The following is a 144179-nucleotide window of genomic DNA, read 5'->3' as shown; positions in this document are numbered from 1 at the left end:
TTAACCCAGATCATGGGAACGTGATGGACCTCGGCCCCAATGCTGCAAACATTTATGCACGTGTGTGAGTTTAAACATGGAAGTAGCTCCACTGAAGTCAACGGGACAGCCAGTGTGCATGAAGTTGTGTGTGCGCCCAGGAATTTGAAGGATTTGGGCATGAGCGCTTTCTGCACCAGTTTTCTCATCTCTTTTTCAAATACACCAAGTTTAAGCAAAGACACTCTGCGAATACTCCTGGAACTCCGTTGTTCGTCTGTAGCCAAAGTCCCTTTTCAAGCGCTCCTGTGTACAGGAGGGACCGTGGCAATTAGTTGGTTAAGCAGATTTTTTCACCCGATTCATTTTCTTTCAGCTTGAACCACAATATTTAACTAAATTAGAAGTGCCAGGTCCGTGCCCCACACAGAAGCTTTCTATCCAAGCCAGTCTCCCTGGAAGAGAGCATGGCTTGGAAAGTGAAAAGGCAGCCAGGTTATTACCCGGCTCGAAGCAGCTGTGAGCAATGTGCAGTAAATTTGGGGTGCACTGAGGCTGAAGGTAATTGATATGTTCAAGTGGTGCTGGGTGCCAAGGAGAGGACACGGTGGATTAAATCGTCTTTGTCTTTATGGTAACTGACTTGTTTTCATAATTTCTCCTCCTGTTAAGGTGCTTGGCCTCTAACGAAAGGGACAATGTCAAGGCTGGTAGGCTCAGAAATTGGCTGACCTTTTTAACCTTTGCATGGACCTTTGTCCATGTTTCTTCCCACTCTGAGACCTCTGTGAAACCTTTTAAAGGAGAATTATTTAAGGTGGAGAGACTCTATGTTAAATACCTGACTCTGTTAGTTACCTTAAAAAAAAAATGAATAAAGACACATCTGAATGTTCTTCACATTCTGAGGAACACTTCATGTCTCCCTACCTGCGACTGGTTCTGGTTTCACTCTCCGGGAGGGCTGTCACTTGACTGTGTCTGAGTCTACCGGCACAGTGCTTGTTCCTACCATGAGGAATCCTGCTCGTGTCACAGTCCCAAATCTTCAATAATATCTAGGTGCCTAACTCCTATTGGTTTCAATAGGAGTTAGGCACCTAAATACCCTTGAGAAGCTGGGCCACAGTGCTTACAATCAGGAGCAGACCCTCTGAGAATTGTGATTACTATGGCAAGTGGTTCAGGGCCATGCCTACCACAGCACATAGTCCCACTGGACACAATGTTTACCACTACAAACAGTCCCAGTTTGGCCTAGTGGATAGAGCACTGGCTGGAATTTGGATTACCAAGGTTCTGTTCTCCGCTCTGCACCTGGCCTGCAGGATGACCTTGAAAAAGTCATGTCATCATATTGTGCCTCAGTTTCACCATCTGTAAAATGGGGACGCTACTAAGCTCCTTTGTAAAGTGCTTTGAGATCTATTGATGAAAAGCTCTAGATAGAAGCTAGGTAGTCTTATCATTTGCTGTAAGCCCCACAACTGGTAACATTTGCAGGGTCAGCCCTATACTAGCAGGTTAGACTTTCTGCTGGAAAGTCCTAATCAGCAAAGAAATGCAGTAGAGAGGCTTTTGCTCTTTTTAGGATCAGTTCTGGTACAAAAACATTTTAGTGCAAAGCTTTTAAGGAGTAGTTTTGGTAAAATTAAAATGCTGACAGATGGCAGACTTATGCCCATTTAGACCTAAATAAAGGCTTCATTAATTAAAATAAAAGTGCCCATCACATCAATATTCTGCTGCTGGATATCTTTGTCCTGGGATTGGATTTTTCATCATGGAATCATGAAGGGAACTCTGGGTTTTTGTGTTCTATGAGTCTTGGCTCTGGGTTTTAGGCTTGTAAGGTGAATCAGATGAGCCTTATTGTTTAATATGAAAAAGCTGTAGCTTGGAGGCACCCTAGCGCGAGAGGATGGACTTCTCCAGCTCCTTAAAGCGGAAAAAGTAAAATCTCCTTGAAGAGCAGAATCTGGAATAAAGGGATCAGATCAGTCAGTTTAACGGGTATCACATGGATGAGGTCGATTTGTGTAATCACTCTAAGGCTAATCACTTGATTTGTGTAATCACTCTAGTCTACACTGCAACGCTAAAGGGCTGCCGCAGCGCTTTAACATGCCTTGTGTGGTCGTGGTGCTCTAAAAAAAACACCTCAATGAGGGGCGTAGCTTCCAACGTTGGTGCACTGTTTATACTGGACCTTTACAGTGCTGCAGCTTGCTGCGCTCAGGGGGGAGTTTTTTCACACCCCTGAGGGAGAAAGTTGCAGAACTGTTAATTGCCAGTGTAGACAAGCCCTGGTGACTCTTTGACTGGCTTGGGTGGGGGAATGTGTCCTTGATGGGCCTAGTGCAATATAGTTAGTGAGGGGAGGAGCAGAATTTTTCGCATGGACATGAAATAAAATGAATCCTAGAAATGCAGGGCTGCAAGGGACCTTGAGAGGTCATCAAGTCCAGCCCCCTGCGCTGAGGCAGGACCAAGTAAACCTAGATCATCCCTGACAGGTGTTTGTCCAACCTGTTCTTAAAATCTTCCAGTAGGGGGATTCCACAACCTCCCTTGGAAGTCTATTTGAATGCTTAACTATTCTTACAGTTTGATAGATATTCCTAATATCTAACCCTAATTCCCCTTGCTGTAGCTTTAGCCCATTATTTCTTGTTTTACCTTCATGGACATGGAGAACAATTGAGGTTTGTTTTGTTTTTGTAACCTTTTCTCATAGGTCAGGTTTTCTAAACCATTTGTCATTTTTGTTGCTCTCCTCTGGACTCCAGTTTATCCACATCTATCCTAAAGTGTGGCACTCAGAATTGGACACAGTGCTCCAGCTGAGGCCTCACCAGTGCGAAGCAGAGTGTGACATTTACCTTCTGTGCCTCACATACAACACTCCATCTCCAGAATATTTGCCTATTTTGCAACTGCATCAAATTTTTGACTCATTCAAAATATGATCCACTCTATAACCCCAGATCCTTTTCAGCAGTACTACCACCTCACCATTTTGTAGCCATGCATTTGTTTTTTCCTTCCCAAATGTCATACTTTGCATGTGTCTTTATTGAATTGCATTAATCAAAACACATGCAAAGTACCCCAGAGAAAGATATTGACAAAGAGTTGTACGCTGACCTACTCTGAAGCTGCTTTACAGGAGTGACAATACAGAGTGCTGTGCAATGTAAATCTGAGCAAAAAGCTGGCTTTATGGAGCTCCCAAATCTCAGAGTGACCTCAAGCACCATTTAAAATTACTTTAAACATTGCCACAACTGCAACAGTGACCACATTAAGTAGCTCAATTAGCCTTCTATTTCTATTCATGGAAGGCTCTGCTCTTAAATCTGATCTGGTCCCAACACAGTCATTTCCAGCAGCCGTAGCTCAGACTGCAGCACTTAACACCCTATTAAACTGCACACACCTGCCGTCTTGCTTCCCTCTCGCCACTGCTGCCACTCAGGGCTCTGGTGAGCTGATCTTTGCTGTCATGCTCCAGGATGCGGCTAATACTCTCGGTGGAATTATATGCCCTCTCAGTCACACATAAAATGTCACACGGAGAGGATACATGGCCTTCTAGTCTAAAAAAACAGATGGACAGGCAATATAAAAACCAAACAACTCACGGCTCTGATGTCAGTAACTGCTTGGTGTGTGCCTGGCCATGATGTTCCAGGGTGAATTATAAAGCTACTCTGTGCTTGAAGGAGAAGAGAAGCCATTTAATTGGTGCCGTTATTGGTTATATTATAATCCCAGCTGAGAGTAGGGATCAGTTACGTGGTACGCTATACAGACACATAAAAGACCATCCCAGCCCCAAATAATTTACAAGATGGACTTAGGGTATGAAGTAAGAACTTATTATTGTTAGCGGGTAAACTGAGACCCAGAGAGATTAAGTGATTTGCCCAAGGTCACACAAGGAGGTTGTAGCAGAGGGGAGAATTGAACCCAGATCCCCTAACAGCTGGTGCTGTAATGTCTCAGTGGAACAGCCTTAGAGCTTTCCAATGGCATCCATCTTGCTTCACACACTGTCATTTTGAAAGTGTAAATCAGAAATGTTCTGCACCTCCCAGTATATGGCATCGAGCCATTTCCCGTGCTGAGTGGCAAGCTGGTCACTGTAAGAAGAGAAAGGGCATTTACTCACTGTCCTGTTTATCTGGTACAGTGACTGCTTGTCAGAATCATGCCTATGTTCTTCCTTCCCACCCACATAGAGTCCTTGAGGATTAGGGGTAGACTTTTGAAAAGTAACTAGTGAGCTAGGGTGCTTCAAATTTGGGGGGTCTCAGTTTGTGCACCTTCAAGGGGCCTGATTTTCAGCAAGTGGTGGGCATCCAACCAAAAATGGATGTACCCCAAATCACTGACCACTTTTGAAAATCTTGGGCAAGCTACCTGTGTGCAAAATATAAACATCCAGTATACACAGTCTGGGTCTCGTGTATTTGTATAGCCTGCAGGCTTAATAAGTAAATAACTGGACTCCAAATGCCGTACAAATTCAGATCTTTTTAATTTGAAGTTTTTATCTGTGACTCAAAGCCTGTAACTGAGTTAAAATGTAGATTTCTAGCCAGTAGGATGTGGATGCTTTAATGGAAGTGTGGATGGGACGGTGACAGAGAGAGAAGTAACTCAGAGAAATAAAATATAAAGTCCATTAATGGTTTTACCCATGGGATGAATATATTTTCCCTTAGTTCTTTCAATGAGATCCTGTTTATCTTGATTGCCTGGTGCAGATATCTTACCAGGTTGGCTGCATCACTGGAGTGCATCGCTGTCATGGTAATGAAGTGAAAGTAACAAGCCCAGGGGAAGCCAAGCAACTCAAGCAGCCTTGTTCAATGTGATCCAAGATCGCTTTTGTGCTCATTGATAGCCTTAGATGGTGGCTGGAGTAGAGACTGGGAAGAGATTTAAAATAAAGACAAGTTGTGGCATGATTTGCTGTGTCATGTTCTGGAGTGCAGGAGGAATAATAATTGAGTTGTGGTCCTTTAAAATTCTTTCTGCCTTGCAGGGTGAGTTCCTGTAAAGGAAAGACCATCCCTACCTGCAGGACAGGAGGAGTTTTAATGTGTCATGATTCTACTTATCATGACAGAGTGCAGAGGGATCGGATCCCAAAATAGGACAAAATTCTCCACTTCAATCCCTGAAGTGCCTCTCTATCGCACATGTCACAACTGTCCTACACAGAGAACTTCTGCTACTATAAGGGAGAATGGTGTCTGAGAAATGGCCCTCAAAGAATCATCAGAGATCTGCAGTGAACAGTCCCACCTTGTGGCAGATGGAGTTTTAGGGCAGGTCTACATTTGAAATGCTACATCGGCATAGCTGCACAGATGCAGTGGTGTTGCTGTAGCTCTTGAATGAAGACGCTCTATGCTGATGGGAGAGAGCTCTCTCAGTGGCCTAAAGAAAAGGAGTACTTGTGGCACCTTAGAGACTAACAAATTTATTAGAGCATAAGCTTTCGTGAGCTACAGCTCACTTCATCGGATGTAGCTCACGAAAGCTTATGCTCAAATAAATTTGTTAGTCTCTAAGGTGCCACAAGTACTCCTTTTTTTTTTGCGAATACAGACTAACACGGCTGCTACTCTGAAACCTGTCTCAGTGGCCTAGTTAATCCACCTCCCTGAGAGGCAGTAGCTCTGTCAACGGGGGAAGCTCTCCCACCAGAATAGCACTATGTACACCAGGGATAAGGTCGGTATAACTACATCGCTCAGGGATGTGGATTTTTCATACCCTTGAGCAACGTACTTATCCCAATGTAAGTCAGCAGTGTAAACCAGGCTGTAGGGACACCTGGAGCATGGGGGTTTCATTCCTGACTATCAGCCATTGATGGATCTATTATCCATGGACTTATCTAATTCATTTTTGATCGCAATTATACTTTTGGCATCCACAACATCCCCTGGCACTAAGTTCCATGGGTTGACTGTGTGTCATGTGAAGAGTGTAGCTTCTCTTTAAATGTTTAGCCGGTCTTTATTTAACAGCAATAAGGTTGGCAAAATTATGTCAAGTCCTTAGAAGTTTGTACACTCACATAGTCTGATACCTCCAACCCTACTGTAGTTACTAATGAATGACTTAGGAAAGACAAAGGAGAAATGACTGTAAAAATTGGAAAATAGGGCAAACCGCTGGATTTTACAATATTACTTTCACGCCAGGCATCTAAACACGACAACACTCAAACTGGCTTTTAATTGCATAAATGCCTGCCCTCCTCTATGCCTAAACCATGCATAATATGGAGCTCTGATCCTTTTGATGAGCACTGTTATTGTGCTATTACTGTATCATTTCTCTTGTATAGATAGTACCTTATATGAAATGTTCCTGTAAAGCGTAATCAGATTTCAGCAACCCTTCTGTTTTGTTATTTTAGTGAATAATTTAAATGGTCTCTCTTCTAAGTTGACTGCAGTCAGTCACTTTGGTTTATGGACTCCTCAAGCATCTGAATAGAGATTTCCTATCTAGTCTGATTTTCAATCTCCGCTCTAATGGTGCTTTCAACAACACTCCTACCACGGCCCGATTGCAATTGCTGTTGAGAAAATTTTTGTTCCTTCTGGCCATTTGCCTAAACTGTTCCTTTAAAATAGTCTAAACTAGTCTTGGCCACCCTCCCAGAAGCCAGCAAGAAAAAAAGTGATGTATCGTTTAAGATTATTTAAAGGTCGCAGTAAAAATAAACTAACAGAAGCTTTTCCTCAGCCCCTTCCGTTCTCCTGCATCATGACTAAGCCAGTGGTCCCAGATAACATGTTTTGTCTTTCAAATTCTCCGTTGGAAACAATACTGAACACCGCCTCCTCTGAGGGGTTACTGATTCTGTAGGCAGGCAACATGGGTGGTCTTTTCTACCTTTAAAGTCACCGGCAACAGCTTCTGTGATGCTCTTCTCTTGATTCAAATATCAGAGTGAAACAGATGCATGCAACGTGGCCAAGCTTGAAACTGCTTTCATATATTCTGAAGTATCTATCCTATTAGAAAGCTTAAAAGTCATTTATCCTGAGGTCTATCTTTGGGGCAGGAGGTATGATAATGTGATGAATTTCAAGTCAGACCTCCCCAAGGCTCTATTATTTTCCAAACTGATTTTCATTTGAAGAAGGACAGTGGAGAAAAAAGTATAGAGTTTATCTAGAAGATCTGACAGCAACACGTACTCCAACTTCCAATGGTTACTATCTGCAGAGCAGAGCCCAGGGGCAATGTGGCTAAATATCCAGAGGAGACAGGTTTAGCTCACTTAGAATTGCAGCTTTCCTGCAATACATAGGTGGTTTGATATTTCAAGGTGTGTATTTAAGGATCAGTGGAATAACATATGGCCTAGTGCATCCTCACAGCCTGATTTTATTTCTTTTCATGCAAGGTTAAACAGAGCAGCCCATACATTTTTAACTAGTCATGGGAAACCCTGCAGAAGCATCCAAAGGTTCAAAAGCTTCCAAATCTCTTGGGTCTGGAAATCTCATGAGAACAGGCTCTCTCCTGAGATTTCCATCAATCTCTCATGAGATTTCAACGGGAACGGCAGAAAAGTGTCTCTCGGTATTTCAGTATTTTCTCCATGAAACACCAAGATACGGTCATGGGATTGGTGGGAGATAACCAGAAAAGAAAGAGTTCATGAAATGCTCTTGATCCTCAGGGAAAGTTTGGTTTGGTCTGGGATGAAAGTTTGAGGGTTTCTCGTTTTATCTGGGCAGATGCAGCCATCCCTTTTATTAATCATCTTCCCCCCAAATATGGACTAGACTTGAATGATGGATACTGCTGGAGCTTTCTGACCCAGCCTGGCAAACACTCGCCACAGCCAGGGTTTTTGCACCTCCCCTCTCCCAAAATTTGGTTGTGAGTCACATGTAACGCCCCCATTGCTGTCACTCTGCTGCTGGTCAGCCACCAGCACAGTGCGCGTTGCAGAAGTTGCTCTCAGTGAGGAGTGGGGTGTGTGCCAGGGACCATATCTTCCCATGTGCAGTGACAAAATTCTGCTGTTCAGAGCTTAGGGTGACCAGATAGCAAGTGTGGAAAATCAGGATGGAGGTGGGGTGTAATAAGTGCCTAAATAAGAAAAAGCCCTGAATATCGGGACTGTCCCTATAAAATCAGGACATCTGGTCACCCTATCTGAGCCCCATCTTCCCACGCCTGATTGGCGCTTTGAGGATTCCCTTGTTATAAATGTGATACAGCACCAGTCACAGACACCTGCCCCATCCAGCCCTATACCCTTTATTACTGGGTGTATTCAGCGCCCCATTGACCGAGGTGCTGTACAAACCCAGAGTCAGAGAAAGCCTCTGCCATGAAGAGCTTACAGGCCAACTAGATACAAAAGAAAGGCCTAGAGAGGGAAATGACTTGCACAAGGTGACTCAACAGGCCAGTGGCACAGCTGGGAATAGAAACCAGGTGTCCTGGGCCAATGCCCCAGCCAGTGGATTGTGGTCCTGGGAAAGGAATGTGGCAAAAGCCCCTGCTAGAAGGGTGGGCGCGAGAGGGGCTGAGTGCAGAGCAGGACCAGTGATAAATCCCCTCTCTCCCACATTGTGTTCTAAGGCTATTAGCCATGTTTGTACCACCCAGGTCTGTTCTTCTCATTTGGATTTATAAATTCTGCTTCCTAATAGCACAGAGATGCTCTCCAGGCAGAGCACTTCAAGGTGATTATTGCTTGGCACTCAGGCAGCTACAATCACTTGGTGTTTGATCTCTCTTCTTACCTGAGGCATGCTATAATCTCCTGAATCATGCCTGCTGCGACTGATTGCTTCGGCACCTCCGATGTGACTGGACAGAGCCCTCGTCAAATTCTGCTGCTCCCTTCAGCTGTATTTTGCTCCTTGCTCCCTCTGCTGCCTTTGGCAATGTGTTCCCTAATTGCAGCCACCCTTTATGCAAAGTACATGGGGCAAGAGGGCGATTTGCTCTGTACATTTCTTTTAAAGCTCAGCCTTTCCTCTGCGTGGGGTGAGCTAAGGAAACGTTTGTGTGGGGTGAATAAACCAATACACTCTACATCCCAGTTAAACCACCTTCCCAGGCCGGCTCCTGGCAGCGCGTCGCGTTGATTAGAGCCGTATGGCCCCCATTGTTTGAGAAGTTCTAAACAGCCACTAGTTGAAGGAGCAGAAGCCAACATTCTCACACATTAAATTTACCAGTAAGAATAAGCTTCACTGCACCAGACAGCTTATCGCTTTCCTACCTGGAGCCAACCAAATCACGATGGGCCAGGAGGATGGAGAGCAATGCAAATTCCCCTCTGATTGGGGTGCAAGGTTTCAGAACCGCAGCAGCCTGTCATCCGAGGGAGTTCCACAGGCTGGCGTGCTCACTAAGCGTGTAGCTCTGAGTAAGGGCTTGGGAGTGCTTGTTACTGCTGCCTCTGATCTGTCCATACACGGAAATGAGACCCCGGTGTAAGGACAAGAGTGTGGTTTATTGTCCTCCCCTGCCCGGAGAAGGTAGGGAGCATAAGGCACTCCCTAGTGTGTGTTACCTGCATTGCAGATGGGCAGGAGAGAGGGGTGAGTGGAGCGTCGACCCCACCTCACCCGGACACATTGGCCAGGGCAGCTGAGCTAACAGTAATCTGCCACTGGTATAGACCAAAAGTAGATTACTGCTCCCCTGGCGTAAGTGAGCAGCCGAGAGGGAGCTGGGACTTGGAGGGTCTCAGGTCTATCTATCTAAGATACTTCTATGGCCTCCATCACTGTAGTATTTGAGTGACTCACAATCCTTAATGTATTTATCCTCATCCAGACCTCTAAGGCAGGGAAGTGCTATTGTCCCGTCTTTACAGATGGGGAATGGAGGCACAGAGAGAGTGAGTGATTTGCCCAAAGACACACAGGAGTGGCAGAGCAGGGAGTTGAACCCAGGTCTCCAGTTAGTCCCTTGACCACTTGACCATCCTTCCTTTCCGGCTTGCTCCTCAGGCAGCACAGCTATGGCTCTGTAAGGTGCCAAGCCAGCCATTAACGATTAGAGATGGGGCAACCCAGGAGCCTCCTCTCCAACATCACCTGTCCCCTGGATTTTGTTAGATTGGATGAGACAGATTCCCGATCTAAAATGCTATTGGTTTAGATTTTATAAACCCCAAATCCAATTGCCTGAGGTTTGGCAGAAGCCAGGACCAGAGCCCTAGTTCAGGCTCCCATATCAAGTGGAATTAGTGGCAGAAAGTTGGAAGTTTAAAACAATGTTCCTCAAGTAAAGCTAACTATAAAAAAGTGTTCAGTGTACTCTGATTATACACAGAGAGGTGTTCTATCTAAAACATCCCTTTGGACATCTTTCTGTTGTAATCCCCAAAACAAAAGATTGGTTTATGTAACAGACTGGACACAAATTAAAAAAATACGAATAGATTTTATTTCTGTAGCATGGCAACAGATCTGGGCCATCCCATGATTGCCATAGAGTGTGATAGGCTGTCACTCCGAAGACACATGAGTAAACAGAGATCTTTTTCCATTAAACAAGGATAGTTTACAATCGCTCTCTTAATGGAGCAATGTTATTTTGCTGTATATACCTGGGCATCATTACAAACAGCAAGATTTACTAGTGGCTGAAAGCCAGGAGGTTCATGGGCAATTTGTTTCCATAGTGCTATTGCATATGTGTGTTCTTGGAAAATGAAAATCATGCAGGATGCTTTTTTGCATTCTGGCCTGATATCATTATGTCTCTCTTGCTGCTCCTGCTTCTAACACAATCCTGCTGGTTAGCATCAAAGGAGATGGGAAGTACCATTAAAACTGAATCCCAAGAAGTAATTAAGTATCCATAGTTGCACCACAAATTACGCCACCATTTATTTTGGGTACATCTGATGTGCAATGGCATTGTCCTTTGAACTTCTATATGTTTTTGGTTTCCCCTTTTAGTGAATCAAGGTAAATATGGACTAAGAGAAAAATTCTACTAACAGGACTATACCCTGGCTATTTTCAGCACCAATATCTTTGTTTTCCAACAGAAGCAAGAGCTGCTTGACTTCAATGGGAGTTCTGAGTATGTAGGGGAGAGCAATTCACACCCTCAAAATCTGTGTCAATCTGAGAAAGGAATTTTGCCCTTCAACAATAGATTTCATGGTAAATACTTGCATTATTAAATACCACTCTCTCTCACCACAGGTATCAAGTAGAAAAAATTGATCGAGTGGCTTGAACATACCTTGTTTTGTTAAGAATGTACAGAGAAGGATACAAAGAAGGAGACACTGGTAAATACAGGTTGCCTGTTTCTGACACAGTGATGTTGCTTTTCTAGCGATAACTCTGGTTCTAATGACAGGTTTCAGAGTAGCAGCCGTGTTAGTCTGTATTCACAAAAAGAAAAGGAGTACTTGTGGCACCTTAGAGACTAACAAATTTATTTGAGCATAAGCTTTTGTGAGCTACAGCTCACTTCATCGGATGCATGATGGTGAAGTGAGCTGTAGCTCACGAAAGCTTATGCTCAAATAAATTTGTTAGTCTCTAAGGTGCCACAAGTACTCCTTTTCTTTCTGGTTCTAATGTTAACGGACTAAAAGGAGGAAACTGACAATCTCAACAAGCTGTCCTCACTTAGAGATTCACCCATCACTGTTCCATTGAGACATGTAATATTATTGTGGCATTGTGTGTTACATACTGCCAAGCCATGGCTTCTCATAACACAGTGGATCTAAAATAGGCCAGGGATGGACTGTTCATTTATAATTTAGACAGTGAGTGACCTTTTGGCAAATCAGAAAGGGAAATGCTTTGGACAAGAAAGCAAAGACTTGAAATCTGAAGAATCCTTCCACTGTACTTCGTTGAACTGAAGGATCACCCACTGGACCCACTCTTTGAATTGTGGTTGTGACTGCTGCAGTAGTACATCAGGGTGAGGTCTGTTTGTTAGTCATCCTTGATGAATGTGATGCCTTTCATCATGATGAGTTTTACTGACCTCACAAAGTAGAATGCCAGAAGTGTTTGAGCCCTGTCTTTGGAGAAATTGCCAGTCAAGATGACATATGTTGAAAGAAAGAACTGATCCCTAATTTTTCTGGCAGATTGTGCTAAGATACCATCAGCAAAGGAATAGGGAGCCTTTCACTTTGGAGTCATCAGTTTGAATCCAGACAAGTCCACAGTGAGTGGTCTCCTGTGTGGAATGTGGTGGAACGTCTCAGTTCAGTTCCCACATCACTGGTGTCCTCACCACAGACACCACCCATTTCTATTTTTTTAATGTCTTTTTTCTTTTTCCTTGACCCTGGTCATCAGTCTCTGCAGCGACCTAGAGTTGGCTGGGCAAGGGGAATGAATGGTCCTCTTACCCAGTGGTGTTCCTCTCGACCATGGATGAAGCCTACAATGTCACTTACTTCTTCTGCAAAGAAGTCTTAAGTCTTCAAGGCTTTCAATTCAATATCTTTCACGAAGAGAACAAAGAGTGAGGTGGAGGCCAGGTGACCAGCTTGCCTGGGAGTGAGACAAAGGATGGAGGAAGGGCAACTGGGCATGCCTGAGGGTGGGCTGCTGGAAGCTGGTCACTCTCCTGGTCTGGGACTCCAGGGGAGAGCTCTGGGCTCTGGGTCTCCCCAAGATGGAGTTTTCTATAACTTCCTACTTCCATGCTAACAAGAACTATTCTATGCTGTGTCCCAGATGATGCTGACTGGGAGTCACTGCTGAGTGAGGAAACTGGGGGTGCATGGCCCCTTTGGGATGTGTGTATGAGGCTTCTCTAGGTGTCCCATCCAGGTGGACTCACGGTGGGGAGCTCACAGTGCGAACGGGTGTTGAACACTCCAAGATCAGACTCGGGAGGTGCTGAAGCCAAGGAGGGTTGTCCCCGTGAGAATGTGCCCTGAGGGGTGTCACACTACCAGAGGATCCTGTCTGAACTTCATTCAGAGCAGTTCCAGAGCCTCAAGCCTGTTCTGTGACATGGGGGACATTACATAGGTAATGTCATCAAACCATGCTCTTCAGTTCATTAGTGGGCCGTAGTCTGCTGGTGGACACACATTACTAAAATGATTGTCAGCATCACAATGTAGCACAGCATAGTGCCAACAGTTACTTTGGCTGCTGTCTTTCTAGGCATGGCACACCATAAGAACAGCCATACTGGGTCAGACCAAAGGTCCATCTAGCCCAGTATTCTGTCTTCCAACGGTGGCCAATGCCAGGTGCCCCAGAGGGACAGTGACCAATGCCAGGTGCCCACAGAACAGGTAATCATCTAGCGATCCATCCTCTTGCCCATTCCCAGCTTCTGACAAACAGAGGTTAGGGATACAATCCCTGTCCATCCTGGCTAATAGCCATTGATGGACTTATCCTCCATTAACTTATCTAGTTCTTTTTTTAACACTGTTATAGTCTTGGCCTTCACAACATCATCTGGCAAGGAGTTCCACAGGTTGACTGTGCATTGTGTGAAAAAATACTTCCTTTTGTTTTTTTTAAATCTGCTGTCTATTAATTTCATTTGGTGACCCCTAGTTCTTGTGTTATGAGAAGGAGTAAATAACACTTCCTTATTTACTTTCTCCACACCAGTCATGATTTTATAAACCTCTATCATACCCCCGTTAGTCGTCTCTTTTCCAAGTTGAAAAGTCCCAGTCTTATTAAACAATCCTCATTTGTTGTCCTCTTGACTGCCAGAAAAACAAACACTTATTAAAGTACTCTAATAGCAGGTCTAAAGTTATGTGATATCCCCAAGCTAAGGAAGACCAAATTATACATAAATGGTTTTCAAATTAATTTCTTCTGCTCAGAAGAATCCACCAAATGTTAGAGGGTTATTTTTTTTTAAGTAAATGAGAATGTTCTACCTCTGGTTAATTAACCTCTGGGCTCCTTTTTGTTGCTTAAACAAGGTAGGCTTGCAGCTGGCACATGAATTGATGTTGATGCTGTATAAAGCAAAGGGATTGAGAAGGGACAATCGTGGTGGAGAAGAGATGATTGTGCTGTGGAAATATTTACTTTAATATGTCATTATGGTCAGTTCTCCTGCCCAGCTGCTGATTGTGAGATGCTGATTGAGATATATGTGGTGTGCATGCAGCAGAGATAATCTTGAAAAAACACACCTCTTCTCTTCTGCTTTTCCTTGCCATCCTTTATATCTTGAGTCCTGTTTTAGAAGCAGTGAATGATGTAGCAAGCAGGCAGAGATCTTTATTGAGCATGTGCAGAGGCCAGTGTTACATCCTGAGAGGGCTGGGTGTATATGGCAGCAGCTTCCCTAGCCTGCACTCCTAAGTCCCTGGTGTCATAGCAGACTAGATCTCTTCTCGCTCCCAAGCCTCTTTTTCCAGCCTGACCTACCCTCTAGCTAGTTGGTTTTATTTTACTTGCTCTGTTGTTTCCTTGTCTATTAGCTGGTGGGGGCAATTAAAGAGGAGTAAGGGCAGAACATTGGGGTTTGCAACAAACTGCGCATCTTTTAATGATGCTCTTTATTAGTCACTCTATAGCAGGAAATTGGAATTGCAGTTCGACTGTGGACTGTATAGCAAGGTTCATTCTTTCTGTTTGTTCATCTCTGTTAATTCAATCCAGTGGAGCTTTTGGGGCATCCTTGAAGCTGAATGAAAAGACTGAGCAAATTCAAAATTCAAAATTCACAGGCATCACAATTTCTATGTTCCTGAGTGAGAAGGTAGAAAATGGATATTTCTTGACCTGCCAGCATGCCAGAATCCTCGGGGATGTAACAAGGCAGATGAAGTCGTAGAGCATCTACTGGCAAGAAATACTCTATTTTTAAAGCAAAGAGTATTTTCCATATAGCAGAGTAATTGTGAAATTAAATTGTCTGAATGTTGTTGTACATGCTAAATATGCTGAATACATTGAGAGGAAAATCTGCATATGGTATATATAGTTGGAAGATAAGTAGAACATTTAAAATTTATATTCAGAAACTTGAGAGCACAAAGATGCAAATATTTTAGGTATGTGTTTTTTGAATTTGAATGCACATATAAAGAAAACAAATATGTTGCCAGTTTCCAATTGCTTACAGTGCCAGCCAGTTCAGGCATGTGCTAACTTGTAAGTCAGTTTTACTAGTGCTTGTTGCTTTGCATACAAGTTTTGTACTAAATGAGATTCTGTTTCACTGGCACCATAATGAGGAGCTATTTGCTGTACCTGTCATATCCCCTATTTCATACTTACAGTTGATTGTGGTTATCTTTATTTTTTTGTTGTTGTGAAAAGCAAATGTTTCAGATAAATGTCTGAAAATCCTGTTTTAATTGAGCCATTCATTTGCAACAAATGAAGAATAAAGAATACAAATTGCAAAATACACTTAAAAAGCTGACATCTGTCTGTCTGCATGGAATTGTATAAAAAAGAAAAGGTATGAATGGCAGGAAAATCATTCCTAGCAGTGAACTGCTCAGATGAGAAGAATATGAAGCCTAGATATTTTGTTTACTGAAAAGTAAATGTAGGAAGAAAATCCACAATTTTGCTTGTTCTAACTGTGATCTTCATGTTTTTCAACACTACTTATTGCTGTTCTCTGAAAGTGACAGATCCATGGAATCTGCTTGTCCCATTGTGCATAGCTTCCAAACACCTCTGGAATTGAGCAAGACCTCCATAACTTATCACTGATGTCGGTGGGGCTGCTCATGTGTTGAGCTGCTTGAATCACTGATTTTTTAGATTGGGAGCAATCCAAAAAAAATCTGTTTTTTTTTTTCCAAAGCTAAGCTGACTTTTTCCCCATTTTTTTTCTCCCAAGACAAAACAAAACAAAACAAAATAATTTTGGATAAAAAAACAACTGAAATTAAATGAAAAAAACAAACCAAAATAATTTTTCCATGGATTTCATTGTGGTGTAGGTTTTGATCCCAAATGATTGATGAGGTATTTATTTATTTATTGGTTTTAATCTTTCAGGGGTTTCCCCTTTTAAAAAATAAAAATAAATGAGACATCATTTTAAAACAAAAAGATTCCTTTCAAAATGGTTGAAATGCTCTCTTAACTTTTTTTTGAGAGAAAAATCCTTTTTTTTTTTTTTTGGCTGAAACTATTTGGCAGATTTGATCTGAATTTGCAAACAGTTTTCATGCCCCCCAAAATGCAAATCTACTATTTGCCATGAAAATTGTGTGCAGCTCTATGTATATGCTCAAAGTTAAGCATGTGCTTTGTAAGTGTTCGCAGAATTGGGGATAGTTAGTTTCCCTCACAGTGGTTTCTGCCTTGCTGATCAAAGAGCATTGTACTCAGACTATGTCCAATATCACACTAAAATTAACTGGTTCAGAAAATCCCTCCAAGCTTTTTGTCCATGCTGGTATCAGTCTTTTGATTAATTATGCATAAAAAATCTGCCACCCATTGGTGAATGTTCTTCTTTTCGCTAAATGTGTTGACAACTTAGTTGGGATTTATTCTGAGCTGCTGAAGGGAGTGTACTATGTATTTACTTGTACAATGTAACAAATTACTTAGATTGTAAATTCTTAATGTCCAAAGCCATCTTTGTGTTTTGTGTTTGTACAGCGCCTAGCACAATGAGATCCTGGTCCAAGACTGGGGCTCCTACATGTTGTTATCGCAAAGCAAATAATAAATTATTATTATTATTAATAATAATAATAATTAATAATATCTGGGGTAATGGCGAAGTGGAACAATCATCCAAGAATGCAAAAGTTAAAGGTTGGGATTTTCAGTGATGTTTGGCCACCTCACTCCCTTAGGAATTCCCAGGCAGAGCTCTTATGATGATTGTGAATGGATTTGGCTTCGCTTCAACTCCCTTCTCAATCGAGCATGCAGATCCTGATACAGGGCTTGATCCTGAAACAATGACGTTCGGAGGATTTCAGTGGCACTGCACATGTGTTTGAAGTGCAGCAGGTGTTTAAGTGCTTCACTGAATCAGATCCTAGTTTACAAACTCAACCCCCAGTCCTGGGGTTTGGCTTTGCTGGTGACTCAAAAATAGAGCTGGTCAAAAACGGGGTGGAAATTTTTGCAAAAAAATTGTTCCCTTTTTTTTGTCTCTCCTCAAGCAACTTCACTCAAAGCCAACCTCGGCCTGAGCTTCTTCCCAAGCATGGTGGTTCATAGGATTTCCCCCAGGACTTCAAATGTCCAAATTCTCTCTCAACCCACCTGCCAATTTGCCTCAGCTGTAATCACCCTGAAAAATGGATATACGATTTTAGCACCTGAAGCGAGAGTGCTGCAGCAGATGAATCCAATAGCGTTCTTAGCATCTGAATACCTGTGACAATGAGGTTTAAAGAGAAAAATACTCTTCAGAAGCAGACAGTCTGTTATTACTACTAATAAAAGACCAACAATTTCAGGTGAAGAAGGTGCAGTGTGTAGATGCTTATCCCCCCATGCAGGGCAGGGAGCAGATTATGACTCTAGGGGTATGGAAAGTAAAATTTTCAGCTGTTAGACAAACTCGCGCTAGCTCTGATCAACTAGCATGTGGCGCAAGTACATCTTCTCGGGCTGGAATTTACACCTTCTTCCAGCTCTAGTAAAGACCTACCCTTAAAATCACAGCCTGGTTCGTGCTTCCCATTCTGTGCCGGCTTTGTCTGCCAAGGCCTCCACCTACTTTCAATTCCAGCCTGCCAAGTCCTAGCCCAGAGGCGGAGTAGAAGCCCAGTATCAGCTGCCCCCTTCTATGCAGACTCCAGCACTGCAGGTTGTCTAGTACTGGGGCATAAGGGATGTACTGCCCTGTACACATGCAACCCACACACCTCCTTGGGTGTGGTGTTCTGTTCCATCTAGTGGCACCAAGACCATCTTAAAGAGAGAGAGTTAAATGAGTCTGTTCTACAACCTTAGCTAAGAGCCCGTTACAGAGCGTGAAGATGAGTTTGGAGAATCATTTGAAATCTGCAAGGTCATTTATCAGCCTTTTTCTGCCTCCTATCCTGTTCATTAACTATGCCCACCCAGAAACCACTGGCTTGTATGCTCTCAGATGTCAAGGGCGCCCCTCAGCATGGAGTGTGGATGAAACCAAACTCCAGTGTTGTCTTTTAAGGGACAGATTGGGGGACATTTGCTCATGGTGTTGAGCAAGCACTTGCCCAGCTGACTTCAGTGGGCCTACTCAATAACTCCCTATCTGAGGAACTCCCCATCTGAGAGAGTAAGGGCTTCACATTCTGTCTCTGTTTAAACAAACTCATTTGAAATGAGTCTTGTCTAGTCCAAGCCTCTTGTCCCCAGCTGTGATCAATAACTGATGCTTCAGAAGAAGAAGGGACAGGAGATTCCTCTGTGAAGGTAATCAGCTTGGGCCTGGAATCGTGAGGTCTGAGTCTCCTTATAACACTGCATCAAAAATCATCCCTGGAGTAACTCTCTTGACTTCAGGGGTGTTATCACATGAAAGAAACTTGGACCATTATAGCTTCTGAGGGCCATCAAATGAGTCATTCCTTTTTAAAAATCATCCATTCTATGGGCCAAATGAATCTCTCTGGTGCAGCCTACTGCAGCCGCATAAGCAATGTAAAGAAAGAGGTGTTTAGAAGTCGTTGGCTTAGAATCCAGCAGCCAGCATCCACTTGAAAGGAGGCTGGCTGCTTTTACTGATATACAGCTGTGATTTCATCTTTGCTGTACTGAAACTTTCCATATAAATATGAAATATGTGATTACAGTATTTGCATAACACAAGCACACAAAAAATGGCCGTGGGGATAGTATTGTAATGCCATAGTCAAGTTTAATATATTTTAGATTTGTTACAAATTGGTACGTTACTTATAATATCAGAAGGAAGAGCCTAAGGCAATTAGAATACATCTGAGGCAGGGACCCCTCTGCCAATCCATTTAAAGCACCACCAGCACTGACAGAAGTTATAAAGGTTTAATCCCTGAGGGTGCTGCTGGGAGGGCTAGTGGAGGAGGACATGCTTGCAGTTAAAGCACAGAGCTAGGAGATGGGAGAAACCCCGGCCCCATTGAAGTCCATTCCAAAACTCCCATAGTCTTCAGTGGAGCCACTATTTCCCTCCTTGGGAAAAATAGTGCATTCTGTGCTGTTGGACCCATCACTTCCCCTTACCCTTTGTGCCTCAGTTTCCTCAGGGATAAAATGAGGGAAACAACACCTATCCCATTAATGTTCATGAGTTCCTCACATGGGGGAAAGTGTTGTAGAAATGCAGCGTATCTAACTGCTCAATTGCACAGAGGAAGTGCTTATACTGCCCCCATCACCACAGGGATGTATTATTACCCCCACTTTACAGGGAAAACTGAGATACAGAGAGTCCTCAGGTCTGTTTTTTCAGGGTGGGTGCTGAGCACCTGCAGCTCCCTTGGACTTCACCTGGAGCTCTGGGTACTCAGCACCTCTGAAAATCAGGCCTTTCAGGTATGTCCACACTGTGATAAAAGAAAAGCATATCCGTTCACTGAGACTTGAGCTGTAGAGCTATAAAAATGCAGTGCAGAGCTCAGGGTCAGGTTGGTGCCCGGGCTCTGAGACCCCCACAAAGCGGGAGGGTCCCTGAGCCCAAATGTCTGCACTTCAGTGTTACAGCCTGAGCCGAGTCAGCTGACGTGGGTCAGCCACAGGTATGTTATTGCGGTGCAGACATTCCCTGCATGACTTGTCCAAGGTTACACAGGAAACCTGGGGCAGAGCCCAGGACCATCCTCCTCCTACAGCATCCAGACGCTACAGGCTGGATTTTGCAAGCCTGATGTATGTTAGCGAGCACTTATGCTACGAGTAGGCTTCCTGATGTCTATGGGACTGCTCATATCCCCAAGGTAAGGGGGACAGGATCTGATAGTGTATTACCATCGCTGGAAGCGCTAGCGCTGTGCGTCATTACTGTACACTGCTCCAGTGTTGTCTTTTTGCATTGACTTTGTGTCCCTTCAAAGGATCATTTGGATCTGCCCAGAGTTATGTCAACTGCCAAGTGAAGTGACTCCTAATAAGATGAGATTCTGAAGCTACTTATCAGGAAATTACTGTACATGAGGTTGCTAAGCAATGTCAGTGTCAGTGAACACCCGAGATAATGCTTCTGCAATTTGAAAACAGGGGAGGGGCTGGAAGGGGGTTCTTTGGTGGCTTTTAAATTTTGCATGGAGTTGTGACTTCTGGATCCAAACAAACAATATGCTTTCTATAATCATGTCTAATGCAACAATTATTGGCTTTGAGAAGCATAGCTATACCCAGAGATCAGCAGAAAGGAAGACCTGAGACAGGAGAAGGGCAGCAGGAGGCAAGAAGGAAGGAAAGGATATGGAGAAAAAGGGAGGAGGAGGAAATAATGATTCAAAGAGAATAACATAAGGAAGAAAGGTTTCAGAGTAGCAGCCGTGTTAGTCTGTATTCGCAAAAAGAAAAGGAGTACTTATGGCACCTTAGAGACTAACAAATTTATTAGAGCATAAGCTTTCATGAGCTACAGCTCACTTCATCGGATGCATTTGTTAGTCTCTAAGGTGCCACAAGTACTCCTTTTCTATAAGGAAGAAAGATATGGTACCAGATAAAAATGAAAAGGCGCCGAAAGAGAGACAGTGGGGAAAGGAGAACCACAACGTAGTAAAAAACATTTAGGCAAGTTTCCAAAATAATAATTAGAGGAATGTGAAATGGAGACATTAGAATACAGAACAGGCTAGAACCTAATGCACCATAGATTTGTCTTTATTTAGAAATCTATTGAAGCTAATGGCATTTTTGCCATTAGCTTTGAAGACTGACGGTTGGGACTTTGTTTTAGCAAGAAAAGCCCTTGAAACTCCTAGACTCCTGGCCTGAATCCTAACATGGTCAACTGAGCCCTGCACCGTTCTGAGGTAGATATAGTGGGCTAGATCCTCAGCTGGTGTAAATCAGCATAGCTCCATTGACTTCACTGAGCAGGCCCAGTGAGTTCGGTGTAGTTCATTAGTGGGGAGAGATCCTAGCACTCCAGAGATTCAGTATATTGACATGGAAATTAAATATCCCATGGCATTTTTTTTTACCCTCTTGATCAAGATTCCCTCTCTCTCCATTTCCATAGCACTGCGCTGGTCCCGGCTGCTAGCTGCTGCTCTTCTCCCCCAGAAGTGGCTGCGTTTCAGTGATCCCTCTATGCATCAAAGGTATCATATTGATGTACACCATTGTTTTGTCCCCGCAGCATTCCATCCTGAACCGGCAGAATCTGGAGATCTCAGGGTGAACAGTACCATCTATCCCTCTAAGAGTAGGCAGGCTCCCAGGGAAAATGCATTGCAGAAGCTGTAAAATCCTGCCACTGTTTCCTGGGGCAATCCATTTGTCACAATGAAACCAAAGCCAATCTGAGATGGACTTCACACACAGACTCTGCTATTCTCTGGGGGTGATGCAGAGTTTAGAGGTTGGACCGAGGTGCGGTGCATGTTGAAACAACAGCAAAGTGCAGCGCTCCCGTTCAGACCTAGTAAATTGTAGACTCTCTTTGTTTGGACCTAGTAACTTGTCTCTGGGTCAGAAATTAAAAACTGACTTCATTGGTTTAGAGGCTTTGAAAGACTGGGAGCTTTGCTAGCATGATCCAGTCGGTGTATGGGATAAAGCATCTTTCATGGTATTTGATTATTATTATTATTATTATTATTTTATTATTGATGTAGTCTAAATATTCCCATGGGAATCTGCTTTCTGCTAAGTTAGAGAGCTGGAGTTTGTGGGCCTGACGCTGAACCTATTAACGTCCATGGAAAAGCTTCCAGTGACTTCAATGGGAAGAGGAGTAGACACTTCGTTGGCCTATTACTTACTGCCCTTTTTTGTCATGTCAGGTGAAATTTCACCCCCCGGGGCAGAGAGTCTGCCCAACGCTTATGCAGACTTTAAGTAGGAGAGCAGGGGTATAGGCCTTGGCCCACAGTTGGCTTGAACAAAATGCAGTAGAGAGAACCAAATGGGCCTAGGACGTAGAGAATATGGGGGCTGTGACACCCGCAAGCTCATCCACTAACCAAGAACTGAAATTTTACCCAGTGTCCCTCTTAGCCAGAAATGGGGCCTGCAGCCCTGTAGAAACAGGGAGAGGAACCAAAGCGTAAGGAGATGCTACCTACTTAACAGTGCTTGGGCCATGGCCCTGGTGGTGCCTCCACGGTCTATGTCCTTGGATGAGAAATGAAAATGGATGGAGAAGTACAGGTAGACCGCTCCAGCGAACAGGAAACTTTCCATTTACATCGGTGGGCTTTGGCTCAGGCTGTATATTTTGGATGCCTGATGGTTTTGTAACTCTTCCTCTCGCTAAAGAAGGGAAGACCTGAACAGGGAGGGATGTGTGCAGGCGTTTGCAGCACTGCAGCAGTTCAGAACATTGTCTGTGGGTTGTCAGCGCTCAGGGCCCTGATACTGAAGAGTGGAAAAGAAAGCAGATCCTAGGCAGAGAGTGATGCTGAAAAGACTCTTTAAGAGTTTAGCCTGGAGCGAGTATCTCCTGCCCTGCAAGAATTTAAATTATTAAAATTAATTTGTACGTGTGCATCAGAAACATGGATGGTTTGTTTTGTCTAGAGAGAGAAAACAGAAGCTGTTACATCTAAGTGAGAGGCCACCCCATGTTCTGATTTAAGTTACTCTCCCTCTGGGAGAGTCAAATCCTGTTTCTTCTTTCCTCACCTCTGCACCCCACACAGGCATACCCACTGTAAACAGCTGGCTTTGGAAATGAACCACTAGGATGTTTGAAAGGTACTGCACGGATCTTCCTTTTCTAGCAGGCTCTTTCCTTTATATATTAATCTTTTCAGCTGTAGATCCCAAAAGAAGGTCAGCACCATTCTCCTTCTTTTTACAGATGGGAAACTGAGGCACAGCAGGGAAGTGACTTGCCCAAGGTCAGCCACCAGGCCAGTAGCAGAGCCAGGGCTGGAATGCGGGTGACCTGACTGCCAGTGTGATACCCTCACTGCTGGACTATACCATCTCCCAAGAAATTATATGATTGCTTTTAATAACAAGGCAACTCATTATTTACAAATAAGTACAGACTTCATGAAGACCTTGCATATCCAGCATTGAACATTTTCCTGTCTTGGTCTCTCACTGTCTCTCTCTGGGCAGATATAGGGATAAATACAGGTTTTATATGGTGCTTTTCTAATCCACCCCCTTTCTTCCATGGAATCTTTACTCTGCACAATACCCAGTGGGACAAATGCCCCAAACAAATGTAATAATTTTATTAAGATGATGTTGAAGTAAAAAGAAAACGGTACAGAGTTTAAGCATAGAAGTTTCTCGTTATCAGGAAATAAGGTACAGATTATCAAGGGGTGCAAAATTTGGTTTAGGTATGGGTGGCGTAAGGAATACATAATCTGCAATCTCCCTGACTGGGGGTAAAAGTTTAACAGGTCAAAGTACACACATTGAGATATGGGGGTATGTTGTCCATATAATGGCTATGTTCAGGTGTGGAGTATAATGAGTGGGTACGATAATGAGGATGGATTTACCCTCATTTGGTGGGATTTAATGTTCAGTGAGTTTGTTTCGAGTTCATATGGCCCAATGGAAAAAGTCTCTCAGTCCCTTTCCCATAGTTGATGCACGATGTCGTACCAGCTCACATCTCCTGGTACTGTCGGTGGCCGGTGATGTGTTCGATGTAGATGTCCCTGGACCATCGGATGGTGTCCGAGACCATGAGGCGCCGCATGAGCCATGCGTAGCAACGACTGATCCCACAGGACCACAGCACACTCTCGTTGCAGGGGTCCCAAGCGCCCAGGGCTCCGACGATCAGGGCATCCATCTGCACCTCATAGCCCTTCGCTCTCAGGTGTCGGCCAGGGGGGTGTATTTTTCCAGCTTACGAGCTCGGGCTTCGCGGAAGGCCGGGGTCCTGTTCTCGAAGGAGACCGTGATGTCGACGAGGATGATCTTTTTCTGGGCCTCGTCGGTGACTACCATGTCAGGTCGCAACTGACTGTCAGTACCGGGGATGGCACAGTTCACGGTGACCTCCCCCAGGCGTGATGTGATGGCTTTCACCAGGTGGTTCTGGATGGCATTGTGGCGCAGCCGCCAGGCTCTGGAGTGGGGCTTGCAGCTGCACAGGACGTGGGGCAGGATCTCGGAGTAGCTGCACTTCCTGCAACGCTTGTCTCGGTTCCCGTGGCGGACGGCTCCGTTGAGCGGGACGCAGTTGAGCTGGGCGCGGTGGATGAACCGCCAGTCGGCGAAATGGGTGAAGCCGCCCCCAGCGAGGAAGTGATTGCTGGCGTCCCACTTGCTGGTCAGTTTGAAGGCTTTACCCTGGTCCAGTTTATGCTTCAGGGTTTCCATGTACAGCGAGTGGATGGCTGCCTTCAGGGTCCTTTCCAGCATGCCCCTGGCACTCGGGGTGACAATGGTGTTGTCATCGGACCTGATCTGCGGCACCAGGACTCCCAGCTCCTGGCGCTCCTCGCAGCACTCCCAGTGGCAGCCGATGCACTTCCCCAGGCTTATCATTATTACTAATGTAAACAGTCAGAATGAGCTCTACCCTGACATCTAGTGGTCAGCTGTGGAAAAGGACTTCAGGGGCTGATCTCGTTTACATGGGCACACCCACCCTGCCTAGCATGATGGACTGCTTGCCCAATTGGTCACTTTGGCTGCTGTGGGATCTCCAGTCTCTTTGTTATTGGGGCAAGAGTAATAAAGGGTTGTTATCCTTGTTATGTGAATCAAGGACAGTAGAACTGTACTTGGCATTTTATGATGGAGGGACTCACCCTCAACTAAGTAGCATTCGCTAGGCAAGGGACATGGGTTCCAAAACTGAGAGAGGGTAAGAAGGGTTATGTGTATCTGGTGGTGTTGGGCTCTTCTGAGGGCCTGAAATATAATCTTGATTTCTTCACTGTGTAATAAAAGAGCTAATTTTGGTTCTATTAGGAGTCTTGTTACATGCTGCCGAGCTGAAATCACTAATGCCTAGGTTTAAGCAGTAGATCAACTTTGGGCTAGTGGTGCACCAGCATAGAGGCTCCCCTACTATCAGCTTGAAATCACTGAGAGCTGTGTTAAGTTGTGGGGGGGGTTTGAAGACAAGTTGGTGAGTGGACAGCAGGCTGGCTAGCACAGACAGTGACTCAGAGTGGATAGGCAGGTGGCTGGTGGAGGGGACAGCTGGCCAGCTAGTGGGGCGGATAGTGGAGAGGCACAGCTGGTGGTGAAGACTGCAGCAGAAGCCTGTGGAGAGCTGTGGCACTCAGCCGTCGACCCAAGCAGCAGAACATGTAAGATGCCCCCCATACCTCCCTCCACTTCCACCCAGGCTGGGAGGTAAACTCTGCCAATGAACTTCTGAACTCTGGGGGGCTGCACTGACCAAGGATAGAAACTGGGGGAGGGGGAAGGGGAGAGGGAGGGAGAGGGTGATTATTCGGTTGCTGAACTTAAGACCCTGAGGGGAAAAGGACACTGCCAAACTTACTTGGGGGTGGGTCTTTTGCTCATGGTTGGTGTTATGAATCCTGTTTGTGGTGTTTCCCCAACATAATGGTGCATTGTTTCCCTCCTTTATTAAAAGGCTTTTGCTACACTCAGGCTCTGTGCTTGGGAGAGGGGAAGCATTGCCTCTTAGAGGCGCCGGGGGGGTGGCGGTGGTATGTAATTCTCACTGGGTGGGGGCTTGAGCCGGTTTTGCATGGCGTTATTGAAACGAACCCCTAGATACTGAACCCGGCCCTTGTTGCTGCCAACTCTGACGGGCAGAAGGGTTACACTGCGACAGAACATATTGGGGCCCCACTGTGCTAGGTGCCGCACAAACCCCCAGGAAGACACAGCTCCTGCCCCAAAGATCTCTCCGTCTGCAGAGACAAGAGAGACCAAGGAAGTGTTGTTAGTCTGGGTTCACAAATGGGGCGTGGAGGCGCGCAGAGATGAAAAGCCTGGGCCCGACTCCCCTGAAGCCAAGGGCAAGACAATTGCAGTGGGCCCTGGATCCCATGACTTGCCCAAGGTCAGCCAGGAAGCTGGTGGGCACCAGGCCCTGAGCTCAGATCTCCTCAGCCCCTTAACCCCCAGCCACGTGCAGCTTGATCCCACCCCACCGGAGTGCAGGGAAGTTGCTGGGGGAGCCGGGGGGGGGGGGTTTCTCTTCCGAGCCCGGATGCGGGCTCAAGGGCCGGCCGGGGAGCCGCCCGCGGGCAGTGTCTGTTCAGAGCGGCCGTCCCATTTAGCGGCCGGCAGCAGCTTCCGCCCTGCAAACGCCGCCTTCTGGGTACTCAGCAGAGCTTGCAGCCAGCCGGCCCCGGGTGGCGCGGCCGGAGGGAGCTGCTTTGCCTTGGTAGCCGGCGGAATCTGCTGCCTCCTTGCTACTTTGCCCTTGAGTTACGGGCTGAGTGCAGCGGGTGCGAGCAGCTGTAAAGGGAGGCGAGACTTGGGGGTACGGAGGACAGACGTGACCCCGCCAAGGGGCTGCCCCCCTGTCAGACTGTGCTCCCCATGCACCCTGTCCCCGGGCCGGCGTTGCCTTCCGCGGTTTGTGGCCCGGCTCGGGGGCTCTCCCGCGCCGCTGCCGGCCTGTCCCGCGTGCTCCGGAGCCCCGCCCCTTCCCCGGGAGCGGCCCCGCCCCCGCTCCCTGCGAGGCGGCCGGGCTGGGGCTGCGGCCAGAGGCGGCCGGGCTGCGGAGCGGGCGGGGGCGGCGGGCGTGTGGCCGCGGCGCTGCCCCGGGGAGGGAGGCGCCGAGCCGGCATTGAAGCGCGGGGGGAAGCGCCCGCGCCCGGGCTGGAGGGCGGCGGCGGGAGCCCGGGAAGTTGGAGCCCGGCGAGGCGGCGGCGCGCGCGGATGGTGCCGATCGCCGGAGCCCGGCGTCGCCTCCTGCCCGGGGAGCGGCGGGACGCGGCGGGATGCGGCTGTGGCCCGTGAGCGCCAGGCAGCGCGCGGCTCCCCGGGAAATGTTCCTGACCATCGCCGTCTGCCTGGCTTGGCAGGAAGCCTCCGCGGCGCCCACCCCGGCGGCCGAGGACCTGCACCTGGGCGTTGTAAGTCGCGTCCACACGGGGTCCCCTTCCTGTTACCCGCGTCGCGCAGCCCGCCCTCCCCCCCCAAAGCCCGGCTGCTTGTGGAAGGGGAAAGAGGAGGGACGGTCTGGCCTGGGGGCCGGGCCGGGCCAGTGGGGGTTAAAAAGCCTCTTGTGGGGAACAGGCTGCTCGTGTCTTGGGGCAACCCGTGGAGCGGAGACTCGCTTCTGTTTCCCGGGAGGAAGGAGCCTGGTGCTGGGGAGGGACCCTGCTTAGCTTGGGGGGCTGGAGGAGCAGCATTTCTTTGCCCCCCCCCCCGAAGGGCTCACCACGGAGGTTGGGGATCACGGTGCAGCTTGCCAAACGAGCTCCTTTGTTGCCTCTCCCCTCAGAAGCTGCAAAGGAAGCTGGATTCCTTCCCCCCCCCTCCCCCCCGCTTTAAGTCTGGAAGCTGAAATCAATCACTTGTTTCCAGTCTCTGCGCCCCACCGATATATTGGTCCATTAATATTAGTGGCCTGCATGGAATTTTGAAAGCAAGGTGCGACTAAGATTGACATTGGACTCTCCGGCTCTGTAAGGAGAGGCTGTTCTCTCTTGGGATTAAAATATGTAAATAAACTCTAGCCACCAAATAATAATCCTGAAAATATGTATTCCCGGTAGGAAACTCCCCGAGTAGGCTGAATCTCTGTAGAGACTGGTTATGCTTCTCAGTGGGTCCTACTACACGTCAGATCCAAACAGTTGAAATGAGATATCAAAATACATGCTGGTTTTTCCAGCCATGCTTCCTGCGCTATGATCTATCGCAGGGACTTGCTCTGTTTCAGAGGTAAAGCTATGAACCGAAAGCTCTTTCGTGGCAGGCTGGGAACTGCCCCTGCTAGATCACTGTGCTGGCACTTCTGTGGCAACTTAACATGGTACCCTCTAAGAGAGAGCGAGACTTTTCTCTTGCAGACATAAAAGTTTATTGTGCAAGATGCTAGCCTTGGCTCTGTAAAAGAAGGCACATCTCAAAGAACGAAAAAAAGCCACGTGGCTGGATTTGTTCCAGGTTGGTGTTAGCAAAGTTAGGACTTAGGTCAGGATTCAGTGATAGATCCTGGAATTGGATCGTACACTCTAGATTTAGGAAATTCAGTGACTGTCTTGTCGAGATGCTGCCTCACCGTTGTGGCCAGGAGGGGGCCAGGGGAACCTTTCAGCAAAACATTATTTCACAAGGGTGGTTTAAACAAAACCGTATACCAGGAACTTCATGATCATTGTGGTTTGCTGTAAAGCCAGGTGTTGTGATGGAATCACAATCCAGGCATTATTGGTGGCTACTTCTGAGCACCTGAGCTCGGACAAGAGCCACCCAGAAAGCATGTGTGAATGCAAATCATTGTGCATTAACTGTCACCTCTACCCAAGTGCTAAAGCTGAACTGAATATTTCATGTAAATGGCAGATGGGTGGGTGCACTGCGTCCAAAGAGATCATGCCATGTTCTGTAGACTAGTCAACCTGATTCTCCCCCCCCCCCCGACCGTATGTGCCACATGGAGCTCTTATGAGTTAAATATTGTGAGGAAGAGCTGCTACGCTTAACATGGCTTAATACTTATTATGGTTGCGTTTAAACCTCTGAGATGTTCTTGTTTGCAGCTGATCTTGGATTGAAAGCCAGCTACAAAGTGCGTTGTGTGTAACTAGAAATTCACTCTGCTTGAATCAGAGCATCTCTGACCCATTAGGATTCATGTAGTGATGCTGCAGTCCAGTGCCTGTGACATTCAGACTGCTTCGTGGCAGTGAATTGTGGGATCCCCACAGAGATAGGGTGTGTAGATGTGATGGATGACAGTCCCCTCATAGGGGGCAAATTATTGGGGAAAAACAATCCTCAGTTAAGCATGGGAACATCCACTAGATGATCTAAAATGGGTCTCTTTTTGACTTCTCCCCTCCAATGTGTGTGCAGCTCCCATGGCCAGTTGTGCATGTGTGGCGGATCAGTCTCCTTGGTTTTGCATCACTGGTGGAATTAAGCACAAGTCTGAGTATAAAGACTGCTTTTGTTTATTCCCAGTAATCAGCAGCAAGGAGAAGGCAGTTCTGCAGGGGGTTGTCAGGAAAATCCCCCTGTTTGAAGTGGACACTTTAAGAAGATTTATTTGACATCTACTCTATGCTGCAAATTAAGGGTCTGTGAGGCATTTCGACCAAATATTTGAAAATGAGGAAGCATGAAACAATGGCAGTAGAAAGCACCATTAACCTTTGACAAATCCTATCCCCCCAGCAACTCTCTGCAGTAAATACAGCACTGTGTCAACAGAGGTGTTCCCTTTGAACTGATTTTTCCCTCCTCTGCAAATTGTAGCTAAAAAGGCTTTTCCAGGCAGACAAAGACACGGAGCCAAATTGTAAAGCTGAGTGGGATGCTCCGATCTAGCGCTGCTATACAAAACAGGGGCCAGATTAAACTTCGGCAAAACCAGAGAGGGCTATAATTCAAAGGCAGAGCTTGCTGGAGTACTCCCCACAGCAGTATGATATCGAATGATGTTTACCACTGGAATATCCTGCCCTATGCATGAATCTAGCTTGGTTGCTACGTATTTTTATTACTATTATTCTCTGTTAGCTAACCTCCCAAAGAGAGGGAGGAATGAATGAGGAATTGAAATTGTCCTTCAATATGAAGAGATTGTTTCTGAAGTTTGACACTGATCATTTTGACCTCCCACACCTTTTTAAATATACAAAAAAGAAGACCATATCTGATGCAGTGTCTAAAGCACGGTTTATATATATATATTTTACTCACAGCTCTGTGGTCATTTGACTTGAGATCCTCTGGCATCACACATGCAAAAACATTACAATGTCAGATGTAAAGCAGGGTATCAAGATTTTCTTTTACTTCAGGAGGCTTTGAATCAGGCACTAAGAGAGAGATGTCTGCAGACCTTGATTCCCATGAAGGCCAGCTTGGTAAACCTGTATGCTAAGGGGGTTGACCTGGAGACATATTGGAGATCCTGCTGTTTTAACAATTCGGCACTTGCTGTTAAAAGCCAGCTCCTGGCAGCTGGGCCGTGTTATCGTGTGCTGTGGATGCTGGAAAGTCATCACAGAAGCTGTCTGCTGGGACAATCTGTGTATCAAGTTAGGGCAAAAGATGAGTGCCTTTGAACTGGATTGATGTCCAAACAGAGCACGGTTTTCCATATCCAAACTGGCAGTAGGGGCTGCTGCAGCAACCGTGATGTCCCTAGGGCGTGTATCAGGGACCTGCTACAGGGCGACACATTAAATGGGAGATCCGGCAATGCTGTTAAGTTTGCAGATGCTCCCTTCTCCCAAAATCTACAGTCGTGCCCCAAGGGGGCCATCTGTTATGTCGGATGCTCCGCTTTGCAGCTGTCTCATGTGCTGGCTGCTCTACCTTGACTATGGAAAGAGTTTTCTCTCTTTGCTGTACATTCAGTGTCATCCTCTGTTGTTCCCAGGGGAAATGTAGGCATTTGCATTCATTAACTGAGGCCATAGACTAACAGTCCTCCTCCTCCTCTCCTCTCCCCACCCCAAGTGTTCCTTTGTTCCCATGGAGGCAGGACTCCTGTTGCCTTTGTTCCTGCTTTCCAGCTGAATGACACTTATGGGCACAGAGCTCTTCCAGCCAGCAGGGCTCTAATGGACACACAGGTTTCTCTGTGGAGGAGCTGAAGAATGGGTAGGGGGAAGGAGAGGGAGTTCCTATGGGGACGAGATGAACTAGCATTCGGTGCAGTGCATTCCTCCAGCACTGCTTTCAAAGCAAAATCTGCATCAGAGTGCATGGGAAGAAAGGGGCTAGCTCTTTGTCTCAGAAAGGACCCGTCTGACTTCAGAGCTGCTCAGGCAGATCTCACAGCAGCAGCAATTCTGTGGCTGTCGCCGTCAGACATCAGTCCTTCCCATCTTTCGCCAAGCATCTTTCTCCCTGCTGCCTCCCACGGTAGATACAGGCTTTGCCATGCTACTGCATTTAAGCGCAGGTTAGAGGTGGCAGTGTCTCCATGGCACATTTATTTTATGGCTCAAATCGCGAGGTGGTTAGTCATTAACCAAAAAATAAAACCCACCCCTTAGTACCAAAATAGGCTATAGTTCATATTCGAAGAAATCAACATCCTCCTGATCTGCTGACGCTGCTCATGGGAAAGTACATGCCAGTTAGGGCTCCATTCTGAACTGGCAAATCTTCCAGGACAAAACCTCCGGGAGAGCCAAAACAATAATGCGATCAGTCTAACAGCATATTGGGAAAGAGCTTTGCTTGGCCTCCCCTACCATTGTAATTCCTGCTTCTCTTTGACAAGTCTTCAAGTGAGACTCTGACAGTTTGACTAGCTGTGATGATTTAGTATAATAGAAGAGGAATTTCTGAGATCAGGATAAACCATACAGCGAATCATTCTTTTGGGAAATCTGGAGACGATCTGCTGATCAGAACAAGACCTGTCCAAATAACATGATTGAGGGGGTGGCAGTATATTTATTTATTTTATATTATAATTATTTTGAGAGACAGTGTTCCTGCTTGTTGACTGCCAGTGACAGGGTTGTGTTCTTCATATCAGCTGCCATGTTATTTCATTCCAGGTTCCAAGTATTTCTTCCAAGAATGTTATGTTTCCATGTAAGAATACAGACACTGGCTACATTTTAAGGTTCCTCTTGAAGCCAAGGTACAATGCAGAGTACATTAGCTTGACATAGGGTTGGCTGGGAGCTTTCCAGCAGGCCGGCTCCTGTGAAAGCATTTAATCTGGTATTAACACTCTGGCTGGTTATAACGGCTACTTCCTTTTTAAATTTGAGACCATCCAGCCTCAGATTCTGTAATGCAATTTAGCCTGTGCTCCGTCGCTATTGTGGGCCCGGCAGTTTGAATTACTGGAGGTAGTTAAGCTAAATTACTCAATATAATTAGATTCTGCTTTTAGTGATGGTTCCAAGCCAGTGCGTGGAGCCTTGACGATGGCAGCTTTCCAGCAGCTCTGGTGAAGGGATCTTGATGGGTATTAATTAGACTCATCCCCCCGCCTGCCCCGGCTGTGTCTGTCTCTCCTTTATTTTTGGTCTCGAGCATTGAATGTAAAATACCAAGGGTCAAATCTGGAGGCTGTGTGTGAAGTGGTGTAAGTGCTGCCTGGGCCAGCCGCACCTAAGGGAGTCTGGTTAGTGTAACTGACACATGGAAGGGTCCAGACAGTTTTTCCCCAGTGGAGATAAATGGAATTGCATTCTGGGGGGTGTGTGGGTGCGCAGAAGACTTTTGGATAAGCCCTCACCAGCCAATGTCCTGCTTGCGTTATGTGGTGTGGATAATCCCCCGTCCCTTTTTATAAGAGGTGGGCTTTGCACTGGCTTCCCTGGCTAACACTTCCTTTTCTTTCACTGCCCTGCATTACTTGGTGGCTGCATGTTGGCAGGGTTGTCCATACAGGTGTGTTCACTTTTCCTAACGTGCTTTGGGAAACGGCTGTATTCATGTCAGATGTTGTTTTAATTAGAAAGCTCTCTGACTCCTACAGCTCTTTGTCATTCTCCCTCATTAAATTGTAATTTAATGTGGAAAGTGAGTGTGTAAAATACAGCACCTTCTGACTCAACAGATCTCCATCCCCTATAGTCAGAGGCAGAGCCAATGCAGCTCATAGAGAATCCTATAACACCTTGCACATCATCTACGGTACTGATAACTCAGCTCCAGCTAATTACACCTCTGCCAGCTCATTAAAGGGTATGAATTTGACACAAGTGTGACTCAGGATGAAACTGTAAAAATGGGATTGCATGGCTGTAACTGAAGTCCTGGTTTGGCCTGCAGGTGTGTTACTACATCAACAAGATGCCTTCTTTATTTCCAGCCTCTTATACATTTACAGCAGGGCCTGGGGTTGTACAGCTTTCGTGGAAAGCATAATTTGGCCTGCAAAGCCTTTATTTCTGGTGATGCTGCAGGAAATGAAAAGTACCCAGATTGACTCTCAGATTCCTGATTGACTTCACAGGGCTGGCATTAGGGTAAAAAAAAAAAAAACCTTGTAAAGTAAGCACATCTGGTGCTCGAATCACTGAGAGATGGGAAACATGGGGCACGACACTGCCCTCTGGTTTAAAAAGTCACCTTTTAGAGTAGAGCTGCACTTAAAAGTGAAGGATTTGGAAGATCAGAAAACAACCCAAGGTCTGGCAGTAACAGTTTTCCTGCAAATGCTTTCTTTAATCAAAATTACTTTAAATGGGTAGATTTGGGAGTTTCAGAAGCTCTTCCTGTTCATCTGTGTGTGTGTTGTTTGTCCCAGTTTTTCATAAGGATTGTCTCTGATTTCTGGGTCAGAGAATTAAGAGATTTGATGTTTATATATTTATATATATAAAGAAAAACACACAAAGTTAACCCTAGTGAGAAACAAATGATTTAGCACAGAAGTGTTGCGGGTCAGGAAAAGAAACCACTGAAAACAAGCATGATTGGAGAGTTTTAAATGAATGTAGTGTGAAATTGAATTTGATGACATTTCTGTTCAGGAAAGAGACCTGGGACGGAAAATAGGGAGTAAATACTGAAGTTCACCAAGGAACGCAGTCTTCGGGTGAGACTCTGACAGTTTGACTAGCTGTGATGATTTAGTATAATAGAAGAGGAATTTCTGAGACCAGGATAAACACTGTATGCGGGGAATCGTTCTTTGGGGAAATCTGGACATGATCTACTGATCAGGACAAGACCCGTTCAAATAACGTGATTGAGGGGTGGCAGTATATTTATTTATTTATTTTATATTTTGAGAGTGTTCCTGCTTGTTGACTGCCAGTGACAGGGTTGAGTTCTTCGTATCAGCTGACATGTTATTTCATCCTGACAATATTGATCTTTTGGGTACATGAAAGCAATCTTGTCAATGTCATGAGCCTTTGCTTGAAGGAGATGGACATGTCTGAGTTGTATCAGCTTGTCATGTAACGAGCCCAGAATGACATCTCCTTTCTGTGTCACTCACAGCTATTGAAGAACATCTGACAACCCAGGCTTTCCATGATGCCACATGCTCACTTTATTCTGCGCTCAGGCGTGTTTTACAAGACCATCTACAGCTGGGACCTAAACAGAGCGGTTGCCACAGGAGATGAATTGTTAGTTTGATTAAATATGGCTGGCTGGCGCTAGCAGATTTCCCCACATGATGCAATTCTGCAGCTTCTGTTGAAGAAGCAAAGGGGTAGCTGCAGGAGCTTGGGCGTTATAGTCAGCAAATGCCACTTGTATCAAAAGTCACTGGTGCATAGGGCCCAATGCAGATCATTCTAACTTCTCTAACATGGAAGCATGAAAGGCTGTTTGGTGCAGAAAATGATTTGGCCTGCTTGCGTGGGGTTTAAACACCCTTTCTTGGTCTTTATTGTAAAACAGAAAGGTAAATGTTCCGCTTCTTCAAGACCCAAATACCAAGGGCTTCCCTCAGCCAAAGTGCAATGCAAAGACAGGAGGCCTGGCTTGCTTCAGCTGAAGGCGTGAGAAAGCACTTGAACTCCACCTGGAGTTTGGGGAGCTGCAGGTCCTTAGCCCCTCTCAGGATTTTCCCTCTTGTGTGTTGGAGGGAGGATTTAATTTCCCTACGGCTGTCAAAGACAGCCCTACATGCAGATCAGATCAGACAACTGTGGCTTACTCTCTAGACAGGAAGAGGGGTATCAAGGTTCCTTCCCCACTCTGAACTCTAGGGTACAGATGTGGGGACCTGTATGAAAGACACCCTAAGCTTATTCTTAGCAGCTTAGGTTAAAAACTTCCCCAAGGTACAAACTTTGCCTTGTCCTTGAACCCTATGCTGCCACCACCAAGCGTGTTAAACAAAGAACGGAAAGAGCCCACTTGGAGACCTCTTCCCCCCCAAATATCTCCCCAAGCCATACACCCCCTTTCCTAGGGAAGGCTTGATAAAAATCCTCACCAATTTGCACAGGTGAACACAGACCCAAACCCTTGGATCTTAAGAACAATGAAAAAACAATCAGGTTCTTAAAAGAAGAATTTTAATTAAAGAAAAGGTAAAAGAATCACTTCTGTAAAATCAGGATGGTAAATACCTTACAGGGTAATCAGATTCAAAACATAGAGAATCCCTCTAGGCAAAACCTTAAGTTACAAAAAGACACAAAAACAGGAATCTACATTCCATTCAGCACAGCTTATTTTACCAGCCATGAAATAAAAGGAAATCTAATGCATTTCTAGCTAGCTTACTAACTAACAGAAGTTCTGAGACTGCATTCTTGATCTGTTCCTGGCAAAAGCATCACCCAGACAGACAGACCCTTTGTTCTCTTCCCCCCCCTCCAGCTTTGAAAGTATCTTGTCTCTTCATTCGTCATTTTGGGTCAGGTACCAGCGAGGTTATCTTAGCTTCTTAACTCTTTACAGGTGAAAGGGTTCTTCCTCTGGCCAGGAGGGATTTTATAGCACTGTATACAGAAAGGTGGTTACCCTTCCCTTTATTTTTATGACAAGGTGTTAACCCCCTTGTGTGGCCAGTTGCTTTCAGGGGTCTGTATAGCCCCTCATTGGGGGATTCATTGTTTCTTACAAGGGATACTTCACCCCGCAGCCCCAGAGATGGCAGGTTGGCAGTAGATCAGAAATGAAGTTCAGAGGGTACTGCACATCTGGTTTGCTTAATGCACTATGTTTCCCAGAGATTCCCAATGGAGAGCTGAGATAACACTTGGCCCAGAGCGATCAAGAGAACTCACTACTTGCAATGCACTAGGCTGGGGTCTGAATGGGGTAAAGGAATGGTGGAATAAGATGGGGAGGGGAGAGGAGAGACGCATGTAAATCTCTTTGAAAGGAAGGTGCTGGGCACCCTGGTCTAAAAAGTTATGCTCCTTAACAGGCAGCTCTAACTCGCTCCAAAATACATGCACTATAATGAATCTAGCTCTCCAGCTTTCATTGTGTAGCTGCCAGTGGATCCCTCTGAAACGTCTCGCTCTCAGTCAGCTGCAGTGATTCAAGTGAGATGTAAAATGGAGGGCCTAACTACATACATTTAGGAGTTCAGACCCTACCATGGCAGCTGTTGAACAGCGCCCATCGGGACCACACAACCATGTAGGACAAGAACAGCATAGCTACCTCGGACTGGAGGGGGAATGCAGAATGGAATTTCCCCAGTTGTCGTTTAGCCAAGACACTGACGCTAATATTTCCACTCATGCATTAAAGTGACATGATCGGTGAAGAGTGTCGTGGCAGGTACTAGATTCCTGAATGCATATGGTTACTAAAGTGCTTTGGGATCTCTCAGGGTGAATGTTGCTATAGAAGTGTATGTTCTGATCAGTATTATGGATCCCAGTCAAGCCCCCAGACCAAATTCCTTTGAAACATGGGGGTTTGGGAGTGGGATTTGGAGTCTAACTTCCTGGCTTGGTTCCTTCTCTTGGCTATTTCTGAACATGAGTAAAACAAACTGTATCCCTGCCTGCGTAATACAATCAGGCTAGCCTCCTTCCTACCAAATCTTCTGTGTGGACCAAATCAGCTCCTCTTGTTGAACGTTTTCCAGAGCTCACGGCAGCTGAATACATTCTGCTCTTTAGCCCATGAGTGGCTCGGAACTGGCCATTGTTATTCCTGAAGATAACTATGATATGCTCTCCAAAAGTTGTGCATTTTGCAGCGAGGCTGGGACAGGGAATGGCTAACCCCTGCTGTAGAGCGCTAGAATGGTTACCACATTGTTGTTTGCTTTGGGGGGGTGGGGGTCGGGATTTTGGTTTCCCTTCAGCGCGTTTGGTTACAGAATGACAGTGGGTGAGGCAACTCAAGAAGCGTGTTTGCTTCTTTGATAAATTCTCTGCCTTAAATTGGCTTTTATTTTTTGTTTGTTTGTTGTGTTTTGCTGCTTATTTGTGAATTCCCCACACCATACGGTCTGTACCATTCCACCCTTCATGTCACTGATGGACTTTTTGTTCAAAAGCCAAACAAAGTAAATTGGGTTTGCATCTGGGAGTCGACAGCATATTTTGTGTAAAAACACAGCTAGAGAGGCTGGTGGGGTTTGTATTTTAGACAGCGTTTTATTAACACTGCAGCAATTTACACTTCAGACTTCCCCCAGGAGATTTCTGAGATAGACAACAGCCTGGTATTGCCATAATCAGCAATGAAATGCAAACCATTCTACTTCTTCCCCTTGGTGTGGATACATGTCACACTTCAAACGAAAACTGATTAATGTGGCTGGTAATTACTCTATTTAGACATTTCTGGTGCACCCATCACTATAGTATCAAGGATCCATCAGTGTCCTGCATAGTCTAGATAATTGAAAAGGAGGGGAAAATGCTCTACCCGTTGAGAGTCCCACACAACATCCAAGAGGGACGGGCTCTTGCATTAAAGGCTTCCAAACTTTAGGGGTAGCCGTGTTAGTCTGTATCTACAAAAAGAGCCGTGTTAGTCTTTAAGATGCCACCGGACTCCTCGTTGTTTTGGTGCAGGAAGTTTCATGTTGGCCGGGGTAGGAACCTTTACACCTCTACCCACCCATAGTCTCTTCACCCCTGTGCCCAGGCCTCTGGAGTCAAAGGTTGATGGATCCATGTAGCAGCAGATCTGCTGTTCCTACTCTGCCCCAAACCCAGGTATATACATAGGGATCCCTGATACAACAGAGCTGGGCTTCCTGGTACACGGGTGATATGGGCTCCCTGCCCCCCCACCGCTTGTGTAGTAGGGGCAGAGATGTGGGGGGGAGGGGAATAGTCTTACAGTAAGTTTACAGACATATTTGTTTAACTGTGTGGTAAAGTGATGTCCTTATTGGAGCACCATTGTGGGAACCTATGTGCTGATGTCTGGTTTGCATTAAGTATATAGCAAGATTAAACCAGCTGCGTTTACCTTTTGCACACATACGGGTCAGTGGATTAAACACACACAAGTCTTGTGTAAATCTATGCCAACCACTGCCGTCCACATGCTGTGTAAACTCCATCTATTATGCTGAGCTGTCCCTTTTACTCTGCACTCCTCTGGTTGTCTGTGTGGGTGTTGTCTGATCAGGCCCAAAGCTCTTCCCAGTTTACATGTCTCATGAGTCAATGTTACGTTAGTCCTCTCTCTCTGTGCTCTCTGTGGCTGAGGATGCAGTAAATAAGCAAAGATTGCAGGACCGCTTGACTTCCACAGCTCCGTTTGTCTGCCTCATCATAATTCTCTGCCAGGGGGCACAGGGATTCTCCCTGGGGCCATCAATCCCCATGTCCGCAGATAAGCGGCTCCCTCTGCCTCTTTTTACCTCACACTGATGCTTTCAAATGACAGCCTCAAGAACCTGAACAAGTTTGTGTTTCGTAGCTTGACCATGTGCCGGAACAGGCTGTATCTTGGTGGCAGCTGTTTGAACAGGCAATCCCGCTGTAGACTTCTGCCTCTAATGCAGTAGCACCCAGAGACCCAATAAAGCATTGGGGCTCCATTGTGCTAGGCACTCTAAAAACAGATCACAAAATGACTGTTCCTTCCCGAAGAGCTTACACCCTTTAGGCCTTGTCTACACAGTTGACTAGCATAACTGTTCTGTTATAATTTAGCTATTCTGGAATAGTGTCCACACAGGGAGCTATTCTGGAATAGCTATGTCAGTCAGTTTCCCTGTGTAGACTGGGCCTTAAGTTTAGGTCCCTCTCCTAACCATTCTTCTGTGGCCACCTCTCCAACATATTTACCTTCTAATGTGACTGTTGTACTCCTGTACTCCGTTCCCTTCACCCACAGGAGGACCCACCATGCCAGAGTAACTCTGCTCCCTGACCATGCTGTGGTCTGTGTTTTACTTTCATATTCATGTTGTCTCAGTGCAGCTGTGGATGTCAGAATTCTCTTGGGAAATGTAATTTTGTCAAATAAGCAAAGGGTCCCTTTACCAGAGGATCAGCTGAAACACTCGGGGGCATTTTTACTTCTGTGTTTAGTGCACCTTTAAATTCCTGTGCACTCTCCTGGCATGAAAAGTCTAGTGGTGGGAGATCAGTTCAATTCCTTGATCTGCCACAGACTTCCTGTGTGACCTTAGTCAAGTCACACGTCCTCTCTGTGCCTCAGTTCCCCACCTGTATAATGGGGATAATAGCACTGCCTACGTCACAGAGGTGTAGAGAGAATAACTACATTTAAAAGATTGTGAGGTGATCAGATTTAATGGTCATGGGGCCATTATCTAGGGTAGGTAGAGTTCAGCAGTCCTGTTGTTCTGAGAGCTCAGTGCCAGGAGACTTATTCTGTGCTTTCTCCTGGAGATTTAGTTCTTGTTTTGTTCCTCCGTGAATGTAAGTCAGACTGGGAGGTATCTCTTTGTGTCTGATGAAACTTAACACAATGTACATTTTAGTGGGAGATAATCACATTGCAATGCAATGATTTGTTTTAAAAATAAGCAATGCACTAACCCTTGAAATAGAAATATACATTTGAATATCGAGGTAACTTTGACTCATTTAGCAGCCAGTGTGGAGCAGAGAAGTGCAAAATGTACAACAGGCTGCAGAGCAGGACACCTTAAATTAACATGGCAACACGTGTGCCCTTGCTAACAGCTGCAAATAGGATCACAGGCTGGTAGAGACCTGCCAACTGAACTGGACTTGCTGTGCCATTTGTCCAGGCTTTACTGCCAATTAAGTCCATTGCCCTGGCTCTGTTTTGTGACATTCATCCCAGCTGTGCAGCCATAATGTGCAACAGGGGGTCGAACATGTGGATTGGACTGGGTTGCCCTGGAAATGCAACGCTGTCAGTAGCGCTCAGACAGTTATTTCTATTGTAGGCTCTTTATTCAGAATGAATGAAGGTGTGAATTGAAGATTCCCCCAGTAGGTAGGGCTTGGCAGAGGGAGAGAACAGCTACTACTGCAATGAAGGGTCTTCAAACCAATGCCCGATTGATCTTTATCTCTTGCAACTTTTCTCCTTGCAAAATATAGTGCAACTCCTGTGCCATTCCCCCTCTGTATACCATATAGAGGCAGCTTGGTTATTTTCAATGGGCTGTGGCTCATCACCTTTGTCTCCCCAACTGGTTAACTATAGACTAAACATTTTCAGGATATAATCTGCTTTTTTCACACCTGTACTTGAATCCACATAGGTAAACCCCTGGTTTGCTCGCTGCCCTGTCCCAGCCATATTCTGAATTAGCCCTTTGGGGTTCTGCCAGGCCAAAGGACTTTGGATCCATCTCAAGGAGATCTTTGCTGGCTTTGCATCTGTGTCAAAGGGGACAAAGCGACTTTCTCCACATCCTTCAAGTGACCTGTGGAACGAATCTTTATTGGGGTTGTGACAGGTTTCAGAGTAGCAGCCGTGTTAATCTGTATCCACAAAAAGAAAAGGAGTACTTTGTGGCACCTTAGAGACAAACAAATTTATTTGAGCAGAAGCTTTCGTGAGCTACAGCTCACTTCATCGGAACAGATCCGATGAAGTGGGCTGTAGCTATGAAAGCTTATGCTCAAATAAATGTGTTCGTCTGTTGGTGTTATGTTGGTGCCCTCTTGTGGAAAGTACAAGGACGTCAGGCTAATTCCTCTTGAGCAGCTTCATTCATGGTCTAAAATCACTGCCTCCCTGCCAGGAAGTTTGGGATTGTGATGCATAAAAGAACCTGTCACTCAAACTCAGATTGGTAAGTGAGATCTGCTCTTGGTGGAATGAAAATGCAGTCTTTGTTTATCGGGTCTCAAACCGTTTCCCCCTCCTGTTGTTGTGCAGCCGTGTGAGCCGGGGAAAGTGCATCCCTTCCACCCCATCCTGGTATGAATCCAGATCACCTATCACGCAACGGATCCAAACCTAGCAGCACAATGTGGGACAGGCCTTTGGGAAGAACTGTCGGCGATGGTAATGAGGCCTCCAATGAGTACAGGAATGTTGAACTGTCTCTGTCAAGGATAATTTTATCTTCTGCCTTGGAGATTTTTTTGCCTCATTTGGTTTATGCAGGGTGAGAGAAATGGTCTGAGTGCAGATCTGCAGCCAGGGATCTCTGGGTTCAGATCCCATCTCTGACATAGGCTCCCTCTGTGATCCCGGACTAGTCGCTAAATCTCTCTTAAGTTGGGGTAGTAATACTTGCCTCCTGGGGTAGTTAGGATTAATCAGTTCATGTTTGTAAAGTGCTGTATAAGAGCTCAGTATTGTTGTTTATCCTGAAGTAATCCCAGAGCCAGCCAAACTCCCTCACTCTACTCCTTAGCAAATTGCTTCAGTAGCAGGGCAGCCCCTTTGAATCTCCTCCGTAGAGGTGTGTGCTGGTGCTAGAGGCACACAGGTGTTTTCCCACTGCTATTACTACACTCAGGGCTATCTTTTGCACACATACCCACCCAGCCTTCTCTCCTCTGCAGTAAGGAATCTCTCTGCCTGACACAGTGTGAAGTGTCAAGCCAACCATCTGGCCTGCTCTTGAAAATGCCAATTAATTCAACGCACCCCCCTCAGAGACACTGAGTTGGAGCCTACGGTAATGGGGCTCGAGTTCACTCATTCCTGCATCCTCGGACCATAATAAATAGCATGGGCTTCTGTCCTTCCAGTTAGCCAGCAGCTGGCCTTTTTGTCACGCTCTGTGCAAGCTGCCAGGGGAGTATTTCAAGTGTAAAGAACTATAATTAATAGCTGGCACAGTAATAAGCCTTCTGGTGACTGGATATCTTCTGACCCTGCAAACCAACTGGCTTTCAGCCTCAGTCATGTCTGGCTGGCAGACAAAGCTCTCTAACTCAGGGGAAGTGATTCCCTAATTGCCAACTGCCATCACGAACCTCCTCTGTCAACCTCCTTATTCCTGTTTTCGTGGTCTCGGATGTCTGGGAGAAACTTTGTGTAGACCTCACCTTTTATCTGATTGCTTGTCTCCTGCCTCTCCCTCAGTAACAGCATGCTCTCGGTTCCAGAAGTGTGTCTAGCTTTGCTCTCTGCATCAACTCTTGTCCCCACAACGCTCCAGAATTAAAGGGCTGATGTTTTCTTTCTGGTTTTCCCTTCACAGCTCCCATTTAATGCGTTAATCTCCTCTTCCTGGGGGAGAAGGGGCGGGAGCTACATCTTTTGGGTTATAACAGAGCTTTAGTTTCTGACTGGGCCCCCAGCTCTTCCTACATAGCATACGGGTTCTCCAGGTTGTCTTCATTCTGTTTGGTCTCTTCTGGAGAGATGGGTTCTCAAACCAATGTAAATAGAGGGCAGAGGATACTGTACCACTGGTGCCAACCCAGGGCGCAGCAAGCACTGCCATCTCCCAGAAAGCAGAAGGGTAATTCACTGGGACTCAGGAGATCTGGTGTCAAATCCTGGCTCTGTGTGATGTTTGCTGAGACACTTAATCTCTCTGTGCCTCTGTAAAATTAGGGCTAATACTACAGTATTTCCTTTGTCCATTTAGACAGCAAGCTCTTCAGGGCAGGGATTGCCTCTTATGGGTTTGTGCAGTGCCTAGTCTGTTGGTTATATGGCCCTTGCTATAGTACTTGAGCACCTCATGGGAGATAGGGCAGTTCACAGATAGGAAACTGAAGCACAGAAATATTAAGTGCTTGCCCAAAGTCACTCAAGAAGCCTATGCCAGAGTAGAGAACTGAACCCTATTTTCTTCAGTCCTACACTATTTCCCTAATCACTGGGCCACCCATCCTCATGTGCAAAGGGGTCCTGACTTGGGCTGGGACCTGCCACAATGAAAATAACTTGTCTGTGACAGAGTGCAGGGAGTTACCAGGTGAACATGCACTCTGATCACCCTGACACCTGTTTATTCTCTCAGACAACACCCATTCGTTCCCCCAGAGAAAGCTAATTGGAGTAATTAAAGGTAATTAGCTAATCAGGCCAGTGGGCTGATGAGCCAGTTAGCCCATCAGGGCAAGAGTGATAGAGGCACAGGAAGGAAGTACTGGGAAGAGGAGAAGAGAGAGCAAAAGCTAGCAAGCAAATAGGAAGTATTAGCTGAGGCGGTCTCACAGAGGCCTCGGAGAAGGAAAACCTCTGCTCCTCAGGTCCCGAAGAGAGGGCCAAAAGCCCAGGGGCTATTGTAAATAGTACTGAGGCATGGGACTCTGAAGGTATTGGTGGAGGGAACTCAAATAAATGGCCCAGTGGATACACAGCCAGTGGAGTTTAAGCTGGTTTCTGTGGGGCTAGAAGGCAGGAGTAGACTGTGCCCTGCTACACTGTAATAAGACCTTGTACGAGGATTTGTGGTGAAATTGCTCTTTTAGCAGGGAGTAGGTCTGGGTGCATGGCACTCCGCTGGGGGAGTGACAGGAAACTGCTCTCTACCCAGCCTGCTGCTAGGACGGAAGAAGGAAAGATACACAGTACTCATTCCACCTCCAGTGGTAAACTTAAAACCTAATAGGAAGCTAATTTGCAGCCAACTCCCAGCAAATTACCTGGGGAAGTTACAAGGCACTCAAAGCTGTTCAGGCGGCAACTGGGGGAAGGAATCCTATACTGTGGCCTGCTGCAAGTGCAAAGCATAACCTCCAGGCCAGGGGAAAGAAGCCCTTCATCATCTGTGAGTGACAGAGCAGTCCCTGGGGAGGTACCTGAGCCAAAGCGCAGGGAGAGAGCAGCGCAGAGGGGATCTGCTACATTTGAAAAAATCGGACAGCAGCCATTTATTATAAAGGAGAGTGACTATCCGCCGGAGTGACCGAAAGACTGAAATCATCATCATAATTCAGAAACAGAAAGGAAGGGGGAGAAAAATAGTCTAGCAGCAGCATCTGGTCCTCCGCATGGCAGACAGGTGAAATGAAAGTGGGAGGATGGTAGCCTTTTATTGGGTGAATGTCACAGTTACAGTACCTGAGCATTTCAGGTGCCTGCAGGTTACCTCCCTGTGTCATCATGAAGTAGGGACCCAGGTCTCTGTAGGGCAAATGTGCTTCAAAAGCAAAATTGCTTTCTCCATGATGTGCTGGAAAGACGTGCTCAAGCCATCCAGGGATGATGATTAAAAAATGACCCCTTTTCTGGAGTAGAGCAAAACCGAGATCTGAGGTTTATTGCATGCTGCCATCAATAAAATGCCTCCTTAATTTCCTTTGGACCAAAATATTAGTGCAGAAATTTCCATCTCACTATTGGCCCCATATTTCACTAGCTGTTTTCCAATGTATATTTCTTAACAGGACTGCCATGGGGCTGCCTCCTGCTCCTTGGCTTCGGGGGTTGTTTCGCTTTTAAACTGCATTCAGAGGAGGGATGTGGGGAACCACATTCCAATCTCAGCTTCCTGAAGTGTTGGCCAGAGGAAAACTATAACAATCGCCAGGGAGATTCTTTCAGCCTCCTCCAAATGGGGCCTCAACAAGACAGTTCTTATTATAGTTCTGGGGCCTGATTCTGTGCTGCATCTCTCAGCTGCAAGGCATTTGCTGTAAAGGTGGCTGCTATTTGTATCATAGGAACTACTAGAGCTCCCAGTGAGATGTCTCCCATGCTAGGTGCTGTACAAACACATCATGAAAAACAGCCCCAGAGAGCTAACACTTCAAACAAACAAGGCAAGGAGAGGATAAAAGGAGAAACAGGGACAGGAGACCTTTCAGCCTCATGGATTCTGCCCGGTGTGGAGGTGAAGAGCAGCCCAGGTACCACTCTTCAGGCAACCTCTGCACTGCAGCCCCCTGCTCCGAAGAGTCAAGGCAGCTCAAAGAAAGTGAGCTGGATTCTGTGCAATATTGGGCATCATCAACAGGACTGTGTACTCAATTGCAACAAGATCCACCTCGGCTAGCCCACTGGAGGAATGGATTTCATTGTAAGACAAAAGGGGTTGCAGAAGTCTAATTCAGTGAGGGCTTAACTTGGCCTGCAGAACCTTTACTAATGTTGCCTGAGCTGCGGATACATGATGCAGGAGATGTAGTGCGTCATCCACAGGTTTGTTCATTCTGTTCCTCCTGTGCAGGATTGTTCCACTTGTGCAGAGCTATTAAAATTGGACAGGCATAGCCGAGAGCAGAATCTGACCTGCAGAATCTTCATTTCAGGGGATAATGATGCACGAGAAGGAGAGAACCCAACTTGATTCTCAGAGGCCAGGACAAGTGTGCCCAGCTAACAGTCAGGAAAAAAAATACACAGTTTTGCTTGTAAACTGAGCACCATCAATTCAGAATCTCCCGGAGAGACAATAAATGTGGGATGCTAACAAGCGATGTCCAAGTTGGCCTGAATGATGGGCTTGCTCCAAAGCCCACTGGAATCAATAGGAAGAGTCTTGTTGATTTCAGTGGGCTTAGGTAGAAGTGTACTCATCATTCCTCAACCAAAGCTGCAGTAGAATTGCAGGCTAGATGCATCTTTGCTGAGCTCTGAGGTGCAAGAATAAGGGAGAATAAGAATATCCTCAACGAGGATAGGGGAATTTCTACTCTCAGTGAGTCCACAATGTCCAAAAGGCAAAACCAAGCACCATCCGCTTGAATCTTCTTGGGCCTGAGAACTGCTAGAGTGACATGGGGGGACATGGCAGGAGCAAGAACTAATCTTTGAAAGAACGGAGACTGAAACAGCTGCAGTCCAAAGCTTTAAGAGCGCTCCTGACATAAATAAATACAGCAACTAAATGACATGCCAGGTACTCTGCCCTCGTCTGATGGGACACTAGATGCACTAACATAATAGTTTAATACTCTGAAAGAGCTTCAAAGCCCCATAAAGCTAATGCATGCAGGGGGGAGAGGAAGCAGTTGGCTGTTACGCTACAAAACAAGATTATAGAATACTTACAGGGCAGTAAACAATGGAGTGGGAAAGTGCTCGAGAATCGAATTACAGTTCATAATATTTTCAATCTGGAAGCACCAGAGGGAAAGGGAGGTCATTCTCTATTGTACAATGGAGGTTGGATGTACAGGAAGGCAGTGTTGTTGAGTGGTTACAGCAGGGGACTTGGAAACATGACCCGAGGCTCTGTTCCTGGCTCTGCCACTCACTCAATCTGTGACCTTGGGCAAGTCACTTAACCTCTCTGTTAGTCAGTTTACTCATACACTAGTAGTACAGATACTTATCTCCACTAGGGTTCTTTGAGGGCTAGGATTAGGACAGGCAAAGTACTAAATGTCACATTTCACACTCCCAACAATTCCAGGTGCAAAAGCAAGAGGACAGTGGGGGCGGGGGGGGGAGTTATTTTCTTGTCTGTATTGTACTCAAGTTCTCCAGTAAGCCCTAGTGCCTGCTGGATGCAGGTGGATGAAATGAAAATAAGATTTCATGATAACCTGGTTACTTGTTCTAGGAAAATGGGTGAGAAATGAGTGTGGATGTGGCAGAACTCTGTCCGAATGTATATCTTAGGAAGAAGCTCTGTTTGTACCAAAGAACTCTTTCCCCACACAAGAAAGATAAATCAAGGCCAAATTATATTATCGGCTTGTGTTTTACCTGCACCCGTCATGTTCTCAGCCACACGTGTGAAATTATCTTCACTCGTGTACAAATGCTGTGGCCTTTGCTGTGTTCGTGAAATTAGAAAGCTTTTATTTTTGAAAGCCAGATTTTTTTTTTTTGGTCAAATCTTAGCAGCTAATTCATAAGCGCATGGAGCTTGTGTATATTTTAGAAACTTCCTTGAGAGGCTGTAGGTTATGCCTCCCATCCATCCTCCTCTAGAGCCATTACAGCCCAGAAACCACTTTTCATGCTGGCAGAAATGGAATCTGGCATTTGCTGAGACGAAACAGCATTTCTGCCTGAAAAAAAGAAAGGGGGGGGGTTAAAAATCCCAATAGCTCACTGTGCTGGAGAGTACAAAGGGGAAAAGCTTCAGGTTAACATGCTGCATTCTCCACTTTCAGTGGGGCTCAGTGAATCCCGGCAGCCAGGAGACTTCCCTTCTGTGGTTGGTTCTGTCACTGACAGTCTGCGTGACCTTTGGCAAATCAGTCAGTGTCACTGCCTCCATTTTCCCATCTGTAAAATGAGATAACATTACTTCCTTTCTGCTGTAAAGTCCTCGGAGATGTACTGACATGTTGTTGTTGTTTATATTACAAGCTTCTAAAAAGCCCCAGTCAGGATTGGGTGTTCATTATGCTAGCTGCTGTCTGGAACATGGGGAGACATGGTCCTTGCCCAGCAGCCAGGTCAGCAGACATGTCAATCTGTCTTTCTGACTGGTGCCCGCTGAGAAGTCTTTTCGCATCTCACACTCTACAGAAGCCTCTGTCATGGATCTCCTGATCTCCTTGCGTATTAAAGGTATTCTTGGGTAGTTTGTTCATGCCTCCTATGGAATCCTCTGGCTGCCGTTAAGGTGGTTGGTTTGTTCTCCTCCCTCAATCCCTCATTGCAGACACACACTCAGCCTTCTGGCTGAGGAGGTCTGGAGGGGGGCTTATTTTGGAGGCATAGCTTCCACAGTTGGAGAGAGAACTGGTTGGGTGACTCCCTTCTGCAGCAATCCCTGCCAGGGGCTTGGAGCTGGGCCCAGCAATCAGAATCAGCTCTGGCATGTAGTAGCAGAGAGTGCCGTGTCTTGCCACCAGCCCAGCCCACTCTTTGGCTATGTCTGTGCTACAGACTTCTGCTGTCATAGCTATGTTGGCTCGGGGAGAGGGAGATGGAGTGATGCCTGATCAACATAGGTGTGTCGGCAGAAGCCCTTAGTGTAGACTGCAAAACTGCACTTTTACCAGCATCGCTTGTTTTGCCCATGGAGGGTGGTTTTACTCATAGACTTTAAGGTCAGAAGGGACTATCATGATCCTTTAGTCTGACCTCTGGCAAATTTCAGGCCACAGAACCTCACCCACACACTCCTGTATTAGCAAAAAGAAAAGGAATACTTGTGGCACCTTAGAGACTAACAAATTTAATAACAATATTTAATAAATTTGTTAGTCTCTAAGGTGCCACAAGTACTCCTTTTCTTTTTGCGAATACAGACTAACACGGCTGCTGCTCTGACTCCTGTATTAGACCACTAATTTCAGTGGCTGAGTCACTGAAGTCTTTAAATTGTGATTTGAGGACATCAAGTTACAGAGAATCCATCATTTACTTTCGTTTAAACCTTCAAGTGACTTGTGACCCGTGCTGCATCAGGACAAAGCGCAATTTAGCCATTATAGCTGCGTCCAGACTCGAAACGCTTTGCTGATGATGTATTGGTATTCCTAGAGTGCAGTGGCTCTCAAACTTTTGTACTGGTGACCCCTTTCACATAGGAAGCCTCTGAGTGCGACTCCCCCTTATAAATTAAAAACACTTTTTATATATTTAACACCATTATAAATGCTGGAGGCAAAGCAGGATTTGGGGTGGAAGTTGACAGATTGCGACTCCCCATGTAATAACCTTGCGACTCCCTGAGGGGTCCTGACCCACAGTTTGAGAACCCCTCCTATAGTGGTACTGCACCCCTAATGCAGACATAGCAGTAATCTTTCCTCCTCTCCCCCCACCCCTGCCCACCAGCGCAACCTGCCTATCACCTCCTCCCTGAATAGCTAGAACGGTGTGTTACCTCTGGTATTCCATGCTCCACACAGGATTGTCTGTAACCAAAACTTCTCAGTGGACTGGTGGGATTGGCAGCTTCCCCAGAGTTTTCCCCTTCACTCGCCCCGCTTCTCTAGAACTTGTCTGTTGCTGGCCCAGACAGCTGCCTTTATCCAGGCTTTAGAAGCTGTCTGCTGAATTTCTCTGGTGAATTGGCAGCTATAGGGCCCAGACTGGCCAGCTAGGGTGGGAGGAAAAGAAAAGAGGGGGAATCACAATGGCTGCAGGAGCAGGTGGGGGAAGTGAAATAGTTTAAAGGCTCTCTGAAGCGTTATCAGGGCTTTCTCAACAATCTTGCTTCAGCCACTGGCTGTCCCTTCTCAGACACCTTTCATGGTGCTGCTATCTCGACTCTGGGCTAAATGCCCTGTATAAACAGAAGAACAGACAAGGATAAAGCTCTGGGAGGTATGGAGCAGGGTTTGTCAACTTATTGGCGCTGAATATTGATTATCCATATAGCTCCTATGTTTCTTATGATTAAGGTTACGTTTTAGTCATGGGTATTTTTGGTAAAAGTCATGGCCAGTAAACAAAAATTCACAGCCCGTGACCTGTCCATGACTTTTACTATATACCCCTAACTAAAACTTGGGCCGGGGAGCTGCAGGTGCTCTGGGGAGGTGGTCTGGGGGCACCGTGGGTGCTGGGGAGTGGTGGGCTGGGACCCCCTCTGGTGCTGGGGATGGGGTGGGGGTTCGAGGGGTTGGCAGGCTCCCTACCTGGCTCCCCCCAGCATGTCCCTGAAGCTTTTGGGGGGAGGGGCAGCCAGGGTGGCTCCGCACGCTGCTCCCGCCACAAGTGCTGGCTCCGCAGATCCCATTGACCAGGAACCGTAGCCAGTGGGAGCTGTGGGGGCAGTACGCAGAGCCTCCTGGTCCCTCTGCTTAGGAGCTCCAGGGACACACCAGTGGGAGCCAGGGAGCTCCCCCGCCAAAGGAAAGTGCCACCTTGCATCCCAACCCCCTGCCCCAGCCCTGAGCCCCCTCCCACCCACCCAAATTGCTGCTGGCCAAGGGGCTGCCTGGCTCAGGCTGCAGAAGTCATGGAGGTCACGGAATCCGTGACAGACGCGCAGCCTTATTTATGATATACGTAACCCCTTTGAAGATAGTTCTCCTGAAATACCACAGTGAGCATGTATGGGATTTACACAACACTACAGCGGCAATGGTGGCAAAAATTCATGTCTCCGTTTCCCAGATTACCTGGGTCCTGGGTGAAGAGAGACCCGGCTAACGACACTACTAGCAACAACCATCCATAAGCCAGAGCTCAGAAAGAAAGGGTATAATAATATAAAAGCCCAAGTTCCCGTTGTACTACTCTGGGAATTGTGATAGATATTTTATTTTTGTGTGCTGTGACTGAGATTTGTCTGGATGTAAAATATTTTCCCAAGGGACAAGCCCTCTGTGTTCTGTGCACTATGAGGGGTTTCCTTGGGTGGAGACACCAGGCGCCCTTATAGGTGAACCCAGGACCCATAACCCTGAGGAGAAAAGGGAGAAGGCTGCAGCCGCGTCTCATAGCTGGGATTACGTATTTTTTAAATTCCAGCTTCTGAGTCCTTCCTGTTCATTAGGTAACTGTATAAATACCCCCAGAGTCTGAGTGTATTGACCCAGGGTACTTTTTTTTATTGCATCAGCATTATACTGAAAAGTTGTGTTCATCCTGTGAGCACTGCCTCCTAGGTCCCCGTTTGACTAATAACTATTCCATGGTCCTTGTCTGGATGCTTAACACAAAGATGGTAATCTTGGATTCTAAGCCACTCTGTCCTTGATTGCAGTAGTAGACAATTCTTTACATAGGGTCTCTTTCCACCTCCTCTTTGCTTCTTGAGGGCAGCAGTATGGTCCAGTGAATAGGTGATGAGAGTGGAAGTCAGGAGACCTGACTTCTACTCCTGGCTCTGCGGTGAGACCTTAGGCTAGTTCCTTCATCTCTGTGCCTTAGTTCCTCCATTTCAAAGTTGAGTATGAACATTTTTCCTTTCCCAGCCTGCTCCTTTTCCCTTAGGCCTTCTTCCATCCCCTTTCTCCCTCCTCCAAGGAACCCATGTTCAGTGCAGGGTTTGGAAGCTGTGCAGTAATTGGGGCATTTTGTAACATCTGATAAGACCTATATTTAACAGCCTACAATATACTTCATTTAGTTACATTGTACGTTCCCCATCTTATTATGACAATGGGGCCCTGATCCTTGCAATCAGAATGATAAATAGCAACAATGGGTGCCACAGCTTTGAATTCCTTCATTTTCACGCATGTAAATTCTCCACCTAAACAGGTTGTTGGTATTCCCTCATATATAAGCTTTGTAACACACACACACACACTCAGTATGCATCACTGTACCAATTCAATGTATCCTCTATTCCCTGCCACAAATGGAACAAAGCCGAAGTCAGTGATAAGACGATGTTTCCAGGTCTCTGCAAGTACATTGCTTTTAACGTACAGAAATAGCTGTGTTCGAAGAATTGAAGGCACAGAAAGAACTGATGAGATGAAGGGTTGGGAAGTACACGAAACATTTGTCCTTAATTAAGTTATATTGAGTCTGTTCTATAAAATAACTAAAAATACCCCTTCCCCACCGTGCTGTCTGTCCTCTGTATGGTGTGACCTGCTGCAGAGTATCTGAGGAGGGGATGTCCCCACCAGCATATCTCCCCATTTATTATGGTATGGTACCACTGTTTTCCTTGTACTTTCAACTTGGAGCTTATGTATCTAAACTTTCATATCGGAGAGATGCAGGGAAATTGCTATATGCTCATCATCCTAATGGCCTGTGTTTTGTAGCAGCTACTATCCCAAAGGAGCCCAGTGCAATTTACAAGCATTAAGGAACCATTTTCACCCACCACTGAAATGCAACTCCCTCTAGGGTGGAGTTTGGCAGCTGTTCTACAGTACACAGTAGGCGTTTAAGACAGGGAGTGAACAAATGCTGGAGGAGTTTAAGGTGGACAGGTGGAATAGCATTTCCCACATGGGAATTTGGCTAGGAAAGCAGGGCTATTACCCACCCTCTTGCCAGGAGTGCCATGGGGCCTTTATAAATGAAGAATTAAGGACTCAGCTCTTGGACTTGTCTGACAAACAGCCGCACCAATAGCGCAGTGACCCCTGGCACCAGGCTGAGATGATGATTTAACACTGCCTTAGAAGCAAGAGTGTCACTTCTGAGTTTCCAGCATCGCTACCAGAAATAGCTTCATGATAAATCAAGCTAACTGTTGTTAAATAGCAACTTTTAACTTTCAGCTGCATTTGATGGAGAAAATGGCTTTGCTCTTTGGAAGAAGAGCTTTCCATTAAATTAACTCAATCAAGCTAGATGATGGAACTCATTGTTTCAAGGGTTGCAGTGGCCTTTGCTCAATTATGCATCCCAATGGCCCTTTTCGTCTCTCCACCGAAGCTCCTCTTGCAGGAGATTCACGTGCAGAGGCAAAGATGCAGATGCTTCTACAGCGCCTCCATTGATCTGTACCTAGTTTCGATGTCTTGACTGGAGGAGGAGGCTCAAAATAGACCAAAAGAAATCTCATGTGAATCATAGAACTAGAAGGGACCTCGAGAGGTTATCTAGTCCAGTCCCCTGTACTCAACGCAGGACTAAGTATTACTTAGACCATCCCTGACAGGTGTCATCATGTAATGTAACATCCCTGACAGGAGTTAATGTAAGTGCACTTCTCTACTCTTCTGCTGCGGGTAACATTATGAAAGGAGAAGAGGCCTCTTTAATGAGGAGGCAGGTGTGTGTCTGTGCCATCAAAGATCTGCTCACCTTTCCTTACTGGAGGAAAGTGGTGCCATTGACAGAGTAGGGACTGTGGGGTTGTCTCCCAGTTCTTTGTGCTGTTGACGTGGATTCTGAACAGGGAGATGCTCAGTGTTTGTTTTTAGGAGGTCTGTTCCTGACTCTCGGGAGCAAGGCACCCATGAGCCTATGTATGACAGCTCTGTGTCACCTGGACCCCTCCAGAGGATAGGTGGGCCAGTTGTTGAAGGGTCGGGGGGGATGGTGCCTGGAATGGGTGAAGAATTCATGAGCTCCCCACCAACCATGTGTCCCTCTGCGGGTCCTTGAACCTTTCCCCACTGAGCAGCCCTGGGGGTTCTGAGGAGGAGCACCTGAGTGGGAGGCACTGGGATACTACAGCGATAAGGAGCCATTTAGGAGTCTGGCTCTAGGACCAGGATGGGTGTATGGCTCAAGCCCAGCTCCAGCAGGAGACTGCTCTGACAGTTATTTATTTCAGTTTGAAGAGCAGAATGGTATCTTCCTTCTCCTGTTGGAGCATCTGGTTCCTCTGAGCTGCTACCTTTCCCTCCCACAATGCTTCGGGTCCCTTCTGGGGAGCTGCGGGTGAAATCACATTTTACTGCTGGATTATGGGTGTGCTTAATTTTAATTCCTTGCCCCTGCTGTTCTGAGCCTGCTGCAGGGCAAATGTGTCTCTCTCGTTATGGCTCTGGGCCACAGTGCGGCTTAGACTCTGGCATGCAGCTGTGCTGCTCTCCCTGCAGATCTGACTGCTTTTTCAGGAACCTGCCAGAGCTCTGGGGACTGCCTCCCCATGGCAGTTCTCAGAAATAATTGTCAGGCTATTTACTGCTGACCTACTAATGATCTGTCCGTCCTAATGCAAGCGTATTCAGTCAGTGCTCTGTAATCTGCACTGGTTGCCTGTGGGCCCCGGGGGAACTTTTAGGTATTGTTTCTGACTTATAAAGCCCTAAATGGCTCCAACCCATCTACCTGAGAGACCAACACTCTCCTCAGGCTGTATGACAGCAGCTGAAATCATCAGAGACGCTTGAGCTGGAGTCCCAGTGGTATAAATGAAAAGGGTACTGCTGGTAGGGCCTTTTCTACGTGGGATTTGGAATTCATTCCCCATCTTGGTCTGAAGCAGCCTGAATCTGATGTCCCCCAGGGAATGTTGCAAAGCTAATTTGAAAAAAGCAGGAGAGGGGGAACTGATATTTATGGGGAGATTTGGATTTTTAAATTGCCTGGCTCACTGCGGGTGGGTTATATTGCATTGTCATTCTGGCCTTGAGCTGTGCTGTTTGCGATATAGTCTGTGTTGAGAGCGCCTAGAATGCATGGCTGGATGCCCTTTTTGAAATGTTTGTATACATCTGTACTAGCACCTGAGCTGTCGTCTCTTAAGGATCTGTCATGCTGCTCCATTCCCATGAGCACACTTCCTGCGTTTCCAACTTAACTTCTGGTTTTGGTGCATCACGCCAAAGGCAGCCCACAGATCAAACCAACACTGGGATAAACTGGCCTGTACGTGTCTGAGATGTGAGGCAGCAAGGTCTGGTTTCCAGAGCGGGAGATTTTTCTGCTGTGGGATTAAAAAAAACGAATGACAATTTACCAGCCCACATACAAAATCTGTTTGTCGTCCCTTCGCTGTGATGGTTGTTAATTGAGATTTTACTCACCCAGCACAAAATATGACTTATTATGGGTAGGAGAGCTGAGGAGAATTCTCACAAGGCCATTTACATTCCATTCCTGACTTAGCCACTGACTCACTGCTGATCTAATGCTCCTTGAAATCATGTGGAGTGGTTCCTTGTGTGGCCTTCAGGACGGTCTCTCCTTCTTGTTCTGCTTTTGTTTCGCCGCCATTACAGTGGGGATAAGATGCTCCCAAAAGTGTATTGAAGCACTTTCAGCTCCTCAGATGAAAGAGTCCACGTAAGAGGGAAGAATTCCTGTTTTTCCAGTGCCTTCAACTGGATGCTGGGTCTGTCAGTGTGCAGTGATCTAGCACTTCAGCAAATGTGGGAGTAAATAGGATGTCAGAGCTGCTAACTCTGTGCAACACCTAACGAAGCATTCTTCTTTGGCGGAAGCAGTAGCAGTCTGTGTTTTTGGAGCTGACGTCTGTGACTTCCCCTCCCCGTGTGGTTAGCTGGTGGCGGTGGTGGCTGACTTTGCGTTGTTTTGCACTGCATGAGAGCTTCCCCAGCAAAAAGCGATTTCTCCTTTGCTAACACATAACCTTGGCACTGACATATTATGGAGATGGGCATCCTAGATGTATTTAAGATAGGGTCAGATTCGCTGTAGATGTAAATTGGGGGAAACTCAGTTGAGTGCCACCAGCAAAGAGCATGGCTGTTAATTTTAGTCAGTCTTGCTTGCTCTGAGTCTCCAGTGCTGTGCATTAGCATTTCTAGGTAGTATTTCATTCTTAAGGCACAACGATTGGCTTGTGAGCTGAGACGGCGAACAATGATCTGTGGCTTTGATGTGGAAAACTAGAGAGCATTCAAAATAGCGCAGGGAATGAACTGCAAGATGGGAGGACAATTGGAAAGGGGAAGCCAGAGCATTTCGTAGGTGTTCACATTTTTTGTTTTGTTCAAGCAGCTCTTTAAGTCATGACAGGGGATAAAGCAGCGGCTACTGAGATTCCTCTTAGCTCCTTGGTGCTGGCAGGAATGGCGCTTCCCTGGCCTGGCAATCTGGCATGTGCTGAGAAAAATCCAACTGCTGCCATCAAAGGTTCAAGGAGTGCTGCTATGAATAGGTATTTTCAAGGCTCCGTGACTTATCGGCAGCGCCTTCTAGTCAGGCAATAGATGATTCTTTTTGAGCTGTGGATTCCTAGAGGGAAGCCTAGGCAGAGAGAGAAAAGCGAATTGATGTGAATCGTGTGGCTTGGGCAAAGCCCTAGGGAAGTGAGCACTGTCCAAGAGATGCACAGAAGGTATTCTCTCACTGGCACGCTATTCATTCCTCCTAAAGTACAGTCTGGAATTCCTCTTTTTCTGTCTTCTCCTTTCTGTGCCTGGTTTGTGCCTCGTATGGGGTACGTCTACATGAAAGCTGAAAGCTCCGCTTAACCTAGTGCACAAAAATAGCAGCACAGATGGTGTCACCTGAGTGTGAACCGGGGAATGGAAGGGCTTGTATTCAGGCAGCTAGCTCATGCTGGCCCCGTACTGCAAAGTCCATGCTGCCGTTTGTAGGGCCCTAGCTCAAGCAGAGCTAACAACGTCTGTCTGCCCAGGCTGGGAGGTATGCTCCCAGCTGCAGTTGTTTGCATGCTCTTGCAAACTACTTGCACTGCAGGGAACTCTCTCCTGGCACTTTACGTACCCAGTTGAATTTCAGCTCTGTAATGACAGGAGTCTCAGCAGTGACGTATTGTTCCTTTCAAGCTTCAAGACCTGATTTCATCCACAGACACCTTGCCCACATCAGCAACGGCAGGATCAGATATAGGTTACATCGGCATCACTTAGAATGGTATGTTCTTGATCAGGAGTTTTGCAGCTCACCTTTAATTATTGCCATTTATTGCGGCTTGATGCATAAAGCTGCCTCAGGGTCATTTTATTTCTCTGTCTCGCGCTCACACACACACCGCACAAGTTTTTATCTTGCTTTTTGTGTTTACATTCAAAATACAATGTCTTGGCCGCTCTGGGTTTTGCTGGAAGACGTGAAAGATGGTGGGATCATGACATTGCAGTAGACTGAAGCTTTAGCTGCAACGCACTTCTCCCAGATTCCAGCTGTAAAGGGAATATTGAGTCAGACTCTCTGAAAGCTCTCGCTTCCTCTTGTTTAAAAACTTGTTTTAACTCTGCCAAGCAGTTCATAGATTAAAAGACCAAAAGGGGCTGCTGTGATCAGCTAGTCTGACCTCCTGTATAACACAGCCCATAGAACTTTCCTGAATCAATTTCTCTCTGAAGTACAGTAGATCTTTCAGAAAGACATCCAATCTTGATTTATAAATTGCTCCAATACTTAATTACCCTCACTGCTAAAAATGTGCACGTTATTTCCAGTCTGAATTTGTCTAGCTTCAATTTCCATTGGATCATGTTAAACCTTTCTCTGCTAGTTTGAAGAGCCCATGATCAAATATTTGTTCCCCATGTAGGTATTTATAAACTGTGATCAAGTCACCGCTTAATCTGCTCTTTATTAAACTATACAGATTGAGCTCCTTGAGCCTGTCACTATAAGGTATATAGAGAAGGCACTACATGTAAACACTGGGAATTATTCCACAATCCACACCTCTACAGCTGATGACTGGGAAAATACAACTCAAGTTTCAGCCTGTTGTGGGTCTTTACCCCCTCTAGTCCTTGGGGGCCCTCAAAAAACAAACACGCACACACAGGGGCCTGAGATTCCTGTTATCTGTAGGATACAAAAACAGGCAAGGGAGGGAAAAAAAACTTATGGAAATATCCTTGAGATTATCATCATAAAGGAGTAAATCTTTTCCCCCTTTGAAATTTACATTGATACGGGGCCACCAGAATAGCACTAAACCGACTGTGGGCTCTTACCAACAGGCCAGTCCTGATTCACTCTTTTCTCAGTGCATAGTTCATACCCACCCAGTCTGCCCTCTGCAAGCACGCCTCACTTCTGCTTAGACCTTTAGTGGCTTTGCACCAGCCGCAGAAAATGTTTTGTGCCAGCAAACGCGACATTTTCAGTTCTGTGGCTCAAACAGACTTCAGCTGTCAACTAGCACCTTCCCCAGGCATTTGCATGATTATTGTTTAAACTCCTTGCTCTGCCTTGTTGTAATTTGTGTGTTCCGATTGCCACCTTTGCTTTCCTTGCTTGCATCAATCATTGTGGGACTGAATAATCTACAGAATAGCCACCTGTCTTCTTGTAGTTCCTGACACACACAGAGCTGTGCGTACATGCTGGGACAGGAAGGAGGGTGCATGGGCTCAGACTAATTTACATGCTGGACCTACAGGAAATTGAACAGCCAGAAAGATTGGTTACAGCACCCCATTGCACAGAGATGGCAAGTTATTTGGCTCCTCCTGCTGCCTAGGGCAGGAGATATGTGGAGGATGGGGCTGGAAGGACAGAATGGCAGAAATCACTCTTAACGTGAAAGAAAGAGGAGATCCAGAATCTGCCGTGGAGCTGAATCGCAGCCTGTACCTCGGGGTCTGATGTCATATTGCTGGTGTTAGAGACAAGGGGCCAGATCTTTAGCTGGTTTAAGTTGGTGCTGCGCCATTAAAGTCTATGTTCATTTACGCCAGCCGAGGATCAGGTCCGAGATCAGTACCTGTTGTGTCCATCCTTGATAGGGTAGCGAAACGTCAGTAATAACATCTGTGCTATCCTTGGTATTTCGGGAGTTGTTCAATGGCGTAGCCCACCCCACAGCGCTCACCTCCACCCACTTTAGTACAGCGGCCATCCAAAGGACTGGCCAAGATCAATTCCCCAAACATAGCTTGAACTGAAGGTGAAACAAAATTGATCTGGGTACGATCGCTGCAGGTGGGTGGGAGGAGGTGTGGTTCTCTGTACAGGTTTCGGTGCATTTCTTCATTTGTTTGATTCTTCCTTCCGGGTGTCCATTTGACTGACTCTTTTCCTGGACTGTGTTTGTTTGAGCTCCTGCTATAATTCTGCTGCATGTGCCAAGATGTTTCATGCTGTTCTCTCTCACCTGCATTGTGTGTTTCTGTCCCAGACTGATGTGGAATGAAGTACATTCCTGTGACTTGATTAAAGCAGCTTGCCCTATTGCATGCTGACATTTAAACAGAAAATTAGCTTTCCAAGCACTCCTGTTGAGAATAAATAGTCTGTCACGACGTACTTGCTGATAGCTTGAACATGATTGACTGTGACAGAGGAGCAATCTGCATAAACTGTAAATCCAGATCCAAAGAACATCCTTTTCCAAAGGCAACACAACCGAATTTTGTTTACACGGCTGATTGCTCCCTCCCCAAGATGGTGTTGCCACCAGAGCCAGCGTTGGTGGAAGAGCACGACATACAACAAACTCCCTGGAAAAGGCATTTGCTCTGCAGGTGTGTGTGTGTGTAGCTCTCAGGAAATAGCACTGCATTTAATATTGGAACGACATTTGGCAATAGATCGAAACCACTGCAAACTCCAGCCAGGTTTTCTGAGATTCAGGTTTGACACAATATAAACTTTAAATAAAGCTAAATCTTCACCATTAAAAAAACAACTAAAATGAAATAGCCCAGCATTTTAATGCAGAATGAAACACTTCAACCTTCTCTGACCTTATCCCTGAGCACCTCTTTCTCAACTTGGTTTCCCAGTAGGGAAGATCAACTATTTCCAGTGTCTGCTTGACTCGTTGGGCAAATGCTGATGTTTTTCATCTCAGGGAGGGTGTCCGGTTTTCATTTGGGAAGTTAGTGGGGAGGGAGGGAAGGGAGCCAACTGGAGGGACTCGAAGAAACAGAGGAGGAATTCTGGAAGGCATGTGAGATGTTGGGGGAAGGTATCAGGGAAACAGCAAAGGGAAGTCGCTAGGGAAGGTAGGAAGTAGCTGCAGGGTCTGGGATGGAGTCGGGGAAATGTCAAAGGGGAGTTGGGATGGCATTTGGAAATGTAGTAGGAGGCCACAGTAGCAGTTGGAAGGGCCTGGGAAACAGCAGAGGGGTGTCTAACATAGTAGTAATTTAAATCTAATGTTACTGCACTTAGCACAAGAGACAGCACTGATTGTAAGCCGTGGTGTTGACCTCCAGGGATTTGTTTAATGTTCAGTGTGTAGATTCCTAAATATCTCAGAATTATTTTTCTGGGCTGCACTGCCTAGAGAACAGCGAGTGATGATGCCAGAAGCCCTAAGGGAAAGGGAGGGTGAAAAATTGGGTTTGTAAACATCCAGCCAAGCCAATGTTCAGGAGACAGCACAAGACTTTCAGAAAGCTGGCTTAGGTTTGGAAACTCTTGTTCTTTTCCTGTGTTGTCCAGTTCTCTTCCAGACAGCTCCCAGTGGTGCTGGCAGTCTGCATTACACATTTTGTAAACTGCATTACGGATGGATCCACAATGCCCTTGATAATTCAGCTGAATTTTATAACCTCATGAAACTGGCCAATCAACCTGTTGTTTAAAGTTCATTGTAGCTGGCTCCTACCATGGATTTTGAAAATATCCACTTGGCATCTTCTTTAAATGTTAAAGATCGGGAATACTGTATAGTGCCAAAAAGAAGGCGCACACAAGAGATGATTTGTCCTGTGTATGAACTCAAATGCAGAAATAAGTGGTGTGGAGGGACAGGGACAAGAATGGTGAAACAAGCATATTTCTTTTTCATTCATGTGTGTGGTGAGAAGAGAGTTCAATTTTTTTCTCTTGCAAGTTTTCATGATGGAAGATCATAAGTGTTGATTAATTGCTGTAGAAGATACACGGGTCACAGTTTAAATCTGAACAGTGAGCATCTTTCATACAAAGGGAAGCTTAAATATCTTGGCTTTGACACCTCGGCAACCTCTCATTGGGATGATTAGAAACGTAGAGATTGGCGCACTGAGAAGCTGGCATTAAGGAAGCCTGGAACAGCTCTTTATTCATCTTTGTAAAGGCTTGTCTGGGCACCCAAGTGTCTCATTCGTCCATTCTCCTTTTGTTCGGGTGCAACTGATAATTGGCTTTTCCACATCAGAGTGGGGAGCGCTTTAGAACCAGATTTCTTTCTTTTGATTAATTTTGAATTGTTTTATGGGTTTTAAGACAAGGCCCGGCAGAGAACAAGCTGAGCATAAGCGGGAGAGGGAGCGCAGAAGAAAGGAACCGGGAGAGAGGATGGTCCTGTAGCGATAGAGACATGTCGATAATACCGTCTCTGTGTAATATGCTGTATCTTTGTCACGGACCTGCAATAGAGTACAATTGGCAGCTGTTGCTACATGGATATGCACAGGCTGGGATGTGGTGAAGGTATAGGGAACGGGGACAGCTGTCACGGGCAGATAGAGTTGCAGGCAGCATACCTTGTTCCCTTTCAAATGGCAGCAGAGCCCCTCTTCAGCACACACAGCCCCAGTGGCATTCCCATTCGTCTCCCATGGCCACCTGGCCCTGCCTCATCCTCCCACACAGTAGGCCCTGTCTTAAAGCCATAATGTGGCCCTTAATTGCGAGCAGCCACCTGCTTGTAAAAAGTAACCTCTGTATCTATTCTCCTGAGCGATGCTCTTCCTAGAGTTCTCGCTTCACTGGTCTAATGGAGAACAGGGGGGAAATTCCTACTCAATTACAGCTGCTTTGATTTCACCAGCCTGCCTTTCCCTTGTTGCTCTCTGATCTTTTAAATTCCTGCAGCCAAAGAGAAGTTCCCTCCTATCACTGCTGTTCATCCCAAGAGAACAAAACCACTCCCACTCCTCCCAGCCAAGGGTCTCCTCATTCATCCTGCAGGAGAGGAAGGCAGTCAAGGGAAGGCATCACTTCAATAATACCTTTCACCTGAAGGTCACAAAGGGCTTTGCAATTAATTTAGCCTGCCAACACCACTGAGAATAGTAATAATATTACTTCTTAATGCTGGGTAAACTGCGTCACCAAACTTGAGTGACTGCCAAAGTCCCCACAGCAAGACTTTCTCAGAGCCTAGAATATGCAGACTCTCTGATACCATGGTGTGGGCATGGTATAAAAACCTAGATGCATAGGCACCAGGAGTCTTGGCTTCCTGTCCAGCCACTAGGCAATGCTTCCCCAAACTGCCCTTGATGCCTCTCAGAAAAACATACTCCAAACATAATCCTTGCTGTTACTTCTCGATTCTATCCTTTTGGGGCTGCTCTTACCTGTAGGCTCCCATGTCACTCACGTATCTTATACTTACTTTCCAAAGAGAATGTGCCTTCTCTCCAAGACAACACGTGTAAGACAATGACTGCACCCATGCATTATTGGCCACTTGTTTAAGAAACTACTTTGTGCCAATTTTTTTTTATATCTATGTCCAAGCGCTTTTAAAAATTCAAGCCCAACCAGAGCCTTTGGTTCAGACGGCACGGCTTTGTAAATCTCTCCGAGCAGTGCCGCCTCAGTCATTCCTCACATCATCGCAGCTTTGCCACAGCCGGTCTGCTTTGCCTTTGTTTTCTGACCTCCTCTTTCCCCACGGTTAGATACAGGGCTGCTGTCATGAAGGAAAAACACTTTTGTCCTTAAATCTTTTATAGAGTCGAGGTTTATAAAAAAAAAAAAATGGAACATAAGCCTTTAGGGAGCAATCAGTCTGCAAACTGTTCAGAAAACCAGAAGCTTGGGCGCATTTGGTTCAGGCAGAGACAGATGTCGTTAGAAGGATGGCTTTGGCTTTTTCAGCCTGTCTCCTTCCGCCACTTGGACAGCTTTGCACCTGTCTGGTTCTAGAGAGACGGGGCTCCTTGCAGCTCACTTTTGGCTGGTGTTCATCCTGGAGTAGCCTCTGACAGGTGATCTGCAGGCCTAATTGTCCCTAGCAGATTTTTAATTCATTTCAGAGCCATTTTTTAAGAGTAAAGATTTTATTTTACAGAGTCTGTAAGTTGGGGTCTTGAAGTCAGTGGGAGCTGAGGGTTCTCAATACCCTGCAGGATCGAAAACTGGTACCCTCTGTCTTTAAAAACTAAACAAAACAAAAAACCACAACCCTCTGCTCTGTGTTCAGCCCCCATGGGCCGACAGTGGATTTACATTCAGATCCAGGGAATCATAGTTCATGCTCGCTGCACTGCTGGACTCAATTCTTTATTTAGGAAATCTCATAACCCTGAAGATGGAAGCCCTCTATTTAAGATGTACGTCAGCAGCACAAGCTTTCTCATGCTGCCTCGTTCGCACCTATCCTTCTTTCACTGGAAAAGGACAGAGGCCCAGTCCTGCAACAGCTCCATGTGTGTAGATCTCTGTGCCCAGACAGAGCTTCACTAATATCCAGGACTCCTTGTAGGCACATCTGGGGGAGTGCGGCCCAAGAGGTTCTGTCTCTATGCTTCTGTACGGAAGCTGCCAACCAAGATGAAAGCTGTCCTGGGGATTTCTGGGTCCCTGTATCCGTCTCCAGGACCTTGCTCTACACTGGAATGTGCCTCTCCATACTCTTAAACCCATGGTTCTGTGACTATCCTTTGGCTTGGGAAGGAGAAGTTGTTTTTTAAGACATGAGAAGTCAAACTGATGAGCCAGAAGACGTGCTAACCACCCCCTCTGTGTCTAGCTGAGCCGTCAGAACAAGAGGCTTATTTCAGCGTGTAGGGAAAGCTGGCTGTTGCTGAGGTGCTGTAAGCTTGTCTTGCTTATTGCTTTGGCACTTCTGTTAGCAGAGAGCAGGGACTCTGTTTAGAGAAGATTTCCTTCCCCCTGTTGGAAATGTCATTTTGATGTGGTAGAAAAAAGGTCCCTTGAAGGGGAAACAGAGATTGGTATGGACATTTCTTCTTCCCAGAGCACCAACCTATTAGAAATATAAACTGCTTGGAAAAAAAAATAATTGGGATGACACACTGGATTTTAATTTATCACTGAGTAAGCCACCTCAGGCAGAGCTAGGCAATCCAGGGTCTGCTGTATTTGCAGCCAGCAAGCAAAATGCACTCATTTTGGGAGATAGCTCGTCATTCGGCTGATTATATAAATTACTTGACCAGTATTAAGTCCCACCTGAACTTGGTCTTGAAGCGGTCTTGATGCAAATAGATGTTAGCCAGTGTGTCATTGATTACCATCAGCACTTGAAACTATTGCATGTTTAATGCCAGCCATGGATTTTAATACATCTGTGTAACAGTTTTGCTGCTTACAAAAACAGAATTTGCCTCAGTGCATGTCATTATTTCAGACCCTACACTAGGCACAATACAGATTGTACAGGAATTGCCATGGCCTGCAATACAGTATTATCTGTTACACAGACGATGGGGATTGACACTGCTGTGACGCTGGCGGACCAGGTCATGTCAGTGTGTATTCAGGTCAATTCACTTGTGTATTAGTATAGATCAAAGTGATTAGTGTTTCCGTGTTTAAACTTCATAAAACTAATGGGATGTTGCATGCATTGTTTTCACTTCTCTTTTTCTGTTGTAATATAATAGCAAATATTTACATTGTGTGTACCCCTGTAATGAAATAACTCTCCAGACATCAAAGAAGTTTTGGGGAATGCTAATGAAGGACTTTGGAATTTATGTAGCATCTTTTCTGATAAAGTAAATGGCTGTTGTATCATATTGCTGGTGTTAGAGACAAGGGGCCAGATCTTTAGCTGGTTTAAGTTGGTGCTGCGCCATTAAAGTCTATGTTCATTTACGCCAGCCGAGGATCAGGTCCGAGATCAGTACCTGTTATGTCCATCCTTGATAGGGTAGCGAAATGTCAGTAATAACATCCGAAATACCAAGGATAGCACAGGAATTGTTCAATGGCGTAGCCCACCCCACGGCGCTCACCTCCACCCTTGGAGTCCCTTGGAATCACTCTTTGGATTCTAACAAGGCAGAATAACTGAACGAGAAGACAGAGATCCCCAGAGTTACTTTGGGTAGCCCTGAGGGTCTTTTGTGAAACAGATTACTACATCTCTGCTACCATTTGGAATTACAGACTGACTCGCCTGTACATATTATTTTACTTGCTTTATCCTCTCAGGTTTCAGAGTAGCAGCCGTGTTAGTCTGTATTCGCAAAAAGAAAAGGAGTACTTGTGGCACTTTAGAAAGTAACAAATGTATTTGAGCATAAGCTTTCGTGAGCTACAGCTCACTTCACTGTATTTTCCATTGAATGCATCTGATGAAGTGAGCTGTAGCTCACGAAAGCTTATGCTCAAATAGATTTGTTAGTCTCTAAGGTGCCACTATTACTCCTTTTCTTTTATCCTCTCAGTAACTTTCATTCTTTTTTTCTTGGCTGCTAGCATTGTCTTTGGCATAAGATCTGGAGTGCCAATTGATCTGGGGTAAATGACCGGTCTCTTGGGACTGAGGGAAACCTGATGTGGTGTGATTTTTGGTTTTAATAACCTCTTATCACAAAGTTCAGTTTTTCTGGATAGTCAGATAGAGTCAGGAGAGGCTAAAGGGACTGTCTGTGACTCTATGGTAAGACTGGTATAGTGATCCAGTAATTCACATTTGTTACTGACTTGGTGAAATCTAATTATAGACCACATCACCAGTTTGGGGGGTGTCTGCCCTCATTTTCTGACAGTCTGTCCTGAGATAGGCACTCACAGTTATGAGCCACTCGAGACAGTATGACAGCTGCTAAAGCGTTGTTTCATAGAGTGAGGATGCTGTTTCCAACTCTGGATTATTGAATGTATCCCTTACCCTAAGCCCCCTCTTCTCCATATGTATTTGTACATTTTGCATGTACATTCTCTTGACCTTCCAAAGGTTTCAATAACAGCCAGTGTCCTGTGGAGAAGCATACTGGTAACTGCATGTTGCTCTGCCTTCAGGGACCCTCGTGCACTGGACTAAATTTGTATATAATAAAAAGTCTTCTAAGTTGGGATTTGTGTGTGTTCTGCTCTTGAATTGCCCGTGTCTTGCTGCTCTCAAGACCCAATGCAAGATTCATTTGTTTAAGCAGGGCTTTCGTGAATAATTCAGAAGCACAAGGGTGAGGATCCAAAGATATTTTTCTTAGAAGATAGCCACCATGTTTGATCTCACTCGACAGCTCGCCTTAGAGACCCCAATTCAGCAAATCACTGAAGTGTGTGCTTAACTTTAAGCCTGCAAACGGAGCCTTCCCTGTTCAGCAAGCACCTGTTCACAAGTTCACTTTCCATTGACCTCAATGGGTATGTCTATGATGCAAAAAACAAACAAACCATGGCACCAAGTCTCAGAGTCCAGGTAAATTGAGTCAAGCTTACAGGGCTAAAAATTGCAGTATAGCTGTTCAAGCTCGTGCTGGAGGCTGGGCTCTGAGGCCCAAACCCTTCCTGGGATTTCAGAGCCCAGGCTCCAGCCTGAATATCTACATTTCATTTTTTAGCCCCACAGCATGAATCCAGCGAGCCTGAGTCAGCTGAGCCAGGCCAGCCACAGTGCTGCCCTGAATCTTTTATTGCAGTGGGTCTTAAACACACATTTAAATGCTTTGCTGTATCAGGAACAAAATGAGATCTCTTCCACCACTGGGCATATATCATTCTGGTCTATAATTTTGTTAATATGGCCCCTAAATGCTATGGGAATAGAAGCAATAGAAAAACATATAGAGTAGACTCCTAGCTGCATTGAAATCAGTGGCAGAACTCCCATTAACTTCATTAGAGCCAGGATTTCACTCACAGGTTTGTGTTTAAACTCTTACAATCAATACCATTTTCTTCGAGAGAAGAGATGTGCAGACGCAATGCTGCATGCATTCAGTGTAATTAGAAAGGCTGACAAATGTCGTTACAAACACTGCTAATTAATTAAGCCTAAACTGCTCACAGACTCAGAGAACTAACAAAATCCACTTCTCATATGGGAGTAATGGGGACCTCACTTCAGAACATTTCGCAATGGGTTCGTCTACCTGCAGTGGGCGGTCGTGCTCAGCAGATGGTGTCGGCAGTCAAGGCCTTCCCTAAATGCTTCTTTTCTCCTGCTTGATCCAGATTGACACACTGAAATGACTGGGGCGGGGGGGAGGCTTTGGGGACTGAATTTAATGTCCCAAGTGGCAAGAGAAGTTGATCTGGGATGGTTCTTGGTCAGACCAAATCTGTGTATGTGGCACAGAAATCCAGGTGGTAGAAGGGAACTATAATGCTGAATGTACATTTCCTCTCTCACTTCCACCCTTCTTGCACTGGCCAGACGATAGCCTTATTAAACAACCAGAAAGTACAGCAGTCTTCTGCAACAATGGTCTGAAATACGACACCCTACTAGGGTACCCCTGCAGTGTTTGGGGCTGTTTCTGGGGAGCGCTGTAATTCTTTTTAAAATAAGGGTAGAATGCTTATTCTGTCAGCCGCAAGTGGAGTGATAATGGCTGATGGATGTAGAAGGAGCAGGCAAGAGGGGGTGACTAAGGGCTAGTCTACTCTACGAATGCTTTGCTGGTAGAGTCCCTTAGTGCAAGTGCAGCATATGCTGGCAGAAAATCCTTCCATTAGCATAATAATACACCTCCCCAAAGAACATTAGCTACACCAACAGAAGCACTCTTCTAGTGGCCTAGCTTTATCTACACTGGGAGGGGGGTTTGCCGACATCGGCTAGAGGATGTGGTTTTTCACATCTCTGACAGACAGCATTTTTTAGTGTAAACCTAGCCTCAGTTGGTCAGCTGGTGCTCTTCCAGAGAAGTTGATCATCTGATGCTGTCCCCACTGAGAGCCAACTGGCCATGTTAACTACTGCTGCCCATGTCATTGTTAATTAACAAGGAAAAAGCTGGAACTCTCATGCAAGCAAGCTTTTTTGGCCGTCTCCTGGACACTCCAGGACAGAAGATCCCAGCTTGGCTAATGCGATTCTTATTCCTAACTTAATTATTGACTGCCCAGAAGTGTTTCCCCTTTCCGCATCTGGTCCCAGCTGGAATCCAGAAGCGCAGAGGTGAGTGGAGAAAATGAAAAGAAGTTTAATGTGCAAACTTTTGTTTTTCCTTTAATCCGAGAGCCCCTAGTGAAGCTGTAGCTTGCAAAAAGAGCCTCCGGCTTCATCTTCCATCACCTCTCAGGACTGGGAGAATAAATTAAGCTTCTTTAACCTTTTCTCCAAAGGACCAGTAACGAGGAATCTTGCTGGAAAGTCCATTTATCACATAACTTTAAAATATGCCTGTGCACGCAGTGCTCTAGGTGGTTGCTAATCAGAAGCCTCCAGGGACCCTTGCATCAGATTCCTTCTGCTGCTGCCCCGCTGCCTCCCTAGCCATCCATCCATCACTTTTGATTATCCCATTGTGTAGCTCCCTCCTTTTGCTCTTCCATGCAGTGCTCCATAGGTGACCTTGGGTCATTAGAGTAGGATGTGACCAATCACACAGCAGCTCGGGGAACAGTGGAAACAACACGATAGAGTTTTTTCTGCTGTCCAACTCAAGTGGGTCTCATCTCTAGCACATTGAAAAGGCATCGCACACTCTATTTGCCTGCAGCTCCCCGCCCCAAGTGTCCCTTTTATTTTTATTTTTCCTTACAAGAAGGGTGACCGGGTTTTGCAAGTGGGATACAGGGTTCAGTGGAAGAAGTCAGATTGTTGGAAGCACTTCGGTGTCAAATTGATCCAGGTGACAAAAACGTTTCATCTACTCTATTGGCTGCATCCAGGGAGAGCATGCCTGTTCCAAGGCATGTTTGGGGTCAGGATGGAGCCATTGAGGGTGAGACACTCCAGAGCCAGATTAGATGTTACTCTAAGCTTTTTACTGTCCAAGAAACAGTAGGTTTATTTTCTTGGGTTACATCAGTATCTTCCCATACGTCATGTTCCACAGCTGCTCAATTCTCATTCCCATCAGCAATGTAACCATCACAACTGTCCCCCCACCCCCCGTTTTGGGTGCCTACCTCATTTTCCAGTCCATGTGAGCGCAGGAAGTGGCCTTGAGAGGGAGCTTAGAACTTGTTCATCTAAAGCTTTCTGAGCAAGCCAGGGGCAAGGACTTGAGTGATCCTCCTACTTTCCCACAAGATCTGGTGGAGGCATTTGTCATTCTTCGGCCGAAGCTGCATCCAACTCTGCGCTTCTGTCTTTGCTTCTCCTTCAGCCGTAGTAATAATACTTGGCATTTGCATAGTGTTCTTCATCCAAAGCTTACAGAAGGTGATGAGGCTGGATTCACCAGGGTCTTGCATCTTGTGTCGTCAGCTGCCCTGGGACAAAGTGCTTGGGAAATGTTAACATTCTAATTTGTTACAGGTAACATGTGGTGCAAAGTAATGGAATATCTGGCCTATAGTGTCTGTGCTGCATCCAAGGGCCTACTGTCCCACATGCGGCCAAACTCTCAGCTGGTGTAATTCCTTTGGCGTCAATGGAGCTTTGTCAACATTGAATTTGGTCTCGTGTGGGTCAACAGATTCTTTCTTTCTTGGAGGGCTAGCTTAGTCCAGTTTTAGGCCGATTCTCTCGGAATATAGGGCAGGTTCTGAAAAATTCAGCACTCACAATCGGCAATAGCCTTTCCAAAGAGCTCAGAACTCAACGTACCAAGCCATTTTGAGTACAGAGCCAGAGAGGTCACAGGGGGAGCTGCTGGGCACTGAATTCTTCTGAAAAAATGGCCCTTACCTTCTTTCCTTGAAGGTCAGTTCACTCATGGTTTCCCTTTTAACTTGCACTTGCTTTAGAGATCCCTGTAACACATCTCTCCATTTTCAATTTCCTGTTTACCTTTATCTTCCTTAGTCTCTCTCTCTCCCACCTCCTGCTTCTGTTCTCCTAACACTTGGCCTTTCTTATCAAGCTGCCTGTGATATTCCTTTTCAGTGTATGTGATGCTTTCTTTCCCCGCTCACTCTTTCTGTTAATCATCTTTCTGGTATGCAACTTCTTGGCAGAAATTGTCTCTTTAAAAGGTTACCTTATGGAGCCTGCCCTCAGGAGAACACCCAGTTGGACCAGTCCTGGGGGGAGCTTCACTGTCACTCCAAACTGTTTCAGAGTAGCAGCCGTGTTAGTCTGTATTCGCAAAAAGAAAAGGAGTACTTGTGGCACCTTAGAGACTAACAAATTTATTAGAGCATAAGCTTTCGTGAGCTACAGCTCACTTCATCGGATGCATTTGGTGGAAAAAACAGAGGAAAGATTTATATACACACACACAGAGAACATGAAACAATGGGTTTATCATACACACTGTGAGGAGAGTGATCACTTAAGATAAGCCATCACCAGCAGCAGGGGGGGGAAAGGAGGAAAACCTTTCATGGTGACAAGCAAGGTAGGCTAATTCCAGCAGTTAACAAGAATATCAGAGGAACAGTGGGGGGTGGGGTGGGAGGGAGAAATACCATGGGGAAATAGTTTTACTTTGTGTAATGACTCATCCATTCCCAGTCTCTATTCAAGCCTAAGTTAATTGTATCCAGTTTGCAAATTAATTCCAATTCAGCAGTCTCTCGTTGGAGTCTGTTTTTGAAGCTTTTTTGTTGAAGGATAGCCACTCTTAGGTCTGTGATCGAGTGACCAGAGAGATTGAAGTGTTCTCCAACTGGTTTTTGAATGTTATAATTCTTGACGTCTGATTTGTGTCCATTCATTCTTTTACGTAGAGACTGTCCAGTTTGGCCAATGTACATGGCAGAGGGGCATTGCTGGCACATGATGGCATATATCACATTGGTAGATGCGCAGGTGAACGAGCCTCTGATAGTGTGGCTGATGTGATTAGGCCCTATGATGGTATCCCCTGAATAGATATGTGGACAGAGTTGGCAACGGGCTTTGTTGCAAGGATAGGTTCCTGGGTTAGTGGTTCTGTTGTGTGGTGTGTGGTTGCTGGTGAGTATTTGCTTCAGATTGGGGGGCTGTCTGTAAGCAAGGACTGGTCTGTCTCCCAAGATCTGAGAGAGCGATGGCTCGTCCTTCAGGATAGGTTGTAGATCCTTGATGATGCGTTGGAGAGGTTTTAGTTGGGGGCTGAAGGTGATGGCTAGTGGCGTTCTGTTGTTTTCTTTGTTGGGCCTGTCCTGTAGTAGGTGACTTCTGGGTACTCTTCTGGCTCTATCAATCTGTTTCTTCACTTCAGCAGGTGGGTATTGTAGTTGTAGGAATGCATGATAGAGATCTTGTAGGTGTTTGTCTCTGTCTGAGGGGTTGGAGCAAATGCGGTTATATCGTAGCGCTTGGCTGTAGACAATGGATCGAGTGGTATGATCTGGATGAAAGCTAGAGGCATGTAGGTAGGAATAGCGGTCAGTAGGTTTCTGATATAGGGTGGTGTTTATGTGACCATCGCTTATTAGCACCGTAGTGTCCAGGAAGTGGATCTCTTGTGTGGACTGGTCCAGGCTGAGGTTGATGGTGGGATGGAAATTGTTGAAATCATGGTGGAATTCCTCAAGAGCTTCTTTTCCATGGGTCCAGATGATGAAGATGTCATCAATGTAGCGCAAGTAGAGTAGGGGCATTAGGGGACGAGAGCTGAGGCAGCGTTGTTCTAAGTCAGCCATAAAAATGTTGGCATACTGTGGGGCCATGCGGGTACCCATCGCAGTGCCGCTGATTTGAAGGTATACATTGTCACCAAATGTGAAATAGTTATGGGTGAGGACAAAGTCACAAAGTTCAGCCACCAGGTTAGCCGTGACAGTATCGGGGATACTGTTCCTGCTGGTGATGGCTTATCTTAAGTGATCACTCTCCTTACAGTGTGTATGATAAACCCATTGTTTCATGTTCTCTGTGTTTGTGTATATAAATCTCTCCTCTGTTTTTTCCACCAAATGCATCCGATGAAGTGAGCTGTAGCTCATGAAAGCTTATGCTCTAATAAATTTGTTAGTCTCTAAGGTGCCACAAGTACTCCTTTTCTTACTCCAAACTGTCAAATCCTCAAAACAACTTAAACACTTCTCTATACTCAACTGCAACTGCCTGCAATAAAGTAATTTATGACATGAAGTGCACAAAAGTCCATTAAAATAAACCCTGCTGAGCTAGGTGGACTGGTGTTACAGTGTGCTTCCAGCTGGTGTCTCTTTGTAGTCATTGCTTTTAGTCAGATTGTTCCGGTGCAGTTTAATCTGAATAAATTTTGTTCTGTTCCTCCCACTACGCCCATCCATCAGGAAAGGATGAGCTGTTAAGTGGCGTGCTCATGCTCCTGGCGAGTGCACGAGGTGGCTGTGATTCACTCTTGGCTTTGCTGTGGGTGCTGATGTGGAATTGTAGAAACTGCTCACCAGCAAAAGCAAACACATGCCTCCTTGGTCCCCTTTCAGTGGGTGCAAGTCCCCAACTGGAAATAGTAGTCCTGAACATTCAGTTTTGGGGGGAGATCCTGGCCCCACTGAGGTCCATGGGATGTTTGCTGTGACTTCAGTGGGAACTTCACTCCTGGGATCTGTTTTGCATGCAGCTATTTTCACTCCCATTTCCCATGGATTCCGAAATACTAAACCCCTTCTTAGGGCAGAAAGGCCCAGATTGCAATTTGAGGTGGCTTTCAAAAGAAAGCCTAGCTGTCCCCTGTGGTGACCAGTGGATCCTGTGACGTCTTATTTACAGAATACCTGGGGTTTTTCCAAATTTCTATTTAATAGTATTTTAAAATTAATCAAACCATGCGCCCATTCCAGGACAAAATTCTTCAGAGCCTCACCCACACCCTTCTGTGGTGACAGTTTATTTAGGTGTTGCGCACAAGTGTGTGCATTTTGCATACTAATCCAAGAAACTAAATTGGAGAAGAAATTGAAGCGTAAATGAGCTAATGAAGGGGCATTAAGAAATAAGAGGCTGGCACTCTCTCTGTCCTGGCCTCAATCCTGATGAGCACCATTTGTGACACCTCCTTTATGACCTTGTGCAGAAGAAGCTGTGCTGAGCCAGTATCCAAGAAGAAATGCCCTTTCCCTAAATGCTTTATTCTGCATCTAGTGGAGGGAAATGTTGCGGTGTTACTGTTTGTTCAGAAAGCCTTCAAAGACCCAGGGACAAATCTCTCATTTTCGACAGTGTTGCAAGGTTTGGGAAGAACAAAACTTGAAAGGATTTTGACATTGAATATGGTCCAGATCCTGCTCTCAGTTACCCTATTATAAATCCAGTGTAACTCCATTTACACCTGTGTAACTGAGAGTAAAATAAAGTCTTTTAACTTTTGCCTTTCTAACGGCTATTAGAATGTCTCTTTTATCACCGATGTCTGTAATACTAAATACAATCGTGCTTCTTTTTCAAGGTCCTTACATGCAGCCTCCTCATATTCTGGTCTGCTCTTTCATTATATAACAGGACTTCTGCTGTACTCATCTGGAAGTCATTTGGGATGCTCTAAGGACGGGGAACTTATTTCAGCCTTTTCAGGGAACTCAGTTAATCTAATATATTGCCTCTGGTTTGATTCTTCAGCCTCTCCACTCTATTACTTAACAATTTATTTTCTTTCTGTGGTGGCTGAACAGAAACTGTTCACTTGCACATTTTTTGAACGGACGGTTCCCCTCCCTTCAGCTCCCTCTATTTGAGTCTTCAGAGAAAGCAAGGATTCTCGGACGAGGATGCCCCATGCCCATCACATGTGCTCAGATACCCAAGGAGGGGTGTGCTAAAGAAACCTAGGTAGAAGTCTGACACCAAAATATGATGATGATATTTTGAAGAGGGAAATTATAGCTAAAAAAAAACCTAACAATATCGATCCCAAGAGAGAATGTGTCATGGTGGTGTATGTGGTCCCTAACTTTGCCCCTGAAAAGCCACATGTATCTGTGAGAACTCGCCATGGTTCAACTGGGGGTCAGCCCCAAATAAGAATAGGCATGGTGATTATTATGACCTCCTTATGTTCCTGAAATGTCCCACCTTGTTCATACAGCTTCAGGGAGAGAACCTTTTCGGGCCATCTTCCTTTTTTACATTTGGAAATTACAACTCTTTGTTTGTTACTCCATAAACTCCCTCCATTTTAGTGAGTTAAATAACTCCTAAGGATGATTTCAGGAAAAGAAGGCCAGTACAGATGCTTAAAAAATACTTCCTCCTGACACTCAAGTTTATGAATTTCTTGGGAGCCCATTATTATTTGCAATGTTGTTGTAGCTGTGTTGGTCCCAGGGTATAAGAGAGACAAGGTGAGTGAGGTAAAAAATTTTATTGGACCAAGTTCTGAGGGTGGAAAGGGATAAGCTTTTGAGCTTCACAGAGCTCTGTGATGTTGTATGATTAAAGATGACCATTTATATCATTGATATTATCACTGTTATACAATTGCAATACATCTTGCATGTATCATGTAAATTGTCTGTGGAAAAGTTACCAAATATCGAGTATGATTATCCTGAATAAATCTATATATCATCTTTGTATCTAAAGTTATGAACATTGACTATATATTTATCTCTCCACCATGTGTTTTGTTCCTGGGTGACACCCTCCAGATAGATTTACGTCAGGGCTAGATAACTGTGTTTTGATAGTTCATTAAGGACACTCCACTCTCACCATGGGTCATTGAAAAAACTCATGTCGCCCCATAGGCCTTTCCTGTCTCAGACAGCAAGTAGCCAATGGCCACCCCCTGTGATTCAGCAAAACGTGTAAGGACATGGATAAGCACATGTGACCCTGGACTCCACCTTGGGCCAGTAATTTTCCATGTACCTGGGCTGTGGACTTTGTTTGGGACAGTAAATTTCCAGGCATATAGCAAGAGATATAAAAAGACACCTGAGACGCCTCCATTTTGCCTCCTTCCCGCTGTAATTCTCTAGATTGTGGATTTACAGCTAAAAGGAGCATCTTGAACTATGGAATGAGGACCTCCAATCGCCTGTAAATTACCAAGAGACTTTTGCAAGCCAGCAAGTTATTCCATCACTGCTACAAACCTGATATAAGGCCTTTGCAATCATTTGTATGTATATGATCTATTAACCATCTATAATGCTCTTCTTTTATTAATAAATCTTTAGTTACTAAGGATTGGCTGACAGTATGATATTTGGGTAAGATCAGAGATATATATGGACCTGAGGATAAGTGTCTGATCCTTTGGGATTAGTAAGAACCTCACATATGGTGAAATAGGTTGTCATAAATATAAAGGGAAGGGTAACAACCTTCCTGTATATAGTACTATAAAATCCCTCCTGGCCAGAGGCACAAAATCCTTTTACCTGTAAAGAGTTAAGAAGCTCAGGTAACCTGGCTGGCACCTGACCAAAAGAACCAATAAGGGGACAAGATACTTTCAAATCTGGGGGGAAAGGTTCTGGTCTGTCTGTGTGCTTGTCAGATCAAGGAAGCAAGCAATCCAACTCCATTATAATTAGTAAGTACTAGCAAGGGAATGCATTAGCTTATTTTTGTTTTGACTTGTGATGCTCTCTGTACTGAGAGGAAGGTGTACTCCTGGTTTTATTTTTATAACTTTAAAGTTTGGCCCAGAGGGAAATCCTCTGTGTTTTTGAATCCGATTGCCCTGTAAGGTTATCTTCCATTCTAATTTTACAGAGGTGCTTCTTTAACCTTTATTCTTTTACTTTTAGAATCTGATTTTTTTTTTCAGTGTCCTAAAAAAACCCAAAGATTGGTCTGTGCTCATCTTGTTTATTCTCAAGCCTCCCCAGGAAAGGTGGTGTGGGGGCTTGGAGGGATATTAGGGGGAAGTAGGAATTCCAAGTGGTCCTTTCCCTGAGTTTGTCTAAAGCACTTGTTGGCAGCAGCATTATCTAATCCACAAAGAAGAATTTGTGCCTTGGGGAGTTTTTAAGCTAAGCTGGTAGAAATAAGCTTAGGGAGGTCTCTCATGTGGATCCCCACATCTGTTCCCTAGAGTTCAGAGTGGGGAGGGAACCATAATATAGGTTTTCAGTAATCTTTCACTATATTAGACTTCATCATCTGCATGGGTGCCAAGGGCTGGAATGCCTAAAAGGGATGGTATTTGACTCCTGGTTAACCAGTGTGTTACTGCAGAAGCTCTTTTGTTACTGGCTTGGCGAATCTAATGCTAGAATAAACCACCAGCTTTGGGGATTGTCGTCTCTATTTCTTGCAGTCTCCCCGAGTGTGGCCTTCTCAGTATAGTCTGTCCCAGGCACTCGGTCAGATTTGGCGTAGTCGGCAGGATCCGCATGATCACAGGTCAGTTGGATTTTGGATCAGAACGCCCACACTAGTCAAATTGGAAATTTGATATTGAGAATTTTGGGGGTTAAAGAATACTAACAATGGGTGAAACATGATCATGAGTGGATTGTGACTTGAAGCTTAAACAATTATGTAAAGAAAGAAAAATAACCCTTAAAGGGGATAGTTCAGATCAGAAAATAAGAGATTTGCTTGTAGACGGTGTCCAGAAAGCAGGGTTTCTGCCTTCACCTGCCCCAGATACAGCTACAGCAAAAGTGATCAGAATGCAAGTGGTGAAAGACAAACAGCATCTTGAGCATGGAGAAAAACTGGCAGAACTTCAAATGAAGGCCGAAAAGGAGGCTGAGCAGGCAGAGGAGAGAGCAAAAAAGAAATTGCAAATAGAAAATGACAACTGGCTACCCCTTGAATAAAGCACATGCCCGCTGTTATCACATACATTGGTGCATAATTCTGCATCAGTAAAGTAAGTAGGTGTCTTAGCATTGATTTCAATGGGCACTGGATCAAATTAAAAACCCAAGAGAGCAGCATGCACCCCGATACTTCATCCTCTCACATGAGTGATCAGTAGCTATCAAGGTACATAGAGCCGCACCAAGGCACTGCAGCCAATAAGAACAGCATATATAGGATTTTCCTTACCAGATCAGACCATTGATTCACTGAGTCTGGTATCTTATTTCTGACAGCAGTCACTGTCTGATGCCTAAAGGTCAAATGTGCTTTCCTCTCCCCACCAATAATGAACCTAACCAATTAGGAAATACTGTTTATGGAAGAAAAATTCCTTCCTGGCCCATATCAGTAATTAAGCCCCGAGGCAAGACAGTTTGTTCAATTTCTTTTTTCCCCCATTCCATTATGTCTGTATGTTTTTAAAAATATTCTTGATGGTCATAAAATTATCCAGTCCTTTTTTAAAAGTAAATATTTGCTACTTGGTGGAACCATGAGCCCACATACAGGCTGGAAAAGATTCAAACCTTCACTAGTTGAGCTGAAATGCATTCGTCCACAGAGTACTTACGTAATGTTACTGTCCTAGCTTGCAATGAGTCCTGTCTGCAAAGTCTCTCCTCTCCTCTACAAGAGTGAATCTGGATTTAAAAAAACATGATTTGATACATTTTCTTTTATTGCTTCGTAAGTCTTGGGACTTATGGATTGTCCAATGCAAATCAAGGTTTCTGACTTAAAGCGAAAAAAAAAATTGAATGTCTGGATTGCTAAAAGGATTGGTAATAGAGATATTGAATCTATCTCCTCTAGGTTGTCTATTCAAATCTAGCCCATCTTTGTAGTACAGAACCCAATTGTCTGATAGCTGTTTGGCCAGTGTGAAATGGTTTTGGTCTCATTCCGATTCCCACCTCTTTATAAACCCTGCCTACATCTGGCACTGATTGGCAGTCTCAGAGTGGCCAAGGGCTGCATGTGCCACAAAGTTTGAACTCACTGTCTAGCAGAGTCCCTCCAGCTCAAAGTTGTGTGGGAAACTTGCACTGTTGCCACCATGGGTGCCTGTTCTGTAGATAAATTGGAGGATTTAATTCGCCAGGGCGGTCCAGCTGGCTCCATTCATGAGCATTCAGTCCACACGTACGCTGTATTTAGGAGAGAGCTGAAACAAAGATGAGCACACGTATTGGCATGCTGTCATGGCAGCAGTGAAACAAGCTACCTGCATTCAGGAGCAAAAGCTGCTGATCTGAACTAGAGCTTTTGGTATCCTCCTATGTCCTGGGCTTGTGCTGTTCAGCAGCAGGGGCCTCCTGAAGCATCCAAAAACAGGGAAGGGTCTGTTGTCCCATTTCCAAGTTGCCAGAAAGCTGCTTAGGGATCTTCAACCATTCCCAGACCAATCCTGACTGCCCAGTTTCATTCTGTGGAATCTGCTGAGGTGCTTTGACTTTTTCCAGCCTGTGTGCCTTCAGCCCACTGCATTAATGTGTACGAGGAAAAGAGAAGCTGTTGATAATTAAGGCTGCAATTTAGTCACTGAGGTCATGGAAGTCACGGATTCCATGACCACCAGAGACCTCTTTGACTTCGGCCAGCGCCAGCTGGGAGCTCCAAGGTGGGATGCCCCCTGCAGCTTGCAACCACTGCAGGTGGCAGGCAGACCCCGCCGCAGCTCCCTGCTGCCATGGGCGGCAGGTGGGATCCCTGCTGCTCCCGAAGGCAGGGTGGACACCCCACAGCTCGGAGCCACCAGCAGAGGGGGGCCCCTGGAGCTCCCAGCCCACAGCTGCCCAGGCTCTTCATTTTGTCATGGGTATTCTTAGTAAAAGTCAGGGACAGGTCATGGGTTTCCATGGATTTTTCATGATTGTCTGTGACCTGTCCATGACAAAATCTTAGCCTTATTGATAAACAAAAATGCATCTGTCTTGTATTAAGAGCAAAGGAGGGGAGCCACAAACCACCTAGAGTTCATCATGACAGCATATAATTCCTATGTTGCCTAGCGCCTATCAATTGAATTACCCTGCTACCATCAGTTCACTCAGTATCAATTGCTGCATGGCTGATCCCAGTACATTCATTTCCTATTCATGCCACTGGCACATGTACTTCCTTCATGTTCCATTAGTGTAGCAGTAGCTAATGGACTCAGTGATACCTGTAAAATCACAAAAGTCCCTGAGAGTTCATAGTTCCATCTCAAAGCTTACCATCTGCTTGTTAACCTTGAGACAAGAATGCCAGCCTTTCAGACATCAGTCACGTGTTTCCAGCAAAGCAGTTTGGCTTCCCCCCACCTCGCTGGTCAATAAAAAGCATGAAGTAGTAAGGAAAAAGCCTCCACAGCAAAGATAAAAGCTTTGAGTAGGTCCACAGCCTTGCCTCAGGCTGCGACCATGTGCCACATCTCAGAAGACTGGCACGGGAGAGCCAAGATAGATCCAGGTGTATAGAAAGTGGTTTTGGTACTTCACTAGTTGGCACTCTTCCCTTAAGGTCTGTACCAAGTCAATGCCCTGCCTGTCACTGTGTTGCTTGGGGATGCTATCTTTCAACAGAGAGCAAACCCTTTTACTGTCATTAAAACTCCCATGGCATATTGTGCAAGTGTTTGGGTGCTAAGTTTGATGCTCTAGCTAAATTTTACTTTAGGTAATTACCCGGGCTTGTTAGAAAATGGGAGAAGAAGGAGCTGATGGGAGGGGAATTATTGGGGGGAAAAATATCATTTCTGGTTTTTACAGCCAGTTAGGCTTTGTCAATATTTTCTGACCAGTTCTAGTAATTACATTCCAAAACTCCCTTCTGGTTTCAACTGGATGATTCATTCCCTTTCCAGTCCTGTCCTAGACTGTTTGTAAGCATTGTTGTGTGCCATTGAATGGATGTCATGTGCCATTCATTAGTTCTCCCTAAAAACTGCTATCATGATTATGAATGAGAGGCAATGGAAGGGAGTACGCAAATAAGAACTTGCTTTAGAATGCCTCATTGGAAGGGTCAGTATAGTGAGAAGATAAAGAAATAACAGGGATTCTAACAAGGGGCTATGGGGGATCTGGGTGTAAACTGGATCCCACTACACAATAGGAAAAAAAAGATCCTTGGTTTGTAATTCTGGCTATACTGCTTCTTTAACACCACGTTACAAGCCTCATTACATCAGTTTGGGCAGAGTGGGATTATTATCTAGCATGAGTGGAATGTGATTGTCATGGAGAATTGCCCTGCATTACTTAAAGCACCCCAGTGAAGTGGAAACTAGCAAGTTAAGAGTCTGGTGTAACTTGGTCTGTGCAAAGGTGAAGTGGGAAACGGAAAGATGGAGAACTGGGAGGAATCTAAGCAACGGTGGCCAGGATCTTGTAGTCTGGAAGAAGAGACCTTGGCTCCCCCACCATACACAGATTTGTCTATTGCAGAGTCCTCTGGTCCTTTTCAGAGGAGTAGGGCAGTAGAAAATTGCTGCTCACTCTCTCCTGCAAGATTGGAACTTTCCATTCCTTATCAGTTTGGTAAATCGGCTGTAGAGTTAAGAGGTTTATATGTGAAATTGTCATGTATCCAGAAAGCAGCCAAGCTGCTGACTCAGTGAATGACTTCACCAGAGCTCACAGCTTACCCTCCAGCTACGCTCTCTGACTGTGTTATTGTTGGGAAAGACTTATTGACAATCCCTTTATCTCAACACACTCAATGTAGGCAAACAGGAGACCGTGTGAAGCTGGCCTCCATTCAACTCCATCACTTCCCATTTACCTAAGATTGATTATCTGGAGCTGAATTTGTGAACTCTCCTTATTCAGCATCCCATTCATCAGAGCTGGCAGGGAGGCCTTGCTTCAGGTGCAGATTTCACTTGGCTCCAGCTATACCAATTCCCTACAAGGTATTCAGACCCAGAAGGGCTTCACTATGCCACTTGGTTATCTTGGGTAGAGGGTGGGGAAAATCCTGGTTCCATTGACTTAAATAAAGGCAGGAGTTTACCCCTGGAGTTTCATTTTAACAGAAGAATGAACCATTTACCAGAAGCTCCTGATTTGCTCTTCCCTACCCAGTGTTGTAAAATAGAGCAACACCATGAGATTGTCTAGTAACAGGAAATATTTTATTGTCTATCTCTCAGAGCCATGGTAAGCAAGTGTCATTATCCCCATTCTACAGATGGGAAAACAGAATCATGGAGATGTCAGTTGACTTCCCCAGCATCACACAGCGGGCCAATGAAAAGCGGGTCTCTTACTCGCCAATCTGGTGTACTCCCCAGTACTTCAGAGGCAAAGGCACCACCGAGGGGATACACCATAGAAATAAAATAATCTGGGTGTCTGAGCAAGAGCTGGGGAGAGACTCTAAAACTGTTTCACAGAAGAGTCTGAATTTGGAAAGCTGGGTTGGTTCTCATTTGGAATGAAAACAGACCACTTCAAAATTTTCTGCAAAACAAAAATAATTTAAAAAGTGGTTTCGGAAATGGTTTGACCTTTTGGAAACATTTCCGAAATTCCCCGTGCTGCCTGGAGCCCTGCCTGGTGGGGAAACCCAGGTGCGAGGCAGCTCTGGGAGATCAGTATAAGAGTTTATACTGTCCCCTAGGCAGCTGCCTGTCAAATAGGCTGGATGGCAGGGGGTAAAGATCGGGGGGGCTGTCAAACATCCCTTTGTTCAGAGTCAGCTTTTTCCTGTGTATCACTCTCAGCTCCCCACTGGTGCTGTACCAAACGCTGCTCTTTCAGATAGAAGCAGGGCTGCCAGCTTGCAGAGAAGTGGTGTGTAGATAGGTGGTTCTCCTGGGCCTATTTGCTTCTTCCTTCCTATCACTAATCTCTTTTCAGACTCCCCCTGTTTGCTTGGCATTTTTTCCATGCCCTTTCCCCACAACTCTGCCTATGGACCAGAACCTTGGTGCTGAATTATCTAAAACCCTTAAGCCCCTTTCAGGTGCACTGATGTTATTTTCCCTCGCTTTCCTAAGGCATGGCTGTCCTGAGTCTGACAGTGGGAGTTGTTTTGAGGGGACAAACCATGAAGGGTTATTCTTCAGTTTAGCTCCTAATTCCTAATTAGTAGGGAAAAGTTGGTTTAGACCAAATATTTTAAACATTTTGTTTTGAAAATGTCAAAAAGAAACGTTTTGATTTTTTTAGAATTGGTTGGTTGGTTTGTTTTTTGGATGAAACTGATACAAATTTGCAAAATGTTTCATTGTTACCAAATCTGCATTTTTGGCTGAAAAGAAAATTTTCATCTGAAAACTTTCTCCCAGCTCTAATTACGAGTCTTGGATGAGGTGGAGTCAGGGTTAGTCCTTCCCAGTAACAATCTCAGTTATAATCTCACCTAATAAAACTGCCCATTCATATTCCTGGAGTATCAGGGTTTTTCTGAGTCAGCAGGAAGTATCCTGAAGTGAGAAACTCTGGTTTCAAGAGCATTGGAAGTAGATTTGATGGTAAATCATTTGTTATTCCAGTCCAACTGACAGTGCCTTTAGTTGTCGTTTTAGAGTAACTCTGAATCCAATTCTCCAAATGATTCTCTTGGTATTTAGAGCAAGAGACAGCAAGATTGGACAGTTGGCTTCTGGATTGTTAACAAATGGAACACGATAGAGAGAGCCAAAGAGGACAGCAACCCATTCAGGTTGTTTTGGTGCATGTCTGATCCTGATAAAGATTCTTCAAAGAAAGTGACAATGCATCTTGATGCAACACAGATAGTTACTTTAACATTTGCAATCAAGTCTGTTGAATAGAGCCTGTGTCATGAAGCTGGAGGAGTAAAAATACATGGACATTTCTTTCAAAAAACAAACAAACAAACAAACATGGTATGAATTAAATGTATTCAATTTACCGGATGGATTTGCTGCTTCTTAGTGCTTTTCCATGCATTCCTCTGTATTTCAAATTCTTTTTATGTAGGAATGCAAAGTGCTTCTCTGTTTACTGAGTTTGATTTGTATCATCTGATCAAAAGTTAGCCTGCATCTTTGCTGAGCATAGAGAACAGCAGGCAAGGGATTGCGGGGTAAATTCCTGTATACTCCTGAAACAGCAAAACAGCCTTCTTCAGTGGGCACACAGCACCAGCTATCAGGAATGGGAGTCATTGGTCTTATTCTCCCACTGCCACTAAAATCCTTAATTCTGGTGGAAAGGAAGGATATGGTTTTAGCAGACCATCAGCGCAAATGAAGATGTGCCTAGCTTTTATGCTTGCACTGTAAGGGTTGCAGTTATAAAAAACCAGTGTGAAAGGAATTGAGACTGAGGATTAAAGGAATGTTTGCTAGCTCAAAAGTGTAGATTAGTTCTTTTGCAGTACACTGTACTTGTCTGGGAAACTGAAACCCCTTAATCCCGGTATCTGCCAGTCTCTAGATATATATGTACATGTAATAGGTATAATAAAGTCTGTGTGAAAAGGTGAGGGATGTCCCTAGCTGTGTCTGACTGAGTCAGCACCATCTAGATATCATGGAGGATTCAGGGCTCTTTTCTTCAGCAGAGCATTTCAAATATGTAGGTTTCGTAATCTCTTTGTCATCATTTGGTATCCACTGGGAGAGTGGTGATTGTTTTGCATGGCTGCTCCTCTTCTCAGTCATACATGTATAGAAACAGGAGGTGGATGGGGGAGTGGGGGAATGTGCTCATTTCTTCACCAGTGTTAGCTGGAGTGTCCTTCGCTGTGTAAAATTACACTCAAAGGACCTAAATCCAAGGGCATTTAACATCAGTGACAATCTGGATTGCCTGGTGTAAAGAAGATCAGAATTGGGTCCATGAGCTTCTATGTACCCTGCAACTATATGGATTGCAGGCCCGTTGGGGCAGAGCCTTTCTTTCTGTTATAAATGTGTGCTGTGCCTAGCGTAATAGGAGCCCGATTTCTGATTGGGGCATCCAGGTGCCACAGGAATACACATAACAATGAAGATTTAGGTGTCTTCTAAGCATGAGGATTCCTATAGATGTGGAATTTGATGCCTGTTTCTATACAGCCACTGAGGGCATAGAGGGGAGAGGAGGCCCCTTAAAGAACTCTTGACCCAAGAAGTGTGAATCTGATCCATGCCGTTCATGGCTTGTGAAAGAGGGTCATGGACAGCTGGTGTTGCTTCTATCCAAAATAGCCAACGCTTCATTCCGAGACGGAATCTTCCCTTCCTCCTCCAAACACGCAGTTGTCGGGCCAATACTGAAGAAACGGATACTTCAGTCCTGGCCAATTGTTGCCAAGTGTCAAACCTCCCATTCCTGAGCAAGCTCAGAGAAAAGTAGCAAAAGGCCACCTGCAAGCTCAGGTAACTCAAGCTCATGTTCTAGTACAATCTGGATTTAGGGCAGGGCACTGAAGCTGCTTTAGTGGCACAGATGGATGATCTCCTCCGGTCAATGGATAGAGGACAGACAACCATACTCATCCTGCTGGACTCTCGGCAGCATTTGATGCTGTTGGCCATGAGATACTGCTGTCTCACCTGAGAGAAACAGCAGGAGTCCCGGGTAATGGGCTAAAATGGGTTGAGTCCCATCATCACTATCCTTCTGGGAAGGAAACTGCAACTCCACTACTAGACCCCTCACTTCTGCTCCTTTTTAACATTGACTAGATGAACTGGTCAGCATGGACTCAGGTGCCAGCAATATACAAATGACACACAGTTCTACCTATCCTTCACCACACGCGACCACACCACTATCACCCAGATGGCCAGTACTTGGATGAGAGCAGCTCATGGATAAAAAAACAACTGGCTGAAGCTGAAGCCAAGCAAAACAGAGGATGCTGATGAGCAGAGGAAAGTATTTTGAGATGTTTGCAGACAAGGTGCAGCCTCCTTTGGCGGGAGGCTCACATCCACAGTTAGTCAATTCAGTCTGTAGTCGAGGAGTACTTTTGGATTCCTCGCTGATGTTGAGCTCTCACATAACAGCCGCAAATCATGTTTTCTCTCATCTAGGAGACTCCATCCCATCCCAGCAGTCTGCAGATGAAGACCTGGACTCAGTTATTCATGGCTTCATTACCTCTCTGCTGGATTACAGCCATGTGAAACATCTGGAACGAAACCTTCCACAATTGGGAAACTCCAGTTAGTACAAAACACTGCAGCACATCTCATCAGGAACACAGGCTACTGCGAGCACATCACATCTGGTCTCTACACTGGCTTCCCAAATGATTTTGAATCAAGTCCAAAGTCTCAGTCCATATCTTCAAAGCACTCCATGGCCTGCGCTCAAGATATCTAAAAGATCATCTAAAGCTCTGGGACGAAGGCCATGGTTGACAACTTCCCTCCTCTGGTACAGTGGAACTCTCAACTATACGAGTAAAGCTTGTCTGTGCAAGACAAAACTTTCTCCAGAGGTTGTCTGAGACTGTGGAATGAACTCCCCTGCAAATTAAGGAACCATCGCAAACCTCACCACTTTCTGCTCCAAGTGCAAGGTATATTTCTTTGACCTTGCCTTTTCTAATATAAACATATAGCAACAAAACCCTACTCCCACTGCACACTCATCTCCCTCTGGAGAGAGGATGAGAAAACAAATCATGTGTGATAGATGTATAGTCACAGAGCTTAATGCACCACAAGACGGCGCTCAGATACTGCAGGATGAGTGCTGCATAAAAACCGACATAAGAATAGAATAGGTTTCAGAGTAGCAGCCATGTTAATCTGTATTTCCAGAAAGAAAAGGAGTACGTTCTCTATGTATATAAATCTCCCCACTGTATTTTCCACTGAATGCATCTGATGAAGTGAGCTATAGCTCACGAAAGCTTATGCTCAAATAAATTTGTTAGTCTCTAGGTGCCAAAGGTACTCCTTTTCTTTTTAAGAATAGAATAGAGGCTCAGCAGGTTTGACACCACTATTTGCAGATGTGCATGATGCTGGATGATAGGATACCTGGAAAGTATGTTATGGCACTGGTCACAATAACCAGTAATGGATTTTTAGTCATGAGCATGTGGATCAGTTGATCCATCCCTCACTAGGCGCCAAATGTGCCTTCCCTTTCCTTTGAAGGGACCCCAAAAACTCAACACTGTGTGTGGGGCAATACAGAAAGGAAAGGGAATCCCACCAGGAAATACACATACTACCTCAGCTATGGGAATGCTGAACCAAATCCCACTCACCCCCCACCAGACTCCCTGGAAAACCACAACCTTGCTTTTACAGTCCAATCCAGCCCTGTTTAGCCTGATCCTGGCCTTAACTGTAACTTCCTTGGTGCTCTAAAATCTACCACTTTCTGAGACAAAAGAAGTCCAGAGGTGTCTGGCAATACTGTTTGTGAGTATGTAAGGCTGGCTAGCACTTGGCTGGAGACTGATTTTGTTTTTTACCATGAAAGTTTAGCTTCTGGAGAATAAGGCACCACAAGAGGTGCTGGCATGTCATACTAGCGCATACCTGAATCTAATCCCTGAATGTGGGTAGCTTTAGAACTGAAATGGGAAAAGGCCCTTGAAATGAGGGTCAGTTCAGAAGAGTTGTGGTATTGGGGACTAAGCCTTTAAGGGTTGAGCTTCCCAGACAGAGTCTGGGCAGGGTGCTGGGAAGCAGCATCTTAAGCACTGAGTGATCACTGACCACCACAGGTAGGTTGTTTTGTTTTTTGTTTAAACTGTCTTCAGGCAGTCTAGGGGATTAGGAGACTGATTTTCCTCTTGCTTACCTGGTGTAAATCAGGAGTAACTCTGAAGTCAATGGGATCACATTAGTGAAGTCTGGGGTAAGGTGTGGAGAAGGGAGGGGAACGAGTAGTGGGGAGTAAAATGGGAAGGGGCAATAGGCTCTTTGGGACAGGGACCATCTTTTTGTTGTGTGTTTGTACAGCACCTAGCACTGTGGGGCTCTGGACCCATGACTGCGGCTGCTAGCCACTACCACAGCACAAATCATAATAATGAATAACAAATTGGGGGGGGAGAGTGGGAAATCTGGGACAAGGGAGGAGTTGAAAGTGTTAATAAAAAAAAAAACAGTTTCCCCTCCAACTGTTTATCAGCCCGTCTTGTCTCTCTCTCTCCCCACCTGCATTTTAAATGTGAATATTTAATTTAGAACACCAGGGTAACAACACTACTGCATTGTGGGTGCGCTTTGTTAACTGGGTAAGGAACACATCCCGGGCTGAATAAACTGAGGTCAACGGTGGCAGTGCCTACAGGAAATGAAGGCTTCCTGGACTGGTGTTAAAGGAAACTAAGGCGTATCTCTTTCAAACATGAGTTATTCCCCTGCTGCGTCCCACTAACTGAAGCTGTCTGTGGCTAGAGAACGAGGGGCAGGTCGGCCTTTGGGAGCTGACTGACAGCTTATTAAATTGATACTGAGTGTTTCCCTGTTGGAGATGCACGTTTAGCAAAGAGGGAAATAAAGGTTATTCTCGCTTCTAGGAAAGAGAGAAGAAAGGGCTGAGTTACATGCAGCAGCCTGTTTCCCACTGATAGCAGGGGAAAAAAAAGTCCTTCCAATATCCTTTCAGCTGCTTGGTGGCAGGCAAGGAGCGTGTTAATTGAACTGTACAGGGACTAATAAATAATGGCCGAAAGAGGGAGGCATCCCTTTGTTCAGCAGTGCAATAAAGTCAGACCTGCCTCTGTGAGCACTTGGGATTCCTTTCTAGTTACACAAATAGAGCTGACTGGGCAGGAGTGAAATACCCACAAGCCTTGCCTCCAGTTGGGGTGGAGGTGACACCCACTGGTGCCCAGCCTAGCACCATTACCAACCCCTAGGGTAGACAGACAAAGCCGCTAAAAGCCAGGGTTTGCACTGGAGCAGCTTACCCCTACTTGAAACCAAGTAAGTCGTACCGGTGCAAATCATAGCTGATAGACCCTGTTTGCACTGGCAGTACTGGTGGATGCAATTGTGACAAACCCCTCTAGCAGACAAGGCCCTATGCATTCCAAATCCACAACTTTGAATCCTAATTCAGGGACCTTTCATTCCTCTGAGGCTGAGATACACGTGGGTTGTTTGAATGAGACGTTAAAAGACTGCGCATCAGTAAAGTTTCATGGATGTGTCTGATAAACGGAAAGGGTTTGTCCCAGTGTCCTTGGCTAATACACTCTTCTCCTCCCCTTCTCCTCCCCCCCTCCCCCCACCGCTGCCTTTGCCCTTGTACTGTTGCTTTGTGCCAGCTGGGTGCTGCTCTGCACTGTACCACAGTGAACTTGTACATATTTCAGTGATGTTGTGTAATTTTATCTAGTTTGTAGAGCCCTTCGGGGTGACAGTGTCTATAACAATGTACATTTATTATTATTTAAATTTGCAATTGGGGAAAAAACAAATGAAGTGCTGGTAAAAGCAAATTTTGCATTGTATTGTTCTGATGGTTTGCAGAAATCAGGTACTGTGTAATTTTAAAAAAGAAAAGGAGTACTTGTGGCACCTTAGAGACTAACAAATTTATTTGAGCATAAGCTTTCGTGAGCTACAGCTCACTTCATCGGATGCATTTGCATGAAGTGAGCTGTAGCTCACGAAAGCTTATGCTCAAATAAATTTGTTAGTCTCTAAGGTGCCACAAGTACTCCTTTTCTTTTTGCGAATACAGACTAACACGGCTGCTACTCTGAAACCTGTGTAATTTTAATCAATCTAGATTTTTTTTTTCTGGGTTCTGGCTGCTTTCTAAAACATTGTTTTGGGCCACAGGTTACTCTCAGTACCTGATCTCATCTAGTGGAGTCTTCCTTAAAACATCAGAGAGATGTCATAGTATTAGGTGCTGATTAGTCATTGCAAATAATTTATTTGACTAATATCTCCTCCCTTTTGTCTCCTGTTGGCAAATTATCCACCAACAGGTCATGATTCAAATGAATGTATTTGCAGTTGTTCTATGGATAGTTTGTGTGAACTAACATTAGCCTATGGATTATTCACAAAGTGATTTAAAAAGTGCTTGTTGCTCATTACTTGCACTGTGGGATTGCTCAGCTGAGTCATATGGTGGTGGTGTTTCCCAGTTGAATGACTTAAGACTTACAAACAGAATTCTCCCTTTCCCTTCACCAGTTACCCACAGCATCAATAATCATTCCAAACTCCTGTGCCAAATATAGACAGAGCTTTTACAAAGCACCACACGAGTCCCATGTCCAGGGTGTGTGTTTCTTTGCCCTAACATTTGTGATGCTGTGGCTTTCAGCAGATGGTCTTGTGAACAAAAACTCACTCGTTGTGATGTTTGCTGTTAAAAGAGGTTGTGAATGCCAGTGAGGCCAATGAGCGGGGTTTTATTCACAGAATTGTTTGCAAATGTTTTTGCTATAGTCATGTGGGTCTGGGGCGAACAAACTGGGCCTGATCCTTCACCTAAGGGTCTGATCCTTCATTTCAGGCCCAGGAAAACTTCTGGTTTATTTACTTGTTTTTTGGATCCTCAGGGTTACCACTTCAATACTTAAAACTAAATGGGATGGTGCAGCTCAGAAGCACTATGGCCTGATCGAAAAGCTGTTTAAGTTAATGGGAAGACTCCCATTGCCTTTGATGGGCTTTGGATCAGGTCCTAGTAGAGAACACAATAGTAAGAGCTTTGAATTCATGGGTTGTACAGGATTGCCGTGTTCTGTTGTAGGCATAAAGGGACTCCTGAAAGAGAAACTCTGAGCCATCTGTGCCATATCATGCATATGCTTAAATAGCTAGGCCACATACGGGATCATCATCAAAGCCTCTTCTGCTTAGCTAGAATGCTACTGAGTGGGGAGGCTGCTGGCATGAGGAGAAGGAAAGAACACTGGTTTAGTTGCTGAATAGGGTAGGAGAGTGGTTCTCAGCCTTTCTGAGCAATTGTACCAACCTACCACAGTGGCACTGTGAATGGGAGGACAGTGAACTCAGTGCCAGAGGTAAAAACGTAAGCCGCATGGACCAGGGGTTGAGAACCACTGACAAAGGATACTGAGGGGCCTGAGAGCTTTCCCAGCCCAGATTCTGCATCAGAGGCACCTGATATAAAAGCCTGACTCCCTCCTGGAGGAAGAGACGTCGACCCAGTAAAAGTTCAAGTAAATAAAGTTAATGAGTGATTTGCTGTGATGCATCATAGACAGTTCAGCTAATTCCTAAAACTGGTTTAGTAATTAGAGCTGATGGACCTGGAACTCGTCTCAGTGAGGGTGGGATGGAATAAAGATAAATATGTTTGTTCTCCTTTTGCATCTCCTTCCTTCCCCATTTATTGCAGACAAATCAGCTTTTCAGGTCCAAATTATGGATGGGCAAACTTGTTCAGAGAAAACAAACCCCCCAAACCTCACCCAAAACATGAACTGTTGTTTATTCCCAACTTGGTAAGGGCTAATTAGCACTTATTTATTTTAAGATATTGATCATCTGCATGCACTGGAACTGTTCTTGTTCTCCCGCCCAATTTTGAATACTTCAGAGGTTTGTATATTTCAGTTTGGCATCTAAACCTATGTTTGCCTAGACAAACCATGCCTCGGCAGAGTCACTCCTGTTGGGCATTGCTGGGTAGTCCAGTACTTGAATTCTTGAACTCTCCACATCTGGGGTCACGAGCTCTGCCTTGCTGGGCTCCTGGCTGCAATAAAGGCCTGGAAAGCATCTGTAATTCCCCAGCCAGAGATTTTCCTGATGGGGGAAATCCTCTGTGGGGGTAGAGTTAATATAACTGGCTTCTCTTTCTCTCTCAAACACTTCCCTCCCCATCCATCCATAGTGGAGATGGGCAGGCAAGGGGTATGGCTGGAGTATGCTGTGTTCCCGCTATGCTTATCTGGGAAAGGTTTCTTGGAGAGCTGTTTCCTTCTGGCACAGTTTACAGCAGCCCCTGGGCTGCTTTAAACTACACCAGGGCTGGTACCAAATTGGCCAGAGGATCAGGAAGCCACAACCAGTCCCTCCCCCACCTCCTCTGGGCCGTGCCAGCAGAACTTGGGCAGAGCAGTGACCCTTGGCCTTGGTTTCCAATATGGCCAATGGAAAGTGGTGTTTGAAAACCTAGCCAGCACTCCTATGTGGATTCAGTGGGCAAAGCCCTGCCACCGCTTACAGGCACACAGCTCCTGTTGGCATAGCTGAATTCAATGGGTGCATGGCTCCTCTTCTGAAGCATCTAGTTCTGGCCACTGTCAACAACAGCATAGTGGCCTAGATGGACCGTGGGTCTGATTCTATGTTCTTACATGTAGTTGTTACAGGCGAGGGAGCTCTTGGTGCACCAGACAAGGGGTGCAGGGGACAAGTCCTCTCCTTTTAACAGAGGCTCTTTCTCCGTTCTCCTTGAATGTAAACCTTATACACACAGATCTAGAATTTACTGGTGAGTTCAGGGCCTGGCTCAATAAATCTACCATTGTGCTCGAGGGTGTGTGTGTGTGTGGGGAAGAAGGTTAAACTACAAGGTAAGTACAAACTTGTTGACTGTCTTTCAAAATGGCAGATAGTACAGGGCTGGCCCCACATCCCCCCCTATCCTCAGGAAAGGGGCCCAAGCAGCAGAGGGAGAAATAGGGAGAAGGCCTGTGAGCCAAGGACATATCAGCAGTTCTGAGGTCTCCTGAAAAAGAGACCAAGTGTTGAAGATGTCTTGTCATTTTCAGTCTTTTTATGGATAGGAGAGGAGTCGCTCTTTCCCTCTCTTTCATTGCTGCTGCTGGAGTACCCCCCTGTTCCTGACTGCCCTAGGCGTCTCCTTCCACATGGAGTACATGGAAAGAGATTGCGCACTGGCTTGTTGATATAAATGAGGTTTGAACGAGCCAGTCAATTAACCTGAAAATTACAACATTCAGTTACACTCTAGCCTGGCTCAGCCCTGGTGCCAGGTACAGGTGCTGAGAGGTATTCCTGAGCTGGGATCCAAACTCTTCTGCCAGCAGTTACGTACCATATGTTGCTATAGTAATTGCTTATTTTTTTTATTGAATGTAACAATAAAGTGTTGTCTAAACCCCAGCCAATGGCATGAGTGCAAGCTGGGCTGCCAGAAGGCTACACTGATGTACGTGCAGCTTCATTCTTGATGAGAGCATTAAACCCTCTATTTCCTAACAAACAGCTTTGCATGCATGAACCGGGAAAGACAAAACTCGCTCTGTGTTTTTCACAGCGATGACTTCCAGGATATACACGGTGACCTTTTAAAGTCATGGGCCCAGATTCTCTGTAGCATCCAGGGCAACTGTCAGGGAGCAGATCGCAACTCCCAAATTCCACCTTGGAACCTAGAGCAGTCCCCAGGCTGCTGTAACTTACAGCAGTTGTCAGTGGTCCCCAAGAGACTGTTCACCATCCAGGGGACAGCTGGAGCACAAATTGCCATGGCCACTTCTCCTTCCCATCCCTGACATTGCCCCTTCCCTGAAGGCTGCAGGAAAGGTGGCATAGGAGCTGGCTCTGTGTCTGCTTGGGGCTCTCCCACGCAGGGAACGGGTATCTCCAACTGGAGAATTATGAGCAGTGTCTATTCCCTTTCCACAGACAAAGCTAGAGAAGTTGGCCCATAGAGCCTTTCACCCAGACAAGCCTGCTAGTGAGCAAGGCTGCTGGATGAATTGTTGCAAACACGGCTTCAGGTAAGTGCAGTGCAATGGGAACAGGGTTTTCTAAAACAGCTCTGTATTATTGCATGGTTTTATACACTTGTGATGCAAGTTCAAGCATGTTTATCTGACTGTTTACATAACATCCCATGACCATTTCATTAGAATGTGTTCTGGGACTTCCTTTTTATTTATATATATTTTTTTAAATAAACTAAAATGCTGGCCTAAGAAATTACTACTATGACAGCCAACATTAGGCGTACGGAGGGCTGGTCAGTCATTATCCATTGAAACTGCTTTTTGATGGGAAATTGAGTTTTTAACTCTTTCATCAAAAGTGTCTGCTTTCTGTGGAAAATTTACTTTTCGGGAGGGGAGGGGGTCAAAATACCCAATGGCCTGAAAATCAAAATACTTAGGTTTTTGGCTGAAATTTTTCAGTATTTTGAATTTCTGCCAAAATTTAGACATTTTCTGGCTTTTGCCAAAATTTTCCACAGGGAGGAAAGAAACATTCAGTCAGTTCTAGGTAATCCCCTTCCCCCCTCTAAGTAGTCCCCCCCCCGTAATAATAATGCCACCACCCTGAGCTAGCCCTGCTTATCAGTAGATCTCAAAGTGCTTTACAAAGGAGGTCAGCATCATTATCTCCACTTTACAGATGGGGAAAGTAAGGCTCAGAGAAGCCCAGGGTCAGTAACTCAGTAGCAGAGCCGGGAATGGAAACCAGGTCTTCCCAGTCCAGTGCACTGTCCCCTAGACCACACTGCCTGCCCTTTTTATGGCTGGACATTGCCTATACTTTTTAGTTCAAGGGCACTAAAACTCTTCCTTTCTTTGACTCATTCAGAGAGAAAACTTCCTTCCCCCTTGTAGACCAATCCTCAGCTGACTGGGTGTGTTATGCAGGGTTTTCACCATCTGCCTAAGCATCAGGGACTGATTCTCTGTTCCCTGCCCCTTGTGTAATCATTGACTGCAGTGCAAAGTGGATATAGAATGTTCCTAATTCGCAACAATCCTGCTTTGTGCCCATTTTGCACTGCTGTAAATCCCTCTTCCAGGTGCAGGGCAACGTAGAGTCAGGCCGCAGGTATTGGTCCTGCCCTCAGCAGGATGCAAGAGCTGATGGATGCAGCCCAATCTGATCCTGTATGGCAAACGTTTGTTCCAGTCCCGGCTGCCCACAGCTGCCAGCTAAGAAATGAGCAATGCTTCCGTCACTGTATTCTCCCTGTCAGTTCTTCACTGATGGGGATGTACCATGTGCAACAGCATCAAAGGATGCTATGTTATGCCACAAATGCTGGCACAGGAGCTGCTGTCTCTCAGAATTGTAGGTTGTGCCCTTCTGCATCACCGCTGTTGTTAACCTAATTGAATGTTTAAAAGGGAAAAAAGAAATCATTAGCAGTTGCATTAATGTCTACACAGAATTCTGTGTGCTGTATTAGCTTGGATTAAACGGCTGTTTGGATTCAAGTGAACTCCTCCAGCATGAACTAATGGAATTGCTCCTTCAGTTCAGCAGCAGACGCAACCAAATTCCTGGTCCTAATTCAAGCTACAGTTTCTCCTCCTAATGAATTAATAAACTGATTATGTGCATATTATATCACATTAGAGAGGTGTGTATCAACCTTTGGATGAAAATTATTGGTGCTTGTGTGGCCTGAAAAAACATTACCTCGGGAGAACATGTCCCTTGGAGAAACAGCATCATACCCATTGCTGTAATTAATCAGCATTGTTCCTAGGGTCATTTGGTCTCACAAAAATCATTGCAAAAACTTAAGAAAAATCCAAATAACTGAAAGCAATTTCCCTATAATTAAGGGCTTGAGGTTTGTTTGGTTTTTAGCTTCCACTCTATTTAGCTGTAGCGTTGGAGATAAAGTAAATCCTGATTTGGGCATTTGTACTGGACGTTTAGGTTGTTGTAGGGTTTTTTGGTTTTTTTTTATCCTTTTGGCCATTAATCTTTTGAAAGCAAGTATCTGCATTTTCTTCTTCTGTGTTTGAAATGATAAGGCACTGGAAGCTTTCAGTGCCTTTTAAGGCATTTATTTTTCATTGTCTTGTTTGCAAGCAGTACCTTACTGAAATGTTGCTTGGGGAGAGAGAGAGCTGTATGAATAAATTATTTTTTAGTTCTCTGGCTGTTCTGAAAAGTAAAAATGTATATATATTCATTTCAGCTCATCCCGAAACAGATTTTTTTTTCAAAATTTTCAGTGAACCAAAAAGTGAAAATAGAATTAATTTAGGCTTGTTTTCTTTTCGAACTGTTATATTTTTTTTAAGTAAAATTGAAGTAAAATTTGAAACAAAACGTCTTTTTGGATCAATAAATCAAAGCATTTGGTTTTGGAAATGTTGAAATGAAACTTCCATTTTTTCAGATTTTTTTTTCTAAGTTTTTTCCAGCTGGGACAATTTGATGAATTTGACACAAATCATTGTTTTGGCTGACTTGAATCTGCATTTTTGTCTGAAAAATTTCATCCAGCTCTAGAATGAGGGAGCAGAGTTAAGCAGATTGGAGAGTCCTAAAGTGCTACCTGTTGTTTTGTTTCTTTTCCTATTGCCCTCCCCATCTGGAATCATTTGGAGGAAGGCAGAAAGGGAAGGTTATGTTTCAAAACTTTGTTGAATGACACATGTACACATACGAATAGCATCATAACTGCAGTGCATCAAAGGAGAGCTTTATTAACTGCTTAACTGTTGCAGAGAAGAGCAAATACATAAGCAGACACAAACTGTTGTGCTGCCAGATGTTCTTCACATCCTGATGTTCTTTTGATTTTAGTAGCATCCATTTAATGCTTTGGTGTTTACAGATGCTCAAATAAGCTACCTGTTCAAGGTATCAGCACTGGCAGGTTTTAAGAAGCTTTGGATATCTGGCTTTCGGAAGCATTGTCAAGGCAAATAAATAAATAACTCTGCAAGTCAGGACTGAGTCTTATTTGTGTTGCACTGGGGCAGGCTGCTGGGTTATACTTTAAGGATGCTGGTGTGGATTGTATGATTGGTTTCTGTTTTGAAAGTGAATTCTGTTTCTCATTCTATCCCAGTAAGCACAAATTTCTTATATATAAGATGGAGGTATGGGAGCACCTGGGTGTTCCAGTCACAAAGTTATTTTTAACAAGTCCTGTATTCCTTGGTGACCTTACAAAAGCAAGGCCTCTCTGATCACATGCATGTGGTATGAGTGAAAGGCAGTGGAATACTTATATATTTCATGTTCCTTCCTACATACGCACATAAGGAACTGAGTCAGCACGCCCAGCAGCAGTTTGTACACACCAGTGAGCCAAAGCTCAATTTGGGGGTTTGTTCTAACAGCCTTGATGGTATCCCTTTTAAATGAATCAAAACAACAGGTAGCTTGGTTAATGTTTCAGTGATTCATGCAATAATTTATTAGAGGTGCTATTTGGTAGAGCTTTTCATAAAATACTAACAAAATGAAGCATTGAGCCGTAAAACGTGTCTCATCTCAAAGCAGGATGAGTGAAAATGTCCGTATGTTTCCCCAAAGAGTAATTTATCACACAAGATTGTAAAGGTAAGTATAAATACAGAAAAAAGAAAAGGAGTACTTGTGGCACCTTAGAGACTAACAAATTTATTTGAGCATAAGCTTTCGTGAGCTACAGCTCACTTCATCGGATGCATTTGGTGGATTTTCCACCAAATGCATCCGATGAAGTGAGCTGTAGCTCACGAAAGCTTATGCTCAAATAAATTTGTTAGTCTCTAAGGTGCCACAAGTCCTCCTTTTCTTTTTGCGAATACAGACTAACACGGCTGCTACTCTGAAACCTATAAATACAGAGGCATATTATCTATGGGTACCTCTACAGACACTGCATGCCCAGCTAGCCTGGGTATAAATAGCAGTGTAGACATGGCTTAGGTGAATAGAGTGTCCAACAAGCCTGAACCCCCAGGGATTAATCCGACCCAGCTTTCTAGCTGCCCAAGAATGGGCCTGCAAGGCTAGAACCTGGGATCATGGGCTGCTGGTGCTTCCACATCACCACTGGAAGACTCTGTAAAGTTAGGTTCAGCAGGAAGTAGCGCCCGCCAGGGCCTGAGTGGTGGCTCTCACAGCCCACTGATTGGCTGATACTAGTATTTGAACTGGGAGCCAGCATGGGGTGGTGTCTGAGCAGCGCCATGGACTGCCTGCCCGCTCCTGCTCCAGACCCTGCTTGCTGTAGACCTTCGACGCTGGCTTCCGCCCCTGGTTTGTCTTTGACTTTGCTATTCAATTGCTGTCTATCACCTGGTGCCCGTCCCTGGCTTCCTGGCACTCTGACCTTTGACACCCCCACCTCTGCTTGGCTGTTTCTAGCAGGGTAGAGTCCTGCCGCTTCCCCGCTGCAGTGAAAGGCTGGCTGTTTCAGAGCCTTTCTCCACTGCCTCCCCACCTGCCTGAGCTTTTCACTGCAGCGTGTAGCCACAGGGGTAGTGCCTGTACTCTGTGCTGCCGCAAGTGCAGACACAGCGGGTGTGTAATGCATATTGTTCAGAGGGTTTCCCCAAGTGCTTTGCAGGCAGCATATGTACAAGCATCGTTTCACACGCGCCTTCATCTTGAAAAGATCCCACGTCTGGGGTGGAAGTCGGCAACTGTTTAGCAGCTGCGCCGTAGTTGCATGTGAAAGTTTAGGACAGGAAGTAAAAAAATAATCCTGTGTCCAACTCAAGCTGCAGACAATCTCGGCCGAGAGTTTTTAATCACAATGTGACAAGGGATAGGAGCATTATTTGGCCCTTAATGTGCAAGGGCTTAAATTCAAAGGAGTGTTCTCTTCCTCCCTTTCCACCCTCGAGCTGTGCTCAGGGGAAGAACTATACATGGTAGAAGGCAAGGGTCTTGTGCTTAAGATACTGGAGTAGTACTCAGGCAATCTGGATTCAGTCCTTTTTTCTGTTGCAAATCTCCTGCCTGATGTCAGCTAATTTCTTAACTTACTTACTCCCTGATTTAATTCCATACCTATGAAATGAGGATAATAATACTTGTCAGTTTACATGAACTGTAAGCTCTTCAGGTCAGAGGTTGGATTTTACTGTGTGTTTCTAGAGCACCAAGCACAATGGGACCCTGACTTTGGTCGAGTCCTCTTGGTTATTGCAATCATAATACTACAAGAGGCTGCTTACAGGCAGAATAGAGAGAAGATCAGATTCATGATGCAGAGGAACCTTGGGGTGAGGGAAGGAGATTTTTCTGTTTACTTTTCTGGTTACACTGGATTGGTTTATTCTCATGTAATTGCCACCCTCTGACCCTCAAGGATCAATCACAAAACTGAGCAAAACTTTTTTGGGGGCTATCGGATGATCCCACCAGAAAACCACAGCATTGAGAAATCATCCATAAAACAATAATAATCATTACATCTGTTTTAAAATGAACCATCTAATTGTGCTGCAGAGCAAAAGAGCGTAGGTAAAAATAAAACTAAAGTATATAAGAAGTGGAAGTGCAGTTCTAATCTGAAAATTGACTCTACCAAGGGCATTGTGAAGTTTCATCTTTATTGGGATTGTCTTTTTTGTTCTCTGGTTGCACATGCCCTGGCACAATGGGGTCCTGCTCCATGACTGGGGCTCCTATGCAATACATGAAATAATATTGTCTGTCACTATCTTCCGGATCAAATCAGTTTACAATTAAAGGATCTGAGAGTCAAGCAGGGTCTTTTCCTGACTTTAAATTGAAGAAAAAAAAAATCGTGCAATTGGAGCTTTGTTGATAAGCATAAACCAGGCTCTGCTCCATCTGACTCTCCCATGTCTGTGCTAACAGAAATAAAAAGTAATGAAAGCTTATTTTTAGTTAGTAAAATGAGCGGTTCAGACCCTGGGAGCATCCTGGATGCACCCAGCGACCTGTGGAGTAACCAGATGCCATAGTCACATCGTTAGTATAGTCAGTCACCTTTCAAAAAGAAACTGCATTTTAAACTGCGGTTGCTTTAAAACATCTTTCGGTAACGTATTGGTCCCCAACCACAGCAGGGTATGTAGGGGAAGAATATATTAAATCAAGTCACTTAAAAATTATAGCATTTTCCTCCACGCTCCCACTGTCAAAAAACATACAGAATCTATTGCCGTAGAAGTGCTTTATTAAACTGTATCCCAGCAGGAACTGGTATAAAAGATGACGCTTCTAAACCAAAAACGAAATCCTGATTCTAATGAAGTTCTGTGCTCTGTGGAGGATGGGAAAACGTTCACCTATAAATAAGCGAAGGCTGAAAAACACGGAGGAGGAATTAAAATAAGGGTTCTGCCTTAATCCCATCTTAACTAAAGGTCTGCTGTCAAATAAATTTTTAAATATAACGTAGCCTCTCTCACCCCTGCTCCTCATTGTTTATAATGCACCCTTTCAGCTCTTTCCCAGTTCATTCCGGATTACCCAATTTAACGTAAGCATATTTTGTCCTTGCTCCCGGAGACAGTAATAACCGAGCAGAGGGAGGGTGATGGCATTGTGGCAGTGATAGCTGCCTGGGGAGCTAGGATCAATCACAAACCAGATTGGGATTGTTTAGATTGCTGCTTTTAAGATTTTGCAACTCTCTCTCTCTCTCTCTGTATGTACATCACCTTGTACAACAGGCCTTCAGTCTCAGGGTATGCCTATGCTGCGATGATTGCAGCTCAGGGAGGCATCCCTGTGCTAGCTTTAATGAGTGAGCTTGGGTACGAGCAGTAGTGAAGGTGTGGTGGTAGCACTGCCTTCAGCACAGACTGCAGCAAGGCCACCTAGAGCAGTGGGTGATCACTCAAGCAGCTAGCCAGGGCTGAAAGCTAGCTTGATGATGTCTGTACTAGCTGCAAACACACACTCCTCCGAACACACAAGGCAGTACAGACATACCCTCAGTCGGGGGCCCTGAGATCTACTCTAAAAAAACAAATAATTCCCATTGATCTCCACCATTTCTTTTTCTACTGGTTAATATAAGACCCTTCCTCTCTCCTGCCAGGAATCTTAATCCCCTGTCTCAAGGACTTTAAATGTATCCTGCCTCCCTACCTTAGACCCAGCCTTGCTCCAGCAGTTCCCCTGCTGGTTGGAATGTGATTCCCGGCTCCCTGGGGATGGCTAGGGAGCCAGTACAATATTTCATCAATAAACATAATGCCTCCATTTTGTCTCCATGCCAGTCATCTGCTCAGCGCTGAACAGCCAGGAGGATCCTGCCCACAGCTGTGTTTATCAACCACAATAGAAGGCAGGGTTCGGCTGAATGAAAATATCTTTAGACGTTACACAGTACCACGCAGGCTCTTTTTACTTTTCTTTTCTTTCTTTTCCAAGCATGAAAACAATGGCAGAGTCTTTTAAATCTTTTATCAGCAATGAAGCTGGATCATCTGGATTCTTCTCCATTTGTTCCCCCACATGTCTTTTTATCTGTCTTTTTAAACTCTTGGAACCAGGGGAAGAGATTCTCCCTGGGTAGTGTCAGCTTTGAAATTAATGGTGTGCACTGTTAATTATTGGCATTGTAGTTCCTGGGGCTCTTACACTAGGTTCTGTACTGACACACAGTAAGAGACCGTCTCTGCTCAGTAGAGTTTAGAGTCTAACTAGACAGGACAGACAAAAGGCAGAAGAAAAGGAATTGCTATTATGCCCTTTTTTAGAGATAAGGAAATGAGACAGATGGACAGACAGCATAAATGATTTGCTCACACTCGCCCAGAAAAGTTTTGCTAGAGCTTGGAACTGAACCCAAATCTGAGTCTAGTCCAAGATCTTTATATAACAAAGCAACCCTCCTTTCTGAGCAGCTGAAGTGTTAGCTATGCTCTTCCCTGGTCATCTTGGAGCAGATGGTGGGGTCAGTTGCAGAGCTGGTTGGGAATTTTTCAAGAAAATATTTTTTCATCAAAAAATGTCAATTAGTTGAAACTGAAACTTTTAATGGGGAAGAGTTGGTTTCAGTGAAGTTCTCAACTTGAAAATGTTTTTGAACAAAAACTTCGGGTTTTCAGAACATGCTGTTTTGGCATTTTCAACATGAAAAATTCCAATTTTCCACTTTGAGACAACTTTTTGTTTTGAAATTAAAGCTAAAGAAATTAAAATAAAACATTGCAAAAATATTGAAATGAAATGTTTTGACCCAAACTTATTTTTTGGGGATTTTGTTTTCTTTTTTGGTAGAAAACATTTTTGAGCTTTTGAATTTTTGTCCCAATTCAGGACAAATTTCAAGACATTTTTCAGGAGGGGAAAAAAGTTTCCAATCCACTACTATTCAGTTGTCATTTTCCCAATTCCAGTTTCTCTTCCTGTAATGTAGACAAATTAAGAACAGCGAGGGAGGGAGACGTTACATCTTCTGTTTGACACTGAAGAGATGGTTTCAGAGTAACAGCTGTGTTAGTCTGTATTCGCAAAAAGAAAAGGAGTACTTGTGGCACCTTAGAAGCCTATGCTCAAATAAATTTGTTAGTCTCTAAGGTGCCACAAGTATTCCTTTTCTTTTTTGGAAGAGATGGTGGCATCCAGTGCCCCTGGCAAGGGCATCTCAAGCATGAATCACTGTAGGATGCTACATGCCATACTTGGTATAGAGCAGCTGGGGCCAGGAAAACTAGTAGCATGGATTGTCCTTAGATCTAGAATGAAATAATCTAGATTGAGCCTTGTGAGTGCATCCGATGAAGTGAGCTGTAGCTCACGAAAGCTTATGCTCTAATAAATTTGTTAGTCTCTAAGGTGCCACAAGTACTCCTTTTCTTTTTGCGAATACAGACTAACACGGCTGCTACTCTGAAACCCTGAGACAGTCATTGGTGGGTCTGTCACTCTTTAGGCAAAGCAGCAATAGGGTTTTTTTTAGCTGCAGGGAGCTCCCACCATTGTCCTAAATGTTTTGAAGCGCAAGATGATGATCTCTCTTTTTTTAAAAATGAATAAAGTACGGTTATTGCTATAGCTAAATCACTGAAGGCTTCTGCTGGACTGATCCCCTTCTCCAGCTCTTTCACCCACAATCTACAAAGTTGTGTGCCCTTTGCTTTGCCTCGTCTTCCAGTGCATTCTCCAGGAGGGCTACGGGGAAGCTGAATGAGTTAGGCCTGCAGTGTACGAAAGATTCTGCTACAACTAGAGGATAAATAACACTGTCTCCATGGCTGTGGAGGAAACCAAATTGAACCCCACGGTCCCTGGCAGTCGATGGGCTCACGTAGGGCTCCATGTCACGGGCGATTTCTCAGGAGCAATTTTTGTAGCTAATTGCTGTCACCAATATTTTTCCTATGCAAAGGGACAAATAAAGCAGCAGGAGCAAACACTGATGACAACATTCAGCCTGGCTTTCAGACCACGCTTACCAGCAAATGGGATAGGAGTTAAAAGTCTGTCTCACTGTGGTCTTTGGTAGCTAATATGTTCCTAGCAGTTAGGTTACTGAATCTTGGAGCTGCATTTAAACAATGTGCAAAAGCAGCATAAGCGCACTTAACCCAGTGCATCAACAGGGGCTTGAGAACTCTCTGTCCTTGAAGGTTGTTGGGAAACTGGGCAGTCAAGCATCAGTGGTAAGCAGATATTGACTCACAGCATTACACTTACCAAAATAAGCTAATGGTGTATTGACCAAGGAAAAGCCTAAATCAATATCAGTCCTTAGTGGCTTGGTAGATCAATATGTCTTTTGATACTGATAAAGAACACAGGAGTCATGTATTTGCAGTAATATAAAGTTTTTCTCTGCTGCTCCTTCTGCATTGACCAGAGACAAGAATAGGAGTAAATGGAAGGCCTCCTTGGAGATGATCAGGCACAGGGCAGAGAGGTGGTGGTTAGATTTGTTATGGGCCATACTGCTCTAGATTATAAAAAATATATGTGCTTGACTCTAAATATACACACTGAGGTCACTGGCAGACAGATGGCTAAACATGGGTGGTGGGAAGTGGGCATAAACCCTTCCTCTTAAATAAATAAAAATCAGGACAAATGAAAATCATGGGCAACTCTGAATGGTTTCGTTCTCCTCCACTGAACAAAGATTGACTTTTTCTTGTTCAGCAAGAGCCAGCATAGCTGCCACTCATTTATACAATGCTCAGTCTGTGCCCCATTATTACCAGCCATTTTCATAGCAAGAATGCAGCACAGCTTAGAGAATCGAGTTTTTACGTGCAAGCTTGGGGTAGAGGGATCATTCATTGCTTCTTGGTGTGTGGCACTAAACGGGTGGCTCTTGGTTTGGTTTTAGTTATTTCTTGGCAATGAGATGGAAGATATTTGGGGTTTTTTTAAAGCATTTAGGAACAGTACATGCAGCCACCCTGCCAATGGGCTTTAACCCTGCGCTAAAGGTAGTGGCTGAGAAGGGACAGGCAATTTTCATGGACTATTCAGTTCTTGGTCTCTCTACTGATCTTGCCAATAATGGGAATTATAACTGTAATGGAAAGTTCTTCATTAAGAGTCTGATGCAAAGCCCATTGGAGTCAATGCGGGACTTTCCATTGACTTTGGCTCAGGCTCTCGGGATGTACGAAGACTCCCAAATTCATTTTGCATAGGTGACCAAAGAACCAACCACTTCTGATCAGGGGAAGAGTTGAACAAGTAGCCTAGACTTGAAAGGCTTCCTGTGCCATTATCAATGGGGTATTATATTTTTTAAAAAAATTTTTTTTTAGGTTCAAATGTGTGTGTGTGTGTGTATACACACACACACACACACACACACACGCAGAAAGTCCATTAATCTCCTGGAAATGGCCATTTTTATGTCAAATTATTTTTGGCCTAAATCTGTTGAGCAGTTTCCCATTCTGTGGCTCTTGATGCCTCAGAAGAAAACTAAACCCCCCTTTCTGTTTATAAACCATGCTGCTCATATCTCACTTTGGGGGCATTCTTGTTCATGTTGCCTGTCAGCTGATTAGGAGAGTTGAAGAGAAGTTCTTTCAGTGTGTATGACAGGATGGTTTCCCTGGAAGCTCGTTGTAATTTCGTATCTCCCTGAGTTTCCCCTATTTAAATTTAGGGCTCATCTGCTGGGGGTCTGGGGTGATTGCAGCTATTCTGAGAGCTGCCTGGAAATTTAGCTAATTTCATAAATTGCCGCCTGGTTCCTATTAAGGAACTTGATCCAACTCCTACTGAAGCCACCGGAAAGAGTCCTATTGACTTTAATGAGAGTTGGGTTGGGCCCTAACTCAGATGATGAGATATAAAACCACGTGAGCCTCTAATCTCCTCTTTTCAGTGGAACCCACCAGCTTTGGTTTGCTTGAGTCTCAGTGAACCTCAGTGGCTGGTTTGCTTCTCATGGTTTTAATAATTTGAGGTTCCAAAACTCATCACGAAACTCAGAACAAAACAATGCAAACCCAAGTGAAGTGCATCGAATCAAAAAACACTGAGCTGACTCCACCCGACCTGTGGCTCCCTAGCACCTCCACACCTCCAGACATTTTCAGGGAGCAGATGAAGGCCCCTCTGCCCATCTTCAATCATTGGAGCCATGCCTTCTCCCCATCTGCAGTGTTTGGGGCACTAGCCTGCCACTCCCCAAACCCCCAAGATACCTTCCTTGGATGAACTATCCGTTCCAGGTCCCACTGCTGCCTCTCCATGCTCCTAGGCTTGAGATGTTCCCGAAGTGACCTCGTGGTAAGAAAGCCCTGGTTTCCTGGCTATCAGGCTGTGTTTTCTGGGATGTCTCAGGCCCAAGAATAGAATAAGTCAGTAACAGGAAGGCAGTAGCAAGTCCCAGTGGAGTAACTGAGGCCCTGTTGCTGAAGGCAGGGTGGATAGGCAGGCAGAAGTTTTACCCTGAGGATGTGTAGAAGAATGGGTCTACCTTGCCAATTCCAACATTACCCAACACCGTAGAGAGAAGGGTGGGACCCCAGGGAACCTAACTCTTGCCCCAAAGTCAGTACTATGTAGGGATGAAAAGCGGGTGAGTTCTATTTAGCTCTTTGTTATTCAGCTCCCTTAATTCTCAGCCAGTCTCCCCACAAACCAGTCTCTGCTAACAACCAACAGTCCAAAGGGAGACTAAAAGATAGCTGTATAGGCCCATGTCTTTTAGCTGCTGTTGCCGTGATGATCAAAGATCGCTTGCAGCCGGATGGGAAAATTAAATGTCAGCATTGGAATGCATGAAGGTCACTGAATTCCATTCCTTAAGTAATGTATACAGATCCATGCTGACACATTCATTTGTTAATACGGACCACAAAGCTCAATGAGGAGCTCAGGTGTAGACATGTAAATGGGAAAGACGTCTCCGTGCGGAACTGATAGGACCTTCAGACCCTGTCATTCTATCTTCTTTTATTTCCCCCTTCTCCTTGCTTTACAGGACTGGCTGACTAAATTTGGCTACCTGCCTCCTCCAGACCCTGTCACAGGACAACTGCAGACCCAGGAAGAGCTTGCAAAAGCCATCACAGCCATGCAACAGTTTGGAGGCCTAGAAGCAACAGGGATACTAGGTCAGTCGGAAACGAGCACTTTCTTCTTCTGTTTCATTTTGATGATCAGCTGCAGAGATGTCTCTTAATAGGTTTGGGGGGGGGTGCGTTCTCCTATACCTCTGAGCTGCAGAAGGATGACTGTGCCGGTCCCAGGAAGATCTAATGTGTGTGCAACAGCGTACAGCTCAGTTTGCAGTTATAAGGAGTAATTACATGGCTCAGGTACTGTGTTTCCTTGCATTTTCAACAACCTGAGGCGGGCAATTATTTCACTAGGCCCACATGCCCATGGGAGTCTTATTGTGCTCAGAATAGCTCTTGATGCGCTTAAAAAAGGAGAGAGAGCATCAAAACTGCTGGGTTAGGTGGGTTTTTTTAATCATTGATTACATCATCCAATTGAGGAAAAAATAGCTAATTAATTGCCAAGAGCCGTATGTTGAACTATTCTATTGTTATCCTTCTTTTTGACAAAGAGGGGTGGTGGAAAGATTGTTTCTAAAAGATTGACTCATGGCTGTTCTTTTTGTCTTTTTCTCCTGCTCATTGTACTTGTTTACATTGAATTATTTTTGAAGACCGCTAGGTTTTTTGGCTTTTTGTCTCTGCTAAGAAAGCCAGAGCTATTGTCAGGCTCTCAGCCACAGCAATTTGCAGCTCCAGAAGGATGGGGTCATGGCTAAACCACAGGGTTTAAGGGTTTGGGATTCTATTCCTGGCGACTCTCTGTGTGACTGGAGGCAAGTCCTTAACCTCTTTGCGCCTTGGTTTCTCTTTCTGTGACATTGTATTCATTAATGTTTGTGAGGTGAGAGCCTCAGAAGGAAGGAATTACAGAATTATGAAAGATTACAGTTGTTTAGATACTATGACACTGAGCACTCCTGTGTTATCCTAGTGTTCTTCCACCTCTTCAAAAAAAGTAGTTGCTCTAGTTAAAAACATAACAAGTCAATTATTTTCTTACTTAATTTATTCCCACCCAAAGCAGTTCAGAGTCTTACCGTAAGGTTCACCACACTTGAGCCCTCAGACAGACTTTTCCCTGAGCTCCAGGGATGGGAATCTAAGAAGCTGATCCAGCTGCTGTTGAAGTTAATGAAATGACTCCCTTTGAGTTCAGTGGGAGTTGGATCAGACCCCCGAAGTGCAAGTCTCTTCTTGGCCTGTTGGCCTCATGCACTGCTGTGGAGTTATCCAACCCTTTGCAAGTCCAGGCTGGCTGAACCCCACTCTTGCAATGCTGGGACTGGGTCAAGTGCATTCCTGTCCAGATGATTCAATCAGCCCCACAAGGAATTAGCAGTAGGTGAGCATCAAATGATTCCATGGTGAAGTTTGGTCGACATAAGCACACACAAGACCGGGGCTGGGATTTTTAAAGTCGGTTCTGCTTTTCCTCTGAATCCATTTGCTTGGTCCTAACAAATCGTCTCAGTTGTTTTCATTTTAAAAAGGAGGGGGAGAAAGTATCATCATAACCCTTCTAAAGTTTCTTTGTCTCTCCCTGCCTGCGTGCAGTTCTTGCGCCCAGAAGCAATCTATTGTGGTGAGGTCAGTTTGCTTTCACTGCCATTTATTTAGGAGAGAGTTAGTGAGAACCTGCTAATTAACAGGCTCTCCTTTGCCAAGTCCAGGCTGTGCCTTGGCAGCTCTCGGCAAGTCCCTTCTCTGAGCAGCTGCTTCCCATGTCACTTAAACAGCTCTCTGTCCACTTTCTTATTAGCTCATCACTGAGATGCTTGCTTTCCATTTTTAATTAAACACATGTAATTATCTTTCTTTCACACCTTATCAGAAACACCAAGAGGCCCAGGAGCAAGGTGGGTTTCTTGGTTTGGGGTTTTTGTGTGTGTGAAATTATAAGCATAGTTTAAAATGGACTTCACAGTCTTTTCCTTGTGAATTGGGGGTCTGTGTTTTTAGGATTTTTGTTTTAAATAAAAATATTTAATTTCCCTTTTTTTAGAATAAAAGTGTAAGGCCAGATCTGTAAATTGGTGCATCCAGAGTCCTGCTGGTTGTGGAGCCGGCCTTTTACAATTTTATTCCATTCCTAATAAAGAAACTTACTCATGAAGAAAAGAATATTAGCATCTTGCAAATCAATTTCCAGTCTAACACGACTATGGTATATTTGTATGCAAATACTACCCTGCTTTGCCAGGGGAATGGTGGGAAATCCAGATTAAAGAAGAGATAAAGGGCATGTCTACACAAAGCCGCAGTGTGCTCTACGGCGATGTGATTTCTAAAGTTCACTGAAGTGTTGCACACTCACTGGTCCACATAGACCATGCAGGTGTGAACTAAAAGTTCTCTGGTGCACTTTAATGTAGAATACTGGGAAGAAATATGCTGTCTTCATTCTACCCTGGTGCCATTTGCCAAAGGGCGTGCATTGTGAACCTGGCACCAGGGACGGCTAGGCTCTTGTCAGTTTCCTATTTCCCATCTTTTAAAATAGTACAAAGCGAATGTTAGGGCCAGGCCTAACCCATGCAATCCAAGAGGCCTCCCATTCCCGATATCTCCTTGTACCTTGCTTGCTACCTGCCTTGCGAACAACCTGGCTCCCCCTGTAGGTGATTCTTGGGAAAAAGAAACCGGCCCTGCAACAGCATTTTGTTGCAGTTGTGTCATTTTGGAAAATGAGACTTTGTCCTTATTTTGGGACTTGTTAATGATTACTGCTATCCTGTTTAAGGCGGGGTGGTTGGTTTTCTGGGGGGGAGGAGGTTAATATCCATAGCATTATAGCAATGTAATCTGCTCCTAACTGGTAACATTCAATGTCAGCACACACAACTATTCCAGCGTGCGTGTGTGCGTGTAGGTGGGACGTGGCCTCAGCTGCATAGCTGTTCCTAATCAACTGTGAAGAACCTTGTTAATATCAGCAAACCCCCTGTGAGACGCATCCCCTCGTCTCTGCTGCCAGGCCACGTACAGCACTGGATCGGTTGGTTGTGGGGTAGAAAATGGCACCCAGGATTCTGTAGAAGATGAGTCATCAGTGCTATTTTCCACATATCGTTTCTTTAGGCAAGGGAGATATTTCCCACTCCCTAACCCAGCCCTGGTTGCTGGACATTCCCAAGCGTGTTAAAAGTTAGTCCGGATCAATACAGTTTTAAAAGCCTACAGCTCTGTCAACAGCCCTGTGGTGAACAGAGAGTGAATGCAGGTACCCGTGAGATGGAAGATCATTCCCTCCTAGGTCAGGGAGAGACTGAAATGGCTGCAGGCATGTTTTAAGGGGAGCGTTATCTCTGTTGCATTGCCACCATTTGCCTAATAAGCCCACTGCATTGCCCGAAACCAAGGCGTCCGTAATACTCATTCCCTCAGTGTCAGAAGGAAAGGAAATTAATATTTTTAACACCTGGTTTCAGCCTCTGAAAGCGGAGATGTTAGACCAATTTCCATCACAGTATTTCAAGGCTTTTTTATTTTGTTTTGTTCTTTGAAATCTAGATGAAGCTACGCTGGAATTAATGAAGACACCTCGTTGCTCTCTCCCTGATCTTGCTGAGTCAGAGACCAGGAAGAAGCGGCATGCTCAGGCTGTGACAAAGTGGAATAAGAGGAACTTATCTTGGAGGTAGGAATTCATCTTTCTCTATTTCAGTGTCACAGTGAGGAATCGATCATAGACAGAGCTGAGTTAAATAAGGCTTGCAATGAGGTGGAACGTGGCTGTGTTAAAATGTCTTCTTTCACACTCCCAGACCCCATCAAGCCAGGGTTTTAAATTATTCTTCACACTTGCCCTAGTTGCAGTCTCGATTCCCAGCCCTACAGCAAACTGCAATAGCAAACCCACATCTGATAGCTCTGATTCAGTGAAGTAGCTGGGTTTCTTTAGCCAAGTTGCAGTGGTTAGAGCTTGTTTGTCTTGAATGCTTTGGGTTCCCAGCTTCCCTTTGTCAGACTCCAGCAGGTTCGGACCCATGTGGATTCTCCTCCTGGTTGAGAGAGGAGGATGTATGAGCCTTTTTGGGACCAACAGATGATCTTTTCCCCCACTCCTTTCTCTCTCTTCCTTAAAAACCGTGTGTAACCCACACCCACTCAGTGTGACATTGTGTCTCCCTCAAGAAGTTGAGGAGCCTGCTATGGCCTTTGTTAATGGAGTCGTTTAGCTGAGGCAGTGTTTAGATCCAGAAGTCCCGGGTTCAAGCTTTGCTGTTGATAACTCACCAAGGGGGTGTGATATTACACGTATGGGATGCTCCTTACCTGTCTCCCCCTGGTAGAGATTGGAAGCCTTGTGAGCCTTTTGGGACCCATGGATGATTTCTTTTTCTTTCCTCCCCAACCCACCTCCTCTTCTCTCCCTCCCTCAAAGACTATGGATCCTGCTGACTGTTCTTCAAACCATGACCAAAGAAAGCTGGATGCTACTTTCCCTGCTCATTGACTTGGCTGTAAGGGGTTGCTGCAAAGTCAAACTGGCTGATCCTGCTATTCCAGAAACTCGAGCTCGCGGCTTGTAGAGAACTCCCTATTAATGAGCTCCAAGCTGAAAAGCCCCAAGCCGGATGTAAACTTTGAGTTCACACGTATTAGTATAACCACGAACTCTCTGGAGGAAGCCCATTCAATAATAATGCACCTTGACTCAGCTACTGAAGTTGACTGGTGTTGAAATGGTGACCTTGGGTGGAAAACTGCTTTATTTTTTTCAGCATTATCCAATGGGGATCTTATTTTGAGGGGTGATCTAAATAACTAGCATTCAGCTGTTAATTTCAGCATGAAAAACTCTTGGAGAGATTCTAAGAATGGGACCCCAAGGTGTTGCTATTAATGAGTTCTTAGTGATCGTGTGAAAACCAGTGGGTAGAAGTGACCTCTTCTGGTTACCCAATATAAGAGCCCAGAATCATTTGAGACTTCTCTGCTTAAGAAATTACCTTACCTCTTTGCAGTTAAGATGAATGACTGGGGTTCTCTTGATGTCTGTTCCAGAGAAAGAAATTCTCTTTGGGATGAATCAGTGGAGCTTTCTGCCTCTGACATTCTACCAGACTCTCATGGCCAGACCCTTAGCTCGTGTAAATTATGAAGCTACACAAGAGGCTCTGACTCTGTTTGGCGACCTTTATGGCATGTACCAAAGCATCCTGCTACTATGCGTCACTAGCATCGGGTTAGAGTGGGGAATGTAGAGAGGCAGTGGACCTAAGTCAACCATTCAGTTGACTTGACCTGTCTGGCACATGTCCATTTCAAATTCATTATGAGGTTTTGTGATGCGTCCGCAAAGGAGGCCATAAAAAAGCAGTCATTGGGTTTGTGTCTTGAAATGGTCTAATGATGGTGGTATAAAACTCCCATCTCCTGACAACTGGGTTAGACTTTTTCTCCTTCTTCCGCTCCTTTCCAGTGTTCTGGCTTATGTTCAATGGGGTTGTGTTTTATATTTGGAGGTTACCTGAGCATGTGAGAAGCTATGGCCACACAAAAATGATTATACAGTATTTATGTCCAACACTCAAGTCTTACAAATTTACAAACTGGCATTGAAATTTACCAGCCCAGGGACAAAATTCACTTGCTTGCCTTTACCATGATGATTGAGTATAATGAAGAAATGCTCATGAAAGAAGAAATGGTGAGGCAGAATAAACAGGCCTGTAGAGTTGTGCGAGGCTGCCTCACGGAGGGGCCTTTGGACTCCCCAGAAAGAGACTTCTGATATAGTTTGTGATGATGGAAAAGCAAAGACATCAATTATAAAATGTGGAAACAAGATTTGAAGGTGATGCCGGTAAATCATGTCTCTCTGTGATTTATTCTCTGGTTCTCTGTGCAGCCAAACTCAAGCAGTTAGAGGTTTCAGAATAAGGGGATAGGTGCTGCATACAATTGTAAGTCCACACATATGCATCCTTCCAAGATCTAGCCCACAGGGTAAATCTCTAGCAGAATAAGACACTCAACTCACCTTATACTCAACAAGCTTTCAGCAGGAAAATGTAGCCTCGCATAGTTACCAAGACACTCAAAAAGTGTAATGGGATCAAGCTGGGAATGAAATAAATTTGGGATTTATTTCTGATTTTGTCTGTTGAGACGATTTAAAAAACAATATTACCTGGAGCCCTGCTTCCCACGGGATAGTTTGTGCTGAATCAGGCAGGGGAACTGCAATGCACAATCTTACTTAAGACTTCTGGGGGTTGGTCTGTGGGGTAACAGTGCCCTCTGTTGGTGCTAGCCAAAGTTAATTTAAATGTCAATATGGCACAAGAGAGGATAATAAGGGTTCATCATAACTGATAGAAATTAGGGAAAGGAACAGTGTGTATCATCTGCTGCCAATTTCCTGAAGGATATTCCCCCCTGATTTTTGGCCTAAATGTTCCCGTGTTTAATATCATTTTATTATTTCCAGTTATACCTTATCGAAGGACAACTCATGTAGGGAGTTTCCATAAGGAACTGCTATTGTTGCACTCTTCCCATAATGTGTTACATTTCTATTGCACTTTGCACCAATGCTGCACAGCAAGTTAGTTGTCAGCGATGAAAGGACTTGTACTAACTTAGAGGGACTATTTGGGCCCAAAGAGTTAAAGGTGTTAACACGGCTCTGTTACTGTCTAGCATTAAGCAGGGTGAAACAAGGTTTGAGGTCTGGTATGCACAGACCTTAGCCTGCTTAGTACCATGGCAAACACAGTGCTAAAGTTTGGAGATGTTTGGGTTTGGATACATGAAAGAAAAGGAGCTAAAGCAAGTTTTAAAGCCCTTTAAAACTGAACTGGAATGATTATAGAAAACAAACTTAACCAAAACCTATCAACGTTCTTTTTTTAAAAAGTTAGTCTTTTATTGGACAACCTTGAGAGAGGTTGGGGGGTGAGAGAAAGGGGCTAGTTTTGTTGCTTAGCTCTGAGATGTGAAGGATGATGTCATGACCCATGAGTCTCAAACCCAGGCCCATAAGGCTGCTGAGAGCAGCCCCACTCCAACACACCACCAAGCAGGCTGCTGAGACTAGCATACCTCAGATACATGAAACCCAGCCACAATGGAAGGCTCTGCCCCAAGGTTTGATTGGCAGAGTCCCAGAGTGGCTGATTGGCCCACTGGCCCTACTTAATCCAGCAGCAGGCACGGGAAACGGAACTGGGCTCCACCATGCTGTGAACTGTGCGTGTCCTTGACTTGATGTCCTGGCCTCGACCCGTGGTTCCCAACCTCCAGTTTGTCACCTGTCTCTGGTTCCCCCTTGGTGGTTCTGACCTCCAGTTTGTCTGCTGCTTCTGACTTCCTGGTATCCTGACCCAGACGACTATTGACTCCTGTCTTACAGCCTCTGGTTCTGACTACTAGGTCTGGCTACCCACCATCCAGCCCTGACAGATGGTCACTTTTTCTGCTTTTGACAAACAGAAAAGTGTGAGGGGAGAAGAGACAGGATAGTAAAGATGGGGAAATACGGTTTTTGTTGATATTCTTGAGGTTCTGGGTTGGCAGGTCAGCTGTGACAGCAGTTGCTCTGGGTTCTGGCTCATCTCTCGGTCTGGGGTCTGGGACATCATCTGGCTGGGCTGGTCTCTCAAGCTGAGCAGAGCTGCATGGACTGTCTCGTCTTATTACGCTGGTGCTATGTGGTAAGCCAAAACAAAGAGAGAGAGAGACACAGGACAGGAGGAAAAATAGTGGGGCAAAAAGGAACACACAAGGGAAGGGGAGACAGAGCAGGATCTCTTGTGTCTGTGGCTGGAGTCTTCGCTGGTCCGGTGGTGAAGGCCAAGTGTCCCTGCTGAGGTCTGGGCTTCATGATAGTGCAATGATTTCCGGGGTCCAAAGGCAAAGGGCAAAGTCCCTGAAGTGATGGGGAGGCTTGACAGCCTTCCTCCTCCTCCTCCAGAAATCTCACAGTCTGTCTGTGTGCCCCTACTGAAAGAGAGGTGATGGGTGGAATAGTCCATCCTCTCATTATTTGGCCGACCTAGGAGGTCTAATTTTCAATGCACCAGTTTTGGTTCATTGATTTTCAACCCCATGCTTCTCTTCATAGATCCCAAGGCTAGAGGAGATCATTGTGATCATCTGCTCTAAGCAGAATGTTCTTCCTTTTGTTTCCTAGGCATGATTTTCACACAGTCCTTCCGTTATATCTGTAGGCCTTTTTGTTTGGACTAATTCTGTTTTTCTGTCTCCCTTTTGCACCTTCTTCCTTCAACATTTATTGTGATGTGTTATTGGGAACATTTTGTAAACTTTTATTCACTTTTCCACAGTTGAGCTCACAATTAGGGTAAATTTTTATGCCTAGTTCTTACAAGAGGACTCTGAAATCCCCGATATGGGTTATAATGCTGTGCACTTTGACAGCATCTTGTATTTGAGGAACTCATGACACTTCAGAAGTATCCATTAATTAATCCTTAAACACTCCTGTGAAGTAGGCATTATTATCCCTATTAAACAGATGGGGAGACTGAGTCATGAACAGGGAATTGACTTGACCAAAGTGGCACAGGTGGGAATCAAATCCAGGCATGCTGCCTCCTGGTCTCCCTGCTCAGCTCTGACCTTGCCTCCCTCTGACTGTCAGTGATGACAAAACCATAGTGTTAAAACTTAATAAATGATGTGTGGCCCTGATTTTTGTCCTCTAAATACATAATCTCCACCTCCTATTAGCAGACAGCTATCCCAGGTGGTGCAATTCTGAGGGAATGTTGCACTTTTGGGCTAATTAAAAGTTTATTTTTTAAATTCAATTTTAAATACACTAAAAAAGTTCTCCATGTCCACTGAAGGTAGGACTTGCTTCATCTGCAGCAAGAGAGATTTAGGTTACATATTAGGAAAAACTTTCTAACTACAAGGGTAGTTAAGATCTGGAATAGGGTTGTGGAATCCACATCACTGGAGGTTTTTAAGAACAGGTCGTACAAACACCAGACAGGGATGGTCAAGTTTGCTTGGTCCTGCCTCAGCACAGGGGGCTGGACTTGATGGCCTCTTGAGGTCCCTTCCAGCCCTGCATTTCTATGATTCTGCTCAGCTGCGGCTTCCTGTTCCAGGGGGACACCCAAGGAGAGCAATAATCACCCAGAAACACACTATCTGTTGCTTCTTCCTCTTTAAATATAGAGCACCTGACAGCAAAGAAAAGCTGTCAAAGCCCAAATCTATAAATTTACCAGGCTTTATCCCACAGTAGCTGAAATGTCACCCCTATGCTGAACTTACCCGATCTTTACATAAGGAGAAGTCTCAGGTTCTGCATCATCAAAGCCTTGCAATCAGGATGCCTCTAAGCCAGAGCTATGACATCAATAGTAAAGCAGGGGACACGTCACAGTGAGAAAAACGCAAAGAGCCCCCCTGGGTAACCAGAGTTTGTGCCTAATCATAGAATATTAGGGTTGGAAGAGACCTCAGGAGGTCATCTAGTCCAATCCTCTGCTCAAAGCAGGACCAACACCAACTAAACAAACATCTTAGGAAGGGCTGGGTTAGGCTCTGATCACTTTCTGCTCAAACAGGAGCTGAAAAAGGTGGCACTTGTGGGCTTCTTTTTCTGAGAGATGATTGAACTGGTGGAGATGATCAAAGCCCCAAGTCTTCACGCTGCTCCGTGGTGCTCTGCACAGGGGCAAGGGCTAAGCCATGAGGAACAGCCAGTCTAATCCATGCTAAATGTGTGAAAAGAGACAGGTTTGCCAGGATTTGGGAGCATGTTATTTAGGGGGGAGAGCTGGGGGAACGGGGTGTTCACTCTTAAAATTCAAAATGAAATAGGATTCTTGTCTTCAGGGTATCACCGTGACCTTTCACCTCTAACGGTATCTGCCCCAGTTGCTGCTAGCCAGTGGTAGTCTGGGACTTTTGGAGCCCCTTGGTTCAGAATTCTTTGCATGCAATTGAGTGCACACACCAGGGTGCATGGCCTGCACAGACTCACCCGGTTGCATGTGCAGATGGCCATTTAGGCATATAATTGGTGATTTGCATGCACCAAGCAGAGATGGGGGTGGAAAGCCAGCTGAGAGAAATGACTTTCTGGGAGAGGTGTGAAAGGAGGAGAGGGAGGCAGCTCATTGCATGAAGAGGCTGTGCCAGGAACAGGGGGCAATCTAAAATGTCATAGAATTGCCAAGAAAGCAGGACATAATGGGGGAGGAAGGAATCGATGCCATCCAATGGGAAATAGAACTGGTGTGAGAGAGACTGGAACCTGGAGCAGGGCTGGCCCGGCAGGTTCTGTAGCAGTTTGGTGCAGCAGTAAAAGAAAGAGAAGCAGGCACTAGAAGTAAATAAGGCTTGGCTTGTGATGATCTGCCCAAAGGAGGAATCTGCCAGGTATAAGCCCCACCCTCACTGTTTCTCTCACACACCTGCCCCTCCTCCCCCCCCCCCCCCGGCTCATGTCTCCATCAATCGCAGCTGTTGCTTCTCTTCTTTTCTCTCTAAACGTGCTGGTCTCCTTTAATGCACTTAATTCAAAATCTCCTCTCTTTGCTGGGCCAGAGGCACAATCGAAGGAAACCGCTACAAGCCCAGCAGCACAGTCCATTACTAGGCTACTTGCTCTCCTGAGTCTTCCTTGTTTTCTCATCCTGGCTTCGTTGGCTGAGTTTTGAGCAAGCGTTGACCAGCTCCTGATTTTGCTGCGGCCACATTGGGGCACTTTCCAAGGGACGTGCCGATGCGTAAGCCAGCTGCTCTGAAGTACCAAATAGAAAGATGAGGCAGATGCCCGCAAGCTGGAGTGAGTTCTCAGAGCCTGCAGTGCATTATAGACATCACACGCCACGGGCAGCACCTGTACAGCCTATTGCTGCACTGTATGAACCCCGCAGAGCAGAGAGTAAGTGCCTCACGTGGATGGGACTTCTGCTACAGACGCTATAACTTGCAAGGAGAAAGATCAGCTCCTGCGGCATGCTTGTCTGGTCTGTGAGATGGCAGTGAGTGAATGCTGGGACAGGGTTTTCAAAGAGCTGTAGTTCAAGTACAAACCCAAATATCTCTTGGTTTCATCCACCACAGCTCCTCCTTTCTCAGGATGAATGCAGGACGGCTTGCCTGGGAAATAGGCAGTGACGTTTTATTTTACCAGCATCTTTTCCCTAGAATCAGTTGTCTCCTGGGCTGCTGCGCATTCTGGAGCTGGAGGATGCTTTCTGGTCATCTATTTGTATTAAAAAGAAAAGAACAAAAGTGACCCAGGGATGATGCAAGGCTGAAATCACTAACCTTTGTGAAGGGCTGTGAGATCCTTGGTTGAAAAGTGCTATGGAAGCGCAAAATATTGATAGCAGTAGTTTGCTGCACCATTGTGAAATATATTGTTTACCTCTCTGTACGCAGATCGCCCAGCCAACGACCAGGTAGAACACAGTGGAATGAATGTGGCTTGTCGTGCTGCTGTTGCTAAGATCCAGAACTACTGGGGCATTGTATGCTCTACTGAGCATGACCTCTGGGCAGCTGGGAAAGAGTCATTTTCTAGTCTCAGACTATGAGCATATATATTCTCAATTTACAAAAAAAAACCCAACCCACCCAGAATCAATGCTTGTTTATCAGGCAATTCATAGTCTGTTATGTTTGGTGGTTATGAACATTTAATTTATTTCTCTCTAGCTTCGGACTTTCCCAACATGAAGGAGTGTTTCATTAAACAGGAATTGATTTTTCATACCACACTAATACTTTTTCCCTTTTGCCTTCATATGAAAAAAAGAACCCAGACACCAAAATAATTATTAGAATGGACACCACCTGAGCTCAGGCAGAAATGTCAGTCACATTTGGATCTGTTTATTAACTGACTTAGAAACGGAATGACTAAGGGATGGGCTAGCTGTGGCGATTTGTAATGGGCTGTGGCGCTCTTCAGCTGTAGGTCACTGGTTCGATTCTGGTCCATGCTAGTAGCTCTTAGCAGTCTTTAGACTGAGAGGACTGTCTGCTGATCCTTGTGAAATGAGTTCATTGTGTCAGGCTGGCTCCTAGTGGACGTGTCTGCAGCACACTGGCTGCCACCACAACAACTTGGTGAGAGCTGGCAGTATCATCAGAGAGGTGAGAAACATAGCATAGCCAAGGCCTATAAAAGTGACTAGATTTGGGGTATCCAACTTGAAACACCCTAAAGAAGCCTGATTGTGCCACAGTGCTGAGTAGTCAACCTCTGAAAATCAGGCCCTTTCATTTGTCTCAAGTGAGGCATCCCTAAATGCCTGGTCGCTTCTGAAAATCTTGGTCAGTGGGCATTGAACCTGTCTCCGTCAGTGGACATACCTTGTCATCCGGGAGGCATGTGGGCTGCAGATAGAAGCGGCTACAGCCCCTCTGCATGACTTCCCCAATCTAGCCTCCTCATCTTATATTGTCCTTGGATCATTGTCTCTAATCTCTCCCCAGTGAGGTCTCTAATCTCTCTTCAGTGGAGGTCCTGGCAGTTTCCATGATGTATCCCCCATATGAATAGGTATCATGGGAGTTGCCTGACATGCGCATTAGGATGCTACATAGTTAGTAAGGCAGGAGGCGGACTCAGATCTTGTGCTGATGTGACAGCGGAAGAAAGCCTGGCAAACGGATAATGAGAGGGAAAGCAAGCCATCAGCTGAATGAAGGGATGAATATTTACACCACAGAGCCCATTCGGAATTAATTAAGTCATGGCAAATGAATTTTTAAATTGGATTCTTAGAGTTGAGTACAAATGGATAATCTCCTAGTTCCGGAACCTGTGGATCCAGAAGCTAAGGGATTGACCTGCATTGCCCAAAGTGAAATAGTGTAAGAGTTTGCAATGACCTAGCCCTGGCTATACAGTATAAGCTCTATGCTCACAGTGTTTGAATGATATTTGTCCCAGCTGTTGTTCCATTTGGTTAAAATTTTGGTTTGCTTCTTGTATCCCCAGGTGTAGTATCCCATTTGTATTTAGCATCTCTTCTCTCCTGTCCTGTATGCTTACTTTACTGTCACGCGTCACAAGGCATTTCTGTGTGGTAGCTTTCACTTGAAGGACTGTCAAGAGGCTGTTACCGGCAAGAATCCTAATAAAATACAGCATGTTTAGAACAGGCAAACCTATTCCCTGACTCGTTTGTTTTAAACTGGTGTGTAATGGCACATGTCTGTAAGGTCCCTTTTCATTCCCCTCACCCCCATGAGAATATGCAATATTTTTTCTGTATGATAGCAGTAGCAAAGGAAACCAGAAGATTGCCCTGCTGTAAAAGTAGCAGTGGATAATAAAACTGTCATTCCGCAAGGAATCCCGACCAGTTCATGAAGAAAATCACATTGTTAATGAATCACTAACCCTAATAATTAGAGGGGTCATGTGGTTAGTGAAGAGGGGCACTGGACTGGGAATCAGGAAACTGGGGTTCTAATTCTGCTACTAACCTGCTGTGTGACCATGAGCAAGTCACTTCACTGTGCTCTGCCTCAGTTTCTCCTCCTACTGTTTGTCAGGCAAATTTTTCAAAAGAGCCTAAGTGACTTAGGTGCTTTTGAAAATGATACTTAGGCTCCTAAGGCATATAGGCATTCATGAAAATGTTACCCATCTCGTCTTTTAGATGTTAAGTTCTTCAGGAACTGTCATTGACATTCCCACTGACTTGCATGGAGCAGCTTGCAGAACTGGGATATGTGTAAGGTTCTTGGATCAGTGTGTGTACGTGTAACAGGGCGGTCTGCCCCTTTAAGGGCCAAGGGGTCTGGGACCCACCGGCTCTGTTTGATTATTAAAACCCAGCTGGGACGGGTCAGGTGATGCCTATAAATTGAGGTGTGAGCTCAGCCAGACAGGGAATGGCAGGAGGGAAGTTATCCACTGAATCATGTTTGGGAAGTGTTTTCTTTTCACTGGCGCTTGCTCAGATAGTACTGTGGAACATCACATGGATATTTGACGAAAGTCTCCGCCTAATCACATTCAGACAATTAGCACGACTTCTGCAATCAGATCGTGCACTGAATTGAAAAACTGACACACAACCCCATGGGAAGTAAAGGTGGCTATGAACAAAGGATCTAGGATGGTTCACGTATGCCTGCTGCATGGTAAAAAGATACAGGTCAGATCAAAGGGTGCTTGTTTGGGTGCTGTTAATTTAGGGGGTGGAATAACTAAGAGTAACACCTACCTCTTAGTCTGGGCTTCTCATCCATAGTTCTCAAAGTGCTTTACAAAGGAGTCCGTATTGTTATCTCTATTTTACAGATGGGGAAACTGCGGTACAAGGAGGGGAAATGACTTGCCCAAGGAGGCTAGTGGCAGAGCCAGGAAGGGAGCCCAGTACTCCTGAGTCCCAATCTAATACCCTATCCACTAGATTACACTACCTCCATCACTATGGCATTTTAATCTCTAATAACGTGTGCCTGCGCATAGTTATTTATTCAACTCCCATTGAAAGTGAGAGGGGACTAACTAGGCCAACGGCCTGCTGCAGAAAAGAAAACCCCCATGTCCTTTCCTAACTGGATGAAGGAATAGCTGGAATTCACACAATCTCGCCAGTTTTACATGGTTCCACCAACGTACTGTAAATTGGTGATTGATCAATTGTTCACCGTCCCAGCCTCTAGGGTTTGGAACCTGCTCTCCGTAGGTAGCTGTCCCTGTCAGCCTCTTCCCACTATTAGCAACAGTCTGAAAACGCATCATCTCTTCTATTCATAAGTTATACCATGCCCATCACGGCAGGATCTTTGTTAGAGTTGAATTTTAATCTTACTCGTGTTTTAGTAGTGGGTGCAATTCTTTGAGCTGTGTTTATACAAGAGCTCAGGCTAGATGATCATGATGATCCCTTCTGGCTTGAAAAATCTGATTCTATGAATATTAAATGTTTGTTTTTCTTTCTTGCCCTGATTGCTTTAATTGTTTGGGCAGCTCCCTGGGTGCCTTGGTTGGTGTGCTGGTACCCTAGAGATAAAATCACCATTATTATTGGAGGGCAGAACTTGTCAAAACATTTCTAGCAGAATGATTTTCCCTTGGGTGATACTGGTTCAATGAAACTTTTGCGCAAAGTATCAATGTAAATTAAATTTGACTCCAGAAAATCAAGACATCTTGTTTCAATAAGATCAAAGCGTTTCGTTTCAACTTCATCATTTCAGCTTTTATATTTTGTTAAATTCATTGTATTCTAATTATTTTTTATTTTGGTTTTGCAGGAAATTTCAGAATTTCCACTTTTGTTCTGATTTGGGATGAAAGGAAATTTTGAAATGTTCTGCAGAACCAAAATGTTGAGTTTGACCAGCTCTACCGAGAGCAATCTGTGAACCACTGCCCCTTGCAGAGTAGTATTCATTCTTGTATGTTCCATAGGATGTATCTATTGGGGGGGTGGGGAGAGGCGGGGGGACACAAATTCACACAAAGTTTCCCGGGTCTGACATTCCACCTAGTGGAGGGCAGAGGTGGGAGAACCAACAATAGAGTACTGTGTATGTCAGTGGTTGCCAAGCTATGCCCCATGGACCACCAGTCATCTACAGGGCTCTTTCTGGTGGTTTACAAAATAGACCAAGGATTTGGGAACTGAGAGGAGGATGAGTCCTGGAGAGAATCATGAAGTGATCGGCAGAATGAAAGAGTTGGACAGTCATTGATACTGATTGTTATTTTCACGTCCTTGGTTTCTCTTTTCTATCCCAGAGTCCGCACCTTCCCCAAAGAATCTCACCTGGGCCATGACACAGTCCGTGCCCTCATGTACTATGCCCTGAAGGTCTGGAGTGACATCACCCCGTTGAATTTCCACGAAGTGGCGGGTAACAATGCTGACATACAGATAGACTTTTCCAAAGCGGACCACAACGATGGGTATCCCTTTGATGGGCCTGGCGGCACGGTAGCACACGCTTTCTTCCCTGGAGACCATCATACCGCAGGAGACACTCATTTCGATGACGACGAATATTGGACCTTCCGATCATCAGGTACGTCAGAGTCAGAGAGTTGGAGCAGAACTCATGAACTCCCAACCTCTCCCTTTGTAAATGTCTACGTCTCTGTTATGGGCACCCTTTGGATTTTGGGGTCCTGTGCACATCTCTTGGGGCCCCAGAGTCCTCTGTTCACTCCCTTATGTCCTCAAAGGCCAGTAACATTTTTGTCCAAGTCAGGGAGGAAACTGTGGTAGCGTATTCCCATTTTTCCCCATAATCCCTCACTTGCCACACCTACAAACCCAGAGCTCCCATCTGCCACTCCCACAATCCCTGTGTGGCCCCACCCTGCTGCTCCCTACCCTGGAGTCTCTGAACTAGTAAGTGATGAGGTTGGTTGGGCTGCCTTTGAGTTCACAGGGCTCCTCAACCCTGCTCTGTGGAGGCTTCAGTGGCAGAGCTGAGAGTCCTGTGGCACCAGTGCTGGCGTGCAGAGACCAGCTAAGGGGAAAGCCAGGGCACACGTGTTCTTCCTCCACAGCTGCAAATCAAGCCCTGCTTCCACCCAGTGAGATCTGTAGGGATCTGCTTGCAAAGCCCATCAGCGACACACCTGCACTGTGGAAGGATGAGGAATAAATAGGAGCCCACTGAAAAATAGCCCTTGCCCACTTACTTCCCCCCCTCTACTTTCCAGTCCTGTTCTCCTAGACAGACTTTGCCTTCAGGTTCACTCCTGCTCTTCCCCTCCTGGCTCCGCTAGGGACCTGAATCTCCTCTACCTACTCTCGTCAATATGCACTTGTGCAAAATGAGCATAAAATGCTACCAGGTCAGAAGGTTGCTTTCCCGCCTACTTTTCACAGGTGTCAACGAAGGCATGAGATGCATGGCAGTGGGGAATGAGACCCTTGGTCCCTCACTGACTCTGCTGCTTTGCCACGCCTCAGATAGAAGAGTTCAGATCCCAAGGATTCTGCCCCAATCCCCCTGACTATAGGGCAGTCAACTCCTCACAGTCCCCCACTAGTTGGGGGATGGAACTGGTGGTGCAGAGCTAGGTTAGGCTGAAGGCTGCCATTCTCAGTGGCCAATAACCAGCTCTCCTGCTCCAAATAAGAGAAGACAGGGCAATGCCAGCTGTGGCTTAGAAACAAATAATACTCTCTGACCTTAGGAAGCCAGGGCAAAGGACCGCCAGCTCCACCAGATTAAGGCATTTACCTCACGGCAATAAGAAGTTCCACTTAACATGCAATTTCAGCCTTTCAAGCCAGCAGCCCAGTTTCAGGAGGTGGAGAGACTTTGAAAAGCAAAGCTGTGCAGGCCTGTGTGGCAGGCCGGAGATCTCACAAGCTCCATCTTGGCTGGATTTTGACAGAATGTGACTGCTCCAGTCATCAGCTGCTAATTTTCTCGTCACGCCACCTCTCCTGCCGACGTCCCAGTGGTTTCTGCTGCCTGGGCTTAATAATTTCATTTAGACCTAATCTTCCTCCTCGAAATTGACTAATATTTTCTCTCTCTCTCTCTCTTTTTTTGTTTTTTGGGGGTTTTTTTTGTTTGGTTAATCTGATTTCTCTCTCCTGAGCCTCTCTGTCCCCACCTTCAAAAATCGGGACCCCCCAGGAGAAAGGACCTGGCTACAAAGAATGTTAAAGCTGACCGTATTCCCCTTTCAGTGCTTCATCTCCTGTGGCAAAAGTTACTATGGCAACCTGATTTTCAAACCTCCCCACAAAAGCTGCCTTACAACAGGCTCCCCTCTCCTCTTCCCCTTGCACACTTTTTTGCACCCAGCCCTTTACTCCAAACAATTGGTTGTTCACCGGCCTCTTTGTCTTGCCTGGCCCATGCTCAGACTGGGTCATGAAGGCAGCCCTGTGGGGACACACACTGACATCCTCCCAATCCACTGGGCCAAACCACTTGAGACCCCAGACAAGCTGTGCTGCAAGCTGTGGTGTTGTGGGTAGTTACTGCGGATCCCTTTAGTGCTTTTTCATAAGGGGAACTGGGCAAACAGCTGAGATTTCAAGACCGCTAGTCAGGCAGGACCACCTGCTGCCCCTGTCAGCCACAGGTGCAGAAGCTGCTCCAGAACAGCCATGTCATGTCTGACTCTGCTGCTATACAGCTGCTAATAAAGGCAACCCACGTGGACCCTGCAATTCTGTGTCTCGTGACAATGAACCTGAGGCCCTCCAGTGTCCCTGTCCCAGTATTGAACAAAGTCCTTACATTGGCTTTATCTATCCAGGGGCCCCAGAGCTTCAGGGCAGTGCTGCGCTAGGTACAGCAGGTGGGGATATCCAGCTGGCAGTGACACTGGCTCTGCCAGATAGGACAGTGCTAGCAGTGTGGTATCTGTCAGCTGGTGGATATCCCCAGCCGCTTGCTGTTGGAATTAAACAAAGGTACTTTGGCCCAACGCTGTAGCAAAAGCACTTTCTGTCTGTAAATGTGTGGACCACTGCGGGCTGTCTGATCGGAGACTGCCTCTCCCAGGGAGCTGCCTGCTGATCTCCTGTAGGTGCTTAGTCTCCTGCTCCAACCATTCGATCTCACTCCCTCACACTGACACACATGGACATGTTGAAGTAGACGCCTGAATGCCCACCACCGCCGAGAGCGTGATGAGCATGCAGTGTTATTTTGATGTTGATGATGACTTTATTTTCAGATGCCCATGGGATGGACCTGTTTGCCGTGGCAGTCCATGAGTTTGGCCACGCCATCGGCTTGACCCACATCTCTGCCTTAGAGTCTATCATGAGACCCTATTACCAGGGACCGGTGGGGGATCCCCTGAAGTATGACCTGCCTTATGAAGACAAAGTCAGAATCTGGCAGCTATATGGTTAGTTCATGAGTGGGTTTATGCTTCACTTCATCAGCAGTGGCTTGCAGAGACAGCTCTTTTAGAGGATGCACTGTCTGGCTGGTGGGGGTGGTGTGCCCTCTAATGCTTTCTTGTCTTTATTCCTAGGAGTCAGGGATTCTGTGTCCCCAACAGCAAAGCCTGAAGTAACCAAAACTGATGACCACCCCCTTCTGCCAGAGCTACCAGAGAATCGCCCCACTGTGCAGTAAGCAGAACTGCCACCAATGTCCTTGAGAAGAGTCACCTGAAGCATGGGTGTCTTCTCAGACCATAGGGTGGATACTTCCCTTCAGCTGTTGTTTCAGCAGGGAGTTAAAGCCCGAAGAAGTGGGCAGAGGGGTGACTCCAATACATGTCCCCTCCCCTCCCAAATCATGGCTAGTTACCAACCATGGGGATGGGGATTTTCAGATTGGGAAGGGGGGGAACCAAAGGAGTGATTTCTACATACAGGGCTCACTCTCATGGGGACCCACTAGATTTTTGAGTGTAGATTCTGAGTCCAGCTCCAGAACAGGTTTGTTTGCTTGCTTGGGGTAGATGTGTGAAGTGCAGAGGCTCCTAGCAAGAACCTTTGAAGATTCGTGTGCGACGCTTTCCCCAAGAGGTGCTAATTCTTCCAGCCTGGGAACCACTGAGGTCGAGCTCATTCTGGCCACTCGTGTCCTGTTTGCATTCTTTGTTACTACCAATCTCTCTGTACTGTGGGTCCAGAAGAGTTAAAAGTGGCCCAAGGGTAAAACCAGTGCAGTAAGAAGCTTAATGAGATGTTAATTCAGGACTAGAACATAAATAAGGAATTTAGGGTGTGCTAGGGGATTTTGTAGAAAAAGGAAAAGTGCAAATTCTGAGCTACTTATTAAGGAAAAAGGACAAGATGAATGTCATTCTTTTGTGGTATACATAGTATCCAAACCCTCACCTATGCTTGCATGTGTGTGGTATATTTATTTAAAGAGCTGTCTAACTGGCAAAGGCCCAGATCCACAAAGGTATTTTGGCCCCTAACATCCATTGATTTAACATAAGTTACCCTTTTAGATTTGGGCCAAAGCTTATATTTCATTTTGGATTTTCAGAAAATGCTGAGCACCCGCCATCTGAGAACTGGGACCCTTTACGTTTTCTCAAGTTGGGTACCCAAAATTGCTAGTCACTCATGAAAATCTAGGCTTTATTGTATGTATTTCAAACAAGAGGTGCTACAAGAGAAATAAGGAAATTTTCTTTTTCTTTTTCTTTCTTTCTTTCTAAAACAAATCTCAATGAACCACATTCTGTCTTGGTGTAACTGCCTAGACTTCAGATGACTTACTTCTACCAGGAATGAATTTGGCCTACTATGTGTTGAAATCTTTTCATGATGTTTTTAATTAAATGAAACCGTTTATTTTATGTATGAAGCATTTCTCTTCAATGTTGGCAGCAACACTGGGAGAATCAGATCATGAAACTCACTGGAAAGAGTATGAAATTGACAAGTCTAGTTTCACACTCTTAAGTTGGGGGAAGAGCAGAGCCATAATCAAAATAGCATCAGGGTGAAAAGTCAATTACGCTTTTAAAATTCTTTAATTTTAATGATTGAAGATGTTGCTAGTAACTCAGGTAGAGGTTGTTTTTAAAATATATGGGGCCAGATGCTCAACTGGTGTAAATTAGCATAAATCCATTGACTTCCATGGGGATACACTGATTTTATATCAGCGGAGGATCTAACACAGGATTTTAATTTTGACAAGTGCCTCTTGAATAATGAATAGGCAGAGGAGTAGATAAATCTATGAGGTAAGACAGCTCTGGGCAGCATATCAGGGGCACGGAAGCCTTCTCTCTGCTGGTAAAATCCACTCAGAGTTCATGAATTACGATTATGCAGCTGATGCAACCCAGCATGACCTCAGGGGCTTTGTTATATTTGGAGGGTCCCTTGGATAATTGAAGTGCTGTCTTTAGGATTCTGCTTTGTTCCTTAGAAGCAGGGAGATCATTGGAAGCACGCAAGGATTTTTTTTTTTTTCCCGTGAGGATAAGCAAGAGGTGTTCCTTGGAAGGGCCTTTCTATGGAGAGTTTCTTCAATGCTGGTAGAGCTGTCAGATTGGGGAATGTGGGCAAAATGTGTTATTTAGAATGTGCCCTGCAATGGGATAATTCCATCAATTTACTGACCCGGGTCAGAATTGTGCAGTGTGCTCTTCCTGATAAAGCCCCAAAAGGTAGGGTTAAAAGTCTGAAAGCACACGGAGGTTCATGCTGGGAGATTTCATTCTCCTCACAGTGTGGGTGGGCTGGGTGCTGTATTGTTTAAGATTAGTTAGATACCCTCTGCAAAGCTGTCGTCATAATGGGCTCGTAGATTCCTTCCCTCTCGGCATTTAAAGCAAATCCCTTGCAATGATTTGTGTGTGTGCGTGCCATCCTTTAGTGATTGAACCACAGAGGGGATAAAGGATCTACTACTATTAACAAAGGGAATTTTTGTTCAAGTCAAGTGGTAGAGGTCTATGTTTTTGGAGCTGAAGGACAAGGGTTCTAATCCCAATTCCTCTGGGGCAGGTGTGTTGTCAGAAACACTAAGATTTGTTATGTTTCTAGTGGCACAGTTGTATCAGTTGTGTTTGTTGCCGTGATGTTTTGAAAGAAGGGAGCTGGCTCTTCCCCTTGGTTACACAGCACTGTATTACTAACGTGAAGTCTGTTTTATGGAGTCGAAGGGTGCTCAGATACCATGGTGAAGTCTTGATTGGGCTTAGACATGTGGCTGGCATATTGCATAGGGAGAAGTTGAGAAGGATGGTGCAGGCAGTCTGATATGGAGTTCTTCTAAAGGCAAATTAGATTCATGCTTCTCTGTCACAGAGAGCAGCTAATCTGTATACGGGTCACAAATCCTTTCCTTGCTCTCTAGCAATCGTTGTACAAGGGCTTCGTTACTCTTTAAATTCTTCATACTCCCTGTGGTCCCACCACACACCTTGTTAAAACAAAAAGAAAAGGAGTACTTGTGACACCTTAGAGACTAACAAATTTATTAGAGCATAAGCTTTCGTGAGCTACAGCTCACTTCGTCGGATGCATTTGGTGGAAAAAATAGCTCACGAAAGCTTATGCTCTAATAAATTTGTTAGTCTCTAAGGTGCCACAAGTACTCCTTTTCTTTTTGCGAATACAGACTAACACGGCTGCTACTCTGAAACTTGTTAAAACAGGATCTCAGCCAGGCTAGTCACTATCTGGGCATTCACCATCCGGCCCTTCACCCCCTTTGTTTGGTTTCTATTACTGTCTCAGTGTGCAGCTGTGACCCCCAGCCACTCAGAGTCTACGTCCGGAGTTCCTGTGTGCTGAAGTCACTCATGTCAGCCTGTGTGCGTTTTGTTCAGCAAGTATCTTGCTGTTCCCATGCAGGGGGCCCAGATGGGCTCTCAGGCACACCACGGTGACACTGGAGTAATAGCTTCGCCTGCCCTGGAGTTCCTCTGGCTTTCCAGAGCTGCTACGGAGAACAGAATCTAGCTCCCCATCTCCTTGGCTCTTGGTGATGGTCTCGCATAGAAAACGGGAGAGGGGGCGAGTGTCTGCCATGGATTCGTTTTGTAGAGAACACTGTCTTAAAGGAGCCATTTGTCCAGAAAAGCTTTGCAGAGCCTGTGCCTTGGAAAACCCCCTGTGCACAAGGCTGGGTTCACAGCAGGACTGATTTGGGGGTGGGAGCAGGGACCCGCCAAACTTTAGGCCTCTGTGACCTTCTACAGCCATGTCCCACTGAACCCCTCCTTCTCGATGGCCCCGGGGCTGCAGATCCCAGTTCTGTGTGCACTGCGGAATTGTTTTCAGCCAGACGAGCCAGTGCAGTGAGTGGGAGGGGAATTGCTGCTTGCCTGGGGGAGCAGTGCTCCGTCCCGGGGAGCTGGAGAGCCCTGCTCCTGGCTGCGGGGGTAGGACTGCCGCTCACATGAGTGCTGTCTTTCTGCAGGCTCAGAAGAGATATCCCCAACAGGTGCAACACTCACTTTGATGCCGTGGCTCAGATCAGAGGCGAGGCTTTCTTCTTCAAAGGTAAGCAGCTGCTTTCCATGTAATGGCTTGGGTGACCTTTGCCAAGCCAAAGCCGCACCTAGCTCTGCATTACACGGCTGGGCTCCGTTCATGCAAACATTTCAGTCTACTCTTCTCTTTAAACCTGGTCTCCAGAAGAGGGATGGCTTTGCCAAGATGTCCGGGGCATGGAGTCAGGGTATTGTTTGCGGCACTAGGTTCACATCCAGTAATATTTGGTTTGCTCCAGCGTTGCCTGCCAGGGCTTGATTCTCATTCACACTGATGCCACTTTACACCATTGGAGCAGCATAAAGAGCCCTTAGAACTTTAAGGCCCTCTATCTACACCCACCTTCAGACTCTGCTGGAACAGTGTCAAGAGGCCTCAGTGTAAATGAGAACCAGGCCACTGGCGCAGAGTGGACCTGTTAGGATCGCCACCTGGCTCAAAACTAGTAGGATAGACATGATTTTAAAAAGGATGAAGAAAAGACCTCGAGACGGGCATCAGTGACGATGCAAACATGTAGAGACTTCCAGATCAGCGACTAAGACTTTGTCTACACTGCCAATTAAAGGACAAAACTTTTGTCGTTCACAGGGGCTTAAAAAAAGCCCCCCACCCCACCCCCGAAAGACAAAAGTTTTGCCATGGCAAGTGGCCGTGTAAATGGCTTGTTGTTGGCAGGAGCGCTCCTGTCGACGATGCAAACCCTGCTCGTAGGGGGTGGAAGTATTTTGTCAGCAAAAGCACCAACAAACAGCATTTACACTGCCTGACTTTTAGCGACTCGGCCATATCGCTAAAAGCTGTGTAGTGTAAACAAAGCCTAAATGAGGCCTGCTTGTTTCAAAGAGGAGGTGAATGAGGGTCATGGTAGAGGTATACATAATACTGAACGGTAAATCAGGCACTTCTGCTTACCCAAGGGGAAGGGGAAATCCAGTGAAATTACGAGACAATAAATTTAAACTGACACATAATTTTAACTATGGAATTCACTGCTGCTAGAAGCTAAAGAGGCAAAAAATTGAATAGGATTCTAATGAATGATTAGGTATGTGTGTAAACTGTAAGAATACCTGCAGTTACGCTAATTGAATGGTAAGGCCTTCAGGACACCAGCCAATCACTGACTGCCTGGAGCTCAGAAGAAACTTCCATTTCCTTCCCCCTTCATCCTGCCCCCAGTCATGGTTTTGCATAACTTCCCATTATGGGGTTTTTACACTTTGATCTGAACCAGCTATCAGTGGCCACTGTTAGAGACAGGATATCATCAGTGTCTGCTATGCAACTATTTGAGCTGTTCAACCAGACTCTCCAGGATTTCAAAGTGACGAACTGAAATTGGTATTTGCAGTAACAGAGTACAAATCTGGGTCCGTCTAAGGACTGAGAGAACAGCCGCAAATCACTTTGACTTTTGTCCTGAATGCCTTCAACTTCCCTTTCCTCCTATGCTTCACGTTCCTGGTTCCACATGGTGTGCATGCACCATCATCCAAAGACGACAGCACATGCACAGAATTACAGTACCATCTGGTTCCATGTTTACTGAACAGTTGCTGACAGTGTATCTCCAAGGGTGACCGGCTGTCTAAGAGAATCCTGCCAGTGCCGCCTCAGCTGTACAGAGTCCTTCTCCGCCTGGTCTCCTTGGGGTTTCTTTGCATTCGAGGTGGAAAGGTCCCCGACTGAGGCCACTGTGATGCACTGCTTCTTCGGCAATCGTTTGTCCAGAACTGACCCAACTGATTTCCTAGGGGAGAAAAAAGGCATCTCCTCTCTGAGATGATAAAGAGGAACCAGGACAGTTTACGGCATCTCCATTGAAACATGTCACTACCAAATAGAAGGAGGGAGGGCATCCAAAGAGGGAACGAACAAAAGCATTTAAAGATGTTTGTGCTGCTGAGGCAGCACAAGGCAGGAGATGATGATCGCCTCGTGAGGCCCTCTCTGCAACCATCTCTTTTTCTTTCTCACTTCTGCATACAGCTGCTGGCTCCAAAGAGCCTGCAAGGAAGAAAGGGGGTTAGGAGAGGAGAACTAGAAGGAAAAACCAAGAGAGGAATCCTCCTCATGGTTTGTTTCTGGCATATATTTGCACATGTGTGTGTTTCTTCTGGAGAAGCAAGGGCAGAGTTGGCTTGTAGATCCTTGGCTATATTGACCTGGCTAATTGATGCCAATGGAGCCTCAGCTGGTGTAAATCTCCATAGCTTCAGTGACGTCAACAGGCAGATCTGGGGTAAACTGGCATAACTCCATTGACTTCAGTTTACCTTAGCTAAGGATCTGGCTCAAAAGCTCTAGCTTGGACTGAGGTAATTAATTATCATCTCTTGTTTGGCAGTTCCCAGCATTCTGAGGCAATAACTTGAAAGAACCGCATACAGAATGCCACCAAACGGTAACGTGAAACCTGAAGTAACACCACATAGAGGACAGCTTTCTATGCAGTCCCTCCAACCGGTGCAGTTCAAATACAGACTGCATCGTCAGTTACTCAGAGCTCCTGTGGACTTTGATGGAATTGCAGAGTTTCAGAACTTCTAAAAATCAGGCCACTTTGATTTAGGAACCTCACTTTAGGCAACCCAAGTTTTAAACTTTTGCCCATTTATATAGCGTGTACAGAAATGTTGCCAGAGGCATCCCGCATGCTGAGAGCATTTCCCAGCTGGAATCAAAACCACAAAGCATCAGAAAAAGCAAAATGCCTCCGCCCACGTGAATGGGGACTTACCATGATCTCTGTGAATTAGGGGAGGTCAGGAAGGCCCATCTTAATCTTGGTTTTCATCCTTACATTTCAACCTGCCAGCTTGGGCTGGTCTTACATCAAGCTCACTCACCATAAATGAAATCATTTCACTCTGTACACTAATTACAGTTCTTGCCCAGGATGACCTGGGGATAGTCAGGGTAAATACGGTGCTTTGGCACGCAGACCTGGCCACGGTGAGGTGATAACATGAGCATTGTGGGCAAACGGGAGCTATTGCATTCGGAATTCACTGCTACCGAAATTGCTATGTTTCTGCTGCTCCCGACAGCCTCTTGGAAATCAGCTTATTCCTGACTTTGAATTCGGACTGAAAACTGGCTTCTTGTAACAGCACATCTGCTGGGTGCATCAATAGAGAAAGAGTGCTGCTAACTAATACAAAGTGGTGGGGTTTCTCCAGTTATGTCAAATTAGCACCGAGCACTTTTAACTTTTTGATACGTTCCTATTAACAAAGCAATTATGCCAAGCAATATTTCTTCTGAAAACGGTGAAAATCTGGCATTTTCCAGTGCAAGCCTAATTAGAGATGCAAAGAACATCTTCATTTAATTACGTGTTTCCATAAATCTACAATAGCCACAGAGTTTGAATACTAGATTTGTAATGATCTTAAAAGAATTTGAAATTACTGTCATTCCTAACAGTTGAATGTATTATTCAGACATAGATTTTAGTCATATAAAGCAAATAGGCAAAATGCAGCAGAAGAATAAGTATGTGATATAAATCCTTATAATTGTAATAAAAAAATCCCCTCTGCAGATGTTTAAGTGTTGGAGTTTTGCATCCTGCATCATTAGGCTAAGATCCAATTTCCATAAAATTTTGAAAGTTGGTGTGTCAGTCAGCCAGCTCTGTAGAAGTGTAGCTGAATGTCTTGAATACAAATCAAAGAAACATCTTGGGCCTGTTGCTCATTTCCCAGGGGGATCCCTGCTATGCCCTGCATAATCTCACAACAATAGCTTCTTGGGAATGGGGGTACAGGATAGGTACTCAGCCTGCTTCCTCCAGCTCAGAACTCATGCTATAGAGATCCCAGGGGAATATGTATTCATGGAATGTGCTGCAAAACCACAGAAATTCAGGTGGAGAATTCCAAACGTGCCTAAGGGAATTAGGTACCCAACTCCCATTGAATGGGATTTGGTAACCTAACTGCCTGATACACCTTTGAATATCCCAGCCTTAAACTTGCACTGCACAGCAAACATTGATCTTCCCCTCCCATCACAACCAATGTGATTTCTTGCTGAGCCCCAATTCCTAGGGCTGACATAGATGGGTGCAGCTGAGGTTGCTGGCGCTGTGCTCCTTTACATCAGCAGAGAATTTGTCTCGTTGTAACATTTCGGGTGAGAAGGAAGGCCACCTTCTCAATACACCTTGGAATGGTGCACAATATACGTCAGCTCTTCCTTTCCTCCTCTGTATTTTTTCTTTTCTCCTCTCACTCCTCCATTCCTACCCCTTTATAAAAGCTTCTGGATTTCAGATCACCTCTTCCTAGTACACAATAGGGGATGGTTGCAGAGGGCTGTGCAAAATATTCAAACACTTGAGGGTCAGAGCCATGGCAGAGCAATATACAGTGATAGTCACTGTTTGCTAAAGCAATTGGTGGAGTAGGGAGAGGGAAAAGCTCCAGCTACTTCTGTCTCTTCAGAGGCTATCACTTGTTGGGCTAGTCTGTGGTCTGATCTAGCCTGGTGTTAACTGTAGTACTCTTTGGACTCAGGTGCTCAGTTGCTGGGTGGTAGTGATGCTGGTACTGCTGCTGAGGGGCAGCATATTCAACCATGGAGGGAAGGAGAGGAAATATCTCCTGTCTCCCTGCAGAATGTTCTCTGGAGCAGCACGGATGCTCTTACCAGTAAAAGATTCATTTATCAGACAGAAGGATGGTGACTGCAATGCAGAGTCTGGAAGGGAAACAGGAGTGGATTTCTCCTTATGGCTCAGGGTCAGCGATATGGGAGCCTGCAAGGTATGGGGAATAAAAGAAAGCAAGTAGTTTCATAGTTCCCACCTTATGTACTTTGTTTTCTACTATCCCATGACTCCACCCACAGCTTTTTCCTGCTAGCAAAGGGGTGTTATGGCCTGGTTCATTAATGTCCAATCTGTATTCATCTAGGCAAGTACTTCTGGAGACTGACTCGCAATAAACACTTGGTCTCCCTCCAGCCAGCTCAGATCCACCGTTTCTGGCGGGGTCTACCTCTCAATATGGACAGTGTGGACGCGGTGTACGAGAGAACCAATGACCACAAGATCGTGTTCTTCAAAGGTAAGAGCAAAAACATCATTAAAGGGATCACACATCTCTTGCTAGTATCTGTATCAGTAGCTTTACACTTCCACTAGTTCTGCAGGCAAGGAGGAACTCTGTGTCGTTCAATGGAATTTGCCATGCTGGACAAGTAAGCCTCAGTGTGGCAGGAGAAATTTCAGAGCCCCAAGTGTGTATGCTGAGGAGTTCCACTGAGCTCCTGGGTCATAAGCTGCCATGAACCCATCTTTGCAAGGCTAATACATATTAGGCTGCTAATACACCCACTCAAAGAGCAACAATTATGTTTGGTAAAAAAAATTCACTTTCTCAAACAGGACCAGCTGGAGTAGCAAACTACTTTTTTTCTTAAACACGTGCTACAATTCTTAAGAATTTGCATCTTCTTTTTCTTTCCCTTTATACTTCATTGAGTGAAGTTGGATTTTTAATTCTTCTGTACTAACAGGACCTACCCTGAGCATCTTGCATGTGAAACAATGTACACCAAGAGCATTCAATGTTGCTGGAGGCATTTGGAGGAATTTGCTGGCTGTGTGCATCAGTGCCTGAGTGAGGTTGTAGTAGCTAAGCTGTAGAAGGGCCCTACTAGTAGTATTAGCTAAGGGGAGAGTTCCTTTAGCTCAAATAGTTTTGGCGCTGAAGAGCAGGGGTTCTAGCCCAGGCCCCAGTTGCGTGTGATTTAGCTGAGGACTGTTTTTGTCTGCAGTGCACTGATTCATTACAAAAAGAAAAGGAGTATTTGTGGCACCTTAGACTAACACATTTATTTGAGCATAAGCTTTCATGAACTACAGCTCACTTCATTACAGTATTAAAGAATTACAGTAATTCAGTAAACTATGTTCCACCTTAGTGACTAGATATTAGGTTCAGTTCATACGTCTGAAGCGTCCCACCCGGAATAACTAAATGTACCGCAGGCCTGTTCATTCCTGGTGTTATGCCTGCTGCCAGTAGTTGTTCTGTTAGTTTGAATTTAACTAATTAGCAGTTTCCCACACTCAAAACTGTGGCTGTCTCCCCATTGTGTAATTACTGCTGCCAGCACTCAAACTGCGTCTGTGGTGCTTTTTAGGGAGCTGGCCTACTGGATAACTCCAAAAGGAGCAGCTGTACTAAGCTTCTCTCAGTTGGAAATTGCTTTTTGCCTCTCTAATGTCCCACTTTGAGTGTGGTAAATTATTGATTTCGGAAGTGCTGAATCGTAGAGGTGAGGCTGCAGAAATGGATTATCCTCAGTAATGGATCCCACACATGTGTCTGCACACATTAAAGCTTTTAAGGCCTCCCACATACTGCCGAAGCATTATTTTCTCAAATGGAGGAAATCCAAAATGGCTGCCATGATGTGTTGGACTCCACAAGGACCCTGCCAAACCACACAGCTACTGAAAGAACAATATCAGAGAGGCAAACAATCCATAGGTCCAGTTATAGATCCTGGGCCGGATTCACAGCTTTGAGCACAGGGCTTGCAGTTTGTACCCTCTGTGCACAGAGGAGCAGATGCGCTAGAGCATGGACTGTGTGGATTCCCCTCCAGGAGAGCAGCCAAATATTATGGTAATGGAGGCCATATAAGTACCCAAGATAGATAGATCGCTCGAGACCCCATGTGACTTCCTACCACATGTGCAGGTCTTTCAAATCCAGCTGAATGAATGCACAGAAACTTGGGGGAGTCTCCTACAAAGGTGGTGCTTACGTGCGTATATAAAAGTTGAATTACAGACAGAACTTCTCCATTGGCCCTCGAAAGCTGTGTGTGATTTTTTTTTTATTTCTATTAAACAGTTATTGTGTGGAAATCAAAGGGGAAGGGGGTGGGAATTAAATGGCATAACCAGAGATGACTAGCCTCCGACTATGCAGCATAATCAACATGTCTATGTCCTGGGACCTAATGCCTCCAGCAGCAAAATAGCAAAGGCTGGCTGTATCCAAGTGGGAGTTTTACACAAACAGCATTTCCCACAAGAAGCAGATTCCTCGGCAGGTTGTTGTTTTGTAGTTCCCTTTCTGGAGTGCTGTGAATTCAAATCTAGGGATTTTCACAGCAGCAGATCATGGAGTGTAACCTGAAGCAGAAGTGATATTTCTACATGTCTATTTCCTCTCCCCAGGAGACAGATACTGGGTGTTCAAAGACAATAACGTGGAGGAAGGATACCCTCGGCCAATTTTGGATTTTGGCTTGCCACCGGGAGGCATCGACGCTGCCTTCTCCTGGGCGCACAATGACAAGACTTATTTCTTTAAGGACAGTCTCTACTGGCGCTATGACAACCATGAGCGGAGGATGGATCCCGGCTATCCTTCAGAGACCACTTTGTGGAAGGGCATTCCAAGCACGTTAGATGACGCAATGAGATGGTCAGACGGTAAGTCGGTGCTAGCTTAGCAGAGTTTTTTGGTTTTTTTTTTTTTTTTTTTTTTAAACCTAAGGCCTTGTCTGCACTTAAAAATGTTGTGGCTTTAACTAGGCCAGCACAGTTAAAGTGGAGACGAAACAAAAGCCTTAGTGCAGGCACAGTTAGTTATACCAGTATAAAAGCGCTTATACCCATGTAGCGTATTCTGTCTCAGTAAAGCAAAATAAGCGATACCAATATTAAGTGTCTTATCCCAGTATAGCTCCATCTACAATAGGGCTTTTACCAGTATAACTATTCTGGCTAACAAAAATCAGATCCCTTACCAACATAATTATGTCAGTAAAACTTTTTAAGTGTATACTGGACTTAACATGCTATTCCAGCAGTGATGCACCATTATCACTGGAGTTCTCATGAGACTTTGCAAGTACAGCTATGAAATCTCACCATGATGCAGTTTTACTCAAGGAAGACAGAGATGTCATCACAAGAATCTTGTGATCAGTCTTGCAAGATATTGCTCAGTAACTGGACATGTGTCACTGCTTTATGTGTAAAGCATGTCTAATAAGTAGCAAATGCCAGGATGTAGGCAAGTCTGGGTTCTGTATTGCTCCGGCCAGGGGCTGCAATATGTCTGACGGCAAACATACCACCTTGGGTTGTGGCTGGATGAAATAAGCACAGTTGGGCAAGCTCATTTCTTGGGTGGGCGACATCAGAGGTAAAACCCCAGTAAGATATGTTGAGGACACTTCTCTCTGTCAAAATCATGCTATAAGCATACATTAGTATCAATACCAACCATTGCTCCACATGATATTAAGGGACATGGGGCTTTGGACATAACAATAAATTCCTGATCACTCGGGACATTTTTGCAAAAGTGGAGCACGTGTTCCAGCATCCTAGACAAATTCCAGTGAAGGTAACTCTGTTCTGCTACCCCATTCCCCTGGTGCTTTGATAGGATAGGAGATTCTTCGCATTTTTTGTCTTTAAACTGTTGCAGCACTGCCAATCTGGGGTATGTCTACACTCCAAGGTGAGGGTGTGACGCTCAGCTCCAGGAGACGTACCCACACTAGCTCTCATCCAGCTAATGTGTTAAAAATAGAATGTAGAATGGCAGTGTGGGCTGTAGGGCAGGCTAGCTGCACCAAGTACATTCCCGTCTGAGGCTCTAAGGGAGAGGAATTGTTTAGCATAGGACAAGAAATTATAACGAGGAGTACCAGGATGAATTTAATTCTACGGATAATGAGATTAAATTCCCTAGGCAAGCATTATACACATCCTCCACTGCACTCTGTTTTTTTAGTATGGCAGCCATCCACCTCTAAACACCAAGGCAGATCAGTTACTGTGTGTCAGGCTGCATATATATGATAAAGTGGCATTGATACTTGTCTGATACCAAATAGGTTTTATTGATCTATTGTTTGCTGTGAACATTATTCTTTTCCTTGAAGTCTTCAGAATTATTTCCCATCTTACATGTGCTCTGCAAAGATACCATGTTCTGGATTTCTGCCTTTTTTATTATCGTTTTACATTCCTATTGCAACTGTTTGTGCTATGCACTGTACAAACATGTAGTGAGAGACAGTTCCTGCCCTAAGAAACTGACAACCAAAGGCCCTAGTCCTGCCCGTTGCCCTTAAGAAATCAGTGGGGTTCCTACAGACAAAAGGATCATTTAGAGTAGCTTGTAGGACTGGGGTCTCCTAAGGTGGTTGATGAGGGCACTGGTGATAGTTTATCCTGTTTTGGCAATAGTCTGGCTTGAGCCATATCATGTGGTGGGTTGGATATGGATATGGATTTTGTCTTGTGCCATATTTGTTGAAATTTGAGTTGGAAAAAAAATAAGTCAATAAGATATAAAGAGTTTTGGTTTTTTAAGTAAATGTTTGGCCAGGGGTCAGGAAGCTCCTTCTAGGGAATGAGATTTATTGGTTTGGGGCCTGATCTCCCTGGGGAAGGGGCAGGAAGTTCCGTTAGTGGAGACATGTAAAACTATCCATTCCCTCCAGCACAAGCACTATTACAAGAAAGTGACACTTCCCAGTTTGATTTAGATGTCAAACTAACAATGTAATAGCAACCTGGGAAGAGGGACATCTCCAGGGGCTTATCGGGCTGAACCTTGGAAGCTTTTGAGCATACCCCATTACTCCCATTGGCACATATCCTTAACAAGGATGGAGCAAGTTCAGGGAATTTAAAATGTACCTGTTCGTGGATGAAATTTACCCTGGACAAGAGGTCTGTGTGCAATCCACACACCTCCTGGGTGTGGTGTTCTGTCCCATCTAGTGGCACCAAGACCAAGTAGAGAGAGATTAATGAGTCTGCTCTACAGCCTTAGTTAAGGGCCATATGGCTTTTAGCTCATGCAGTAGAGGCTCGTGCATTTAGCTCCAGAGATCCCAGGTTCGATCCTGCCCACTGACGACTGGGATCTGTCCGTGTTACATGTGCAAGGCCCTATGAACCACTTAACCCTTTAACATGGGACTTAAGTGATGCATAAGACATTGTGGGAGGCCTCAATGCTGAGGTGTTTTGGAAATGTCTGGCTAGCAGGAGCACAGTATATTATAGGAGTTTCTCTTCTCAGGTCCCTTGTGGGTTAAAGGCCTTGAGGTTATCTCTTTAAGAATACGCCAGAGGCATCCCAAAACCCCCAGAATATTTTCTCTGGGCACATCAACATATAGGCCCTTCTGTCAAGTTAGACATATGAGGCCTTGCCCATCTTCCTCCTCCACCACCACTGGGCTGCATCATGTGTATGGCAGACCCCCTCCCCCGACTTGTCCACTGTAGTAGCATAGGCCTAAAGCTACCCCCGGGAACAAATGGGTGGCACCATGTCCCTGCCTACTGTGCTGGCATGAACAGGTGCAAGTGGACAAAAACTCCATTGTTCCTGGTGGAGTTGCACCTGCTCCCATCAGCTCAGGGCGTTTCCGTTCCTGGGGTATCCAGCTGGGTGGGAGCACCCCTTCGCTGCCATGGCGACACCTGCACGCAAGAGACTAATGATAGAGAGCCCCCCAGCGCTCATGCCGGCTAACCCTGCATGTCTTTTTTTTTTTTTTTTTCCAGGTGCGACCTATTTCTTCAGGGGCAAGGAGTACTGGAAAGTGTTGGACAATGACCTGGAAGCAGAACCCGGTTACCCTCAGTCCATCGCCAGAGACTGGCTGGTGTGCGGTGACATGCAGTCTGATTCTCCAGACTCGGCAGGGCGCAGCAGGACTGGGGTGCGCTCCAAGCAAGGGCAGCACGACGAGAGCCGTTCGGAAAACGGCTACGAGGTCTGCTCATGCACCTCCTCCTCAGATTCCCTCTTGGCTAGCCCGGCACTGAGACTCTCCGCAAGCCTTGTGCTAGCGAGCCTGTGGACAGCAGCAGTGGCTTGCACAGCACTATGACATCCAGTAACGTGGACAAAAAGATGTTGCGGTGCTTCAGGGACTGGTGGTGGAAAAAAATCACACCATGCTACACTGTTACAGCCGAAACAAACATTCCTAGGAACGTGGCAGCGAAGGTTTCAAGTTCTCCATGAGAAATGAACTGGGTTTATTTTTATTTCTTAGTTAAAGGTCTAATAATGGACTGTGGGTTCTGCACCTTCTTATTCCTCCAACCAGCTAAAGAATAAAGACATTGCTGAATATTAGTTACAACGGTTCTGTAGAGATGTAACACTCAAGGTGTGTAAGAACTGCCAAGTAGAGACGACATGGATACATTGAAAGGCCACTCTGGTTTCTTGAAAACAGACCAGATAGTGCTGAAACCCAGTTGTTATTCCAGGAATAAAAGCAGCTTCAGTATAAGGCAATGGGAAAGATGCAACAGCTGTGCTGACATTCAGTAATGTAATATATGCATTCAAATGGATGTATGAGATAGAATGGCAACTTGACTGCACTGGGCTTTATTGCTAAGTGGTACATTTCACAAACAAATCTATGCTGCCAACTGATGTCAAGCTAACCCATGCCAGTTTCTATAGATCAGAAACATATTTGCCTTTATGAAGGACATGAAGGTCACCTTTGATTCCAGATGTTTAAATTTAAGGGCTTCTCTGTTAAACCTTGGCCACACAAACATAGATACCATGGTCAACAGCAGGTATCCATCGCCCCTGTCTTCAGCATACGCCTTGACTGCTTGAGCTAGAGTAGCTCTTTCATCTCTGAGCAAGTAGCGGGCTGTTACAAGCACTGAATGCAGTCGTTCAGCTGAGATGCAGTTACACACATGAAGCCAGTATAATCCATATGCATCTAACTTTTCTGCGCCCCTAAATTCTATTCTAGATGTATTTCGTGATTGATCGCTGCATACAAAAATCTCATTCGTTTAAGGCTTCCTCTGAAAGATTTGTGAGGGCCTAAACTTCGAATTGTGGATGCACGCGCTAGTTTTAGATGCATTTTCAAATAACAGATTGTGTTTTTTGGCTGGCTTCTTATATCAGCCAGATGCCGTTATGATACCATCGGTTGTGAATCAGTTATTCTGTATGCCACTGTCACTGTTTAATTTGGCACCAATACACTAAAGGAGAATGAAGGGGATTAATTGTTTTAAAGTGGGGATCTTGCTCTGTAAAAATGATGTCACAAAATTCCATGTTTGTCTCTCCTTCACTTACAGATCCAGTTTGCTCAGTTCACAAGTAAAAAGATGGTTTTCTAACTGTCCCCAAACTCTACATGGGACCAGAGAGTCAAGCTGGGTTCTGTCTGGCTCCTGGACCAACACCTGCCCCCCGACTCAGCGGAAGTGTACTACATCTGTACATAGGTGTGGCTTCTGTGGTTGGTTGAAATGTTTTAAATTTCACACTTTCCATCAAAAATGTTTGAATTTTGAGCAAAAAAAGAGAGCGAAAGATGTTCAGTGAAATCTTCACAAAATTTCTCTCCCCACTTCCCCCACTCCCATACTGTAAACAATTACTGTACAGGTAAATAATCCCTTCTTCCTGGTGTTGACAGGTGAGCAAGAAGGAGCCAGCTTGACTCTCAGATCCAAGGAGAACTTGAAGGGCAACTGGATTTTTAAAAAATCCTTTAAACTGTAAACTGAGCAACTTTGGTGTTGAATTGCACTGCTTGGAAACCCCGCAAAATTGTGATCAACTATTTCACTGGGGGAGAAGTGAGGGTTGAGATCAAAATTTAATTTTCAAGCAAAAACAATGTGTTAAAAATTAGAAATTTTCCACTGGCCCTAAGTCTGGAGCCAGTGAAAAACAGTCAACATGGAACCCTGCAATGTTCATTTTCAGAGTAGAACACTTTTAAGGGAGCCATTTTCAAAAGTGCTGAGCCCTGGCCTAACTCTGTTCCCACTGAGGTCAACGTTGAAAATTGCTCTTGAAAATCCACCTAAAAGCCTCTTCAATGATATTTCCTGGAAGAGACTTGTTAAAAAAAAAAAAAAAAGAAAGAAAAGAAAAAAAAAGAGCACCACTAGTTTCTTCTAACTTCCAGATGGATTTAAATGATGAGAGACGCATCTCTTCCAATGTCTTTTAATCATCGGCCTTTCTCTCTCCCACTTCCCATGTGGATCACGCTGACAAGTAACTTCTCTTCATACTAGCCACTACGGTGGCACTGAACTGGCTCTTGTCTTTCGGTGGCCTAACGGGAAGCTGATAAGGAATCTAAATGGTGACTCTCACACGCTTGGTGCCATTTTGGGGTGAGTGGATGGGTGGGTGTGGTGTTAAATGGGTTATATTAACTCTTTCAGTGCTTCAGGGAATGGTGTGGCTTGCAGGGAGCAATGTCCACATGACTGCACCAGATTGTTCAGTTTTCGGTGGTTTTACTGGGGTAAGTCCCTCACCAAAGGCTCTTCAGCAGAGTCGGCAGTCACAGGATAAGAGGGAAGATCCTCTCATGGATCAATAACTGGTTAAAAGACAGGAAACAAAAGGTAGGAATAAATGGTCAGTTTTCAGAGGAGAGAGGTAAATAGTGGGGTCTCCCCAAGGATCTGTACTGGGACCTGTTGCTGTTCAACATATTCATAAATGATCTGGAAAAAGGGGGTAAACCATGAGGCGGCAAAGTCTGTAGACGATACAAAGTTACTCAAGGTAGTTCAGTCCAACCCCAACTGTGAAGAGCTACAATGGGATCTCACAAAACCGAGTGACTGGGCAACCAACTTGCAGATGAAATTCAATATTGATAAGTGCAAAGTAATGCACAATGGAAAACACATTCCCAACTGTCCATATAAAATGATAGGGAGCTAAATGAACTGTTACCATTCAAAAACGGAGATCTTGGAGTCATTGTGGCTAGTTCTCTGAAAACATCCACTTGATGTTCAGGAATAGTCAAAAAAGCTTGGGAAAGGGATAGATAATAAAATAGAAACGATTATAATGCTGCTGTATAAATCCATGGTACACGCACACCTTGAATACTGTGTGCAGTTCTGGTCACCCCATCGCAAAAGAGAGAGATTGAAATTGGAAAAGGTGTTGAGATGGGCAACAGAAATTATTAGAGGGATGGAACAACTTCCATGCAAGATTGGGATTCTTCAGCTTAGAAAAGAGATGACTGGGGGAATGATAGAGGCCCATAAAGTCATCACTGATATGAAGAAAGCGAATAAGGAGGTGCTGTTTGCCCCTTCACATAACACAAGAAATAAGGGTGATACGATTAAATTAACAGGCTGCAGGTTTAAAACAACAACTTCTTCACACAATGCACAGTCAACCTGTGGAACTCATTGCCAGGGTATGTTATGAAGGCCAGAAGTATAACGGAGTTCAAAAAAGAATTAGATAACTTCATGGAGGATAGGTCCATCAATGGCTATTAGCCAAGTTGGTCAGGGATGCAAACCCCTGTTCTGGGTGTCCCTAAGCCTCCGACTGTCAGAAGCATTTGCAACTGGCCGTCAGAGACAGGATACTGGGCTACATGGGCCATGGGTCTGACCCAGTATGACCATTCTTATGTTCTTATATTCTATTTCCCTGGGTGTTCACTAAGCACCTGAGGGCATCTAAAGGGACTGAATTAGATCCAGAGCCAGTAAACAATTCCACACCCAAGGAGCTGTCAAAATGGCGGCGCTACTGTAATTCAGCAGCTGTTAATGGACCCTAAAGGTCTGGGTTTGCCAGTAGCTGCTGATACATTTCTTATGTTTCTCTGCCACAAAAATCACCCCCTCCCTTCTCCCCAAATGCCAGGCCTCAGTTAATAGCATGACACAGAGACTCGGAAGCAGGCTACAGCATCCGTTTGGGCTCATATTGTAATACTTTATCTTTGCAACATTGCTGCTGCTCTGGTCCTATGCCAGTCCAGGGCTGCTGCAAAAGGAGAACAAAAAAAAAAAAGTCCTTGATCAGAACAGACAAGCATGTAATATGGGCTGGAAATCGTAATCAACAAGCTTGGGAGGCTCTGGGAGGGCTGCTTCTGCTGGAGACCCACAATAAAAGAGGAAGCAGTACTTGACAAGGCCCATTTCCTTCGCAGCAGGAGCTCCTTTGGTTCACTTGAGCCACAGCCCCGAAGCCACTTTGTTTTTTATCTTGCTAGGCACTGACGGGCCATTGATTTCTAAATTACCAACCACATTTGTTTGGAAAGTGCCAGGTCCATTAGTCTGCACCTCCTGTGATTAGCTGCTGGCTAGTGCTACAGCAAGGCTCATGTAGAGCCTAACTGTATAGAACTGCTGGTGGTTCACCATCACAAAGATCTTATCTTTGCTGGAAGGAGACCTGCTGGTTTGCAGACTTCCTTCAGCTAGCATTGCTATTCCCCCTCACTCCCCCCCTTGGGGCTGAATGCAAATACCATTGGAAGATTGATGGGAGTCTTGGATCAGACTCCCATGGAGTGATGTTGGGCGCCTTTTTCTAAACTGGGAATAGGAATTGTATCCTGACAAAGAAAAGAAAAGCAAATGGTCACCTTGTGTTTGCCTGTCTACCTTTGCATTTTTAAGTATTCACAGTGATTTGCAAACTAGGACTGTTTTTAGGACATTATAATGCAGTGTGATTTTACGGGACATTGAATGTGAACACGTTTCATGGAAACCTCCTGTTAAACCATTAAATATCCTTTTTAAAAATGTGTGTGTGGGGTCCCTCTGTCAGGTAAGGTCATCTCTGAAATGTCATTCCTTAGGAAGGAACTCTCCCCTCAGATGGATTCTGCACCATCTTTCCCTGTGGGGCTGCGCTAAAGCCCACAGGTTCTCATAGATTCTTCTTCTAGTGATGGTCCCTGCGACGGGTTGCCCCGCACTCTGGGGTGCCACCTGATGTATTGGGGTACCACTGAGCCCCCCTGTTCCACCAGCCTGGGCTTCACCCTGTCCTGCTGAGCCAGGCCCTCAAGCCTCCTCCAGGACACACCTAGGTAGCAACCGGGGGGGGGGGGAGGAGAGGATCCCGTTACAGTGGCATAATTGGCAGGACAGTGTAAGGGAGCCCAGGCTGGTGGAACAGGCAGGAGGACTGGCTGAGCATTCATCCTCAGAGAGGCTGCAATAGGATTTCAAATGAAATGGTCATATTCAGGGTTGACTGTTGGTACATTACACAGCGAATTAAGGTGTCATGGTAGCCAGGTGGGCATACCAATGCTAGCTTTAACCTAGCTAGCAGAGATAACAATGGTAGCGTAGATATGGTGGTATAGATTTCAGGACAAGCTAGCAACCACAATACTGGGGTCTCCAGTGGGCTTACATTGGGATGGCTAGCCTGTGCTGAAGCCTGTACTACCATGTCTTTGCTGTATTGTTACCCAGATGAAAGGTAGTCTACCCACACTACAGTTGCATCTTAATTTCCAGTTGGCATCTTTTAAGATCCTGTCCCACCCATTTGGCATCAGCTTAATGAATGTCAGTCAGTAACATGTAACATGTCACCAGATCCAGGAAGTTGGAATCCTTGCCTGACCCTAATGGAAGATGTGAATAATGTGGCATCATGAGGGACTCTTTAGTACGGTCCCAGTGGAGAGAGGTTTAGTCCTGTAGCAACATGCCCTCGTAAAGAGTATGCAGGGGAAGCTGAACTTTGTACATCCTGCTTTTCCAGTGTCTGGGGGTTTATTTCACTCAGGAGCAAGGGGGAAACTGTACATTTAACTCCACTTTTAATCAAGTTATTTGGGTTGTTTTGTTTTTTTTTTAAACTCTCAAGTGCTCCAGACAAAACTCTGTGAGCCCTCACTGTCATTGCTGTTCTACTCGATCAACAGATTTAAACAGTTTTATCTAGTGCAGGACACAGGGCGGGAAAGCAGGGGTTATGTTTTAAAATAATGAGACACCATATGGATCAATTGTCCAAAGAAGAATATTAGAGGGAGGATGGGACATGGAGGGAAGTGGGAATCTTGGCCAGCAATGCCAAATTATGAAAGTAATAAAGTAGGCTGAGACTTGTAAAGCTACCTAGGGGAGTTAGATACCCAATTAAAAGTATTAAAATGAATGAGAATGGGGCACCCAATGCTCTTAGGCAAATTTGACAATCACGCCCATAGGGTTTAGAAAAGTTGGCTAGCTGCCAAGGCTAATACAACGCTACCACTTGAAATTTTCTGTGGTTTTGCTGTCATCTCAGCTGTAAATCTTTTCCACATAGAGGGGCTAGAATTGCCCCTTATGACCCTAAAAAGAAAAGGAGTACTTGTGGCACCTTATAGACTAACAAATTTATTAGAGCATAAGCTTTCGTGAGCTACAGCTCACTTCATCGGATGCATTTGTTTCTCCCAGTGTTGCTGTCTTTTACGGCTACAGTCTCAGCCACATTTCTACCCATCATGAAGCTCCACTCTCATTCATGTGATCTTCAGACGTGACCACAGGATTATTGAAGATCACTGGGGACTGGTAATGGGATATTTCTTGGTCACTGATTCAAATTCAGACAGGGTCAGTGGGGACTGGAAACGATTACCAGCTGACAGCTGTTCAGTAGC

At 45.2% G+C, this 144179-nt stretch overlaps 1 protein-coding gene across 3 annotated transcripts; it reads left to right on the top strand.

Annotated features, from left to right (window-relative positions):
* The first annotated feature begins 25225 nt into the window (after window positions 1-25225).
* On the top strand, window positions 25226-142298 carry MMP17 (matrix metallopeptidase 17). 3 transcript variants are annotated; one of them, XM_038374000.2, is made up of 10 exons: window positions 25226-25342; window positions 103737-103869; window positions 107329-107455; window positions 119528-119811; window positions 122444-122620; window positions 122750-122849; window positions 126622-126704; window positions 131621-131773; window positions 133903-134160; window positions 137269-142298. In XM_038374000.2, the coding sequence occupies exons 2-10, from the start codon at window positions 103830-103832 to the stop codon at window positions 137595-137597; spliced, it is 1551 nt and encodes a 516-aa protein (XP_038229928.1). In that variant the 5' UTR covers window positions 25226-25342; window positions 103737-103829; the 3' UTR covers window positions 137598-142298. The 3 variants fall into 3 exon arrangements, with proteins under 3 accessions (XP_038229928.1, XP_038229927.1, XP_043354099.1); XM_038373999.2 differs by lacking the exon at window positions 25226-25342 and adding an exon at window positions 26801-27094; XM_043498164.1 differs by lacking the exon at window positions 25226-25342 and adding an exon at window positions 102684-103039.
* The last annotated feature ends 1881 nt before the right edge of the window (window positions 142299-144179 follow it).

This window comes from Dermochelys coriacea, chromosome 15 (genome assembly GCF_009764565.3).
Source record: "Dermochelys coriacea isolate rDerCor1 chromosome 15, rDerCor1.pri.v4, whole genome shotgun sequence".
Lineage (NCBI taxonomy): Eukaryota > Metazoa > Chordata > Testudines > Dermochelyidae > Dermochelys > Dermochelys coriacea.
The sequence above is the reverse complement of the archived record's forward strand: the minus strand, read 5'-3'. Positions and strand labels throughout refer to the sequence as shown.

Bases quoted from the DNA above. Each gene is read 5' to 3' on its own strand.
- MMP17 (XM_038373999.2), top strand. From the start codon at position 26,960: ATGCGGCTGTGGCCCGTGAGCGCCAGGCAGCGCGCGGCTCCCCGGGAA. The intron at 103,870-107,328 runs GTCAGTCGGAAA...TTTGAAATCTAG, and splicing joins AGAAGCAACAGGGATACTAG to ATGAAGCTACGCTGGAATTA. The intron at 131,774-133,902 runs GTAAGAGCAAAA...TCCTCTCCCCAG, and splicing joins CAAGATCGTGTTCTTCAAAG to GAGACAGATACTGGGTGTTC.